This window comes from Labrus bergylta, chromosome 22 (assembly GCF_963930695.1).
Source record: "Labrus bergylta chromosome 22, fLabBer1.1, whole genome shotgun sequence".
NCBI lineage: Eukaryota > Metazoa > Chordata > Actinopteri > Labriformes > Labridae > Labrus > Labrus bergylta.
The window spans coordinates 11,640,133-11,784,311 of NC_089216.1; the positions used below are offsets into that span (position 1 = coordinate 11,640,133).

The 144,179-nt window shown below is 44.2% G+C and overlaps 10 protein-coding genes across 10 annotated transcripts; all 10 read left to right on the plus strand.

Moving 5' to 3' along the window:
- The first annotated feature begins 10,026 nt into the window (after positions 1-10,026).
- On the plus strand, positions 10,027-15,323 carry LOC136177513 (GATA zinc finger domain-containing protein 7-like). The gene is made up of 4 exons (XM_065950936.1): positions 10,027-10,065; positions 11,903-11,961; positions 12,148-15,134; positions 15,259-15,323. The coding sequence occupies exons 1-3, from the start codon at positions 10,027-10,029 to the stop codon at positions 15,026-15,028; spliced, it is 2,979 nt and encodes a 992-aa protein (XP_065807008.1). The 3' UTR covers positions 15,029-15,134; positions 15,259-15,323.
- A 19,483-nt stretch (positions 15,324-34,806) lies between these two features.
- LOC136177514 (mucin-2-like) lies at positions 34,807-39,735 on the plus strand. Its single transcript, XM_065950937.1, has 4 exons — positions 34,807-34,820; positions 35,427-35,665; positions 36,603-39,615; positions 39,648-39,735. Exons 1-4 carry the CDS (start codon positions 34,807-34,809, stop codon positions 39,733-39,735), a joined length of 3,354 nt encoding a protein of 1,117 aa, XP_065807009.1.
- A 1,639-nt stretch (positions 39,736-41,374) lies between these two features.
- LOC136177515 (mucin-2-like) lies at positions 41,375-62,118 on the plus strand. Its single transcript, XM_065950938.1, has 22 exons — positions 41,375-42,374; positions 43,458-44,753; positions 45,453-45,505; positions 45,842-48,022; positions 48,429-48,505; positions 48,981-49,205; positions 50,622-50,812; positions 51,978-52,163; positions 52,380-52,753; positions 53,660-53,786; positions 54,600-54,787; positions 55,161-55,198; positions 55,425-55,708; positions 56,106-56,206; positions 57,156-57,214; positions 57,300-57,861; positions 58,088-59,037; positions 59,157-59,392; positions 59,475-60,244; positions 60,305-60,769; positions 61,578-61,597; positions 61,824-62,118. Exons 1-22 carry the CDS (start codon positions 41,375-41,377, stop codon positions 62,116-62,118), a joined length of 9,678 nt encoding a protein of 3,225 aa, XP_065807010.1.
- Positions 62,119-64,660: 2,542 nt separating this feature from the next.
- LOC136177516 (proteoglycan 4-like) lies at positions 64,661-75,639 on the plus strand. Its single transcript, XM_065950939.1, has 6 exons — positions 64,661-65,350; positions 66,188-67,037; positions 67,358-67,427; positions 67,569-67,970; positions 74,865-75,266; positions 75,516-75,639. Exons 1-6 carry the CDS (start codon positions 64,661-64,663, stop codon positions 75,637-75,639), a joined length of 2,538 nt encoding a protein of 845 aa, XP_065807011.1.
- Positions 75,640-76,468: 829 nt separating this feature from the next.
- On the plus strand, positions 76,469-82,027 carry LOC136177517 (mucin-2-like; the record flags this gene model as incomplete). The annotated part of the gene is made up of 7 exons (XM_065950941.1): positions 76,469-76,615; positions 77,324-77,803; positions 78,349-78,569; positions 78,924-79,207; positions 79,296-80,254; positions 80,435-80,999; positions 81,759-82,027. Coding segments are annotated over 7 exons (2,925 nt in total), but the record flags the coding sequence as incomplete, so codon positions are not given.
- Positions 82,028-82,819: 792 nt separating this feature from the next.
- On the plus strand, positions 82,820-92,312 carry LOC136177518 (uncharacterized; the record flags this gene model as incomplete). Its single annotated transcript, XM_065950942.1, has 14 exons — positions 82,820-83,437; positions 84,221-84,631; positions 85,934-86,499; positions 87,012-87,416; positions 87,519-87,889; positions 88,054-88,096; positions 88,377-88,526; positions 89,484-90,658; positions 90,850-90,914; positions 91,073-91,248; positions 91,391-91,611; positions 91,771-91,835; positions 91,923-92,071; positions 92,165-92,312. Coding segments are annotated over 8 exons (3,630 nt in total), but the record flags the coding sequence as incomplete, so codon positions are not given.
- A 13,379-nt stretch (positions 92,313-105,691) lies between these two features.
- LOC136177519 (mucin-5AC-like) lies at positions 105,692-109,233 on the plus strand (the record flags this gene model as incomplete). The annotated part of the gene is made up of 3 exons (XM_065950943.1): positions 105,692-106,258; positions 107,819-108,870; positions 109,101-109,233. Coding segments are annotated over 3 exons (1,752 nt in total), but the record flags the coding sequence as incomplete, so codon positions are not given.
- A 736-nt stretch (positions 109,234-109,969) lies between these two features.
- Positions 109,970-113,061, plus strand: LOC136177520 (probable serine/threonine-protein kinase clkA). Its single transcript, XM_065950944.1, has 5 exons — positions 109,970-110,034; positions 110,736-111,109; positions 111,420-111,471; positions 112,176-112,703; positions 112,884-113,061. Exons 1-5 carry the CDS (start codon positions 109,970-109,972, stop codon positions 113,059-113,061), a joined length of 1,197 nt encoding a protein of 398 aa, XP_065807016.1.
- A 227-nt stretch (positions 113,062-113,288) lies between these two features.
- LOC136177521 (GATA zinc finger domain-containing protein 14-like) lies at positions 113,289-124,614 on the plus strand. The gene is made up of 16 exons (XM_065950945.1): positions 113,289-114,446; positions 114,906-115,046; positions 116,309-116,516; positions 117,027-117,215; positions 118,149-118,343; positions 118,710-119,128; positions 119,511-119,709; positions 120,867-121,109; positions 121,521-121,778; positions 121,980-122,950; positions 123,143-123,207; positions 123,366-123,541; positions 123,684-123,919; positions 124,079-124,143; positions 124,231-124,379; positions 124,473-124,614. The coding sequence occupies exons 1-10, from the start codon at positions 113,477-113,479 to the stop codon at positions 122,839-122,841; spliced, it is 3,684 nt and encodes a 1,227-aa protein (XP_065807017.1). The 5' UTR covers positions 113,289-113,476; the 3' UTR covers positions 122,842-122,950; positions 123,143-123,207; positions 123,366-123,541; positions 123,684-123,919; positions 124,079-124,143; positions 124,231-124,379; positions 124,473-124,614.
- Positions 124,615-134,607: 9,993 nt separating this feature from the next.
- On the plus strand, positions 134,608-144,022 carry LOC136177522 (probable serine/threonine-protein kinase clkA). Its single transcript, XM_065950946.1, has 4 exons — positions 134,608-134,612; positions 141,583-142,014; positions 142,174-142,902; positions 143,143-144,022. Exons 1-4 carry the CDS (start codon positions 134,608-134,610, stop codon positions 144,020-144,022), a joined length of 2,046 nt encoding a protein of 681 aa, XP_065807018.1.
- The last annotated feature ends 157 nt before the right edge of the window (positions 144,023-144,179 follow it).

The following is a 144,179-nucleotide window of genomic DNA, read 5'->3' on the forward strand; positions in this document are numbered from 1 at the left end:
TAGATGAAAACATGTCAAAATAATGTGCCTTTTGTAGAAGTGTAGTAAACATCATTTCCTTTTAAGTGGAAGTTTAGTAACCACTTTAAAATCCTTCAAATAAAATCTATACCAGATCCAGTAGGGGATGATCTTACACTGTTTGTCAAGTTGAAGTGTTTGCCTTGCAAAGATAGAATCAGAGTTACAGTAGCTGCAGACAGCAAGCAATGCTAGTTGAACAGGAGCTGAGTGACATGTATGATAGCCTCCTCTAAACCTCAGTGAAAGTTTTGTATGTACTGGAATGAATGAACAAATTAAATTAATCTTTTATTTTTATGTCTGGCCTCATATGGCCCATCCCTATGGGATTATAAAGACATATTTAAGGAAAACATTTCCTAATGCCATCACACTGACACAAAATGAAACAAATACAAAAATGATTCAAAGATAAAAGTAACAATTCAACAGCAAAACACTGGTATAACTCGATAAATACCTCATACAAAAGAAAAAGAAACAGCGGGACAGAGATTAGATTAGATCTCTATATAGCTGTACATACACACAGGCCACAGAACTGTATATACACCATTAGTCTTTAATAAAATAATCTCTTTAAATCTTAATATTTGTATTTTATATTTCTGTAAGTTGTCTGTAGTCATCTGTAAATATTGTAAAAGCTAAATTACATTTTTATCTTGCATTTAAAAAAAACTTAAACCTGCACAGCTCTGTTAGTTTAATCTTTGTTATTCTTTAATTGTAGTTAATTTTGTGTTTTATTTTGACTAAAATTAGATATTGTGAAATTATGAGGTTTTGAAAAAGACATTTAATGATATCACTATCCTGAAGCATGCTATGTGTGTTGGTACTTCGTCATAAAATGGACAATACAGTAAAAAGTGAGTTTCGCCTTCTACTTCTCCAGGTTCACAGTAATGACATGATCTTTGGTCTTCTTCGGTTCCAGTATATTGACCAGTTTCAATATGCAATGGCAATATCCCAGAGTGAAACTGGGAACAGAGAGAATGCAGGCTCTTTGATAGGTCATACACAACATATTTTTCGCATTCATGAACAGTTTTAAATAGACAATACGTTCGTAATTTCGGCTTGTGATTAACCTGTTTTTTAAATATTTTATCATAGCATGTTCTTTAAACATCCCCACATCCACCTTCTGTCTGTGGCTGTCGAGATGCCCAAGCCCATGCTCATGAAGAAGATCACACATTTTTGACCACATTTGCATTTTTGTGAGAGATCCCACATGGAAATCTTGCTTGCCACTCTGCTGTTTTTAATTTAAGACAACCTCTACGAGAGAGTGTGAGAGAGAGAGAGAGAGAGAGAGAGAGAGAGAGAGAGAGGGAGGGAGCATGCCATAATACATAGACGTGGATAATGGCAAAAACATAACTTGGTTGTATGTCCAATGTAGGGCTAACTAAGTTTACAAGTGAAGCGTGTGAACAAAGACGCAGACTCCATTTAACAGATTGACGTTGTCTTCTGTAAATAACTTCAACAACTGCCGCTCAATTAACAACCACAACCACATGCATTGAGTGTGCAAGAAGGGTGTCTTAGCCTCCACCCGTCACCCTCACTGCTCTGTTAATTATATGAACTAGTCATATGCCACAACCACATCTGTGTGAACTTTAAATGTGAAGTTTGTTGTTGAAAGAGTCAAATATTAATTATTAAAATGATAAAATGTGATTTTGCTCAGCAGAAAGTATGAAGACATCATGTAGAATGTCTTCCCACAGCTTCCCCGACTGTTATAATAATACTAATAATGATTATAATAATATTATTATTATAAATAACTTTATATACCAGTAATACCACCTTAAAAAAACAAGGGTTGACAAAGGGCTTCATCCGCATATACAAACAAAGAATAAGAACCCAGACACAAAAGAACCCCTACACTAGCACCCCTGGTGAAATCTGTTGCACACTTAACACTTGGGACAAAAAGAAGATAAAGTTAATAGTCATTAGGCAACTTTACATTTATCTTAACTGTCATATTCCTGCAATTGGAAAATCTCTTTCAGAAAACAAGGACAAGTGATAAAGGGAATATTTAGGTACTGTACATATAGTTTCCTTAGCAACACATTCGGCTAGAAGAGTGACTCTATAGTCAAAGACATTCAAAGCTATGCAGCCAGGAGTACCAGTGTTCAGGCTCTTGCTGCAATGAGGTTGCTAATGCTAAATGCTAATATTTGGTCCCTGCAGAATACATTGCCTGGACATCTCCCAGAATTACTTATTATGGACAGCAAATGTTTTGATCTCGGGTGATGTTGATGCTCTTTACATGATCTAAGCACCTTCCTCCACTTGGGCATTGATGAATGAGCATGGTATAGTTGGTTGGAAGGATTTGGTCCTCAGATGTACTGCTTATAGAATAGGACTATGTCCTTAATTATTTGGCTCTGACCATTATTTGACACCCATTTCATAAAAAAACCCACCCTACTCAAATATGCGTTTAACTTCGTTTGACAGTGATAACGTTAATCTGAAATTTACAACATATTGCCCCCCAGCGCATTAGGGGGTTAGATCTGTGAGGAGGTGCCCCCTCTAATTCTTTTTTATAATTTATGTTCGTGCTTACATTTCAATGCCATCTACTATACAGATGCATAATACTGCTTCACTTTTTTGGCACAAATTTCACATTTCATGAAGGCTTCTTTCCCATCTGGAGAAACATTGTATATTAAGACACTTGTTGACACTTTCTTTTTCGCTATTGAGATTGCTAATTAAATAGTTTCTAGTGCAGTGGAGAGTAATCACACACCACCTCGCCTTCTTCTAGAATAAGTTTAAGCTTTTAAGTTATTTAAGTTTACAAGGCTTGAGCTGCACCCTATAAAGAACTTTCCTTGTTTGTCCTCTGAAACTGTTACCGGGAAAGAAATAGGACTCAAAATAGAGAATACAAAAAAAATATTCAGGCTATGGTTTTGATTTTAGTTTTACTTCACAAGTACTGCCGAACAGAAAGTGGAAAAAACAGTTTAAAAACATTTAAATCTTTGCAAATTCCTTGGGGCAAAAATTAGGAATGCATGAGTCACTTTAATGTCAACAACTCTACAGGTGCACCCTATAATGACCTAGGCTAATTAAACACCTGAGGCAAATTGCCTGAAAGCATTGCCATTACAAACACAATAAGAACAAAGGCAGTTGCTTTATAGTTTGCTGATTAAAAACTCCTCACTGTAATACCAATTCAAACATAAGGAGAGGTTCATACACATACTAATATTATTTATAAATGATTCACTGTCTAAAGGACTGAGAAGTTAGAAATGTCCAGCATATACCAAAGAGCTTCATATGAAAGGAATAATGCCACCCAGTTGAAAATGTATCCGTTTTTTACAGATTCTGCAAATGCAAATACGTTATTTATTTTCACAGAAATCTATAATCTGCAGTGTGTGATCAGATTTTGGTATCGGATATGGTCAGTTTCGAGTATCGTCCACTGGTGTTTAGAGGGATTGGTTGTGTTCTGATAAACAATCAATGCATAGAGCAAAAGGCTGACTGTATCGGCCAATATTTAATCCCAAAATCCATCAATTTGACAAACCCAGGCATGCCTAGTGACCATAACTTACATAAAACCAGCTTCATATTCCATTGCCCACACGCTACATGTGTAAAAAGAAACATTCTTATGTAAAAACAGCATAAAATAGTCTCAGGAAAGTAGAATATCTTAAGTTAATGTTTTGAAATACAAACCAAATGATAAGCAGTGTTGTATAGGCTAACTTTCATATTTAGTCTGACCCAAATTTTGTCAAGATAATCCATAGATTTTTGGTCATCACAGCTTTATTGCCCCTTTTTTGAATAAATATACTTTTAAGGAAATGTTTACAAAGTGTCACAGTTGGGTTTTCCTTCTCTCTTAACATTGATAACTTGTGGCCACTATTTTTTTGTGATAATGATCTGGCCAAGAAAGGCAGCAACAAAAACACAAAGTTACAGACGGAAATACAAAGAGAGACAAAGTACAATGTACAATTTTTGACTGATTTGACATGTTGAATCGGCGTCTATGGTCAGTGAGAGGGATCTCTGTGATTGGCTGGTTTAATTTATCTCCAGCTCTCTACACAGTTTCGGGAAAGCACCTTGAGCATGCCGCTGTAGTATCCTTGCTTTCACCCATTAGTGCGCTTTCTCCTCATTTGTTGCCTCTTCTTTTCTTTTTCCACTAAGACCAAGGCCTGACGACGCCAGTGCCATTTTCAACTTTTTATCAGACATTATTCTGGATTAGTAGGCTACCTATAATACGCGTGTTGCTTGACAGCGGTGTGAAAATGGTCCTCTCGTATCATAACAACAAGCTACCACCACCCCTCACGCATGCGCAGAATGTGGTGGTTGGCCATCAGCTGTAGTCTTTGCGGTGTGTTCTAGAGCAACTTTTTGGCCAAGACGTGAGGCGACGCGTGGCGACACCACCGGCACTAGCTCTTTGCCGTCTGCTTGGTGTGTCAGGGCCTATATTTAGGAGTTTCACATAAAGCCATAAATCCTCTTGTCTGAGTTAACAGGCTTAGAGAATCTACTTAACATAACAAAGATAATTATACAAATATGCATGACAGATGTGTTCTTTCAAAGGTCTTTCTAAGCACATTGTATTGTTCCCTCATTTGGTTTCAATCAGAGAAAGGAGTCCTGAAAGCTGTCTCCTTGTATTTTCTATTTTCATTGGCACTAGTGCTCCTGGAGTCTTTTTGTGCAAGTACGTGTGTGAAAGTCTTTGAGATGGCTAATTAGTATTTACACCTGCTATTGCTTGTCAGCCATTGCTCTGCATCAAGACTATTGCCTGCACTGCATGAAGCTCAGTTTTTCATTGCATACAACAGACAATCAATCCCTGTGTATTAGTATTCCACAAGACTGCCTTGATCAGGTATCAATTACGGTCAGCAAAACAGGTTTGGTAAAAAATATCAAAAATACGACAACTGGGAGTGACAGTTTATTTGGCTATTACATTGTTCTTTAACTATTGTGAGAAATGTGTTCAATTAAATATAAAATACTTTTAATAGACACTAGATATTAATAGACGTGTGAATAAAACTTGAGCTCATCATGATAGGCGTTATTTTTTTTAGCCATAAATCTAAAACACTTAGCTTTTTATTTAGTAATCTGAAGTTCTCACTTCTAAAACCACATGTGTGATTGTAGAGAGAAGCCTTATCAGATTCTAGAAAGAAGTTAAATGTATTGGTCCATAAAATATGAATCAAGTTACAGAGTACTCATATTGAGAAAATATATAGATTTGTGTAACTGTGAACTTAGGACACAGCTGCTTTCAAGCTAATATATCCCAAGGAGGATGCATGCTGTGTAATATTATGCAAAATAAAGATACTGTACGCTGATTTGGCTATGTATTGATTTGGAAGACCCCTGTAGTTTTATCTGATGTCCAATCTCTTTGATCATCTTTTTTCTGTACATGTGCAAGTTGTGTTCTCTGACAAAAAAATCAGTCAGTTGCGTAGCTGTGTATCAAAAATACCTCCCCCCAAAGTATTTATTGCTCTTGATATATCCTGCAAGGTGTTTTGCACACATTACAACCTTTTTATACAATATATCAAGTGTTTGTTAATGATAACCAAATGATCTGTAAACTTTTAAGAGATCCTTTATAGAACATCTAGAGACGATACATAGATAAACACAGAAAAAAAGAATAAGTGAAGATTATAAAGGGTTGTAGCTTTTCAAATATGATTTAATTGATTCATTTTATATTCTTTATTACATCCCTGGTTCAGGAGATGTCTTGCAAACAAAAATATCAAAATGTGTTCCAAAATATTACCATGTTTATCCATAGGGGGAGCCATAAGTCTTTAAAAACTCTTATCAGTTTCATTTCACTCAAAAACTCTCTATCGGGGAAGGCAATTTGATCACATTTTGTTTGGATTATGACATGTTTTAGATAGACTGCTCCTTTTCATATAGGCTCTTACCTTTTAATACCCTTAGGGGATAAATTACAGATTGTTTTTGGCATCCCTAAAAAGTGTGGAAAAAGATAAATGTGCAATGTCTTTGATGATTAGACTCCATTCGGGGATGTTTTCATGTACTCTAAGGCATAATGAGACAAACAGCAGGATATGATACCCCCCCCCCCCCACACACACACACACACACACACACACACACACACACTGGTGGGGTTGATGGAAATACGTAGGATGTGAAAAGGTGTGGAGCTGAAACCTTGGCACTGTTCAGAGAGTCACAGAGATCAGACAATAAGTATGACTGCAATACCCCTTGCCTAAGAAGTAATATACATTTAATTGATGGTACACAGGGGAGTTTAATTGAATGGCTAACACATTTATGTTATCTGATATCTAAAAAAAAAAATGATATATTTGTTAAAATGTATTTTAACCATACATAGTAGCTCCCCCTGTTGTTTTGGTGAGCCGACTACCCTCACATGGTACTTTGTTCCAAGACCTCTGTAAAACAGTTATTCCCATGTCTGTAGCCCCTTTTGTTGCTGAGGTATAAGCCTTCAAACATGCCCTTGGGTCAAGGTTCAAAGGGCATTATTTCAAAACAGGGGTCATGTTGAAACCTCATCTTCACATATGTTACTCTCCAGGATGAGACCTTTCCAACGATGTATGACGTTCAGCTCTAAGCCAAAAACTTAAATATTCTCATTTCATAGGTAAGGGAAACACTGAGATTTGTCTAAAAGACTACAATTCCTCAGAGTCAAGTCATACAGCTTCATACTGAATGGCGCCATAATTGTAGTCTTTTCCGTTTCCAAAAAAAGGTTGTAACTAGGATTATAAAAGGCTTACAAAAGATATATTCACTGAATATGTCACGGATCTCGTGTGGCCAAAGTATTAATTGCATAGTACATATATGATCTATGTTAAAATAAAGTACATATATCAGTTAATTTTGGATATTTTGACTGTTATTCTAGAAACGGGCATTTTGGTACTTATTTCTGGCGTTATGCACAGAGGGAACATAATTAGGGTTGTAAAAATGTATATCTACACACTATGTTTTAAAAGATAGTATTAATTTGTCAGGATTATTTTTTTTAAATAAAATCATATGAATCACACATGAACTGTACAGTATTGTCGTTATGTATCAAGGATTGTTACATGTTATAGTTTATAATGTTGCTAATATGCATCGATCTGTTCCAATCGTTTTATTAAATTTGGTTGTAATGAAAGACATCCATAAAAATGTAACAGAAATCATTATTTATTGCATAGGAGTTTAGTTTGATGTCTAGGGTCTGATGTAACCCGTTTTAAGAGCCGCGAACCGAACGTCCACTCGTTTTTTCGTTTTTTGTTTGTTTAGCTTCATTCAAGAAGAGTAATGCGCATATACAGTCAGGTAAAAAAACAAAACAATATCAATCGATGACAATGTGATAATGTATATCAAGTAAAAGATTAAATAACTAAATAACATACAGTAGCTTTCATAAAGAAAAGTAGAAATGAAAGACAGTAATATACGGAATATAAAATAAAATAAACCAATAAAGACGTATTTAAATAGTGAAATCATTATTTAAATAGAGGCAGAAAGGTTTTATAATAATGCAGACATTTGTTATATTTTCTGTTGTTAATTGAAAGTAGTGATTTCAGACGGGACTTTAACTCTAGATTAAAAATTGATTCAATTAATCCACGCTCGTTTGTTTTGATTTGGAGGCGGACAAGACGTGAAGATTTGGTAAAATACAATTAATTTCCTGAAAGCACGCATCCGATCCATACTGCATAAAACCCGGAAGTTAGTATCCATACTGAAATGTTCAGTTTACTGAGGTGGACCCAAAATATGCATACTGAATGACCGCGAGAGTTCAGTCTACTGAAACTCCCTACTGAATAGTACGTACTGCCTACTGAACTGTGGCTATTCGGAAAGGGCCCCTGAATAAACAATATCATTTGCAATGGATTGTGGGATGGGTAGTTCCTTGACTCCGGACGAAAATGATATACACAGTCTTGAACCTTTACCTTTGTTTCCGTTTTTAACGCCGTTTTGGTGCCGAATTGAATGTAATATAGTCACGAGTGTTGGGGTAGCTTGTTGTTTTGGTCCCAGGCGCCAATCTCTTGATATAAGGATTTTGTAAAAAATCAATGGAGGATTTGAATGGGAAAATTTTATTTCAGAACAAGAGCAGCCGAAAAAAGAGTCGTGAACCGAACGTCCACTTCCTTCCGGTTTGTTGTTGATGGCGTCCATAGCAACCACCATAGCAACAGTAGAAAACGTAACAGTCCAACGTTTTTCTAGCAAGACCTGAAATAATCTTCGTAGAAACGAACAAACTAAAGATCATAAACATAAACCGAACTAAGATTATGAAGATACAATGTACATTTGTCGCCAGAAAGGTTATCAAAACGACATTTAAGCCTCAAACTATCTTAAAATATTGCATTTTCCTCCGAAAATAGAAGGGATGTCCGCCATGTTTTTCTTTTCGCCAGGGGAAAACTGGGCAGTCACGTGACCTGAGGTATGCTTATATAAAAGAATAGGCAAAAGGAAACGTAGACATGTCACAATTTTAGAGCCCTTATTGTGAAACTACTACGTTTTGCGCTGTGAAACAACGTAGGTATTATACATTTTGACATGAGACTGGGTTGATTATATACACTAATGAGATATGTTGTTCGTCGATATCCCCAATTAAAACAAATACTTCCCTTCTTTATCTCTGATGCAAAATAGGAGATGATTAACTAATAGATGATTTTGACTAAGAACTGCCACTCCTTTTTTAGCTGATGTGTGGATGGATGAAAAATACTTGCACAGAGGCATTTTTTTCAAATTTTGCGTATTCTACTATGCTTAAATGTGGTTTTTGCAAGAAAAAGTACATGAATCTTCCCTCTTTCTTAAGTTTTTGACGTAGCCGCTCCCCTTTTTATTGGAGACCAGTTTTCCTTGTGTACACACATCCAAAGGCTTAAATAAAATTTGCCCCTTTGTTTGAAATGTTCAGTACAAAGCTGCCTTGCCTTGCCATTCCTGTTGTTAAAAAAAGACTGCTCCTTCAGCATATTCACTTGAACTTATCAGTACAATTCATTGAGTAGTATGTTCTTGAAGCATCTATAAATAAATGAAGCTCAAGTTTTCTTGGAATCTGATCAAGACCTTAACTTCAGACAAGAACAGGTCTGATGACGTCTGTGCCCTGAGGCTGTCTTAAAGATCAACAGTCACCCAGTCAAAGGTATGGTATGTAGGCCAAACCCTTCTTAAACATTCAATCATTGTTGGATAAACATGTCCCATTATTAGAGTAAGCAAAAACAATCAAAAGGCCTTCCGAGAAAAAAGAAAAAGAGAAACAACCAGTGGTTGAAATAACAGGCAATTAAAGTACTACGGAATACAGCTCTTAAATACACATTAAGAACACAAAGAATCACAACACTCTTTTTCTGTTTACTCAATGACATTCAAGCTATAAATCAGTTTGATCTCCTCTTCCTGAAAAAGGCCTGAGTACCAGGTAGGTTAAAGCTGTGCTCCCGGCAGCACAAGCACTGACTCCATGGTCATAGTATTTTAGTTCCTAGGACACTGTTTAGAGGAACCTATTTAACTCTTGCTTTAGAGTAGGAACTCTCCCAGCACAAGAAGGACTTTGAGTAATGTAAGTGCATTGTGATTTGTCCATATGACAGTTTACATTGATTAGTCGAATACAGGAGCAAATTTTTAACTGACATTTTTAAATCTCACTGTAAACAAATAACAGACGGTAAAAGCTTTTAAAATAATTTTATGACCCAAAACAACATCCTTCATATTTGTAGTTGGGTGAGGCATGTCGGTCTAGCCCCTCTAGTCACTTTAAGGTTCACATCAGCAATCACCATGGTGTTGCAGATGCAGACAGCAAAAAACGTCTCCATGGTGTGTAGTTCTTAGGGAACTCTCGAGTGAATACTTCCTCTTCGCAAAGTCCTCAGAACTGCTTGGTGACAATTATATTGTATTTAAATACTAGATGATTAATTTACAGCAACTTTACTAATAATCAACCTGTTGGTCAACTAAGGTTGTCATAAAACCATAATAATTTTAAAGCAAGGGCAATAGTTCTTTATTGGGTACTTTCCCCTTGGAATTTATTACTGAAATGTATCAAAAGGATCTTTTAAATTCTTACATTTAACTTGATAACCCCTATAGAAACACTGTTTAATAATACATGATTTCATTTTCCATATCAGAAAGACTTAAGAGAAACTTTGTTAAATATCCATTAGAATTTATCCATCATAGATGTCATGGTATCATGCTTACACAAAATTCTGACATAATGAAACTGAGATGCTTTTCATTTGATGTGTCCATAAATACATTGTTTTTCTTTTTCCTTTTCTGATATGTGTTATGCATTTCTAGATTTATCCTGACAACTCAAATAACTATATGATAAGTGCTCAATTTGTTTAAACAGCTGGCTTTTACTTTATAACATAAAAATATATATTTATCCTGCATTTCTCCCTGCTTAATAATTGTCTCAATAGGTGCTTAATTTATTTGTTACTTGCTGTCACACTTAAGGAACTTCCTTAAACATTTCACAAGGAACTTTTCTCAGAGAACAAAGGAGGGAGTATGCTGTGGTACTGAGCCAATAAAATGACAGACTGACAGTTTACCCTCAACGTCCTGTAATTTGGGTTTTGTCACTTAGGACCTGCAACATTATTTTATAATGAATCATGTCTGAGTGACGTCATCAGCTTCTACTCCGTTCCAATATATAAAGCCCTTTCTTGGTCTAAAAAGTCAGACAAAGTTATACTATTTACAATAACACAACTGTCAACTTGGCTGACAATCACCAGAGATAAACCTAGAGCTGATAGATACTGGTTATTTGAAACATTTTATTGAAAATCATTTGAGCTTTCAGCTAAGGTGAGTACATTTTAATGGTCTTATGTTAACTTATTTTTTGATTATACATTGTGTCTATCATAATATAAATCACTTAATGCAGATGATTGTTTGAGAGCATTTGCAGAATGAGTGTTAAGGGTGGCTCAAGGGCCATTCAACTCTCAACTCTAAAGTGCATCTGTCTGTTCAAATAGCGTGCATATTGACAAGTAGGCTACCTCAGCTTAATCCTCTAATGAAGAAATTAAAAGGAAAGAGCAAGAGGAATTTTGGACAAATATCAGAAGAAATTGTTGATTGGAAGAGGAAAATGGTGTATCCATTTTTCAAGGGGAAATGAGCCTCTTGTTAAAAATGAAAGGCTTTTCCAAAGAGTTGGAGATGTACAATTTATTTGTTGGAAATCTTCAACCATTTTGAATAATTCTTAACATTGACTTTTTTCCATATTTTATCAACTTTAGTGCAATTTTGCAGAAACATGTACGAACCTCATTATAAATGTTTTGCAATATATCGAACATAAAATGTTTTTGAAAGGAATAAGTTGTAACAATGTTTTAAAGTTAAACTCTGTATGCCTTATAATAGAGCTAATTATAAATAGAGCAAATACTGTACCATAATAATCAAAGGACAAAAAATAATTTAAAAAAAATGTGCTGTTTTCATTCCGTTTTTTCTATTTATTATTCTTAATGGATTATATCATCAATGAGATACAAACATTAATTTATAAGAGAGAAAAACATATATTAGGATGTAACTGTTTTTCTGAAAGATGTAAAAAAAAAAAATCCAATGCCTCTAAGTCTCATAAATGTTTTTTTTACAGACTCAAGAAAACAAAGATGAAGTTGGGACTGACCCTATCAATTTCCTTGATTCTGATAGGTAAGTTAAGTGATACTGTCAGGATTCAAGGGTGTTCTTTTCTCCTGAAAAGACACAATTTAAATTTATGAAACAAATATATCATAACATTTTCTGACATTATCTCAGCCTCATGTTCAAGGCAAGTACAATAATGAAAAGCCTGTCTAATATTAAATCCATTTTGTGGAATCCAAATTTCCACAGCAATAACAACCACAGCAGCTCAGTCAACAGCCACAACTGCAGCAACCACCAATGCAGCTCCTACAACTGCAGCAACCACCACTGCAGCACCCACCACTGCAGCACCCACAACTGCAGCACCCACCACTGCAGCACCTACCACCGCAGCCCCAACAACTGCAGCCCCAACAACTGCAGCACCTACCACAGCAGCACCTACAACTGCAGCGCCTACCACTGCAGTCCCCACAACTGCAGCACCCACCACTGCAGCACCCACCACTGCAGCTCCTACAACTACAACACCTACCACTGCAGCAGCTACCACTGCAGCCCCCACAACTGCAGCACCCACACCTGTAGCTCCCACAACTGCAGCACCTACCACTGCAGCAGCTACCACTGTAGCCCTCACAACTGCAGCACCTACCACAGTAGCAGCTACCACTGCAGCGCCTACCACTGGAGCACCGACAACTGCAGGTCCTACCACCGCAGCCCCAACAACTGCAGCACCTACCACATCAGCCCCAACAACTGCAGCACCTACCACTGCAGCACCTACAACTGCAGCTCCTACAACTGCAGCAACTACCACAGCAGCCCCAACAACTGCAGCACCTACCACAGCAGCACCTACAACTGCAGCACCTACCACAGCAACCCCAACAACTGCAGCACCTACCACAGCAGCACCTACAACTGCAGCACCTACCACTGCAGCTCTTACAACTGCAGCACCTACCACAGCAACCCCAACAACTGCAGCACCTACCACAGCAGCACCTACAACTGCAGCACCTACCACTGCAGCACCCACCACTGCAGCAACCACCACTGCAGCTCCCACAACTGCAGCACCTACCACTGCAGCTCCTACAACTACAACACCTACCACTGCAGCAGCTACCACTGCAGCCCCCACAACTGCAGCACCCACACCTGTAGCTCCCACAACTGCAGCACCTACCACTGCAGCAGCTACCACTGTAGCCCTCACAACTGCAGCACCTACCACAGTAGCAGCTACCACTGCAGCGCCTACCACTGGAGCACCGACAACTGCAGGTCCTACCACCGCAGCCCCAACAACTGCAGCACCTACCACAGCAGCCCCAACAACTGCAGCACCTACCACAGCAGCACCTACAACTGCAGCACCTACCACTGCAGCACCCACCACTGCAGCAACCACCACTGCAGCTCCCACAACTGCAGCACCTACCACTGCAGCAGTTACCACTGTAGCCCTCACAACTGCAGCAGCTACCACTGCAGCACCTACCACTGCAGCACCGACAACTGCAGCTCCTACAACTGCAGCACCTACCACAGCAACCCCAACAACTGCAGCACCTACCACAGCAGCACCTACAACTGCAGCACCTACCACTGCAGCTCCTACAACTGCAGCACCTACCACAGCAACCCCAACAACTGCAGCACCTACCACAGCAGCACCTACAACTGCAGCACCTACCACTGCAGCACCCACCACTGCAGCAACCACCACTGCAGCTCCCACAACTGCAGCAGCTACCACTGCAGCAGCTACCACTGTAGCCCTCACAACTGCAGCACCTACCACTGCAGTGCCTACCACTGCAGCAGCTACCACTGTAGCCCTCACAACTGCAGCACCTACCACTGCAGCAACTACCACTGTAGCCCTCACAACTGCAGCACCCACCACTGCAGCAGCCACACCTGTAGCAACTACCACTGTAGCCCTCACAACTACAGCACCTACCACTGCAGCAACTACCACTGTAGCCCTCACAACTGCAGCACCCACCACTGCAGCAGCTACCACTGTAGCAACTACCACTGTAGCCCTCACAACTGCAGCACCTACCACTGCAGCAACTACCACTGTAGCCCTCACAACTGCAGCACCCACCACTGCAGCAGCTACCACTGTAGCAACTACCACTGTAGCCCTCACAACTGCAGCACCTACCACTGCAGCAACTACCACTGTAGCCCTCACAACTGCAGCACCCACCACTGCAGCACCTACCACTGCAGTGCCTACCACTGCAGCACCCACCACTGCAGCTCCCACAACTGCAGCACCTACCACTGCAGCAACTACCACTGTAGCCCTCACAACTGCAGCACCCACCACTGCAGCAGCTACCACTGTAGCCCTCACAACTGCAGCACCTACTACTGCAGCAGCTACCACTGCAGCCCCCACAACTGCAGCACCCACCACAGCAGGACCCACCACTGTAGCTCTCACAACTGCAGCACCTACCACTGCAGCAGCTACCACTGTAGCCCTCACAACTGCTGCGCCTACAACTGCAGCTCCTTCAACTGCAGCACCTGGAGCACCTATCACTGCAGCACCTACCAATGGAGCACCTACAACTGCAGCACCTGCCTCTGGAGCACCTGCAACTGGAGCACCTACCACTGCAGCACCTACCAATGGAGCACCTGGAGCACCTACAACTGCAGCACCTGCCTCTGGAGCACCTGCAACTGGAGCACCTGCCTCTGGAGCACCTGCAACTGGAGCACCTTCCACTGCAGCACCTATCACTGCAGCACCTACCAATGGAGCACCTACAACTGCAGCTCCTTCAACTGCAGCACCTGGAGCACCTATCACTGCAGCACCTACCAATGGAGCACCTACAACTGCAGCACCTGCCTCTGGAGCACCTGCAACTGGAGCACCTGCCTCTCTAGCACCTGCAACTGGAGCACCTGCAACTGCAGCACCTACCAATGGAGCACCTGCAACTGGAGCACCTACCACTGCAGCACCTACCAATGGAGCACCTACAACTGCAGCACCTGCCTCTGGAGCACCTGCAACTGGAGCACCTGCCTCTGGAGCACCTGCAACTGGAGCACCTACCACTGCAGCACCCATCACTGCATCAATTAATTTTGTACTTGTGACTTTCAGATCTGTTCTTGACACCTTTACAAATGATTTGCTGGATTCATCATCCCAGGCTTTTCAGAGTCGATCTTCACTGATTAGGAGACAGGTACGACTCAGGCATCACAATCAATATCTATTGTACTCAGTAAAACTAAGATGTCCCCTAATACTGAATTTATCCAACACAATTGGTTTTCTAAGGCAATATATGATTGTTTTTTTTTCTCCAGCTTGAACCTCAGTATCGAAATGCATTCCCATCCACATTCAGGTCTTTTAGAGTGCTAGCTTTCAGGTACTGTCTAGAATGACCAAGTTGCAATTTAAGAGTATATGCTTGATCCTGTATGTCAAATTATATTATTTTCCTCTCTCTCTACAGAAATGGGTCAATCATCACTGATCTGAGCCTTGGATTTAATAGCACATCTGTTCCTAATGCCAATCAGATTACGGCAGTTTTAATCTCAGCATCTTCAAATGTCAGTGGCTTTGACATCGAAGCAAACTCTGTCACAGTTGATGGCCAATGTAAGCAATACTCAGATCCTTGATATCAAAAATATATATTAATATGGACATTGTTTATTCAGCTAATTTTTTTTTGTTTCATTTTCTTCTAATTTACAGCTTCAGGTGGAATAAGTCACAAGGTCAGTCTCATCACTGCATTCTGCCTGCTACTGTTGTCGTGGCTACTGTCAAACCAGCAATAGCATCAGCACTTATTTTCATTTGGATTTCAATGAGAAAATGACTGCCATTACTGGTATGAAAACAAATTTTGGTGTTGTTATGTCCAACATCATCATTATTGTACATTTTGCTTCAGATGATTTTAGTTTGAAATTAAACTTGCACAATCACTTTTATTATAGTGAATTGGGTATGTCTTTTGAATCTGAAAATGTATCTGTCAGGGATTGTCTAAGATCCAAGGCCAGAAAGAATGAGCTAGTCTACTTTAAACATCTGGTCTACTAAATCACTAGAATTACAAGCAAAACAATACAACAATGTCTATCAAGCTCTGGGAATATCAGAAAATGGTGCCATATGATACATGCTTCTGCCCAATTTTTTAAAAAGCTGTCTTGTTTCACTGAGAACTGTTCTTGGGCAATATTTATCTTAATAACTTATTCTATTGTTGTCTTCTTTATTTGTGTTTGAAAAACAAGCGTAAGCACCCCATACTGATACAGAAAACTGTTAAAAGTAATCAAACACATTCATAGCATTATTTTGAAACATGATGATTGTGAAATTGTTATTCATTCATACTATTTATTTTAAACGAGATCCTGTGAAGTTATTTAAAATCAAAATCAGGTCTTTTTGAAATGTATGATGTATGTACCAAAATGCCAACAGAAGAGAATATTGTTAAGAAATCAAGCATCTTACGTTAGATGAAGGAACATGTGCATCTTATAAAGAGTTATCTCCCAACCTTATCAATAAATTAAGTTTAATCATGGGTGATTGAAAACTTGATACACTGCACATGTCAACACAATGCACTGTAAAAAATGTATTTTTTTACAAACTATTTATTAAAGCTGTATTCTGTGAGACTTGTACTTGGTATATTTTTGTAAATAAAAACTGACCACCAGAATATAAACATTTTGAAGAATCTGAAATGTTTGAGTGATTATTGTTTAATTTGGGATGGGAAAAAAGAAAAAGAAAGTGAGCTTTCAGCTCCTTTAGAGAAGTGTTTCTCCATTTTCTTTTTATTAAAACATAAGTAAAAGTAAGTGCCTTATGATGAATTCTTTTTACAGCATCATTCATCTCTGTGTAAGATAGTTACTGACTCAAATGTCCAGTATTTAATAGGGGTTTTTGTAGCATCATTCGGAAAAATGTAATATACTTTCCGTGTGTGTACGTGTATGTTTATTGCAACCCAGTCTCATGTTAAAATGTGTAATACCTACGTTGTTCCACAGCGCAAAACGTAGTAGTTTCACAATAAGGGCTCTAAAATTGTGACATGTCTACGTTTCTTTTTGCCTATTCTTTTGTATAGGCATATCTCAGGTCACGTGACTGCTCGGTTTTCCCCTGGCGAAAAAAAAACATGGCGGACATCCCTTCTATTTAAGGTGGAAAATGCAATATTTTAAGATAGTTTGAGGCTTAAGTGTCATTTTGATAACCTCTCTGGCGACAAATGTACATTGTATCTTCATAATCTTCGTTCGGTTTATGTTTATGATCTTTAGTTTGTTCGTTTCGTATCCTTGATACATAAAGACAATACTATACAGTTCATGTGTGATTTATATGATTTTATTTAAAAAAATAATCCTGACAGACTAATACTAACTTTTAAAAAAGGTTTGATTTGACCACTTTTTTACAACATATATAGTCTAGATTATTTTACAAAACCCATTCGGCTTTAGTAAATATTTGATACAGTGGGTAGATATACATTTTTTACAACTCTAATTATGTTCCCTCTGTGCATAACGCCAGACATAACTACCAAAATTCCCGTTTCTAGAATAACAGTCAAAATATCCAAAATTAACTGATATATGTACTTTATTTTAACATAGATCATATATGTACTATGCAATTAATACTTTGGCCACACGAGATCCGTGACATATTCAGTGAATATATCTTTTGTAAGCCTTTTATAATCCTAGTTACAACCTTTTTTTGGAAACGGAAAAGACTACAATTATGGCGCCAGTCAGTATGAAGCTGTATGACTTGACTCTGAGGAATTGTAGTCTTTTAGACAAATCTCAGTGTTTCCCTTACCTAAGAAGTAATATAGATTTAATTGAGGGTACACAGGGGAGTTTAATTGGATGGTTAACACATTGATGTTATCAGATATTTAAAAAATAATTGATACATTTGTTAAAATGTATTTTAACCATATATAGCAGCTCCCCCTGTTGTTTTGGTGAGCTGACTACCCTCACATGGTACTTTGTTCCAAGACCTCTGTAAAACAGTTATTCCCATGTCTGTAGCCCCTTTTGTTGCTGAGGTATAAGCCTTCAAACATGCCCTTGGGTCAAGGTTCAAAGTGCATTATTTCAAAACAGGGGTCATGTTGAAACCTCATCTTCGCATATGTTACTCTCCAGGATGAGACCTTTCCAACGATGTATGTCGTTCAGCTCTAAGCCAAAAACTTAAATATTCAAAAAAAAAATTAATATTGTTTGTTTGTTTGTTTGTTTTGGTGTAAGTATATCATGAAATCTGGGGAACTATATGCTTGGAGGACAGCCTTAAGTGCTTGGTTTAGAATTATGGCTAAAAGTAAAAATCTCTTATGCTCTTGTCCATGTTAATTCATCCTAGTACTTTTTTTTAATCCTTCTTTCCTTATAGAAGAGTTAATCTAATTTGTCATCATTCATTGTTTTAATATTCAGTTCATTGTCTTTCATAGAGCAACATGATTGAACAGGTCAAAAGGCTTCATGTCTCTGCTAGGCCTCAAATGGTAAAATTAGCTCTTTTAAGCACCTTTAAAAGGAGTTTTTAACATCAGTCTTGTTCACAAAGCATACAGCAAATAGTGGATAATGACCCTCTGTCTTTTAGAACATTTTCACACTTTTTAACACCCTTTTTTGATGTTTTGATAAAAGTGTTTAAATTGTGAAAGGTTTGGCAAATTGAGAGTGGGGCCTTAAGTGACTTGTGGGCTCACAAAATCTCTTAGAAGAGACCTAGGAAGTTGATTTTTGTTTTGGTGACAGTTCCCAATCTCACGAACAACAGGTGAAAATTTGGTGGTCAAACATATAGGTCAAACATAGGTGTATGATTTAAAATTTGAGTCTACGAAGAGGAAGGAGAGGGGGGCTGGGGGCTCTCGGCCTTTAAACCGACAGTGGGCGTGACTGCGTGATTGTGCATGTCAGCAGTACACTGGCAGACCATAGCATTATAGGCTTTTTGAATGGGTTTTTGCTTAGATTCCTGGAATGGGATCTTTGGTTAACACAGATTTAAGATGTGTTTTTACAACCAACCTTAAAAAACATCACTAAATACCCCCTGAAAGATCTAATAAAGAGGTCGCTCACAAGTGATGATTATCAATACGCCATTATTTGATGTCAGTGTCATGCAACCATTTGTCGTTCTTATCACCGGCCGTTTACTTTATTGATTGCATTTTCTGGTATTAATCTAATCCGTCAGGATTATTTTGTTAAATAAAATTATGAAATCATATAAATCACACATGAACTGTACAGTATTGTCTTTATGTATTGTTACATGTTATAGTTTATAATGTTGCTAATATGCATCGATCTGTTCCAATCGTTTTATTATATTTGGTTGTAATGAAAGACATCCTTAAAAATGTAACAGAAATCATTATTTATTGCATAGGAGCTTAGTTTGATGTCTAAGGTCTGATGTAACCAAGGGGCAACCTCCGGTCTCGAAAAATGAAGCCTATGCGGAAGTACAAAAAACTGCAGTTCGTTGAGTGTCCGCTTGAGGCTGGCTGCAGAAGCGCCGGAAGTGCCATAAGCCCACAGCCAAAAAAGCCCGTTTTTACCACAGGAATCAACATGTTTACAGCCTGGTTCAAAAAACGAGATATATCTGAGAAGTTGACGGCCCCTTCTCCTCACACTGTGGGGGGGGGGTGATTTTTGTTATAACTCATCGGATTTTATTCTATTAAGGAAAACGGCTATGCCCATATTAGGGATGTGGCAGATCTGATTGACAGCTCTGCGCGCTGCATCTGTCTGTCAGGTCAGAAGGTCAGGAGGTCAGGAGGCTAACAGCTTGATCCGTCTGATTTCTCCTCTTTCTTACTTCGTTTGGAGAGTTTGTTTAACACATATCTGACAACATACATGGCTTGCTGTGCGGTTAACAGACCATCCAACAAGTTGATGCTTCAGTTTTCTTCGGTAAGTGATATAGTAGTGTTATATTTACTGCTTACTAATGTGTCGGTATTTATATTTACGGACCTAGCTTGTTTAGCGTTAGCTTGTAAACCAGTCGGCTAACTGTGTAGCTCATTATTTACATTATTTACGGTCAATGGTTTAGAAATGTTTGTTGTTAAGATGTTGAAAATGAGTTTGTGTGATGTTAGAAGCTAAAGGTTCACCTCGGTGGTTATCTGACGTTATGATGAATGTTATACTCCACCTAAATGTGGACATTAAAAAACAAACTTTGTGTAGTAATTATCCGTCAGTAACATAAACTGAACTGAACCTAATGTGCTGTGTAGGTTATAGAGGAGGACATTAATGTTACATGGTTGATGTAGTGTCTTAAGATTTGAGCAAACTGTTAACAAATTTAAAAAAATGCACTTTGTAAGAGCATCTGTAACCATTAAGAACTATATTAATAACCATATTAATTTTCACTGAACTCATACACAGAATATAGCAGTAGAAATATAAATAACATATTAAATATGTATGAAAATAAGATATAAAGCACATAGATATAAAGTATAAGAAATAGTTTGAAGAATACAGCCATGTACTGAGCTTATGTTAATAATAAATGAGTTACTGTATGTTCTGTACTAAAGCACAGAGAGTTGGGACCTGTTAATGATTTAAATAATTCAGGTTATATTTGTTTCATGTTAAGATGAAGTACTATCCACAATAAACTGCTTAATTTTTCCTCACAAAATCTGAGACAATTTGATGTGGAATATCATTGTGTGAGTGAGAGAGCTGAAAATAGCATGATTACAATAAGGTTTATCTTCTTAACTTTGAATAGATGTTGATTACCTGAATACTGTACCTTTGTTGTCTGGGTAGTACACTGTTGAATTTATAAATGTGCTCTTACACACAGATGAATACAGAAAAATAGATGAGAACAAAAAAAAATGATTTAATGAATAACTGATATTTTCTCTCTTTCTTTGTCATCCTGAAGACCTCTCACTAAAAGTCCATGTTCTCCTGGATCCATGTCACATGCTCAAGCTTCTTCTGAATGACATTTCAACAGTCGAAGTTCTGGTGAGAGAAGATGGCCAGCAGATAAGACAGCAGTACATCAAGGAGCTCCACAGGCTTCAGGAGGAGGAGGAGGGTTTGCACCTTGGAAGACTGTATTCATGCTGTTCAAATAAAACTAGATCTCCTCCAAACAACTTGCAATCAAACTATTTTCTTCCCATTTTAAAACCATTTGTCCAGTTCAGTTTAGATGGGAGAAGTTGATATTATGTGATATTGATCAGGGAAGACTACATTTCTAAATCATTTTTAACTGTTTTTTTATTCACAAGTTATTGATCTTATTTACTTTCAGTGTATCTTGATTTAAGAATGGGGCTTTGTATAAGGTCATCATTTTGCAATGACTCTGTTCCATCCCACTTTCAGAAATGAACTGCATTAGTATTTATCAAAAGAATAAGAAGTTGTGTAAAAGTAGACTTCCTTCCCTAAGCTATTGAGTTGAGCATTAATGCACATTTTAGTCTTGTCATTTCAAATCTGAAATGTATACACATAAGTAGACATAAAGGAGTGCATTTATATAGAAACATTTATTTAATCTGAAAAACAACATTAAAAAAAGTCTGTTTTTACAGCAGAGATGAACATGTTTACAGCTTGGTACAAAACAAACAAATAAGTGTGATTAGCTCATGTCTCGATGGACACACACTGTACGGGGGGTGAATGTTTTGATGACTCATCAGTTTTGATTTGATGAAGGATAAGAGTTATTCACAATAAGGCGTGTAGCTGACCAGCTTGACAGGTGGGCGCGGTGTAACGGTTTGTCAAGAGGCTTAAAACCTGTCTCAGCTCTCAGCCTGTGGGTGACATCACTCAGGCCATCCGAGGGAGACCTCCCTCACAGCGAGCTGTTGAAGAGAAGCGACCAAAGTCCACCCCAGAAGAACCAACAAATACAGATGTTGTTGAGGCTCAGGTTTCTCTCTGGGCACCTCGACGGACAAGTCCCCAATAATCCACACTGTGTCTATAGGAGAAATACAAAGGTGTTCAATTAATGCCTCAGACAAGACAAAATGTACAGTTAACTATATGTGACAGCTCAGGGTGTTTTTTTGTTATTAGCCACATCTGCAGGAATAATATTGAACAAGGTAGCTGCAACTCCTAATAATAGATGCCAGTCTTAAACACTATTTTCTCTAATACTTAAAGTTTTTGGTGTGAAGCTGACACTGTCCACAGACTCCATGACTTCACAGGTTCTATAGAAAACAAATGTCTTATAATAAATACTAAATAATTATTTTTCAATTGTCATGTTCACCGTCATCGCTGTTGACATCATTAAATATAAGACACAGACATTCCTCTTTTTGTCAGAACAGTAACATGAACTGTATGCTTTGTAATACTGATTTCTTCTGGATGTCTCATATTTATTTACAGTCTATGGATAAAACTTTGTTAATGTATTTATCTGCTAACACTGACAAAGTCTAACTGCTCTGACAAATAACTAATAACCATAGTTGTATATTTAAAAAAGTGTAGTTTTAAGACTTTTATTAAATATTTGGGTACGCCTACGTTTCCAAAAAAGAAACGTAGGCATGTCACAATTTTAGAGCCCTTATTGTGAAACTACTACGTTTTGCGCTGTGGACCAACGTAGGTGTTACACATTTTGACATGAGACTGGGTTGCCAGTAGACTCGATAATTCTGGCTCACTTAAGTGGGAGTTTCGTTCCATCACTGTAGTTTATATGAATCCTCGCTGAGTTACCATGGTAACTTATACTGGTGAACAAGTCTGCTCCAGACCAGGCTAACAAACAAACTACAACAGCTGCTCCAACAACAAGCATGAGGGCCCCATCAACCACCACAGTTCTTCAAACAACAACAGCTCCAACAGCAACAACAACAGCTGCACAACAACCACACCAACAACAGTAGCTCCAAGAACAACCACTGCAGCTCCAACAACAACCACGGCCACTTCAAAAACAACAGAATCAGAATCAGAATCAGGGTTTATTGCCAAGTATATTTACACAGGAATTTGACTTGGTGTATTGGTGCTGAACAATTAACAGGGAAATAAAGCAGAACTATAGGAACAACTTAAATAATACAGTATAAGAAGCGATTACAATACATAAAATAGAATTTTAAAATGTAAAAAATAAAAATCACAAAAGGTGCAATAGGAGCTGTGCAGTGGACTATTAGATAACCTACCTGTTATAGTTATGAAGGAATTCGTTTGTGATCATTTGATTTTAACACTTCATCATACTAACAGACTTTTTGTTTGACAGTGAATCAAAATAAATCAAATCGACTGTTATCGACTGACTGTCCAAATCTGGTCGCAAAAGACCACCAAAAGGGGATTGATTGTTCATTCTGACCTTTTGGCTACCGTGATGATTATTTGAAAATGTGAAACTTTTTTGAGAGAGAATAATTCCGGTAACATGTTAAATATTTATTGTGTTTCAAGTCTCCGTGCAAAGTAGAGAGACTGTTGTTCTTTGTGGGAGAGGGAGGTAGTCCAAAAAAGCTAATGGAATAATATCCCAATGCGACTACGTCCTCTCCAATGAGTTCAAGGCAATGACCTCAGGCCACCGCTTCATAGTGCCCCTAAGGAAAACAAACCATTATTCCAAATATTTCATTCCCTTAGCCATCACGCTGTTAGAACTTGATAGTTGTCATTCTGAATGAAAATGTAATTTTCTTTTTTTTGCTTTATCGTTTCCCTTGTTCTTGGGTTCAACACTATAGTGGTTTGTTCCTGTGACTCCTGTATCAGTGGCATGCACTACATTCCTTGTAGACCTACAATGTGATGTGCAGTGCATCTAAGAATGTATAGGTTAAGTATTTATTTACTTATTACCGTTGTCCTTAAACCTATCTTTCATATTACAGTACCTGGCCATTGTGTGTGTCATTACCCAAAGAGAACACATGAGGGTGTCAGCGTGCCATCGCTCATCTTTCTCAAGTACTGATTAGTTTGTTGTCTCTGACATACTCTGTTTGGAAATATACGCATGGTCGAGGGTGGACTGTGAGGACGAATTTCCTTCTGAAAGTTTAATTTCATGCTGAAAGTGTTTATAGGATCAAACTGGCCTGGTTATGATCTTTCTTTTTACATGAGATTTATATAAAGAATTACATTTACTTCTTAAATATTTTTCCAAGTAAAGTTAGACATTAGCTTTACCATTAGTTATTTGTGATATACTTTACTTGTGTGTCTTGCACCCCCTTTACTAAGAATACCACCTATGTATGAACCTAAAGTTATGCTACAATGAATGCTGAACCTTATATTACTAACGTCAAGCAACAGCATGTACAAATATACAAAGCATTTTATTTGCATAGTTTTTTTATTCAATATGGAAAATAGATGTATAAAATATTTCTGTTAAACTAGCAGTGTTTCACTGTTGTAGTGTGGCACCACCAAAATGTGTTTCAAACAGGACAACTTTGTAAAAAAATGAGCGCATAGGAAATTATATTAATGTTTATTTTTATTTTGTAACCCATGACTCCATCCATGGTGTATACAATATAAAGAGGCATACCAAAACGTACTCATGTACATCCATAACACTCATAGGAGAAGCAGGAAATGATTGATCTTCTACATGTCCAAGCTCTATGAGCCCCTTGTTGTATCTTTAGTTCAGTGATACAGAAGTTCATATTCTTAATGTTGAGTTATATTGATAATGTGGTTAATCAGATTAGAAATCAGCTCAGTTTATATGTTAAATGCTTATGAACAGTGACTAAACATACCACAAGGTGACAGTATTTGTCTAGTGGCCTATTGTTTTGGCCGCATTCCAAGTGCTGTAAAGTAGTGTCGTAAAATAAGCAAGAATTGACGGCGAACTTGAGAGAAGAAAGTATCAGTAACAATGACAGAGTCAAGACGATGTGTGCTGTAAATATAATGCTGCACAGTTTCAAGTGAAGTGAATTTAAAAGTTACAGTTCTCACATCCTTCTCAGCATTCACAGCTATTCTGTCTCCACTGGCCTTGGGCCTATGCTCATATCTGAACTAGGCCATTTGTTTATGTGAGCAAAACAAAAGTCAAAATAAAATCACATCAAAGGGTCTCAGTCCAGCATCATTTAACAACCCTTTTAGTCACATGTATACAAATAGTCAGTATCCAAACGTCTATTCTCTTTTTGCTGAAAGGTTTGACTTTTACATCAGAACTTTTCAAACTAATTTAAAATAGGTATGATATAACTAATCAATCTCTACAAATCACTAAAAATGTTCTCAACACACTTCACAGAAGAAACAGAGAGTACTCTTTGTTATATTAATAAAGTTCCCAAAGCAAATACTTTGATTTACACCTGCTTTTATTAAAAGTCAGAGATAGACGGAAATACATTTTAAGTTTTTGTTGTTTCTTTTACATTTACTTTTTTTTCTTAAAGGATGAAAATAATCTGATTACTTTTTTTGGTGTCCTGATATTATATTTTAAACATTTTGTTTCATAAGAAAGTAAGACAAATCAGCACCAGCAGTGATACATTAACACTGTCAACAAGTCTAAATATATATATATATAACAAAGGCGTTTCATTGTGATTAATCCTTCAGAAATCAAAGTGTGGAAAAAGTTATATAAGAGAATCAATTTCATATGCCCTAAATATGCAAGTATAAAAAGGCACTGTGTGGTAATTGCTGCAATTATTTAGATAATTAATGCCTGTCACTTGTAAATCATGAGAAGCAGTGACCTAAATAACATTCAAGCGAGGAAGGTGTAAACCCAAATGCCAATGTATTAAGTAGGCTAGCTTTTATTCCCTCCAGCAGATTTTTTTTATGAATGTTTTATTATTATAAGGCTATTGGAAAAGGTCCAATATGCAAGATATCTCCTGGATTAAATCATAAAATGACCTTACTATATCAGGAAAAAGGCTATGTTGAAGTGCTAGTTTCTATGTCAACAACGAAGAAGCCAGTATGTCCTTCTAAGTTAAGATTCAGGTTAGGATATTTGTTTATTTAACCAGAGTAAGTAGGCGATTTTACAACAATCCCACACAGCCGTTTTACCCCTCTCCCCTCAGTTCGCCAGGCAAACTTCAAAGCAACAGGTGTTGCAGCGATGGAAGAGGACAGACAAATTGATTTAGATAAACCACAGTTTCAAGACCGATGCAGAGCTGATTAAACATGGACTGAACAGCAACCTTGGTGCACATTGAGTCTGAGGAGGAGAGTGAGCAGAATTTGGACTTCAATACCCATTTTTAACGCTAGGTGCGGGAGATACAAATTGCTCATTGAAAATAATATTGACAATAGGCTACACAATGCATCTACAATAACTGACTTTAACTTTTTCCTTCATAAAAGTAGGCCTAGGAGTGTCCCAGGGGGCGTGCAAAAGCATGTTTGAGGGGTTGGGTGTTTTTCAAAAAGAAAAAACTTTTACCAAATTTAAAAAAAAGAGGCTTGGAGCCTGCCAAGTAACCACAAAATGTACCATGGTGTGACAAAGTGGACTCGACCAGGCCATTTGTCACTTCTTAGGTCATATTAATATTCCAGTTAATATTATTTATGCATTTGTTTTATGTTTATTTAATCACCTGTTTTGTTAACCATGAACTCCTCAAATAGCATTCATGCATACTATCCTGAGTTTGTTTTGAGTGGTCATATATTTAGTTGATATATTATTAGTTTCATTTCGTAGTTTTACAGTTATGGTAAGTGAAGTGGCCTAATTTCCTTTGTCTACAAACAAACTTACCTGTCGTGGGAATCATTCAGGAAGGGGAGCCGCCAATTGTTTCACTGTGTTTAAGCTTTCTGTGACGTCAGCAATAACGTCAAAGACGATACCATGTCTGAGGGGAAAGCTGCTAACAGTATGGTTATCTATTTATTTAATGTGTGATCCGTGTGGGAGAATAGCGCATGTAGTGATGCCTTCAAATACCGTGGGAGTATTTACCGAAGTGGTTTTGTGTCTGTATTGTTTTTTCAATTTTATGATGAGTAGGCCTATACTGTATCTGTGTCCCCAACCCTGTAGGGAGGATGGTTAGAGCCATGGTGTTGGTAATTGGGGAGGTTTGGCTCTATAAAGGAGAGTCGTTTGTGAGCTGTGGGGGAACAACAGGTCAAGAACAGACATAAGGACTTATCCTGTGATGAGTTTGTTTATGCGCATTTTATTATGTTAATAGTTTTCAGTTCATATTCATGTTTTTGTTGCATCTTTCCTGGTTACACTTTTAAAAAATTGTCCACTGATGGGACCCTCCATCAGACCCGAGTCTGCCTCCTACTTCATCACCACACCCTCTGACTACAGTACCTTACACATGGTAAAATTATATCTCCACTGAAGAATCATATACATGTAGGCTATTTGATGTATTTTAATGGAATATATTCAGTGAACAGTTGTTAAGACAAACGCCTTAAACAACTACTGTATGTTGCATTTGAAGGTATCATTTGGGCATTCATTTTGCCTCTCCCGAAATGCCTTGAATACGATAAGAGAAATAATGTTGGACCTCACTATTTTGTAAACCTTGATTAAGGCCCTGACCTTATCTATTCAACCTAGAACTTTAATGTAATGTCTAAGGCAATTGGGACACAAGTCTACAAAACAATTCAGATATGAGGGGAGACACTCCGCGACCTTGGTTGGCCTAATCACAGCTCAACCCTATCAGCCATGGCTTTCGTCAGGAGCAAGGAATAAGCTAAATAAGATCTGTACATCTAAAGAGATACAGAAAATTCCATCACAATTTTAAATCGACCTTAATAACTTTATTGAATCCGAATATTCTCAGCCAATACAGTAGAATACGTTACGATGGAGGATTAGGGCCACGTTTAAAAACCTTTGTAATGTCCTCCCGATTGCAATACACCACATGTCCTCAGGGGTCAAATTGACCCTGTTCGGTTTGACCGTAATTTAAAGAATATAAAGTGGATTTTTAAACCCAATTCTGTGTTACACCTTTAGTAACAACTTCATTCAAACACATTAGCACCATTTTTTTTCATTCCATTTGAGATTTAAGGCCAATAAGACCTCATTTACATGCCTGCATGCGAGGCAGGTAGTAATGGCATGATCTGTATATGCGCTGCATTTTTTGCACATTTCCAATGTTTTGAGATCACTCTGGCGAGGGCAGAATTTGCACCTGTTTTTTGGGTGATGGGCCAGGAGGGGCTGCTGGGCGAGGGGGAGCTGCTGCAGAGGCCAAAAAGATACCTACTATTTTAACTGGTGGACATCTAGGCACTTATTCCTTTATTAGTAAACTGTATGGGGCTTTACTTGTAAACTGTATGGGGCTTTACTAGTAAACTAGTAAGGTGAAAACTGCTCCCCCTAGTGTGACTAATTGACATTTTAGCTACTACTAGTTAACTAGTAAACATTTCCGAGCCTGTGGCAAGCCCTTTTAACATTAAATCATTAAGAAATTGCAGATATCAATAATTTCTTTTTGACATGTTAGAATTCCAAGCCGACATATCCACAATGTAATTTTCAACTCAATTCTCACTAAAAATGTTCATTCTTGATATCAAAAATTCAATTATTTGAGTGATAAAGTTCATTTAGGATATCTACAATTATGCTTACATTACAAAATTAACACAAATTAATTCTAGATATCTAAAATGCAATTCTTACTAGTCGAAATTACATTATTGATATATTCACCAAAATGACATTTTGACATGTTGAAATGTAATTTCCAATAGTGAAAACTAAATTGCCACTTGTCAGCCAGACTCATTTAATGTTAAAGGACTGGCCATACTGAGCCTCACTAGTTAACTAGTAGACATTTTGCACCTTACTAGTTCTAGTGAAGAATTTTTGCTGTCTACTAGTTTACTAGTAAATCTTTCAACTCTCTACTCGTAAACTAATGCAGTCAAAGACCTCACTAGTGCAGTTTTTTGTTGTTGTGGTTGTCATAACTATTGCTTGACCCCAAACATCAAACATCCAAGATCAAAGATGTTTTGGAAAGCAGTATGGTGTGATCATTTGCTCCATTGCACCACTTAATGCTGTGGGGTCATTTTGACCCCAGAGGACAACAGACGTTAGTAAATTCAATAAAAAAAACCCTAATTCAATCAAATTACCTAAAATTTACTGTAATCATGAAGAGCATATACTGAACAACCCCCATTATTTTCAGACCATTTGATGAATAAAAAACATATTTGACGGCAAAAGATTGAATTTGGGGTCAGATTGACCCCAGGACAACAGGAAGGTTAAAAAAAAAAAAATCATTAAATTTCGAGATTAAAGTCGTAAATTAACGAGTTCGAGACCAGCCTGCGTGAAAATGATGAAAGTAGAACTCTTAAAGTCTTTAAAGAATAAAAGAATAAAGTTGTTATTTTAGTCTATATAAGAAGAGTAGCAGCATCCTGTTCTCAAATAACAAACATGGAGCATCTTGTCTTAAAGGTTTCACGAATAAGGAAATAGTCTACTTCCTTGTGTAGTCGGTAAAAACAGTTAGTTCAAGAGAAGTTTTCACTTCAACTTGCAAGACCTTGTTTATCTATAAAATGATGAACAGGACACAAACTGGCTCTGCACATGAGACACGTTAACAAGGCAGACCGATAACAAACACAAATTTTACTTATACAGATATGAAACTAAACATGCTTTTGGCACATCATCATCTTCACATTGTCATAAAATATCAGCACCCTGAAAAGATACTGCAAGAAACTGTGGCTTTTCCGAAGAAAGAACCACACTGACTTGGAGGAAGTTGTCTGCAGAGGAAAATACTTTAAGAGTTCTACTTTCATCATTTTCCGCAGGCTGGTCTCGAACTCGTAAATTTACGAGAATAATCTTGAAATTTAAAAAAAAAAAAAAAAAATGTAACGTGGCCCTAATCCTCCGTCGTAATATGCAGCTCTATTATGGCTTTTATTGCATTCTGTCTAGTTTTATTACCACTTAGTTAGTGATTACCCATTCAAAAGAACTCTTTTGTGTTAGTCATAAACTGCTGCCATACCGGTCAAACTTCTTTCAACATTCACATTGGAATGCACCTGCAGCTTGTGTCACAGGACAAAAGAAGGGAGGGTGCCACAATGCTGTGTTAAAATTATGACAGATGAAATTCTGTATTTAGGGATTTGGCTTTGTTCACTGCAAAGGTGTCATAACATTTCAGAACTATTCAATAGGTAAGAGAAACATAATGAGCTTATATTCCTTTACAATATATAAAGCCCTGGATACATAAAGGCTGACACATGAGATTGAGTGTTTATAAATCACAGCAGTGAACTGGACTTGTTCAAAACAATTAAATCACATTTTTATTAGTCATTTAAGACATCATCCAACTCTGACACAAAGTGAGGACTATTATCCCACTCCCTGCTGAAGTAAGAACTCAGTTCCTTCCACATACGGATTATTAGCTGGGAGGGGTTTAGGCAGACATTTTTATAGTTGAAGATAGGATTCATTTTATCTTCCTGCATTACAGCTTCAGACAGGCTCCACACCAAGGCAGAAACAATTAAAATATAGTTTGCCTATAGTATGTGGCCATCATATGGGCCCCTGACAATTTATTTAATAATTATATTAATATGATAAAATATTTAACTTACCATCTACATTTACAGACAATTTCTTTTCACGGGATATGCAACAACAAATGCAGTGCAATCCCTTTGTGAATTTGCCTCTCAGTTTACATTTCTTTAAACATGGTGATTCTGTGATTTCATGTAATCAGTTTGAACAAAAGCATCTTGCAGGAAGTCTGTCAATGCTATTTTTGGGTCAGTCAAACCGGTTCGCTCAGAAAGAGAGAACTGGGCGCTGCATAGTTTACTTTGGCTACAACAATTAGCTTATTCAATACCAACAGAGAGTCTGAGAGATGTGTGAATTCAAACTAGCATCTAGCAGACATGTTTGAGCATATACAGAGACATTTTTACAACAAAAACACAAAAAGAGAAACTCTTTATTACAATTACGAATTAGTGCAGAAGTGACACATCACCTCACGAAGTTAAATCCTATAAAACTCAGGAAAACTACCAAAGCTGCTAAACAGCTCTGTAGTACGAGTGGGGGCGCAGCAAGCTGACCAAAACAGCATGGCAGGGCCTGTAGAAAATCATGCACTGTAAGGGCCGGATTAGCACCGTAGTGGCTGTAGACCTCTCTTTGGTGGAGGGTTAAAACTCTTATATTACTTTGATATCAGCGATTCTGTTATAATGAACACACCATGCAGTCACAGCAGTCTCTGCACCATGTTAATGTCCTAATAATGTTAGTATTTACAAAGCAGTGTAAAGTTATCCAGATAACTGAAAAAAAGAGTTAAACGTGTGATAGTGTTCACATGTATTGAGTGACATTTGAATATAAAACATTTACATAAACATATGTACATTTTTCTGTCTTGTTTCCACTAATGGACATTTTACACAATATGTTTAAAATTGTAAAGTTGGAATTGCATTTTATGCAGAAAACAGAAAATTGTTGTGATATAATACTGGATCAGCATCAGTTGGAGGCTTTATGTGGAGGAATACTGAAAGACAGAGTGTGCTGGCCACATTTCAGCACTCAGACACTTCTTCAAGGGCTTTTCCCTTGCTTGAATTGACTTCAGTGTTGTAGATGTGACACAATAACACTGTCCAGCCCAGATCTTTGGTTCAACAGTACCCTGAGAGAGATCTCTGGACCCCTACAAGTTCTCACATCCGGTCTCAGGACACAGGATCATCTTTTCCCACTAATTATTTAGACTGTGTAGCCTGTTGGATAGATTCCCAGAGGAGACTCACCTTCCCTGTTGGACTTACCACAGGGAGGTAAGGCAGAGAGTCATTTATAACCCTGCACAGACTACCATCTCCATCAGTTTAAAACATGTAGACCTATATTACGCCCCAACTTGGCACATAGGAAACATCCGCATCTCCAAAGTCAAAACATGGCGTCATTCACACTCCTTAAGCAAGATGCATTTGTAGATTAGGTACAAAAGACATTTCAAGATGTGCTGAAATCCACATCCCCTGCAAAGTGACTGTAAAGGGGTTGAGTATCTCTTATAGACCAACAGCAATGGACTGAAAACCCCCTTTATCCTTCAATCTTTCGCGCTGTGTTAGGTGGGGGTTGTTTCTGCTGTAGATGTTCAATGATGAAATCATTAAAACAGACTAGACAGACAGATTATCTTAGACTTTATTCAGCTGAGGTCAGACACAAACACAAATCGCTGACAAAGGTTTCATCTTTACAGTGTTGCTTATATTCTGCTAGAAGGTACAGCCTACAATTTCATTTGTATTATTTGGGTATACCTCTAAAAGGCTAGAAAGATAAAATGACAAGGATCTGTAAATGCCAGACATACTATACGTTCCAATCTCAGCAAACACTGTTTCCTTTTAAGTTCACAACAAATACTTGGCTCCTATCCAAATATAGAGCTGCTGCTGTGAGATGTCCAACGTATACAGTTCTGCGAGATGGCGATGTTGGGGAGGTGGAGGGGCGCACGAAACATCAGCATGAAGGGACTAAGGGAGAGAAAGAATCATATTTAAAAGGGGAGCAGTGCGATGATAGGTTGAAAATAAAGGCGGAACACCATGCCATTGGTGAGGTGAATACCGCTGACGAGACAGCTGATTAACCAATGACAGCCCCCAGAAGATGACAGCTCAAGAATGACAGCGGAAACGAGAGTAAGCATGCAAAAAAAGAAACATAAATGAGAAAGACCCGATCGTGAAGGCAGTTATAGAGTCTTCCTTACTGAACTTACGCTAGAGCTTCATTAGCTGCATTGTAACGTGATTAAAAATAATAAATTAAGTGTCAAAAATACATAGCATTAACTCATAATCGAAGGGGGAAATAAATGGTGAGCTTTTACATTATGGAATTCATAACAAATAAAAACGATGACCTCGACATAGTAAGAATGCCACAGGTAGAGAACTCTTAACATCTTTAAAGGAAACCCATTTGTCATTATTAGTTCCCAATTTTTTTAATTTATTGAAAGGCTGAAAGGCCTTGCATTAAAAATTAGGATTTAGAAAATTCAACAACTATATGCAAAAATCAAGGACTGTACTTACAATGCTGAGGTTTGGTGAAAATTTAGAAATTAAAATAAAGGGGAGTAAATGGCCTAGCATTAAGTTTGTGACCAATGTAAGGGAAATGCAGTCCTACAACCGGGTGGACTGGTTTAAAGTTGGAAAACAGGATGCATGTCACCGAGGTGAAAGGTTTACAAATCGCAGACGTGAACCGGACTAATTGAAGAAAAAAGTTTTCATTCACCAGTTAAGAAAGAATCTAAAAAGATCCAGAGGGGGAATTAATAACTTTTCATCCTACAATTTAAGGTAGTTACATTTTTAGTATTTCAACTTTTGTAAATTTTTACACAATTATTGATCAGAAAATTCCAAAAATCTAAAGTGACCATTTGTATTTGTTTTTAATAAAACACTGTTGTAGCTCAAATTACACCAGACTACTTACATTCAATTCAATATAACAGTTTAATACAACCGTGAGTACTTGACAATTTGAGAAATGTTAAAAAAACTTCACTTCCACTCTTTGTTGCTTCAAGGACTCTGTCTGTCCCCATACAGATCATAGCTGGGAGTCCAGGGGGAATACATTTTACAGAAAAAAAGACCCCCATTCTCTTCCTGTGTCACAGCTTAGAGAGGCTCCAAACAAACTTTGTGAATTAGCCCCTAATTTTATATTTCTTGTCACATAGTGTGTATTTATGTGCACAAATTCTTACACCCTAACAGTTTATTTTGAATGTGTGTTCCCATGGCTTAAATAAACAGAAATAAGGATATGTGAGGGAAAATTTGCTTTTGGCCATAAATAAATGATGGCCACTCTCCCTAAAAGCCTTGATTTAAATATGTAGCTTTACTCTTCTTGAGTTGTAAGGACTCTGGTCAAAAGACAAAGGTAACATTTATTAGTTCTTTCAGAGTTTGAAGGCTGTGGTAAAGGAAAAGAATGATTACAAAGTAAGCATAACTTGCACTGTGATATTAAGTTAAATTGTTTTGATACAATGTGAGAAGTATGTAAGAGTTAAATCAACTAGAGGATAAGGGAGGTATATAAAGTTTCCTCATGCCTAAAAGTCTTGAAATCCTTTCATCAATTCAGTAATTAGCAGGACGAATAACTCACAACAAGCATTGTGTTAACTATCTGTTTGATTTCAAACAACATTTTCAAAAAGTTCCAAAACAAAAAAGTTATTTCAATTTACACTTGATCGTATATTGTATTACGTATTTAACCTTCTGTTGTAATGATTTCATGAAAAAGCTTAACAATGGCAATGAATCTACTAAGGGATAGATGTTGTACAGATTTTCTTTTTCACATTATTCTCTTTTGATTAAAGTTCTGAATTATTTTCACTGTTTCTTTTTGATAGACTGTGAAGGAGGAAAGATGGCTGTTGGAAAGATAACATCATTTATTATGATTTTAACAGGTAAGCTGAGTGTAATAAATATACTACCTGCATTGTAACTTGATTAAAAATAATAATTTAACTGTCAAAAAAACACAACATTAATTCATAATCTTAGGGGGAAATAAATGGTGAGCTTTTACGGGAATCATAAGAAATAAAAACGATGACCTCGACATAGTAAGAATGCCACAGGTAGAGAACTCTTAACATCTTTAAAGGAAACCCATTTGTCATTATTAGTTCCCAATTTTTTTAATTTATTGAAAGGCTGAAAGGCCTTGCATTAAAAATTAGGATTTAGAAAATTCAACAACTATATGCAAAAATCAAGGACTGTACTTACAATGCTGAGGTTTGGTGAAAATTTAGAAATTAAAATAAAGGGGAGTAAATGGCCTAGCATTAAGTTTGTGACCAATGTAAGGGAAATGCAGTCCTACAACCGGGTGGACTGGTTTAAAGTCAGAACAGTATTTCCAATCCAGCAAGTTATTCCCCAAGCTTTCTCCCCCGATATTCTACTTAATGCAATCACGACTTAAGTTATGGTATAGGACCACAAGCATAAAGAATAATAAAAATTTAATTTGTGTTTTTAAATTAAAACATATTCGATATTTGTTGTTTCTATATACAGTATTTATCATAATTATTTCAATACAACTTCAACAGCTCTAAGAATATCTCCAGCAACAACAGCAACAGTTACTCCAAAAAAACCCACAGCAGTTCCAACAACAACCACTGCAGCTCAAACTACAACAACAGCTGTTCCAACAACAGCCACAGCAGCTCCAACAACAACCACAGCAGCTCCAACAACAACCACAGCAGCTCCAACAACGACAGTAACTGCTCCAAAAACAATGACTGCAGCTCCCGCTACAACCACAGCTTCTCCAACAAACCCCACAACTGCTCAAACAATAACCACTGTAATTCCAACAACGACAGCAACTGCTCCAAAAAGAACGACTGCAGCTCCCGCTACAACCACAGCTTCTCCAACAACCACCACAGCTGCTAAAGCAATAACCACTGCAGCTCACACAACAAACACAGCTGTTCCAAGAAAGACCACGAGTCCAACAAAAACCACAGCTGCTCCAACTACAACCACAGCTGCTCCAACAACCACAGCAGCTCCAACAACCACCACTACAGCTCCAACAGCAACAGCAGCTCCTACAGCCACAACTGCAGCTCAGTCAACATCCACAGCTGCTCACACAACAACCACAGCTGCTCTAACAACAACAACCACAGCAGCTCCAACAACCACAGCTGATCCAACAACAACAGCAGTTCCACCAACAACCACAGCTGCTCCTACAACCACAGCAGCTACTCCTACAACCACTGCAGCTCCAACAACAACAACCACAGCAGCTCCAAACACAACCACAGTAGCTCCTACAACGAAAGCAGTTCCAACAATGACCACAGCTGCTCCAACAACAACAACAGCTGCTCCAACTACAACCACAGCTACTCCTAGAATAACGACAGCTGCTCCAACACCAACCACAGCTGCTCCAACAACCACAGCTGCTCCAACAACCACAGCTGCTCCTACAACCAAAAAAACAGTTCCAACAACGACCACAGCAGTTCCTACAACAACAACAACCAAACCGGCTCCAACAACAACCACAGTGGCTCCAACAACAACCACATCAGCTCCAACAACCAAAGCTGCTCCAACAACCACAGCTGCTCCAACAGCCACAACAGCCGCTCCAACAAAGACTACAGCTGCTCTAACAACAACCACATCTGCTCCAACAATAGTGAAAGGAGCTCCAACAACAACCACAGCTGCTCCAACAACAACAGATGCTCGAACAACTATTACAGCAGCTCCAACAACAACCACAGCAGCTCCAACAACAACAACAGCAGCTTCTACAACAACAGCACTTCCAACAACGACAACAGCTGCTTCAATAACAACCACAGCTACTCCAACAACAAAAACCACAGATCAAACAACAACCACAGCTGCTCGAACAACCACAGCTGCTCCAACAGCCACAACAGCCGCTCCAACAACAACTACAGCTGCTCCAACACCAACCACAGCAGCTCCAACAACCACAGCAGTTCCAACAACAACCACAGAAGCTCCAACAACAACAACCACAGCTGCTCCAACAACAACAACCACAGCTGCTCCAACAACCACAGCTGCTCCAACAACAACAACAACAGCAGCTTCTACAACAACAGCATTTTCAACAACGACAACAGCTGCTTCAATAACAACCACAGCTACTCCAACAACAAAAACCAAAGATCAAACAACAACCACAGCTGCTCGAACAACCACAGCTGCTCCAACAGCCACAACAGCTGCTCCAACAACAACTACAGCTGCTCTAACAACAACCACAGCAGCTCCAACAACAACCACAGCTGCTCCAACAACGACAGCAGTTCCAACAACAACCACAGCAACTCCAACAACAACCACAGCTGCTCCAACAACAACAACCACAGCTGCTCCAACAACCACAGCAACTCCTACAACAACATCAGTTCCAACAACAACCACAGCTGCTCCAACACCAACCACACTGACTCCAACAACCACAGCAGTTCCAACAACAACCACTGCAGCTCCAACAACAACAACCACAGCTGCTCCAATAACCACAGCTGCTCATACAACAACATCAGTTCCAACAACAACCACAGCTGCTCCAAAACCAACCACAGCTGCTCCAACAACCACAGCAGTTCCAACAACAACCACAGCAGCTCCAACAACAACAACAACAGCAACTCCGACAACAACATCAGTTCCAACAACAACCACAGCTGCTCCAACACCAACCACAGCTGCTCCAACACCAACCACAGCTGCTCCAACAACCACAGCAGTTCCAACAACAACCACAGCAGCTCCAACAACAACAACCACAGCTGCTCCAACAACAACAGCTGCTTCCACAACCATAACAGCAGCTCCAATAACAACCACAGCCGCTCCAACAACAACCTCAGCAGCTCCAACAACCACAGCTGCTCCAACAACCACAGCTGCTCCAACAACAACTACAGCTGCTCGAACAACAACGACAGCAGCTCTGACAACAACAACAGTTACAACAACGACAACAGCTGCTTCAACAACAACCACAGCTGCTCCAACATTAACAGCCACAGCAGCTTCAACAACAAAAAACACAGATCAAACAACAACCACAGCAGCTCCAACAACAACCACAGCTGCTCCAACAACAACCACAGCAGCTCCAACCCCAACTACAGCTGCTTCAACAACAACCACAGCTGCTCCAACATTAACAGCCACAGCAGCTTCAACAACAAAAAACACAGATCAAACAACAACCACAGCAGCTCCAACAACAACCACAGCTGCTCCAACAACAACCACAGCAGCTCCAACCCCAACTACAGCAGCTCCAACAACAACCACAGCTGCTCCAACGACAACCACTGCAGCTCCAACAACCAAAACAACTGCTCTAACAACAACAACAGCCGCTCTAACAACAACAGCTGCTCCCACAACCATAACAGCAGTTCCAACAACAACCACAGCTGCTCCTACAACAACCACAGCAGCTTCAACAACAACAACAGCAGCGCCAACAACAACCACACTGACTCCAACAACAACCACAGCCGCTCCAACAACAACAACCACAGCTGCTCCAACAACAACAGCTGCTTCCACAACCATAACAGCAGCTCCAATAACAACCACAGCCGCTCCAACAACAACCTCAGCAGCTCCAACAACCACAGCTGCTCCAACAACCACAGCTGCTCCAACAGCCACAACAGCTGCTCTAATAACAACCACAGCAGCTCCAACAACAACCACAGCTGCTTCAACAACAAAAACCACAGATCAAACAACAACCACAGCTGCTCCAACAACAGCAAACACAGCTGTTTCAACAACCACAGCTGCTCCAACAACCACAGCTGCTCCAACAGCCACAACAGCCATTCCAACAACAACTACAGCTGCTCTAACAACAACCACAGCAGCTCCAACAACAACAACCACAGCTGCTCCAACAACAACAGTAACTCCTACAACAACATCAGTTCCAACAACAACCACCGCTGCTCTAACAACAACCACAGCAGCTCCAACAACCACAGCAGCTCAAACAACCACAGCTGCTCAAACAACAACTACAGCTGCTCGAACAACAACGACAGCAGCTCTGACAACAACAACAGTTCCAACAACAACCACAGCTGCTCCAACAGCCACAACAGCCATTCCAACAACAACTACAGCTGCTCTAACAACAACCACAGCAGCTCCAACAACAACAACCACAGCTGCTCCAACAACAACAGTAACTCCTACAACAACATCAGTTCCAACAACAACCACCGCTGCTCTAACAACAACCACAGCAGCTCCAACAACCACAGCAGCTCAAACAACCACAGCTGCTCAAACAACAACTACAGCTGCTCGAACAACAACGACAGCAGCTCTGACAACAACAACAGTTCCAACAACGACAACAGCTGCTTCAACAACAACCACAGCTGCTCCAACATTAACAGCCACAGCAGCTTCAACAACAAAAACCACAGATCAAACAACAACCACAGCAGCTCCAACAACAACCACAGCTGCTCCAACAACAACCACAGCAGCTCCAACCCCAACTACAGCAGCTCCAACAACAACCACAGCTGCTCCAACGACAACCACTGCAGCTCTAACAACAACAACAGCCGCTCTAACAACAACAGCTGCTCCCACAACCATAACAGCAGTTCCAACAACAACCACAGCTGCTCCTACAACAACCACAGCAGCTTCAACAACAACAACAGCAGCGCCAACAACAACCACACTGACTCCAACAACAACCACAGCCGCTCCAACAAAAACCACAGCAGTTCCAACACCCACCACAGCAGCTCCAACAACAACAACAGCAGCTCCAATAACAATCACACCGACTCCAACGTCAACCACACTGACTCCAACAACAACCACAGCCGCTCCAACAACAACCACAGCAGCTCCAACACCCACCAAAGCAGCTCCAACAACAACAACAACAGCTCCAACAACAACCACAGCTGATTCAACACCAACCACAGCTGCTCCAACAACAACCACAGCTGATCCAACTACAACCACAGCTGCTCCAACAACCACAGTTGGTCCTACAACTATTATAGCAGCTACAAAAATCACCACAGCAGCTTCAACTACAACCACAGCTGCTCCAACACCAACGACAGCAGCTCCAAGAAGAACAACAACAGCTGCTCCAACAGAAACCACAGCTACTGCAACAACAACCACAGCTGGTCCAACAACAACCACAGCAGCTCCAACAACAACCGAATCTGCTCCAACAACCACAGCTGCTCCAACAACAACAGCTGCTCCTACAACCACGACAGCAGCTGCTCCAACAACAACCACAGCTTCTCCAACAACAACAACAGCTGCTCTAAAAACCACAGCTGCTCCAACATCCACAACAGCTGCTACAACAACTACAGCTGCTCCAACAACAACCACAGCAGCTCCAACAACAACCACAGCTGCTCCAACAACAACCACAGCAGCTCCCACAACTGTAACAGCAGTTCCAACAACAACCACTGCAGCTCCAACAACCAAAACAACTGCTCTAACAACAACAGCCACTCCAACAACAACAGCTGCTCCCACAACCATAACAGCAGTTCCAACAACAACCACAGCTGCTCCTACAACTATTATAGCAGCTACAAAAATCAGCACAGCAGCTTCAACTACAACCACAGCTGCTCCAACACCGACGACAGCAGCTCCAAGAAGAACAACAACAGCTGCTCCAACAGAAACCACAGCTACTGCAACAACAACCACAGCTGGTCCAACAACAACCACAGCAGCTCCAACAACAACCGAATCTGCTCCAACAACCACAGCTGCTCCAACAACAACAGCTGCTCCTACAACCACGACAGCAGCTGCTCCAACAACAGCAACAGCTGCTCTAACAACAACCACAGCTTCTCCAACAACAACAACAGCTGCTCTAAAAACCACAGCTGCTCCAACATCCACAACAGCTGCTACAACAACAACTACAGCTGCTCCAACAACAACCACAGCAGCTCCAACAAAAACCACAGCTGCTCCAACAACAACCACAGCAGCTCCCACAACTGTAACAGCAGTTCCAACAACAACCACTGCAGCTCCAACGACAACCACTGCAGCTCCAACAACCAAAACAACTGCTCTAACAACAACAGCCACTCCAACAACAACAGCTGCTCCCACAACCATAACAGCAGTTCCAACAACAACCAGAGCAGCTTCAACAACAACAACAGCAGCGCCAACAACAACCACAGCTGCTCCAACAAAAACCACAGCAGTTCCAACAACCACCACAGCAGCCCCAACAACAACAACAGCAGCTCCAATAACAACCACACCGACTCCAACAACAACCACACCGACTCCAAAAACAACCACAGCCGCTCCAACAACAACCACAGCAGCTTTAACAATAACAACAGCAGCTTCAAAAACAACAAAAGCAGCGCCAACAACAACCACACTGACTCCAACAACAACCACAGCCGCTCCAACAACAACCACAGCTGATCCAACACCAACGACAGCTGCTCCAATAACCACAGCTGCTCCAACAACAACCACAGCTGATCCAACTACAACCACAGCTGCTCCAACAACCACAGCTGGTCCTACAACTATGATAGCAGCTACAAAAATAACCACAGCAGCCCCACAAAAAACCACAGCAGCTTCAACAACAACCACTGCTGCTCCAACACCGACGACAGCAGCTCCAAGAACAACAACAACAGCTGCTCCAACAAAAACCACAGCTACTGCAATAACAGCCACAGCTGGTCCAACAACAACCACAACAGCTCCAACAACAACCACATCTGCTCCAACAACCACAGCTGCTCCAACAACAACAGCTGCTCCTACAACCACGACAGCAGCTACTCCAACAACAGCAACAGCTGCTCCAACAAAAACCACAGCTGCTCCAACAACAACAACAGCTGCTCTAACAACCACAGCTGCTCCAACAACCACAACAGCTGCTACAACAACAACTGCAGCTGCTCCAACAACAACTACAGCAGCTCCAACAACAACCACAGTTGCTCCAACAAAAACCACAGCAGCTCCCACAACTGTAACAGCAGTTCCAACCACAACTACAGCAGCTCCAACAACAACCACTGCAGCTCCAACGACCAACACAACTGCACTAACAACAACAGCGCCTCCAACAACAACAGCTGCTCCCACAACCATAACAGCAGTTCCAACAACAACCACAGCTGCTCCTATAACAACCACAGCAGCTTCAACAACAACAACAGCAGCGCCAACAACAACCACACTGACTCCAACAACAACCACAGCCGCTCCAACAACAACCACACTGACTCCAACAACAACCACAGCTGATCCAACACCAACGACAGCTGCTCCAACAACCACAGCTGCTCCAACAACAACCACAGCAGCTTCAACAACAACAACAGCAGCGCCAACAACAACCACACTGACTCCAACAACAACCACAGCCGCTCCAACAACAACCACACTGACTCAAACAACAACCACAGCTGATCCAACACCAACGACAGCTGCTCCAACAACCACAGCTGCTCCAACAACAACCACAGCTGATCCAACTACAACCACAGCTGCTCCAAAAACCACAGCTGGTCCTACAACTATGATAGCAGCTACAAAAATAACCACAGCAGTCCCACAAATAACCACAGCAGCTTCAACTACAACCACAGCAGCTCCAACAAAAACCACAGCTACTGCAACAACAACCACAGCTGGTCCAACAACAACCACAGCAGCTCCAAGAACAACAACAACAGCTGCTCCAACAAAAACCACAGCTACAGCAACAACAACCACAGCTGGTCCAACAACAACCACAGCAGCTCCAACAACAACCATGTCTGCTCCAACAACCACAGCTGCTCCAACAACAACAGCTGCTCCTACAACCACGACAGCAGCTGCTCCAACAACAACCACAGCAGCTCCAACAACAACCACAGCTGCTCCAACAAAAACCACAGCAGCTCCCACAACTGTAACAGCAGTTCCAACCACAACTACAGCAGCTCCAACAACAACCACTGCAGCTCCAACGACAACAACTGCAGCTCCAACAAACAACACAACTTCTCTAACAACAACAACAACAGCCGCTCCAACAACAACAGCTGCTCCTACAACAACCACAACAGCTTCAACAACAACCACAGCAGCTCCTACAACAACCACAGCAGCTTCAACAACAACAAAAGCAGTTCCAACAACAACCACACTGACTCCAACAACAACCACAGCCGCTCCAACAAAAATCACAGCAGTTCCAACACCCACCACAGCAGCTCCAAAAACAACAACAGCAGCTCCTATAACAACCACACCGACTCCAACAACAACCACACCGACTCCAACAACAAAAACGCCGACTCCAACAACAACCACAGCTGCTCCAACAACAACCACAGCAGCTTTAACAATAACAAAAGCAACGCAAACAACAACCACACTGACTCCAACAACAACCACGGCCGGTCCAACAACAACCACAGCAGCTCCAACACCCACCAAAGCAGCTCCAACAACAACAACAACAGCTCCAACAACAACCACACTGACTCCAACAACAACCACAGCTGATCCAACACCAACGACAGCTGCTCCAACAACCAAAGCTGCTCCAACAACAACTACAGCTGCAACAACAACCACAGCTGGTTCAACAACAACCACAGCAGCTCCAACAACAACCACAGCAGATCCCATGACAACCAAAGCAGCTCCTACAACCACAACTGCTCCAACAACCACAGCTCCTCCTAGAACTATTACAGCAGCTCCAACAAAAACAACCACAGTAGCACCACAAACCACCACAGTAGCTCCAACAACAACCACAACTGCTCCAACAACAACCACTGCAGTTCCAACGACAACCACAGCTGTTCCAACAACTACCACTGCAGCTCCAAAAAGAACCACATCTGCTCCAACAACCACAGCTGCTCCAACAACAACAGCTGCTCCTACAACTACGACAGCAGCTGCTTCAACAACAGCAACAGCAGCTGCTCCAACAACCACAGCTGCTCCAACAACAACAACAGCTGCTCCAACAACAGCAGCTGCTCCAACAACAACCACAGCAGCTGCTCCAACAACCACAGCTGCTCCAACAACAACAACAGCTGCTCTAACAACCACAGCTGCTCCAACAAAAACCACAGCTACTGCAACAACAACCACAGCTGGTCCAACAACAACAACAGCAGCTCCAACAACAACCATGTCTGCTCCAACAACCACAGCTGCTCCAAAAACAACAGCTGCTCCTACAACCACGACAGCAGCTGCTCCAACAACAACCACAGCAGCTCCAACAACAACCACAGCTGCTCCAACAAAAACCACAGCAGCTCCCACAACTGTAACAGCAGTTCCAACCACAACTACAGCAGCTCCAACAACAACCACTGCACCTCCAACGACAACAACTGCAGCTCCAACAACCAACACAACTGCTCTAACAACAACAACAACAGCCGCTCCAACAACAACAGCTGCTCCTACAACAACCACAGCAGCTTCAACAACAACCACAGCAGCTCCTACAACTACGACAGCAGCTGCTTCAACAACAGCAACAGCAGCTGCTCCAACAACCACAGCTGCTCCAACAACAACAACAGCTGCTCCAACAACAGCAGCTGCTCCAACAACAACCACAGCAGCTGCTCCAACAACCACAGCTGCTCCAACAACAACAACAGCTGCTCTAACAACCACAGCTGCTCCAACAACAACCACAGCAGCTCCCACAACTGTAACAGCAGTTCCAACCACATCCACAGCTGCTCCAACACCAACGACAGCTTCTCCAACAACCACAGCTGCTCCAACAACCACACCAGCAGTTCCTACAACCACAACAGCTCCTACATCCACAATAGCAGCTCAATCAACAACCACAGCTGCTCCAACCACAACCACAGCTGCTCCAACACCAACAACAGCTGCTCCAACACCAAGGATAGCTGCTCCAACAACCACATTAGGTCCAACACCAACCACAGCTGCTCCAACAACCACAACAGCTGCTCCTACAACCACAACAACAGCTCCAACAACAACAACAGCTGCTCCAAAAACAACAACAGCTGCTTCAAAAACAACCACAGCTGCTCCAACAACAACCACAGCTGCTCTAACAACCACAGCTGCTCCAACAGCCACTACAGCTGCTCCAACAACAACCACAGCAGCTCCCACAACTGTGACAGCAGTTCCAACAACAACTCTATCGGCTCCAACAACAACCACAGGTGCTCCGACAAAAACCACATCAGCTTCAACAACAACCACAGCTGCTCCGACAAAAACCACATCAGCTTCAACAACAACCACAGCTGCTCCAACCACCACAGCTGCTCCATCAACAACACCTTCTCCTACAACCACGACATCAGCTTCAACAACAACCACAGCTGCTCCATCTACAACCACAACTGCTCCATCAACAACAGCTGCTCCTACAACCACGACAGCAGCTCCAACAACGTCGACAGCAGCTCCAACAACAACCACAGCTGCTCCAATTACAACCACAGCTGCTCCAACAACAATCACAGCTACTCCAACTACAACCACAGCAGCTCCAACAACAACAGCTGCTCCTACACCAACGACAGCAGCTCCTATAACTGAAACAGCAGTTCCAACTACAACCACAGCAGCTCCATCCACAACAGCTGCTCCAACAACAACCACAGCAGCTCCCACAACTGTAACAGCAGTTCCAACAACAACCACTGCAGCTCCAACGACAACCACTGCAGCTCCAACAACCAAAACAACTGCTCTAACAACAACAGCCGCTCCAACAACAACCACAGCTGCTCCTACAACAACCACACTGACTCCAACAACAACCACAGCTGATCCAACACCAACGACAGCTGCTCCAACAACCACAGCTGCTCCAACAACAACCACAGCAGCTTCAACAACAACCACAGCAGCACCAACAACAACCACACTGACTCCAACAACAACCACAGCCGCTCCAACAACAACCACACTGACTCAAACAACAACCACAGCTGATCCAACACCAACGACAGCTGCTCCAACAACCACAGCTGCTCCAACAACAACCACAGCTGATCCAACTACAACCACAGCTGCTCCAACAACCACAGCTGGTCCTACAACTATGATAGCAGCTACAAAAATAACCACAGCAGCCCCACAAATAACCACAGCAGCTTCAACTACAACCACAGCTGCTCCAACACCGACGACAGCAGCTCCAAGAACAACAACAACAGCTGCTCCAACAAAAACCACAGCTACTGCAACAACAACCACAGCAGCTCCAACAACAACCACATCTGCTCCAACAACCACAGCTGCTCCAACAACAACAGCTGCTCCTACAACCACGACAGCAGCTGCTCCAACAACAACCACAGCAGCTCCAACAACAACCACAGTTGCTCCAACAAAAACCACAGCAGCTCCCACAACTGTAACAACAGTTCCAACCACAACTACAGCAGCTCCAACAACAACCACTGTAGCTCCAACGACAACCACTGCAGCTCCAACAACCAACACAACTGCTCTAACAACAACAACAACAGCCGCTCCAACAACCACAGCTGCTCCTACAACAACCACAGCAGCTTCAACAATAACAACAGCAGCGCCAACAACAACCACACTGACTCCAACAACAACCACAGCCGCTCCAACAAAAATCACAGCAGTTCCAACACCCACAAAAGCAGCTCCAACAACAACAACAACAGCTCTAACAACAACCACACTGACTCCAACAACAACCACAGCTGAGCCAACACCAACGACAGCTGCTCCAACAACCACAGCTGCTCCAACAACAACTACAGCTGCTCCAAAAACCACAGCTGGTCCTACAACTATGATAGCAGTTACAGAAATAACCACAGCAGCCCCACAAATCACCACAGCTACTGCAACAACATCCACAGCTGGCCCAACAACAACCACAGCAGCTCCAATAACAACCACAGCAGATCCCATGACAAGCACAGCTGCTTCTACAACAACAACAACACCAGCTCCAACAACCAAAGCAGCTCCTACAACCACAACTGCTCCAACAACCACAGCTGCTCCGAGAACTATTACAGCAGCTCCAACAAAAAAAACCACAGCAGCACCACAAACCACCACAGTAGCTCCAACAACAACCACAACTGCTCCAACAACAACCACTGCAGTTCCAACGACAACCACAGCAGTTCCTACAACCACAACAGCAACTCCTCCAACCACAACAGCTGCTCCAACAACCACAGCAGCTCCTACATCCACAATAGCAGCTCAATCAACAACCACAGCTGCTCCAACCACAACCACAGCTGCTCCAACACCAACCACAGCTGCTCCAACAACCACATTAGGTCTAACACCAACCACAGCTGCTCCAACAACCACAACAGCTGCTCCTACAACCACAACAACAGCTCCAACAACAACAACAGCTGCTCCAAAAACAACCACATCTGCTCCAACAACCACAGCTGCTCCAACAACAACAGCTGCTCCTACAACCACGACAGCAGCTGCTCCAACAACAGCAACAGCTGCTCCAACAACAACCACAGCAGCTGCTCCAACAACCACAGCTGCTCCAACAACAACAACAGCTGCTCTAACAACCACAGCTGCTCCAACAACAACAACAGCTGCTCTAACAACAACAGCTGCTCCAACAACAACCACAGCAGCTCCAACAACAACCACAGCAGCTCCCACAACTGTAACAGCAGTTCCAACCACAACCACAGCTGCTCCAACACCAACGACAGCTGCTCCAACAACTACATTAGGTCCAACACCAACCACAGCTGCTCCTACAACCACAACAACAGCTCCAACAACAACAACAGCTGCTCCAAAAACAACCACAGCTGCTTCTCCAACAACCACAGCTGCTCCAACAACAACCACAGCTGCTCTAACAACCACAGCTGCTCCAACAGCCACTACAGCTGCTCCAACAACAACCACAGCAGCTCCCACAACTGTGACAGCAGTTCCAACGACAACTCTATCGGCTCCAACAACAACCACAGCTGCTCCGACAAAAACCACATCAGCTTCAACAACAACCACAGCTGCTCCAACCACCACAGCTGCTCCAACGACAACACCTTCTCCTCCAACAACGACAACAGCTCGATCTACAACCACAGGTGTTCCAACAACCACAGCTGCTCCATCTACAACCACAACTGCTCCATCAACAACAGCTGCTCCTACAACCACGACAGCAGCTCCAACAACGTCGACAGCAGCTCCAACAACAACCACAGCTGCTCCAATTCCAACCACAGCTGCTCCAACAACAATCACAGCTACTCCAACTACAACCACAGCAGCTCCTACAACAACAGCTGCTCCTACACCAACGACAGCTGCTCCATCCACAACAGCTGCTCCAACAACAACCAAAGCTGATCCAACTACAACCACAGCTGCTCCAACAACAACAGCTGCTCCTACAACCACGACAACAGCTCCAACAACGATGACAGCAGCTCCATCTACAACCACAGCAGCTACTCCTACACCCACAGCTGCTCCAACAACAACAAAAGCTGCTCTAACAACTACAGCTGCTCCAACATCCACAACAGCTGCTACAACAACAACTACAGCTGCTCCAACAACAACCACAGCAGCTCCAACAACAACCACAGCTGCTCCAACAACAACCACAGCAGCTCCCACAACTGTAACAGCAGTTCCAACCACAACCACAGCTGCTCCAACACCAACGACAGCTTCTCCAACAACCACAGCAGCTCCTCCAACCACAAAAGCTGCTCCAACACCAACGACAGCTGCTCCAACAACCCCAGCTGCTCCAACACCAACGACAGCTGCTCCAACAACCACAACAGCAGCTCCTACAACCACAACAGCAACTCCTCCAACCACAACAGCTGCTCCAACACCAATGACAGCTGCTCCAACAACCACAGCTGCTCCAACCACAACCACAGCTGCTCCAACACCAACAACAGCTGCTCCAACACCAAGGACAGCTGCTCCAACAACCACATTAGGTCCAACACCAACCACAGCTGCTCCTACAACCACAACAACAGCTCCAACAACAACAACAGCTGCTCCAAAAACAACCACAGCTGCTTCTCCAACAACCACAGCTGCTCCAACAACAACCACAGCTGCTCTAACAACCACAGCTGCTCCAACAGCCACTACAGCTGCTCCAACAAAAACCACAGCAGCTCCCACAACTGTGACAGCAGTTCCAACAACAACTCTATCGGCTCCAACAACAACCACAGCTGCTCCGACAAAAACCACATCAGCTTCAACAACAACCACAGCTGCTCCAACCACCACAGCTGCTCCAACGACAACACCTTCTCCTCCAACAACGACAACAGCTCGATCTACAACCACAGGTGTTCCAACAACCACAGCTGCTCCATCTACAACCACAACTGCTCTATCAACAACAGCTGCTCCTACAACCACGACAGCAGCTCCAACAACGTCGACAGCAGCTCCAACAACAACCACAGCTGCTCCAATTCCAACCACAGCTGCTCCAACAACAATCACAGCTACTCCAATTACAACCACAGCAGCTCCAACAACAACAGCTGCTCCTACACCGACGACAGCTGCTCCATCCACAACAGCTGCTCCAACAACAACCAAAGCTGATCCAACTACAACCACAGCTGCTCCAACAACAACAGCTGCTCCTACAACCACGACAACAGCTCCAACAACGATGACAGCAGCTCCATCTACAACCACAGCAGCTGCTCCTACACCCACAGCTGCTCCAACAACAACAAAAGCTGCTCTAACAACTACAGCTGCTCCAACATCCACAACAGCTGCTACAACAACAACTACAGCTGCTCCAACAACAACCACAGCAGCTCCAACAACAACCACAGCTGCTCCAACAACAACCACAGCAGCTCCCACAACTGTAACAGCAGTTCCAACCACAACCACAGCTGCTCCAACACCAACGACAGCTTCTCCAACAACCACAGCAGCTGCTCCAACAACCACAGCTGCTCCAACAACCACAACAGCAGCTCCTCCAACCACAACAGCTGCTCCAACACCAACGACAGCTGCTCCAACAACCCCAGCTGCTCCAACAACAACAGCTGCTCCTTTAACCACAACAGCAGCTCCTCCAACCACAACAGCTGCTCCAACACCAACGACAGCTGCCCCAACAACCACTGCTGCTCCAACAACCACAGCAGCTCCTACAGCCACAACCGCAGCTCAATCAACAACCACAGCTGCTCCAACACCAAGGACAGCTGCTCCAACACCAAGGACAGCTGCTCCAACAACCACATTAGGTCCAACACCAACCACAGCTGCTCCAACAACCACAACAGCTGCTCCTACAACCACAACAGCAGCTCCTCCAACCACAACAGCAGCTCCAACACAAATGACAGCTGCTCCAACAACCACAGCTGCTCCTACAACCACAACACCAGCTCCAACAACCACAGCTGCTCCTACAGCCACAACAGCAGCTCAATCAACAACCACAGCTGCTCCAACACCAATGACAGCTTCTCTAAAAACCACAGATGCTCTTACAACCACAACAGCTGCTCCAACACCAACGACAACTGCTCCAACAACCACAGCTGCTCCAACACCAACGACAGCTGCTCCAACACCAACAGCTGCTCCAACAACCACAACAGCATCTCCTACAACCACAACAGCAGCTCCTACAACCACAACAGCTGCTCCAACACCAAAGACAGCTGCTCCAACAACAACCACAGCTGCTTCAACACCAATGACAGCTTCTCCAACAACAACAGCTGCTCCAACAAACACAGCTGCTCTTACAACCACAACAGTAGCTCCCCCAACAACAACAACTGCTTCAACACTAACGACAGCTGCTTCAACAATCACAGCTGCTCCAACAACAACAAATGCTCCTACAACCACAACAGCAGCTCCTACAACCACAACAGCAGCTCCCACAACCACAACAGCAGCTCCAACAGTAACCACAGCTGCTACAAAACCAACGACAGCTCTTCCAACAACCACAACAGCAGCTCCTACAACCACAACAGCAGCTCCTCCAACCAAAACTGCAGCTCAATCAACAACAACATCTGCTCCAACAACAACCACAGCTGCTCCAACACCAACGACACCTGCTCCAACAACCACAGCTGCTCCAACACCAACGACAGCTGCTCCAACAACAATAGCTGCTCCAACAACCACAACAGCAGCTCCTACAACCACAACAGCAGCTCCTACAACCACAACAGCAGCTCCTCCAACCACAACAGCTGCTCCAACACCAAGGACAGCTGCTCCAACAACCACATTAGGTCCAACACAAACCACAGCTGCTCCAACAACCACAACAGCTGCTCCTACAACCACAACAACAGCTCCAACAACAACCACAGCTGCTCAAAAGACAACCACAGCTGCTGCTCCAACAACCACAGCTGCTCCAACAACAACCACTGCAGCTCCAACAACAACCACAGTAGATCCCATGACAACCACAGCTGCTCCAACCACAACCACAGCTGCTCCAACGACAGCTGCTCCAACAAAAACAGCTGCTCCTACAACCACGACAACAGCTCCAACAACGACGACAGCAGCTCCATCTACAACCACAGCAGCTGCTCCAACAACCACAGCTGCTCAAACAACAACCACAGCTGCTCCAACAACCACAACAGCAGCTCCTACAACCACAACAGCAGCTCCTCCAACCACAACAGCAGCTCCAACACCAATGACAGCTGCTCCAACAACCACAGCTGCTCCTACAACCACAACACCAGCTCCAACAACCACAGCAGCTCCTACAGCCACAACAGCAGCTCAATCAACAACCACAGCTGCTCCAACACCAACGACAGCTGCTCCAACAACCACAACAGCATCTCCTAAAACCACAACAGCAGCTCAATCTACAACCACAGCTGCTCCAACACCAACGACAGATTCTCCAACAACCACAGCTGCTCCAACAACCACAACAGCAGCTCTACCAACCACAGCTGCTCCAACAACCACAGCTTCTCCAACAACCACAACAGCAGCTCCAACAACCACAGCTGCTCCAACAACCACAGCTGCTCAAACAACCACAGCTGCTCAAACAACAACCACAGTAGCTCCAACCACAACCACAGCTGCTACAACAACCACAACAGCAGCTCCTACAACCACAACAGTAGCTCCACCAACGACAGATTCTCCAACAACCACAGCTGCTCCAACAACCACAGCTTCTCCAACAACCACAACAGCAGCTCCAACAACCAATGCTGCTCCAACAACCACAGCTTCTCCAACAACCACAGCTGCTCCAACAACCACAGCTGCTCAAACAACAGCAGCTCCAACAACAACCACAGTAGCTCCAACCACAGCCACAGTGGCTCCAACACCAATGACAGCTAATCCAATAACCACAACAGAAGGTCCAACAACAACCACAGCAGCTCCTATAACATTGACAGCGGCTCCGACAACAACAACAACAACAACTGCTCCAACAACAACGACAGCTTCTCCAACAACCACAGTTGCTCCAACAACCACAGCTGCTCCAACAACCACAACAGCAGCTCCTACAACCACAACAGCAGCTCCACAAACCACAGCTTCTCCAACAACCACAGGTGCTCAAACAACAGCAGCTCCAACAACAACCACAGCTGCTCCAACAACCACATTAGGTCCAACACCAACCACAGCTGCTCCAACAACCACAACAGCATCTCCTACAACCACAACAGCAGCTAAATCTACAACTAAAAAAGGAGCTCAACCAACAACCACAGCTGCTCCAACACCAACCACAGCTGCTCCAACAACCACAGCTGCTCCAACAACAACCACAGCTGCTCCTACACCAACGACACCTGCTCCAACAACCACAGCTGTTCCAACACCAACGACAGCTGCTCCAACAACAACAGCTGCTCCAACAACCACAACAGCAGCTCCTACAACCACAAAAGCAGATCCTACAACCACAACAGCAGCTCCTCCAACCACAACAGCTGCTCCAACACCAACGACAGCTGCTCCAACAACCACATTAGGTCCAACACCAACCACAGCTGCTCCAACAACCACATTAGGTCCAACACCAACCACAGCTGCTCCATCCACAACCACAACTGCTTCAACACTAACGACAGCTGCTCCAACAATCACAGCTGCTCCAAAAACAACAACTGCTCCTACAACCAAGACAACAGCTCCATCTACAACAACAGCTGCTCCAACCACAACCACAGCTGCTTCAACACCAATGACAGCTTCTCCAACAACCACAGCTGCTCCAACAACCACAGCTGCTCTTACAACCACAACAGCAGCTCCTACAACCACAACAGCAGCTCCTCCAACCACAACAGCTGCTCCAACACCAAAGACAGCTGCTCCAACAACCACATTAGGTCCAACACCAACCACAGCTGCTCCAACAACCACAACAGCATCTCCTACAACCACAACAGCAGCTAAATCTACAACTAAAACAGGAGCTCAACCACCAACCACAGCTGCTCCAACACCAACCACAGCTGCTCCAACAACCACAGCTGCTCCAACAACAACCACAGCTGCTCCTACACCAACGACACCTGCTCCAACAACCACAGCTGTTCCAACACCAACGACAGCTGCTCCAACAACAACAGCTGCTCCAACAACCACAACAGCAGCTCCTACAACCACAACAGCAGCTCCTCCAACAACAACAGCTGCTCCAACCACAACCACAGCTGCTTCAACACCAATGACAGCTTCTCCAACAACCACAGCTGCTCCAACAACCACAGCTGCTCTTACAACCACAACAGTAGCTCCTCCAACACCAACAGCTGCTCCAACAAACACAACAGCAGCTCCTACAACCACAACAGCAGCTCCTCCAACCACAACAGCTCCTCCAACACCAAAGACAGCTGCTCCAACAACCACATTAGGTCCAACACCAACCACAGCTGCTCCAACAACCACAACAGCATCTCCTACAACCACAACAGCAGCTAAATCTACAACTAAAACAGGAGCTCAACCAACAACCACAGCTGCTCCAACACCAACCACAGCTGCTCCAACAACCACAGCTGCTCCAACAACAACCACAGCTGCTCCTACACCAACGACACCTGCTCCAACAACCACAGCTGTTCCAACACCAACGACAGCTGCTCCAACAACAACAGCTGCTCCAACAACCACAACAGCAGCTCCTACAACCACAGCTGCTCCATCCACAACCACAACTGCTTCAACACTAACGACAGCTGCTCCAACAATCACAGCTGCTCCAACAACAACAACTGCTCCTACAACCAAGACAACAGCTCCATCTACAACCACAGCTGCTCCAACAACCACAGCTTCTACAACACCAACCACAGCTCTTCCAACAACCACAACAGCAGCTCCTACAACCACAACAGCAGCTCCTTTAACCAAAACAGCAGCTCAATCAACAACAACAGCTGCTCCAACCACAACCACAGCTGCTTCAACACCAATGACAGCTTCTCCAACAACCACAGCTGCTCCAACAACCACAGCTGCTCTTACAACCACAACAGCAGCTCCTCCAACCACAACAGCTGCTCCAACACCAAAGACAGCTGCTCCAATAACCACATTAGGTCCAACACCAACCACAGCTGCTCCAACAACCACAACAGCATCTCCTACAACCACAACAGCAGCTAAATCTACAACTAAAACAGGAGCTCAACCAACAACCACAGCTGCTCCAACACCAACCACAGCTGCTCCAACAACCACAGCTCCTCCAACAACAACCACAGCTGCTCCTACACCAACGACACCTGCTCCAACAACCACAGCTGTTCCAACACCAACGACAGCTGCTCCAACAACAACAGCTGCTCCAACAACCACAACAGCAGCTCCTACAACCACAAAAGCAGCTCCTACAACCACAACAGCAGCTCCTCCAACCACAACAGCTGCTCCAACACCAACGACAGCTGCTCCAACAACCACATTAGGTCCAACACCAACCACAGCTGTTCCAACAACCACAACAGCAGCTACACCAACCACAGCTTCTCCAACAATCACAGCTGCTCCAACAACAACAACTGCTCCTACAACCAAGACAACAGCTCCATCTACAACCACAGCTGCTCCAACAACCACAGCTGCTACAATACCAACCACAGCTCTTCCAACAACCACAACAGCAGCTCCTACAACCACAACAGCAGCTCCTCTAACCAAAACAGCAGCTCAATCAACAACAACAGCTGCTCCAACCACAACCACAGCTGCTTCAGCACCAATGACAGCTTCTCCAACAACCACAGCTGCTCCAACAACCACAGCTGCTCTTACAACCACAACAGTAGCTCCTCCAACCACAACAGCTGCTCCAACACCAACAACACCTGCTCCAACAACAACAGCTGCTCCAACAAACACAACAGCAGCTCCTACAACCACAACAACAGCTCCTACAACCACAACAGCAGCTCCTCCAACCACAACAGCTGCTCCAACACCAAAGACAGCTGCTCCAACAACAACCACAGCTGCTTCAACACCAATGACAGCTTCTCCAACAACCACAGCTGCTCCAACAAACACAGCTGCTCTTACAACCACAACAGTAGCTCCCGCAACCACAACAGCTGCTCCAACACCAACAACACCTGCTCCAACAACAACAGCTGCTCCAACACCAACGATAGCTGCTCCAACAACCACAACAGCAGCTCCTACAACCACAACAGCAGCTCCTACAACCACAACAGCGGCTCCTCCATCCACAACAGCTGCTCCAACACCAAAGACAGCTGCTCCAAAAACCACAATATTTCCAACAACAACCACAGCTGCTCCAACAACCACAACAGCATCTCCTAAAACCACAACAGTAGCTCCTCCAACCACAACAGCTGCTCCAACACCAACGACCGCTGCTCCAACAACCACAACAGCATCTCCTAAAACCACAACAACAGCTGCTCCAACCACAACCACAGCTGCTTCAACACCAATGACAGCTTCTCCAACAACCACAGCTGCTCCAACAACCACAGCTGCTCTTACAACCACAACAGCAGCTCCTACAACCACAACAGCAGCTCCTCCAACCACAACAGCTGCTCCAACACCAAAGACAGCTGCTCCAACAACCACATTAGGTCCAACATCAACCACAGCTGCTCCAACAACCACAACAGCATCTCCTACAACCACAACAGCAGCTAAATCTACAACTAAAACAGGAGCTCAACCAACAACCACAGCTGATCCAACACCAACCACAGCTGCTCCAACAACCACAGCTCCTCCAACAACAACCACAGCTGCTCCTACACCAACGACACCTGCTCCAACAACCACAGCTGTTCCAACACCAACGACAGCTGCTCCAACAACAACAGCTGCTCCAACAACCACAACAGCAGCTCCTACAACCACAAAAGCAGCTCCTACAACCACAACAGCAGCTCCTCCAACCACAACAGCTGCTCCAACACCAACGCCAGCTGCTCCAACAACCACATTAGGTCCAACACCAACCACAGCTGTTCCAACAACCACAACAGCAGCTACACCAACCACAGCTTCTCCAACAATCACAGCTGCTCCAACAACAACAACTGCTCCTACAACCAAGACAACAGCTCCATCTACTACCACAGCTGCTCCAACAACCACAGCTGCTACAACACCAACCACAGCTCTTCCAACAACCACAACAGCAGCTCCTACAACCACAACAGCAGCTCCTCTAACCAAAACAGCAGCTCAATCAACAACAACAGCTGCTCCAACCACAACCACAGCTGCTTCAGCACCAATGACAGCTTCTCCAACAACCACAGCTCCTCCAACCACAACAGCTGCTCCAACACCAACGACAGCTGCTCCAACAACAACAGCTGCTCCAACAAACACAACAGCAGCTCCTACAACCACAACAGCAGCTCCTATAACCACAACAGCAGCTCCTCCAACCACAACAGCTGCTCCAACACCAAAGACAGCTGCTCCAACAACAACCACAGCTGCTTCAACACCAATGACAGCTTCTCCAACAACCACAGCTGCTCCAACAAACACAGCTGCTCTTACAACCACAACAGTAGCTCCCGCAACCACAACAGCTGCTCCAACACCAACAACACCTGCTCCAACAACAACAGCTGCTCCAACACCAACGATAGCTGCTCCAACAACCACAACAGCAGCTCCTACAACCACAACAGCAGCTCCTACAACCACAACAGCGGCTCCTCCATCCACAACAGCTGCTCCAACACCAAAGACAGCTGCTCCAAAAACCACATTAGTTCCAACAACAACCACAGCTGCTCCAACAACCACAACAGCATCTCCTAAAACCACAACAGTAGCTCCTCCAACCACAACAGCTGCTCCAACACCAACGACAGCTGCTCCAACAACCACAACAGCATCTCCTAAAACCACAACAGCAGCTCAATCAACAACAACAGCTGCTCCAACCACAACCACAGCTGCTTCAACACCAATGACAGCTTCTCCAATAACCACAGCTGCTCCAACAACCACAGCTGCTCTTACAACCACAACAGTAGCTCCCGCAACCACAACAGCTGCTCCAACACCAACAACACCTGCTCCAACACCAACGATAGCTGCTCCAACAACCACAACAGCAGCTCCTACAACCACTGCAACTCCAACAACAACCACAGCTGCTCCAAGAACCACAGCAGCTGCCACAACCATAACAGCAGTTCCAACAACCACTATATCGGCTCCAACAACAACCACAGCTGCTCCGACAAAAACCACATCAGCTTTAACAACAACCACAACTGCTTCAACACTAACGACAGCTGCTCCAACAATCACAGCTGCTCCAACAATAACAACTGCTCCTTCAACCAAGACAACAGCTCCATCTACAACCACAGCTGCTCCAACAACCACAGCTGCTACAACACCAACCACAGCTCTTCCAACAACAACAACAACAGCAGCTCCTACAACCAAGACAACAGCTCCAACAACGTCGACAGCAGCCCCACAAACCACCACAGTAGCTCCAACAGTAACCACAGCTGCTACAAAACCAACCACAGCTCTTCCAACAACCACAATAGCAGCTCCTACAACCACAACAGCAGCTCCTCCAACCAAAACTGCTTCAACACCATTGACAGCTTCTCCAACAACCACAGCTGCTCCAACAAACACAGCCGCTCTTACAACCACAACAGTAGCTCCTCCAACCACAACAGCTGCTCCAACACCAACGACATCTGCTCCAACAACCACAGCTGCTCCAACACCAACGACAGCTGCTCCAACAACAACAGCTGCTCCAACAACCACAACAGCAGCTCCTACAACCACAACAGCAGCTCCTCCAACCACAACAGCAGCTCCTCCAACCACAACAGCTGCTCCAACATCAAAGACAGCTGCTCCAAAAACCACATTAGGTCCAACACCAACCACAGCTGCTCCAACAACCACAACAGCATCTCCTAAAACCACAACAGTAGCTCCTCCAACCACAACAGCTGCTCCAACACCAACGACACCTGCTCCAACAACCACAGCTGCTCCAACACCAACGACAGCTGCTCCAACAACCACAACAGCATCTCCTAAAACCACAACAGCAGCTCAATCTACAACCACAGCTGCTCCAACACCAACGACAGATTCTCCAACAACCACAGCTGCTCCAACAACCACAACAGCAGCTCTACCAACCACAGCTGCTCCAACAACCACAGCTTCTCCAACAACCACAACAGCAGCTCCAACAACCACAGCTGCTCCAACAACCACAGCTGCTCAAACAACCACAGCTGCTCAAACAACAGCAGCTCCAACAACAACCACAGTAGCTCCAACCACAACCACAGCTGCTACAACAACCACAACAGCAGCTCCTACAACCACAACAGTAGCTCCACCAACCACAGCTTCTCCAACAACCACAACTGATCCAACAACCAGAGCTACTCAAACAACAGCAGCTCCAACAACAACCACAGTAGCTCCAACCCCAACCACAGCGGCTCCAACACCAACAACAGCTACTCCAATAACCACAACAGCAGGTCCAACAACAACCACAGCAGCTCCTATAACATTGACAGCGGCTCCGACAACAACAACTGCTCCAACAACAACCACAGCTGCTTCAACAACAAACACAGCAGCTCCCACGACAGCTTCTCCAACAACCACAGCTGCTTCAACAACAACAGCTTTTCCCTCAACCAAAACAGCAGCTCAATCAACAACCACACCTGCTCCAACAACCACAGCTGTTCCAACACCAACGACAGCTGCTCCAACAACGACAGCTGCTCCAACAACCACATTAGGTCCAACACCAACCACAGCTGCTCCATCCACAACCACAACTGCTTCAACACTAACGACAGCTGTTCCAACAATCACAGCTGCTCCAACAACAACAACTGCTCCTACAACCAAGACAACAGCTCCATCTACAACAACAGCTGCTCCAACCACAACCACAGCTGCTTCAACACCAATGACAGCTTCTCCAACAACCACAGCTGCTCCAACAACCACAGCTGCTCTTACAACCACAACAGTAGCTCCTACAACCACAACAGCAGCTCCTCCAACCACAACAGCTGCTCCAACACCAACCACAGCTGCTCCAACAACCACAACAGTATCTCCTACAACCACAACAGCAGCTAAATCTACAACTAAAACAGGAGCTCAACCAACAACCACAGCTGCTCCAACACCAACCACAGCTGCTCCAACAACCACAGCTGCTCCAACAACAACCACAGCTGCTCCTACACCAACGACACCTGCTCCAACAACCACAGCTGTTCCAACACCAACGACAGCTGCTCCAACAACAACAGCTGCTCCAACAACCACAACAGCAACTCCTACAACCACAAAAGCAGCTCCTACAACCACAACAGCAGCTCCTCCAACCACAACAGCTGCTCCAACACCAACGACAGCTGCTCCAACAACCACATTAGGTCCAACACCAACCACAGCTGTTCCAACAACCACAACAGCAGCTACACCAACCACAGCTTCTCCAACAATCACAGCTGCTCCAACAACAACAACTGCTACAACACCAACCACAGCTCTTCCAACAACCACAACAGCAGCTCCTACAACCACAACAGCAGCTCCTCTAACCAAAACAGCAGCTCAATCAACAACAACAGCTGCTCCAACCACAACCACAGCTGCTTCAACACCAATGACAGCTTCTCCAACAACCACAGCTGCTCCAACAACCACAGCTGCTCTTACAACCACAACAGTAGCTCCTCCAACCACAACAGCTGCTCCAACACCAACGACAGCTGCTCCAACAACAACAGCTGCTCCAACAAACACAACAGCAGCGCCTACAACCACAACAGCAGCTCCTACAACCACAATAGAAGCTCCTACAACCACAACAGCTGCTCCAACACCAAAGACAGCTGCTCCAACAACCACATTAGGTCCAACACCAACCACAGCTGCTCCAACAACCACAACAGCATCTCCTACAACCACAACAGCAGCTAAATCTACAACTAAAACAGGAGCTCAACCAACAACCACAGCTGCTCCAACACCAACCACAGCTACTCCAACAACCACAGCTGCTCCAACAACAACCACAGCTGCTCCTACACCAACGACACCTGCTCCAACAACCACAGCTGTTCCAACACCAACGACAGCTGCTCCAACAACAACAGCTGCTCCAACAACCACAACAGCAGCTCCTACAACCACAGCTGCTCCATCCACAACCACAACTGCTTCAACACTAACGACAGCTGCTCCAACAATCACAGCTGCTCCAACAACAACAACTGCTCCTACAACCAAGACAACAGCTCCATCTACAACCACAGCTGCTCCAACAACCACAGCTGCTACAACACCAACCACAGCTCTTCCAACAACCACAACAGCAGCTCCTACAACCACAACAGCAGCTCCTCTAACCAAAACAGCAGCTCAATCAACAACAACAGCTGCTCCAACCACAACCACAGCTGCTTCAACACCAATGACAGCTTCTCCAACAACCACAGCTGCTCCAACAACCACAGCTGCTCTTACAACCACAACAGCAGCTCCTCCAACCACAACAGCTGCTCCAACACCAAAGACAGCTGCTCCAATAACCACATTAGGTCCAACACAAACCACAGCTGCTCCAACACCAACCACAGCTGCTCCAACAACCACAGCTCCTCCAACAACAACCACAGCTGTTCCAACACCAACGACAGCTGCTCCAACAACAACAGCTGCTCCAACAACCACAACAGCAGCTCCTACAACCACAAAAGCAGCTCCTACAACCACAACAGCAGCTCCTCCAACCACAATAGCTGCTCCAACACCAACGACAGCTGCTCCAACAACCACATTAGGTCCAACACCAACCACAGCTGTTCCAACAACCACAACAGCAGCTACACCAACCACAGTTTCTCCAACAATCACAGCTGCTCCAACAACAACAACTGCTCCTACAACCAAGACAACAGCTCCATCTACAACCACAGCTGCTCCAACAACCACAGCTGCTACAACACCAACCACAGCTCTTCCAACAACCACAACAGCAGCTCCTACAACCACAACAGCAGCTCCTCTAACCAAAACAGCAGCTCAATCAACAACAACAGCTGCTCCAACCACAACCACAGCTGCTTCAGCACCAATGACAGCTTCTCCAACAACCACAGCTGCTCTTACAACCACAACAGTAGTTCCTCCAACCACAACTGCTGCTCCAACACCAACGACAGCTGCTCCAACAACAACAGCTGCTCCAACAAACACAACAGCAGCTCCTACAACCACAACAGCAGCTCCTACAACCACAACAGCAGCTCCTCCAACCACAACAGCTGCTCCAACACCAAAGACAGCTGCTCCAACAACAACCACAGCTGCTTCAACACCAATGACAGCTTCTCCAACAACCACAGCTGCTCCAACAAACACAGCTGCTCTTACAACCACAACAGTAGCTCCCGCAACCACAACAGCTGCTCCAACACCAACAACACCTGCTCCAACAACAACAGCTGCTCCAACACCAACGATAGCTGCTCCAACAACCACAACAGCAGCTCCTACAACCACAACAGCAGCTCCTACAACCACAACGTTGGCTCCTCCATCCACAACAGCTGCTCCAACACCAAAGACAGCTGCTCCAAAAACCACATTAGTTCCAACAACAACCACAGCTGCTCCAACAACCACAACAGCATCTCCTAAAACCACAACAGTAGCTCCTCCAACCACAACAGCTGCTCCAACACCAACGACAGCTACTCCAGCAACCACAACAGCATCTCCTACAACAGCAACAGCAGCTCAATCAACAACAACAGCTGCTTCAACACCAATGACAGCTTCTCCAACAACCACAGCTGCTCTTACAACCACAACAGCAGCTCCTACAACCACAACAGCAGCTCCTCCAACCACAACAGCTGCTCCAACACCAAAGACAGCTGCTCCAACAACCACATTAGGTCCAACACCAACCACAGCTGCTCCAACAACCACAACAGCATCTCCTACAACCACAACAGCAGCTAAATCTACAACTAAAACAGGAGCTCAACCAACAACCACAGCTGCTCCAACACCAACCACAGCTGCTCCAACAACCACAGCTGCTCCAACAACAACCACAGCTGCTTCAACAACAACAGCTGCTCCAACAACCACAACAGCAGCTCCTACAACCACAAAAGCAGCTCCTACAACCACAACAGCAGCTCCTCCAACAACAACAGCTGCTCCAACACCAACGACAGCTGCTCCAACAACCACATTAGGTCCAACACCAACCACAGCTGCTCCAACAACCACAACAGCATCTCCTACAACCACAACAGCAGCTAAATCTACAACTAAAACAGGAGCTCAACCAACAACCACAGCTGCTCCAATACCAACGACAGCTTCTCCAACAACCACAGCTGCTCCAACAACCACAGCTGCTCAAACAACCACAGCTGCTCCAACAACCACAGCTGCTCCTACAACCACAACACTAGCTCCAATAACCACAGCAGCTCCTACAACCACAACAGCAGCTCCTTCAACCACAACAGCTGCTCCAACACCAACCACAGCTGCTCCAACAACCACAGCTGTTCCAACACCAACGACAGCTGCTCCAACAACAACAGCTGCTCCAACAACCACAACAGCAGCTCCTACAACCACAAAAGCAGCTCCTACAACCATAACAGCAGCTCCTCCAACCACAACAGCTCCTCCAACACCAACGACAGCTGCTCCAACAACCACATTAGGTCCAACACCAACCACAGCTGCTCCAACAACCACAACAGCATCTCCTTCAACCACAACAGCAGCTCCTACAACCACAACAGCAGCTCAATCAACAACCACAGCTGCTCCATCCACAACCACAGCTGCTCCAATACCAACGACAGCTTCTCCAACAACCACAGCTGCTCCAACAACCACAGCTGCTCAAACAACCACAGCTGCTCCAACAACCACAGCTGCTCCTACAACCACAACACTAGCTCCAATAACCACAGCAGCTCCTACAACCACAACAGCAGCTCCTCCAACCACAACAGCTGCTCCAACACCAACGACAGCTGCTCCAAAAACCACATTAGGTCCAACACCAACCACAGCTGCTCCAACAACCACAACAGCATCTCCTTCAACCACAACAGCAGCTCCTACAACCACAACAGCAGCTCAATCAACAACCACAGCTGCTCCATCCACAACCACAACTGCTTCAACACTAACGACAGCTGCTCCAACAATCACAGCTGCTCCAACAATAACAACTGCTCCTTCAACCAAGACAACAGCTCCATCTACAACCACAGCTGCTCCAACAACCACAGCTGCTACAACACCAACCACAGCTCTTCCAACAACAACAACAACAGCAGCTCCTACAACCACAACAGCAGCTCCTCTAACCAAAACAGCAGCTCAATCAACAACAACAGCTGCTCCAACCACAACCACAGCTGCTTCAACACCAATGACAGCTTCTCCAACAACCACAGCTGCTCCAACAACCACAGCTGCTCTTACAACCACAACAGCAGCTCCTCCAACCACAACAGCTGCTCCAACACCAAAGACAGCTGCTCCAACAACCACATTAGGTCCAACACCAACCACAGCTGCTCCAACAACCACAACAGCATCTCCTACAACCACAACAGCAGCTAAATCTACAACTAAAACAGGAGCTCAACCAACAACCACAGCTGCTCCAACACCAACCACAGCTGCTTCAACAACCACAGCTGCTCCAACAACAACCACAGCTGCTCCTACACCAACGACACCTGCTACAACAACCACAGCTGTTCCAACACCAACGACAGCTGCTCCAACAACAACAGCTGCTCCAACAACCACAAAAGCAGCTCCTACAACCACAAAAGCAGCTCCTACAACCACAACAGCAGCTCCTCCAACCACAACAGCTGCTCCAACAACCGCATTAGGTCCAACACCAACCACAGCTGTTCCAACAACCACAACAGCAGCTACACCAACCACAGCTTCTCCAACAATCACAGTTGCTCCAACAACAACAACTGCTCCTACAACCAAGACAACAGCTCCATCTACAACCACAGCTGCTCCAACAACCACAGCTGCTACAACACCAACCACAGCTCTTCCAACAACCACAACAGCAGCTCCTACAACCACAACAGCAGCTCCTCTAACCAAAACAGCAGCTCAATCAACAACAACAGCTGCTCCAACCACAACCACAGCTGCTTCAACACCAATGACAGCTTCTCAAACAACCACAGCTGCTCCAACAACCACAGCTGCTCTTACAACCACAACAGCAGCTCCAACAACCACAACAGCAGCTCCTCCAACCACAACAGCTGCTCCAACACCAAAGACAGCTGCTCCAACAACCACATTAGGTCCAACACCAACCACAGCTGCTCCAACAACCACAACAGCATCTCCTACAACCACAACAGCAGCTAAATCTACAACTAAAACAGGAGCTCAACCAACAACCACAGCTGCTCCAACACCAACCACAGCTGCTCCAACAACCACAGCTCCTCCAACAACAACCACAGCTGCTCCTACACCAACGACACCTGCTCCAACAACCACAGCTGTTCCAACACCAACCACAGCTGCTCCAACAACAACAGATGCTCCAACAACCACAACAGCAGCTCCTACAACCACAAAAGCAGCTCCTACAACCACAACAGCAGCTCCTCCAACCACAACAGCTGCTCCAACACCAACGACAGCTGCTCCAACAACCACATTAGGTCCAACACCAACCACAGCTGTTCCAACAACCACAACAGCAGCTACACCAACCACAGCTTCTCCAACAATCACAGCTGCTCCAACAACAACAACTGCTCCTACAACCAAGACAACAGCTCCATCTACAACCACAGCTGCTCCAACAACCACAGCTGCTACAACACCAACCACAGCTCTTCCAACAACCACAACAGCAGCTCCTACAACCACAACAGCAGCTCCTCTAACCAAAACAGCAGCTCAATCAACAACAACAGCTGCTCCAACCACAACCACAGCTGCTTCAGCACCAATGACAGCTTCTCCAACAACCACAGCTGCTCCAACAACCACAGCTGCTCCAACAACAACCACAGCTGCTCCAACAACCACAGCTGCTCCAACAACAACCACAGCTGCTCCTACACCAACGACACCTGCTCCAACAACCACAGCTGTTCCAACACCAACGACAGCTGCTCCAACAACAACAGCTGCTCCTCCAACCACAAAAGCAGCTCCTACAACCACAAAAGCAGCTCCTACAACCACAACAGCAGCTCCTCCAACCACAACAGCTGCTCCAACAACCACATTAGGTCCAACACCAACCACAGCTGTTCCAACAACCACAACAGCAGCTACACCAACCACAGCTTCTCCAACAATCACAGCTGCTCCAACAACAACAACTGCTCCTACAACCAAGACAACAGCTCCATCTACAACCACAGCGGCTCCAACAACCACAGCTGCTACAACACCAACCACAGCTCTTCCAACAACCACAACAGCAGCTCCTACAACCACAACAGCAGCTCCTCTAACCAAAACAGCAGCTCAATCAACAACAACAGCTGCTCCAACCACAACCACAGCTGCTTCAACACCAATGACAGCTTCTCCAACAACCACAGTTGCTCCAACAACCACAGCTGCTCTTACAACCACAACAGTAGCTCCTCCAACACCAACAGCTGCTCCAACACCAACGACAGCTGCTCCAACAACAACAGCTGCTCCAACAAACACAACAGCAGCTCCTACAACCACAACAGCAGCTCCTACAACCACAACAGCAGCTCCTCCAACCACAACAGCTGCTCCAACACCAAAGACAGCTGCTCCAACAACCACATTAGGTCCAACACCAACCACAGCTGCTCCAACAACCACAACAGCATCTCCTACAACCACAACAGCAGCTAAATCTACAACTAAAACAGGAGCTCAACCAACAACCACAGCTGCTCCAACACCAACCATAGCTGCTACAACAACCACAGCTGCTCCAACACCAACGACACCTGCTCCAACAACCACAGCTGCTCCAACAACCACAACAGCAGCTCCTACAACCACAACCACAGCTGCTTTAACAATCACAGCTGCTCCAACAACAACCACAGCTGCTCCTACACCAACGACACCTGCTCCAACAACCACAGCTGTTCCAACACCAACGACAGCTGCTCCAACAACAACAGCAGCTCCTACAACCACAACAGCAGCTCCTCCAACCACAACAGCTGCTCCAACACCAAAGACAGCTGCTCCAACAACCACATTAGGTCCAACACCAACCACAGCTGCTCCTACAACCACAACAGCATCTCCTACAACCACAACAGCAGCTAAATCTACAACTAAAACAGGAGCTCAACCAACAACCACAGCTGCTCCAACACCAACCACAGCTGCTCCAACAACCACAGCTGCTCCAACAACAACCACAGCTGCTCCAACAACCACAGCTGCTCCAACAACCACAACAGCAGCTCCTACAACCACAAAAGCAGCTCCTACAACCACAACAGCAGCTCCTCCAACCACAACAGCTGCTCCAACACCAACGACAGCTGCTCCAACAACCACATTAGGTCCAACACCAACCACAGCTGCTCCAACAACCACAAGAGCATCTCCTTCAACCACAACAGCAGCTCCTACAACCAAAACAGCAGCTCAATCAACAACCACAGCTGCTCCATCCACAACCACAGCTGCTCCAATACCAACGACAGCTTCTCCAACAACCACAGCTGCTCCAACAACCACAGCTGCTCAAACAACCACAGCTGCTCCTACAACCACAACACTAGCTCCAACAACCACAGCAGCTCCTACAGCCACAACAGCAGCTCAATCAACAACCACAACAGCTCCAACAACTACAGCTGCTCCAACAACAACCATACAGTCTCCAACATCAACCACAGATGCTACAACAACCACAGCTGCTCCAACAACAACCACTGCTGCTTCAACAAGTACTGCAGTTCAGACAACCACAGCTTCTGCTACAACAACCAAAGCAGCTTCAACAACTACCACAGCAGCTTCAACAACTACAGCAGCTCCAAAAACAACCACAGCAGCTCCAACAACAACAGCAGCTCCAACACCAACAGCTGCTCCAACAACCACAACACTAGCTCCAACAACCACAGCAGCTCCTACAGCCACAACAGCAGCTCAATCAACGACCACAACAGCTCCGACAACCAAAGCTACTCAAACAACAGCAGCTGCTCCAACAACAACAGCTGCTCCTACAACCACAACACCTCCCACAGCCACAACAGCAGCTCAATCAACAACCACAACAGCTCCAACAACTACAGCTGCTCCAACAACAATAGCTGCTCCTACAACCACGACAACAGCTCCAACAACAACCATACAGGCTCGAACATCAACCACAGATGCTACAACAACCACAGGTGCTCCAACAACAACCACTGCTGCTCCAACAAGTACTGCAGTTCCAACAACCACAGCCGCTGCAACAACAACCACTGGTGCTCCAACAAGTACTGCAGTTCCAACAACAACAGCCGCTGCAAAGACAACCACAACAGTTCCAACAACCACAGCTGCTCTTACAACCACAACAGTAGCTCCTCCAACCACAACAGCAGCTCCACCAACCACAGCTGCTCAAACAACCACAGCTTCTCCAACAACCACAACAGCAGCTCCAACAACCACAGCTGCTCCAACAACCACAGCAGCGCCAACAACCACAGCTGCTCCAACAACCACAGCTGCTCAAACAACAGCAGCTGCTCCAACAACCACAGCAGCTCCAACCACAACCACAGCTGCTCCAACAACCACAACAGCAGCTCCTATAACCACAACAGTAGCTCCAACAACCACAGCTTCTCCAACAACCACAACTGATCCAACAACCACAGCTACTCAAACAACAGCAGCTCCAACAACAACCACAGTAGCTCCAACCACAACCACAGTGGCTCCAACACCAACGACAGCTACTCCAATAACAACAACAAGTGCTCCAACAAAAACGACAGCTTTTCCAACAACCACAGCTGCTCCAACAACCACAACAGCAGCTCCTATAACCACAACAGTAGCTCCAACAACCACAGCTGCTCCAACAACCACAGCTGCTCCAACAACCACAACAGCAGCTCCTACAACCAGAACAGCAGCTCCACAAACCACAGCTTCTCCAACAACCACAACTGATCCAACAACCACAGCTACTCAAACAACAGGAGCTCCATCTACAACCACAATTGCTCCAACAACAACAGCTGTTCCTAGAACTATGACAGCATTTACAACAACAACAACCACAGCAGCCCCACAAACCACCACAGTAGCTCCAACAGTAACCACAGCTGCGACAACACCAACCACAGCTCTTCCAACAACCACAACAGCAGCTCCTCTAACCAAAACAGCAGCTCAATCAACAACAACAGCTGCTCCAACCACAACCACAGCTGCTTCAACACCAATGACAGCTTCTCCAACAACCACAGCTGCTCCAACAACCACAGCTGCTCTTACAACCACAACAGCAGCTCCTACAACCACAACAGCAGCTCCTCCAACCACAACAGCTGCTCCAACACCAAAGACAGCTGCTCCAACAACCACATTAGGTCCAACACCAACCACAGCTGCTCCAACAACCACAACAGCATCTCCTACAACCACAACAGCAGCTAAATCTACAACTGAAACAGGAGCTCAACCAACAACCACAGCTGCTCCAACACCGACCACAGCTGCTCCAACAACCACAGCTGCTCCAACAACAACCACAGCTGCTCCTACACCAACGACACCTGCTCCAACAACCACAGCTGTTCCAACCACAACCACAGCTGCTCCAACCACAACAGCTGCTCCAACAACCACAAAAGCAGCTCCTACAACCACAAAAGCAGCTCCTACAACCACAACAGCAGCTCCTCCAACCACAACAGCTGCTCCAACAACCACATTAGGTCCAACACCAACCACAGCTGTTCCAACAACCACAACAGCAGCTACACCAACCACAGCTTCTCCAACAATCACAGCTGCTCCAACAACAACAACTGCTCCTACAACCAAGACAACAGCTCCATCTACAACCACAGCTGCTCCAACAACCACAGCTGCTACAACACCAAACACAGCTCTTCCAACAACCACAACAGCAGCTCCTACAACCACAACAGCAGCTCCTCTAACCAAAACAGCAGCTCAATCAACAACAACAGCTGCTCCAACCACAACCACAGCTGCTTCAGCACCAATGACAGCTTCTCCAACATCCACAGCTGCTCCAACAACCACAGCTGCTCATACAACCACAACAGCAGCTCCTCCAACCACAACAGCTGCTCCAACACCAACGACAGCTGCTCCAACAACCACATTAGGTCCAACACCAACCACAGCTGCTCCAACAACCACAACAGCATCTCCTACAACCACAACAGCAGCTAAATCTACAACTAAAACAGGAGCTCAACCAACAACCACAGCTGCTCCAACACCAACCACAGCTGCTCCAACAACCACAGCTGCTCCAACAACAACCACAGCTGCTTCAACCACAACAGCAGCTCCTACAACCACAAAAGCAGCTCCTACAACCACAACAGCAGCTCCTCCAACAACAACAGCTGCTCCAACACCAACGACAGCTGCTCCAACAACCACATTAGGTCCAACACCAACCACAGCTGCTCCAACAACCACAACAGCATCTCCTACAACCACAACAGCAGCTAAATCTACAACTAAAACAGGAGCTCAACCAACAACCACAGCTGCTCCAATACCAACCACAGCTTCTCCAACAACCACAGCTGCTCCTACAACCACAACACTAGCTCCAATAACCACAGCAGCTCCTACAACCACAACAGCAGCTCCTTCAACCACAACAGCTGCTCCAACACCAACCACAGCTGCTCCAACAACCACAGCTGTTCCAACACCAATGACAGCTGCTCCAACAACAACAGCTGCTCCAACAACCACAACAGCAGCTCCTACAACCACAAAAGCAGCTCCTACAACCAAAACAGCAGCTCCTCCAACCACAACAGCTGCTCCAATACCAACGACAGCTTCTCCAACAACCACAGCTGCTCCAACAACCACAGCTGCTCAAACAACCACAGCTGCTCCAACAACCACAGCTGCTCCTACAACCACAACACTAGCTCCAATAGCCACAGCAGCTCCTACAACCACAACAGCAGCTCCTCCAACCACAACAGCTGCTCCAACACCAACGACAGCTGCTCCAACCACCACATTAGGTCCAACACCAACCACAGCTGCTCCAACAACCACAACAGCATCTCCTTCAACCACAACAGCAGCTCCTACAACCACAACAGCAGCTCAATCAACAACCACAGCTGCTCCATCCACAACCACAACTGCTTCAACACTAACGACAGCTGCTCCAACAATCACAGCTGCTCCAACAATAACAACTGCTCCTTCAACCAAGACAACAGCTCCATCTACAACCACAGCTGCTCCAACAACCACAGCTGCTACAACACCAACCACAGCTCTTCCAACAACAACAACAACAGCAGCTCCTACAACCACAACAGCAGCTCCTCTAACCAAAACAGCAGCTCAATCAACAACAACAGCTGCTCCAACCACAACCACAGCTGCTTCAACACCAATGACAGCTTCTCCAACAACCACAGCTGCTCCAACAACCACAGCTGCTCTTACAACCACAACAGCAGCTCCTCCAACCACAACAGCTGCTCCAACACCAAAGACAGCTGCTCCAACAACCACATTAGGTCCAACACCAACCACAGCTGCTCCAACAACCACAACAGCATCTCCTACAACCACAACAGCAGCTAAATCTACAACTAAAACAGGAGCTCAACCAACAACCAAAGCTGCTCCAACACCAACCACAGCTGCTTCAACAACCACAGCTGCTCCAACAACAACCACAGCTGCTCCTACACCAACGACACCTGCTACAACAACCACAGCTGTTCCAACACCAACGACAGCTGCTCCAACAACAACAGCTGCTCCAACAACCACAAAAGCAGCTCCTACAACCACAAAAGCAGCTCCTACAACCACAACAGCAGCTCCTCCAACCACAACAGCTGCTCCAACAACCACATTAGGTCCAACACCAACCACAGCTGTTCCAACAACCACAACAGCAGCTACACCAACCACAGCTTCTCCAACAATCACAGTTGCTCCAACAACAACAACTGCTCCTACAACCAAGACAACAGCTCCATCTACAACCACAGCTGCTCCAACAACCACAGCTGCTACAACACCAACCACAGCTCTTCCAACAACCACAACAGCAGCTCCTACAACCACAACAGCAGCTCCTCTAACCAAAACAGCAGCTCAATCAACAACAACAGCTGCTCCAACCACAACCACAGCTGCTTCAACACCAATGACAGCTTCTCAAACAACCACAGCTGCTCCAACAACCACAGCTGCTCTTACAACCACAACAGCAGCTCCAACAACCACAACAGCAGCTCCTCCAACCACAACAGCTGCTCCAACACCAAAGACAGCTGCTCCAACAACCACATTAGGTCCAACACCAACCACAGCTGCTCCAACAACCACAACAGCATCTCCTACAACCACAACAGCAGCTAAATCTACAACTAAAACAGGAGCTCAACCAACAACCACAGCTGCTCCAACACCAACCACAGCTGCTCCAACAACCACAGCTCCTCCAACAACAACCACAGCTGCTCCTACACCAACGACACCTGCTCCAACAACCACAGCTGTTCCAACACCAACCACAGCTGCTCCTACAACAACAGATGCTCCAACAACCACAACAGCAGCTCCTACAACCACAAAAGCAGCTCCTACAACCACAACAGCAGCTCCTCCAACCACAACAGCTGCTCCAACACCAACGACAGCTGCTCCAACAACCACATTAGGTCCAACACCAACCACAGCTGTTCCAACAACCACAACAGCAGCTACACCAACCACAGCTTCTCCAACAATCACAGCTGCTCCAACAACAACAACTGCTCCTACAACCAAGACAACAGCTCCATCTACAACCACAGCTGCTCCAACAACCACAGCTGCTACAACACCAACCACAGCTCTTCCAACAACCACAACAGCAGCTCCTACAACCACAACAGCAGCTCCTCTAACCAAAACAGCAGCTCAATCAACAACAACAGCTGCTCCAACCACAACCACAGCTGCTTCAGCACCAATGACAGCTGCTCCAACAACCACAGCTGCTCTTACAACCACAACAGTAGCTCCTCCAACCACAACAGCTGCTCCAACACCAACGACAGCTGCTCCAACAACAACAGCTGCTCCAACAAACACAACAGCAGCTCCTACAACCACAACAGCAGCTCCTCCAACCACAACAGCTGCTCCAACAACCACATTAGGTCCAACACCAACCACAGCTGTTCCAAAAACCACAACAGCAGCTACACCAAAAACAGCTTCTCCAACAATCACAGCTGCTCCAACAACAACAACTGCTCCTACAACCAAGACAAAAGCTCCATCTACAACCACAGCTGCTCCAACAAGCACAGTTGCTCCAACAACCACAGCTGCTCTTACAACCACAACAGTAGCTCCTCCAACACCAACAGCTGCTCCAACACCAACGACAGCTGCTCCAACAACAACAGCTGCTCCAACCACAACCACAGCTGCTTCAACACCAATGACAGCTTCTCCAACAACCACAGTTGCTCCAACAACCACAGCTGCTCTTACAACCACAACAGTAGCTCCTCCAACACCAACAGCTGCTCCAACACCAACGACAGCTGCTCCAACAACAACAGCTGCTCCAACAAACACAACAGCAGCTCCTACAACCACAACAGCAGCTCCTACAACCACAACAGCAGCTCCTCCAACCACAACAGCTGCTCCAACACCAAAGACAGCTGCTCCAACAACCACATTAGGTCCAACACCAACCACAGCTGCTCCAACAACCACAACAGCATCTCCTACAACCACAACAGCAGCTAAATCTACAACTAAAACAGGAGCTCAACCAACAACCACAGCTGCTCCAACACCAACCATAGCTGCTACAACAACCACAGCTGCTCCAACACCAACGACACCTGCTCCAACAACCACAGCTGCTCCAACAACCACAACAGCAGCTCCTACAACCACAAAAGCAGCTCCTACAACCACAACCACAGCTGCTTTAACAATCACAGCTGCTCCAACAACAACCACAGCTGCTCCTACACCAACGACACCTGCTCCAACAACCACAGCTGTTCCAACACCAACGACAGCTGCTCCAACAACAACAGCTGCTCCAACAACCACAAAAGCAGCTCCTACAACCACAAAAGCAGCTCCTACAACCACAACAGCAGCTCCTCCAACCACAACAGCTGCTCCAACAACCACATTAGGTCCAACACCAATCACAGCTGTTCCAACAACCACAACAGCAGCTACACAAACCACAGCTTCTCCAACAATCACAGCTGCTCCAACAACAACAACTGCTCCTACAACCAAGACAACAGCTCCATCTACAACCACAGCTGCTCCAACAACCACAGCTGCTACAACACCAACCACAGCTCTTCCAACAACCACAACAGCAGCTCCTACAACCACAGCTGCTCCAACAACAACCACAGCTGCTCCAACACCAACCACAGCTGCTCCAACAACCACAGCTGCTCCAACAACAACCACAGCTGCTCCAACAACCACAGCTGCTCCAACAACCACAACAGCAGCTCCTACAACCACAAAAGCAGCTCCTACAACCACAACAGCAGCTCCTCCAACCACAACAGCTGCTCCAACACCAACGACAGCTGCTCCAACAACCACATTAGGTCCAACACCAACCACAGCTGCTCCAACAACCACAAGAGCATCTCCTTCAACCACAACAGCAGCTCCTACAACCAAAACAGCAGCTCAATCAACAACCACAGCTGCTCCATCCACAACCACAGCTGCTCCAATACCAACGACAGCTTCTCCAACAACCACAGCTGCTCCAACAACCACAGCTGCTCAAACAACCACAGCTGCTCCTACAACCACAACATTAGCTCCAACAACCACAGCAGCTCCTACAGCCACAACAGCAGCTCAATCAACAACCACAACAGCTCCAACAACTACAGCTGCTCCAACAACAACCATACAGTCTCCAACATCAACCACAGATGCTACAACAACCACAGGTGCTCCAACAACAACCACTGCTGCTTCAACAAGTACTGCAGTTCAGACAACCACAGCTTCTGCTACAACAACCAAAGCAGCTTCAACAACTACCACAGCAGCTTCAACAACTACAGCAGCTCCAAAAACAACCACAGCAGCTCCAACAACAACAGCAGCTCCAACACCAACAGCTGCTCCAACAACCACAACACTAGCTCCAACAACCACAGCAGCTCCTACAGCCACAACAGCAGCTCAATCAACGACCACAACAGCTCCGACAACCAAAGCTACTCAAACAACAGCAGCTGCTCCAACAACAACAGCTGCTCCTACAACCACAACACCTCCCACAGCCACAACAGCAGCTCAATCAACAACCACAACAGCTCCAACAACTACAGCTGCTCCAACAACAATAGCTGCTCCTACAACCACGACAACAGCTCCAACAACAACCATACAGGCTCGAACATCAACCACAGATGCTACAACAACCACAGGTGCTCCAACAACAACCACTGCTGCTCCAACAAGTACTGCAGTTCCAACAACCACAGCCGCTGCAACAACAACCACTGGTGCTCCAACAAGTACTGCAGTTCCAACAACAACAGCCGCTGCAAAGACAACCACAACAGTTCCAACAACCACAGCTGCTCTTACAACCACAACAGTAGCTCCTCCAACCACAACAGCAGCTCCACCAACCACAGCTGCTCAAACAACCACAGCTTCTCCAACAACCACAACAACAGCTCCAACAACCACAGCTGCTCCAACAACCACAGCAGCGCCAACAACCACAGCTGCTCCAACAACCACAGCTGCTCAAACAACAGCAGCTGCTCCAACAACCACAGCAGCTCCAACCACAACCACAGCTGCTCCAACAACCACAACAGCAGCTCCTATAACCACAACAGTAGCTCCAACAACCACAGCTTCTCCAACAACCACAACTGATCCAACAACCACAGCTACTCAAACAACAGCAGCTCCAACAACAACCACAGTAGCTCCAACCACAACCACAGTGGCTCCAACACCGACGACAGCTACTCCAATAACAACAACAAGTGCTCCAACAAAAACGACAGCTTTTCCAACAACCACAGCTGCTCCAACAACCACAACAGCAGCTCCTATAACCACAACAGTAGCTCCAACAACCACAGCTGCTCCAACAACCACAGCTGCTCCAACAACCACAACAGCAGCTCCTACAACCAGAACAGCAGCTCCACAAACCACAGCTTCTCCAACAACCACAACTGATCCAACAACCACAGCTACTCAAACAACAGCAGCTCCATCTACAACCACAATTGCTCCAACAACAACAGCTGTTCCTAGAACTATGACAGCATTTCCAACAACAACAACCACAGCAGCCCCACAAACCACCACAGTAGCTCCAACAGTAACCACAGCTGCGACAACACCAACCACAGCTCTTCCAACAACCACAACAGCAGCTCCTCTAACCAAAACAGCAGCTCAATCAACAACAACAGCTGCTCCAACCACAACCACAGCTGCTTCAACACCAATGACAGCTTCTCCAACAACCACAGCTGCTCCAACAACCACAGCTGCTCTTACAACCACAACAGTAGCTCCTCCAACCACAACAGCTGCTCCAACACCAACGACAGCTGCTCCAACAACCCCATTAGGTCCAACACCAACCACAGCTGCTCCAAGAACCACAACAGCATCTCCTACAACCACAACAGCAGCTCCTACAACCACAACAGCAGCTCCTCTAACCAAAACAGCAGCTCAATCAACAACAACAGCTGCTCCAACCACAACCACAGCTGCTTCAACACCAATGACAGCTTCTCCAACAACCACAGCTGCTCCAACAACCACAGCTGCTCTTACAACCACAACAGTAGCTCCTCCAACCACAACAGCTGCTCCAACACCAACGACAGCTGCTCCAACAACCACAGCTGCTCCAACAACAACCACAGCTGCTCCAACAACCACAGCTGCTCCAACAACAACCACAGCTGCTCCTACACCAACGACACCTGCTCCAACAACCACATTAGGTCCAACACCAACCACAGCCGCTCCAACAACCACAACAGCATCTCCTTCAACCACAACAGCAGCTCCTACAACTAAAACAGCAGCTCAATCAACAACCACAGCTGCTCAATCCACAACCACAGCTGCTCCAATACCAACGACAGCTTCTCCAACAACCACAGCTGCTCCAACAACCACAGCTGCTCCTACAACCACAGCTTCTCCAACAACCACAGCTGCTCCTACAACCACAACACTAGCTCCAACAACCACAGCAGCTCCTACAGCCACAGCAGCAGCTCAATCAACAACCACAACAGCTCCAACAACTACAGCTGCTCCAACAACAACAGCTGCTCCTACAACAGCTCCAACAACAACAACAGCAGCTCCAACAACAACCATACAGTCTCCAACATCAACCACAGATGCTACAACAACCACAGGTGCTCCAACAACAACCACTGCTGCTTCAACAAGTACTGCAGTTCCAACAACCACAGCCGCTGCATTAACAACCACTGCTGCTCCAATAACTACTGCAGTTCAAACAACCACTGCTGCTCCATCAAGTACTGCAGTTCCAACAACCACAGCCGCTGCAAAGACAACCACATCAGCTCCAACAACCACAGCAACTCCTTCAGCCACAACAGCTCCTCCAACAACAACCATAGCAGCTCCTACAACAACCACATTAGGTCCAACAACTACCACAGCAGCTCCAACAACAACAGCAGCTCCAAAAACAACCACAGCAGCTCCAACAACAACTACAGCTGCTCCAACAACAACTATATCGGCTCCAACAACAACCAAAGCTGCTGCTACAACAACCAAAGCAGCTTCAACAACAACCACAGCTGCTCCAACAACCACAGCTGCAGTTCCAACGACAACCACAGCTTCTCATAAAACTACCACTGCAGCTCCTCCAACAACCACAGCTGCTCCAACAACAACCACAGCTGCTCCTACACCAACGACACCTGCTCCAACAACCACAGCTGTTCCAACACCAACGACAGCTGCTCCAACAACAACAGCTGCTCCAACAACCACAACAGCAGCTTCTACAACCACAAAAGCAGCTCCTACAACCACAACAGCAGCTCCTCCAATCACAACAGCTGCTCCAACACCAACGACAGCTGCTCCAACAACCACATTAGGTCCAACACCAACCACAGCCGCTCCAACTACCACAACAGCATCTCCTTCAACCACAACAGCAGCTCCTACAACTAAAACAGCAGCACAATCAACAACCAAAGCTGTTCCATCCACAACCACAGCTGCTCCAATACCAACGACAGCTTCTCCAACAACCACAGCTGCTCCAACAACCACAGCTGCTCCAACAACCGCAGCTTCTCCAACAACCACAGCTGCTCCTACAACCACAACACTAGCTCCAACAACCACAGCAGCTCCTACAGCCACAGCAGCAGCTCAATCAACAACCACAAAAGCTCCAACAACTACAGCTGCTCCAACAACAACAGCTGCTCCTACAACAGCTCCAACAACAACAACAGCAGCTCCAACAACAACCATACAGTCTCCAACATCAACCACAGATGCTACAACAACCACAGGTGCTCCAACAACAACCACTGCTGCTTCAACAAGTACTGCAGTTCCAACAACCACAGCCGCTGCATTAACAACCACTGCTGCTCCAATAACTACTGCAGTTCCAACAACCACTGCTGCTCCATCAAGTACTGCAGTTCCAACAACCACAGCCGCTGCAAAGACAACCACATCAGCTCCAACAACCACAGCATCTCCTTCAGCCACAACAGCTCCTCCAACAACAACCATAGCAGCTCCTACAACAACCACATTAGGTCCAACAACTACCACAGCAGCTCCAACAACAACAGCAGCTCCAAAAACAACCACAGCAGCTCCAACAACAACTACAGCTGCTCCAACAACAACTATATCGGCTCCAACAACAACCACAGCTGCTGCTACAACAACCAAAGCAGCTTCAACAACAACCACAGCAGCAGTTCCAACGACAACCACAGCTTCTCATAAAACTACCACTGCAGCTCCTACAACAACCACATTAGGTCCAACAACTACCACAGCAGCTTCACCAACTACAGCAGCTCCAAAAACAACCACAGCAGCTCAAACAACAGCAGCTGCCCCAACAACAACAGCTGCTCCTACAACCACAACACCTCCCACAGCCACAACAGCAGCTCAATCAACAACCACAACAGCTCCAACAACTACAGCTGCTCCAACAACAATAGCTGCTCCTACAACCACGACAACAGCTCCAACAACAACCATACAGGCTCGAACATCAACCACAGATGCTACAACAACCACAGGTGCTCCAAAAACAACCACTGCTGCTCCAACAAGTACTGTAGTTCCAACAACAACAGCCGCTGCAAAGACAACCACATCAGTTTCAACAACCACAGCAGCTCCTACAGCCACAACAGCTCCTCCAACAACAACCACAGCAGCTCCTACAACAACCACATTAGGTCCAAAAACAACCACAGCAGCTCCAACAACAACTACAGCTGCTCAAAAAACGACCACAACAGCTCCAACAACCACAGCAGCTCCTACAGCCACAACGGCTACTCCAACAACAACCACAGCAGCTTCTACAACAACCACAATAGGTCCAACAACAACCACAGCTACTCCTACAACAACGACATTAGGTCCAAGAACTACCACAGCAGCTCCAACAACAACAGAAGTTCCAACAACAAATACAGCTGCTCCAACAACAACCACAGCAGCTCCAACAACAACCACATCAGTTCCAACAACCACAGCAGCTCCTACAGCCACAACAGCTCCTCCAACAACAACCACAGCAGCTCCAACAACAACTACAGCTGCTCAAAAAATGACCACAACAGCTCCAACAACCACAGCAGCTCCTACAGCCACAACGGCTACTCCAACAACAACCACAGCAGCTTCTACAACAACCACAATAGGTCCAACAACAACCACAGCTACTCCTACAACAACCACATTAGGTCCAAGAACTACCACAGCAGCTCCAACAACAACAGCAGTTCCAACAACAAATACAGCTGCTCCAACAACAACCACAGCAGCTCCAACAACAACCACATCAGTTCCAACAGCCACAGCAGCTCCTACAGCCACAACAGCTCCTCCAACAACAACCACAGCAGCTCCAACAACAACTACAGTTGCTCAAAAAACGACCACAACAGCTCCAACAACCACAGCAGCTCATACAGCCACAACGGCTACTCCAACAACAACCACAGCAGCTTCTACAACAACCACAATAGGTCCAACAACAACCACAGCTACTCCTACAACAACCACATTAGGTCCAAGAACTACCACAGCAGCTCCAACAACAACAGCAGTTCCAACAGCCACAACGGCTACTCCAACAACAACCACAGCAGCTTCTACAACAACCACAATAGGTCCAACAACAACCACAGCTACTCCTACAACAACCACATTAGGTCCAAGAACTACCACAGCAGCTCCAACAACAACAGCAGTTCCAACAACAAATACAGCTGCTCCAACAACAACCACAGCAGCTCCAACAACAACCACATCAGTTCCAACAACCACAGCAGCTCCTACAGCCACAACAGCTCCTCCAACAACAACCACAGCAGCTCCAAAAACAACCACAGCTGCTCCAACAACAACTACAGCTGCTCAAAAAACAACCACAACAGCTCCAACAACCACAGCAGCTCCTACAGCCACAACAGCTCCTCCAACAACAACCACAGCAGCTTCTACAACAACCACATTAGGTCCAACAACAACCACAGCTGCTCCTACAACAACCACAGCAGCTTCAACAACAACCACAGCTGCTCTAACAACGACAGCTGCTCCAACCACAACTGCAGCTCCTACAACCACAACAGCAGCTCCTACAACCACCACTGCAGCTCTAACAACAACCACAGCTGCACCAACAACAACCACATCTGCTCCAACAACAACCACTAAAGCTCCAACAACCACGACAACAGCTCCAACAACGACGACAGCAGCTCCAACAACCACAGTTGCTCCTAGAACTATGACAGCAGCTCCGACAACATCAACCACAGCAGCACCACAAACCACCACAGTAGCTCCAACAACAACCACTAAAGCTCCAACAACCACGACAACAGCTCCAACAACTACCTCTGCAGCTCAAACAACAACCACTGCAGTTCCATCAACAACCACATCTTCTCCAAAAACTACCACTGCAGCTCCTACAACAACCACATTAGGTCCAACAACTACCACAGCAGCTCCAACAACAACAGCAGTTCCAACAACAACTACAGCTGCTCCAACAACAACCACAGCAGCTCCAACAACAACCACAGCTGCTCCAACAACAACCACAGCAGCTCCCACAACTGTAACAGCAGTTCCAACACCAATGACAGCTTCTCCAACAACCACAGCTGCTCCAACAACCACAACTGCAGCTCCTACAACCACAACAGCAGCTCCTACAACCACCACTAAAGCTGCAACAACAACCACATCTGCTCCAACAAGAACCACATTAGGTCCAAAAACTACCACTGCAGCTCCAAAAACAACCACATCTACTCCAACAACAACAGCTGCTCCAACAACAACAGCTGCTCCTACAACCACGACAACAGCTCCAATTACAAAAACAGTTGCTCCAACAACAACCACAGCTGTTGCTCCAACAACCACAGCTGCTCCAACAACAACCACAGCTGCTCCAACAACAACTATATCGGCTCCAACAACAACCACAGCTGCTCTTACAACAACCACAGCAGCTTCAACAACAACCACAGCTGCTCCAACAACCACAACTGCAGCTCCTACAACCACAACAGCAGCTCCTACAACCACCACTGCAGCTCTAACAACAACCACAGCTGCACCAACAACAACCACATCTGCTCCAACAACAACCACTAAAGCTCCAACAACCACGACAACAGCTCCAACAACGACGACAGCAGCTCCAACAACCACAGTTGCTCCTAGAACTATGACAGCAGCTCCGACAACATCAACCACAGCAGCACCACAAACCACCACAGTAGCTCCAACAACAACCACAACTGCTCCAACAACCATAACAGCAGCTCCTACAACCATAACCACAGTAGCCCCACAAACCACCACAGCATCTCCAACAACTACCTCTGCAGCTCAAACAACAACCACTGCAGTTCCATCAACAACCACATCTTCTCCAAAAACTACCACTGCAGCTCCTACAACAACCACATTAGGTCCAACAACTACCACAGCAGCTCCAACAACAACAGCAGTTCCAACAACAACTACAGCTGCTCCAACAACAACCACAGCAGCTCCAACAACAACCACAGCTGCTCCAACAACAACCACAGCAGCTCCCACAACTGTAACAGCAGTTCCAACACCAATGACAGCTTCTCCAACAACCACAGCTGCTCCAACAACCACAACTGCAGCTCCTACAACCACAACAGCAGCTCCTACAACCACCACTAAAGCTGCAACAACAACCACATCTGCTCCAACAAGAACCACATTAGGTCCAAAAACTACCACTGCAGCTCCAAAAACAACCACATCTACTCCAACAACAACAGCTGCTCCAACAACAACAGCTGCTCCTACAACCACGACAACAGCTCCAATTACAAAAACAGTTGCTCCAACAACAACCACAGCTGTTGCTCCAACAACCACAGCTGCTCCAACAACAACCACAGCTGCTCCAACAACAACTATATCGGCTCCAACAACAACCACAGCTGCTCTTACAACAACCACAGCAGCTTCAACAACAACCACAGCTGCTCCAACAACCACAACTGCAGCTCCTACAACCACAACAGCAGCTCCTACAACCACCACTGCAGCTCTAACAACAACCACAGCTGCACCAACAACAACCACATCTGCTTCAACAACTACCACAGCAGCTTCCACGACAGCTGCTCCAACAACCACAGCTGCTCAAACAATAACAGCTTCTCCTTCAACCAAAACAGCAGCTCAATCAACAACCACAGCTGCTCCAACACCAACAACAGCTGCTCCAACACCAACGACAGCTTCTCCAACAATCTCTGCAACTCCAAGAACAACAGCTGCTCCAACAACCACAGAAGCTCCCACAACCGTAACAGCAGTTCCAACAACAACTATATCGGCTCCAACAACAACCACAGCTGCTCCGACAAAAACCACATCAGCTTCAACAACAACCACAGCTGCTTCAACACTAACGACAGCTGCTCCAACAACTACAGCTGCTCCAACAACAACAGCTGCTCTTACAACCACGACAACAGCTCCAACAACGTCGACAGCAGCTCCATCTACAACCACAGCTGCTCCAACAACCACAGCTGCTCCATCTACAACCACAACTGCTCCAACAACCACAGCTGTTCCTGGAGCTAAGACAGCAACTCCAACAACAACAACCACAGCAGCCCCACAAAGCACCACAGTAGCTCAATCAACAACGACAGCGGCTCCAACCATAACAACAGCTGCTTCAACACCAACGACAGCTTCTCCAACAACCACAGCTGCTCCTCCAACCACAACAGCTGCTCCAACACCAACGACACCTGCTCCAACAACCACAGCTGCTCCAACACCAACGACAGCTGCTCCAACAGCAACAGCTGCTCCAACAACCACAAAAGCAGCTCCTACAACCACCACAGCAGCTCCTCCAACCACAAAAGCAGCTCCTACAACCACCACAGCAGCTCCTCCAACCACTACAGCTGCTCCAACGACAGCTGCTCCAACAACCACATTAAGTGCAACACCAACCACAGCTGCTCCAACAACCACAACAGCATCTCCTTCAACCACAACAGCAGCTCCTACAACCAAAACAGCAGCTCAATCAACAACCAAAGCTGCTCCAACAACCACAACTGCTCCAACAACCACAACAGCAGCTCCACCAACCACAGCTTCTCCAACAACCACAGCTGCTCCAACAACCACAGCTGCTCAAACAACAGCAGCTCCAATAACAACCACAGCTGCTCCAACACCAACGACAGCTGCTCCAACAACCACATTAGGTCCAACACCAACCACAGCTGCTCCAACAACCACAACTGATCCAACAACCACAGCTACTCAAACAACAACAACAGAAGCTCAATCAACAACCACAGCTGCTCTAACACCAACGACAGCTGCTCCAATAACCACAACAGCAGCAACAACAACAACCACAGCAGCTCCTGTAACGTTGACAGCGGCTCCGACAACAACAACAACAACAACAACAACTGCTCCAACAACAACCACAGCTGCTTTAACAACAAACACAGCAGCTCCCATGACAGCAGCTCAATCAACAACCACAGCTACTCCAACACGAACGACAGCTTCTCCAACAGCCACTGCAACTCCAAGAATAACAACAGCTCCGACAACAACCACAGCTGCTCTTACAACCACGACAACAGCTCCAACAACAACCATACAGGCTCCAACAACAACCACAGCTGCTCCAACAACAACCACTGCTGCTCCAACAACAACCACTGCTGCTCCAACAACCACAGCAGCTCCTACATCCACAACAGCTCCTCCAACAACAACCACAGCTGCTCCAACAACAAACACATTAGGTCCAACAACTACCACTGCAGCTCCAACAACAACCACTGCAGTTCCAACGACAACCACAGCTTCTCCAAATACTACCACTGCAGCTCCAAAAACAACCACATCTGCTTCAACAACAACAGCTGCTCCAACATCAACAGCTGCTTCTGCAACCACGACAGCTGCTCCAACAACCACAGCTGCTCCAACAACAACAGCTGCTCCTACAAACACGACAACAGCTCCAACAACAACAACAACAACAGCAGCTCCAAGAACAACCATACAGGCTCCAAGAACAACAGCAGCTCAAACAACTACAGCTTTTCCAACAACAACAACTGCTCTAACGACAACAGCTGCTCCCACAACCACGACAGCAGCTCCACGAACAACCATACAGGCTCCAACAACAACCACAGCTGCTAAAACAACCACTGCAGCTCCAACAACAACCACTGCAGTTCCAACGACAACCACAGCTTCTCCAAAAACTACCACAGCTGCTCCAACAACAACCACATTAGGTCCAACAACTACCACTGCAGCTCCAACAACAACCACTGCAGTTCCAACGACAACCACAGCTTCTCCAAAAACTACCACAGCTGCTCCAACAACAATCACATTAGGTCCAACAACTACCACTGCAGCTCCAAAAACAACCACAACTGCTCCAACAACCACAGCTTCTCCTTCAACCACAACAACAGCTCAATCAACAAACATAGCTGCTCCAACACCAACGACAGCTGCTCCAACACCAACAACAGCTTCTCCAACAACCACAGCAGCTCCAACAACAACCACAGTTGCTCTAACAACCACAGCCTCTCCATCTACAACCACAGCTGCTCCAACAACAACCACATCTGCTCCAACAACAACCACAGCCACTGCAACAACAACAGCAGCTACTACAACCACAACAACAGCTCAATCAACAAACATAGCTGCTCCAACACCAACGACAGCTGCTCCAACACCAACAACAGCTTCTCCAACAACCACAGCAGCTCCAACAACAACCACAGTTGCTCTAACAACCACAGCCTCTCCAACAACAACCACTGCTGTCCCAACAAGTACAACAGTTCCACCAACCACAGCCGCTGCAACAACAACAGCAGCTACTACAACCACAACAGCTACTCCAACAACAACCACAGCAGCTCAAACAACAACCACTGCAGCTCCATCAACCACCACAGCTGTTCCAACACCAACGACAGCTGCTCCAACACCAACGACAGCTGCTCCAACACCAACGACAGCTGCTCAAACACCAACGACAGCGGCTCCAACCGTAACCACAGCTGCTTCAACACCAACGACAGCTTCTCCAACAACCACAGCTGCTCCTCCAACCACAACAGCTGCTCCAACACCAACGACACCTGCTCTAACAACCACAGCTGCTCCAACACCAATGACAGCTGCTCCAACAGCAACAGCTGCTCCAACAACCACAACAGCAGCTCTTACAACCACAAAAGCAGCTCCTACAACCACAACAGCAGCTCCTCCAACCACTACAGCTGCTCCAACGACAGCTGCTCCAACAACCACATTAAGTGCAACACCAACCACAGCTGCTCCAACAACCACAACAGCATCTCCTTCAACCACAACAGCAGCTCCTACAACCAAAACAGCAGCTCAATCAACAACCACAGCTGCTCCAACCACAACCACAGCTGCTCCAACACCAACGACAGCTTCTCCAACAACCAAAGCTGCTCCAACAACCACAGCTGCTCCAACAACCACAGCTGCTCCAACAACCACAGCTGCTCAAACAACAGCAGCTCCAACAACAACGACAGCTGCTCCAACACCAACGACAGCTGCTCCAACAACCACATTAGGTCCAACACCAACCACAGCTGCTCCAACAACCACAACAGCATCTCCTTTAACCACAACAGCAGCTCCACCAACCACAACTTCTCCAAGAACCACAACTGATCCAACAACCACAGCTACTCAAACAATAGCATTTCCAACAACAACCACAGCAGCTCCAACAACAACAACAGAAGCTCAATCAACAACCACAGCTGCTCCAACACCAACCACAGCTACTCCAACACCAACAACAGCTGCTCCAATAACCACAACAGCAGGTCCAACAACAACCACAGAAGCTCCTATAACGTTGACAGCGGCTCCAACAACAACAACAACAACAACAACAACTGCTCCAACAACAACCACAGCTGCTTCAACAACAAACACAGCAGCTCCCATGACAGCTACTCCAACAACAACAGCTTCTCCTTCAACCACAACAGCAGCTCAATCAATAACCACAGCTGCTCCAACACGAACGACAGCTTCTCCAACAGCCACTGCAACTCCAAGAACAACAACAGCTCCGACAACAACCACAGTAGCTCCAACAAAAACAGCTGCTCTTACAACCACGACAACAGCTCCAACAACAACCATACAGGCTCCAATAACAACCACAGCTGCTCCAACACGAACGACAGCTTCTCCAACAGCCACTGCAACTCCAAGAACAACAACAGCTCCGACAACAACCACAGTAGCTCCAACAACAACAGCTGCTCTTACAACCACGACAACAGCTCCAACAACAACCATACAGGCTCCAACAACAACCACTGCTGCAACAACAACCACTGCTGCTCCAACAACCACAGCAGCTCCTACATCCACAACAGCTCCTCCAACAACAACCACAGCTGCTCCAACAACAACCACGTTAGGTCCAACAACTACCACTGCAGCTCTAAAAACAACCACATCTGCTTCAACAACAACAGCTGCTTCAACATCAACAGCTGCTTCTGCAACCACGACAGCTGCTCCTACAACCACGACAACAGCTCCAACAACAACAACAACAACAGCAGCTCCAAGAACAACCATACAGGCTCCAAGAACAACAGCAGCTCAAACAACTACAGCTTTTCCAACAACAACAGCTTCTCTAACGACAACAGCTGCTCCCACAACCACGACACCAGCTCCAACAACAACAACAGCAGCGCCACGAACAACCATACAGGCTCCAACAACAACCACAGCTGCTACAACAACCACAGGTGCTCCAACAACAACCACATTAGGTCCAACAACTACCACTGCAGCTCCAACAACAACCACAGTTGCTCCAACAACTAAAGCCTCTCCATCTACAACCACAGCTGCTCCAACAACAACCACATCTGCTCCAACAACAACCACAGCCACTGCAACAACAACAGCAGCTACTACAACCACAACAGCTGCTCCAACACCAACGACAGCTGCTCCAACACCAACGACAGCTGCTCAAACACCAACGACGGCTGCTCCGACACCAACAACAGCCGCTCCAACAACAACCACTGCAGCTCCAACGACAACCACATCTGCTCCAACAACAACCACAGCCGCTGCAACAACAACAGCAGCTACTACAACCACAACAGCTGCTCCAAGAACCACCTCAGTTGCTCCTACAATATTGATAGCAGCTCCAACAACAACAACAGCTGCTCCAACAACAACAACAGCCGCTCCAACAACAACCACTGCAGCTCCAACGACAACCACAGCTTCTCCTACAATTACCACTGCAGCTCCATCAACCACAACAGCAGCTCCAAAAACAACAGCTGGTCGTACAACAACAACCACAGATGCTCCAACAACAAACACAGCCGCTCTAACAACAACGGCAACAGCTCCCACAACTAGCACAGCAGCTCCAACAACAACCACTGCAGCTCCAACGACGACCGTAGCTCAAACTACAACCACAGCTGTTCCAACACCAACTACAGCTGCTCCAATAACCAGAACAGTAGCTCCTACAACCACAACAGCAGTTCCAACAACAACCATACCTGCTCCAACAACCACAGCTGCTCCAACAACAACAGCTGCTCTAACAACCACAGCAGCTCCTACAACGTTGACAGCGACTCCAACAACAACAGCTGCTCCAACAATGACCACAACTGCTGCAACAACAACCACATCTGCTCCAACAACAACATCTGCTTCTACAACCAAAACAGCAGCTCAATCAACAACCACAGCTCCTACAACCACAACCACAGCCGCTCCAACAACAACGACAATAGCTCCATCAACAACCACATCTGCTCCAACAACAACATCTGCTTCTACAACCAAAACAGCAGCTCAAACAACAACCACAACCGCAGGTCCAACACCAACGACAGCTGCTCCAACACCAACGACAATAACTCCATCAACCACCACAGCTGCTCCAACAACAACCACAGCCGCTCCAACAACAACCACAATTGCTCCAACAACAACAGCTGCTCCTACAACCACAACAGCAGCTCAATCAACAACTACAGCTGCTCCAACACCAACCACAGCTGCTCCAACAACCACAACAGCAGGTCCAACAACAACCACAGCTGCTCCACCAACAACCACAGCTGCTCCTACAACCACAACAGCAGGTCCAACAACAACCACAGCTGCTCCAACAACAACCACAGCTGCTCCAACACCAACGACAGCTGCTCCAACAACCACAACAGCTCCTCCAACAACCACAGCTGCTCCTACAACCACAACAGCAGCTCAATCAACAACCACAGCTGCTCCAACCACAACCACAGCTGCTCCAACACCAACTACAGCTGCTCCAACACCAACCACAGCTGCTCCAACAACCACAACAGCAGGTCCAACAACAACCACAGCTGCTCCAACACCAACCACAGCTGCTCCAACACCAACGACAGTTGCTCCAACAACCACAACAGCTCCTCCAACAACCACAGCTGCTCCTACAACAACAACAGCAGCTCAATCTACAACCACTGCTGCTCCAACCACAACCACAGCTGCTCCAACACCAACGACAGCTGCTCCAACACCAACGACAGCTTCTCCAACAACCACAACAGCAGGTCCAACAACAACCACAACAGCTCCAACAACCACCACAGCTGCTCCGACAACGTTGATCGCGGCTCCAACAACAACAACAGCTGATCGTACAAAAACAACAACAGCAGCTCCAACAATAATCACAGCAGCTCTAAAACCCACCACTGCAGCCCCAACAAAAACAGCAGCTCAAACAAAAACCACAGCCGCAACAACCACAACCCCAGCTGCTCCAACACCAACCACTGAAGCTCCAACGACGACAGTAGCTCAAACATCAACCACGGCTGCTCCTACAACCACAACAGCAGCTCCAACAACAACCACATCTACTCCAATGACAACAACAGCAGCTCCAACAACCACCACAGCTGCTCCAACACCAACGACAGCTGCTCCAACACCAACGACAGCTGCTCCTACAACCACAACAGCAGCTCAATCAACAACCACAGCTTCTCCCACAACTACCACTGCAGCTCCATTAACCACCACAGCTGCTGCAACAACAACCACAGCTGCTCCAACACCAACGACAGCTGCTCCTACAACCACAACAGCAGCTCAATCAACAACCACAGCTGCTCCAACACCAATGAGAGCTGCTACAACAACAGCTGCTCCTACAACCATAACACCAGGTCCAACAACAAACACATCTGCTCCAACAATCACAACAGCTGCTCCAACTACGACCATAGTAGTTCCAACAACTACAGCAGCTCCTGCAATGTTGACAGCGGCTCCGACAACAACCACAGCTGCTTCAACAACAGCAGCAGCTCCAACAATAACCACTGCTACTCCAACAGCAAAAACAACTACAGTCGATCCAACAACAGCAGCAGCTCCAACAACCACAGCAGCTCCAACAACAACCACAAGTGCTCCAACAACTACCACTGCTCCTCCAACAACAACCACAGTTGCTCCTACAACAAAAACAGCGTCTCTAACAACCACAGTAGCTCCAACAACCTCCACAGCTGCTGCAACAACAAACACTACAGCTCCCATGACAACCACAGCTTCTCCCAAAACTACCACTGCAGCTCCAACAATCACTACAGCTGCTCCAACAACCACAGCTGCTCCTCCAACCACGACAGCAACTCCAACAACAACCACAACCGCTCCATTGACAACCACAGCAGCTTCAACAACCACAGCTGCTCCTACAACTATGACAGCAGCTCCAACAACAATGACAGGAGCTCCAACAACGACCACGAGTGCTCAAACAAGAACCACTGCTGCTCGAACAGCCACATTCTTTATACCAACAACTGCCGCTCAAACGACAACCACAGCAGCTGAACCTGTTTATATGCTTGAAGTTATGTTGGTAAACGAAACTTTTACAGATGCATTTAATGATTCCACTAGCGCTGAATACCAGGATCTTGAAAGAAGACTTGTACAAACAGTGAGTAGTTTTAAAATCTAATGCATTTTCATGACTGCATCGGTTGCATCCATGAGTTATCAAAGAGAGTAATTCATATAGTAAAGTTCTGTAGACCTGAATCCAATTCTTGTTTTTTTGTGAAGTTTGATTTGAAGAAAATTGTTTCTAACCAACAAAAGGTCCTTACATCTTCCTGTTCTTTTTTTCAGTGTGAAGTCATATACCGAAGAGAATATGGTGACCTCTTTGTGAAATGCTCTGTGACAGGTTTCAGGTAAAATCTTTTTTCTTTCTGATGTAGAGAAATGGCCATTTATTTATATTTAGGATTAACACTTTTAAATGTACATGGTATTTTTCATAGTTTAAGTCTCACTCGCAGTCAGCAACAGAATTACCTAATGTGTTGTCTCATTTGGCATCATTATACAGATCTGTTACAACACGAGCTGACGGAGTTGAAGCAGATCTTGCAATTACTTTCAACCAAACTACTCCAGCTGCACACCTCCCACAGAATAGTGCTGTTGCTCAAACTCTTGTTCAAGCTGCAAATGATAAAAATAGCTATGACGTGAGCTTTAATTCTAATGCAGTTTCAGTAGTGGGTAAGTAAATATCACTCTGACAATTCTTTTAGGTTTGTGAATTTGACACCAGTGTTAGTTTGATGTCAACTCTGATAAAGAAATCTATTTGGTTTGAGCACAAATGATCATTAACATATTCCTTTACAATCATTTTTTATAGATGGTCCGGTTCCAGTTGCAGCTACAACTGCAGCACCAGCCACTGCAGCACCAGCCACTGCAGCCCCTGCCACTGCAGCACCAGCCACTGCAGCTCCTGCTTCTACATCAAATATACTTGTAAACGTGACTTTCAGATCTCTGCTCACCTCTTTTACAAATGATTTGCTGAATACATCATCCCCAGGTTTTAAGAGCAGATCTTCAATTATAACGACACAGGTATGTCTCAAACATCAAAATCAAATCTTCCATACTCAAGAAAAGTAAAATGTAACTTATTTTCTGATCACAATGATCTTATGTAATACACAGTGAAGTGACCTTAAGTGAAATATACCATTACATTTTTTAAAAATATCTTTGTTTTTATTTCTGCAGATTGAACCTCTGTTTAAAAATACATTCCAATCCTCGTTCCATTCTTTAAACGTCACCGCCTTCAGGTACTATTTCACAATGAACAAGTTACAACTTTAGAATATTATCTTGATCTTGAATCTGACAAAATATTATTTCCCCTCCCTCTGCAGAAATGGATCAATCATCACTTTTATGAGGCTTGCATTTCTCAGCACATTTGTTCCTAATGCCACTCAGATTGCAGAAGTTTTGTTTAATGCATCATCAATTGTAGTTGGCTTTGACATTGAAGGAACCTCTATCACCATCAATGGCATATGTAAGCAATGTTCAGTGCTGCCTGATCAAAACTATATCAATTTGCAAAACTATTGATTCAACTAATGTGTTTTCATTTTCTCCTTATTTACAGCTTCAAGTGGAATACGTCACAAGATCAGTCTTCTCACTGCATTGTGTCTGGTACCCTTGTCATGGCTACTGTCAAACCAGAAATAGCATCAGCATTGATTGCCATTTGAATTTCAGTTACAAGATCAATGCCTTTACTAGTATGTCGATTGTGGGGGGAGAGGAGATGGGGGGGTTTGGGGGTTGATCTGTCCTCAATTTTGCCCTGATAGGACACAGTTATGACAGTAGATTAGGTATATCTGTTGAAACTGAAGAGAAATATGGTCCACTGACTCATCACTAGAATTAAAAGCAAATATATAATAACCTTGTCTCTAAAGCTTTGGGATCTCAGAAAATGATTGCATTGTCTCTCAAAATGACGTGCACTTTAGTCAACTGATTGAATTCTTTCTTGGGGGCAGTCCAAGTGAAGTAGCTGGTGTGTGATCTGTGGATGTTTGTAGCTTGTAGCACTGTTCTGAGCGGCATGAGAGTCATTGCTACGGTGGCCCTGAAGTGCAAAACACAACGACAAATCACAAAACACATCAACAAATCAAAAAACACAACCACAAATCAAAAAACACAACAATAAATAAGAAAACACAACAACAAATCAAAAAACACAACAACAAATCAAAAAACACAATGACATTATCTTTAACGGAAAAGGTAGTTACCTGCAGTCGACAAAGGTTGTCGCTGATTGGACGATTGCAAAGTCAGTCTTTTTAACCGGAAGCATTCTGCTTTCGCGAGTTGATTTCAAAACATGAGCGAAACCGGAGAATCAGACTTAGGCTGTTTTCGAAACTGCGTACCACATACTACTATCTGAATCAGTATGCAGGATATACTGTATACTGCATACTGAGTTCAACAGTAGTATGTAGTTTGACTGCCAGTCGTCGGTTATTTTGCAGTATGCTTGTTACGGTTAAACTGGTTTCTGGTCCTGGAATGCAGAAGTAAATAACAGCCCATCTGGAGGTAATTGACATAATTAAAATAAAACAAGTCTACAATCTCTCATATATTCTCTCATTCATACACAATGTCGTGGGTTGAAATATGATTTGCATGCTATTAGAATTGTAGGATACTTTTCAGGTTTAACTTTTACTCAACTGTAAATAATATGTAGTAGTAGAGCAAGCCAAGGACCCTGTAATTGCAGCTGCTTGTCCAGCTGTGACACATGCACTGTACAGTCTAAAAAGCAGGAAAATCCAAGGTGGTAAGACTTATAAATATATGAACATGTCATATTTGTTATTGGTTCATAATGTGGCAAGATATTCAGTCACCGCCATCGACGAGTTCAATCAGCTGCACTCCGGCATTTTGATCTCTGACCTGGCACTTTGCATTGTGGAAAACAGTATGCGAGGTAGACTGGTGCGATGCATACTGTACATTTTTTCCAAATCAGTATGACATCCTGGTATTTTTGGCATACTGCAGATCTCACATTTGTTCGCATACTGCATAGCCTACTGTATTTTGGCCAAATCAGTATGTACTAGTAGTATAGTATGCGGTTTCGAAAACAGCCTTAGTCTCTACTCTCAGAGAATATTTTGTGACAGGCCATACATATGTGGTGATATTGGATATGCTGTCAACCTTTCACAACATTCAAATTAGTATCCGTACACTAAAGACACGTTTAAAAGAAGCAGGTTTGTACAGACGATGGAACTATTCTCCACTAGCCAAGGTGAGACGTGCCATTCAGACTGAGCTGCAGGGGCCTGGGCAACTCTTTGGCTATCGGACTATGTGGCAAGTTCCTCAACAAAAACACAAACTACGTGTGAAACGAGAAGTAGTAATGAGCTTGTTGAAACAACTAAATCCATATGGGACGGCTTTCAGAACACGCCGGAGGTTTACAAGACGCACATATCATTCCATGGGTCCGAACTACAGACGGCATGCAGATGGCTATGACAAACGGAAACCCTTTGGATTGGCCCTTTCAGGATGTATAGATGGCTTTTCAAGAAGAATAATGTGGTTTGTTTGTGGAACTGCTAACAACAACCCATCTGTCATCGCGCACAATTATATTAATTGTATATCAAAAGTGTTGGTGTGATCCCAATGAGATTAAGAACTGACCTCGGAACAGAAAATGAGACAATGGCAGCAATACAATGTGCCATCCACCATGCACATACAGACTACTATTGAGGCTCATCAAGCCACAGTTACGGCTCATCAACAGGGAATCAGCGTATCGAGTCATGGTGGTCCTTTTTCAGAAGAGAAAGGTATGTAACTATGTATTGCCTAGTGATCAGAGCAAACTGAGAAGTGGTGACTATTATGAATTATTTTTTTCAGACCACTCTTTAAAATGCTGATAACATTCCGCATCTCAGCCCTCTAGATTATTCAATCAATTAAAAATTTCTCTTTGTGTGTAAAAAAAAACAACAACTTTGCATTTAATGTATTCCTAGGTCTCAGTTTTGGATGGACCTGTTTGGAGACCTAAGAGACTCTGGACACTTCAATGGTTGCCATGAACACCAGTGCTTACTGAGATTCTGCTTCAGTAATGTTCTGCAGAAAGACCTGGATGAATGTATGGACCTCTGGAACAAGCACAGGATTCGACCATCCAGACTTGCCTCATGTCCTGGAGGGATTCCAAACAAACTCTATTTGTTGCCTCACAGGTAATCCACATCAACTCAGAGTTAAATGATCATAAACTGAATATTGTATTATAACAAATTGCACTGCACTCGTTATGGCAACTATATTTGGAATATTGTATATTTTTGTAAATTATAGTATTTAATATAATTTATTGGATAGTTGTCCTGCCTTTGTTTACTTTCACATTTCTGTAGATCAACAAGCAAACACATCTTATTAACAATGGCCATTTCAAACTACATTTCTAATATCTTGGTAAAAACCCTTTCATATTTCTATAATTGTCTGAATTTGCAGGTTTGGTTCAAGGGACTGTGGATTTTCTGTTGAAGACAGGGAACTAAATGTGTTTTCGGAGGCCAGGCAAACAATTGATTCATGCGGTGACATGTAAGTGGCATAAAGGGGGTTTAATTGTTAATAAAAGGACGATCTACCAAAATTCTCAAATGTGGTACTTTCAATTTTCAGGTTTGGTAACTGGAATTCTTGCAAGCAAAATATTTTAGTCTGTGTGAACTGATATCACTATTTACACTAGGCCTACATGTAGAACATCTAGTAGACAGTTTCCTTGTATAGTATGCCATGTTAACAGCAGATACTGTGCATTAATGCTACAGAAGTCACAAGCTAAATAATTCACAACAAATTACACAATTAACATCTGTACACACCAGTATTTTACCCTCATAAAGGTATTTGTTTTATTTATTGAAAACCAACATATGTTGCTGGAAAAAAAGGAAGAATACATCATATTTGTTAGTAAATAAAATGTCTTTTTTTTTTAATGAGAGTAAGCCATGAAAACAAAGAAACAGCCAAATTAAAAACAAGGAGCTAAAATCAGGACAGGACTGAGCTCTGAATTGATTTACTCTTAGATGGGAAACTCTGAGTTTTCAGTTTCAGATCAGCTGATTTGAATTAGTTAAATCAACTCTGAGCAGGTCCACTCTGTGTCCAGCCCGTGCACCACGACGATAAAAAGCCAACATGAATGGAGCCCAGATTCTATGATAATTGTTTGCATAGTACATGCACATAGTTACTGTAAACACAGAAAAGCATAGAACTTAATTTGATAGATTGGCCCATTGTCAAAAATAACCAATCTGCATCCGGCAGATATCCAATAACAGGATTGGATCAGTGCAAACAAACTTATAGCCTTTCTATAGGCTCCGTATTCATGTAAAATCCTTGTTAAGCTTCTATAGGGATCATTGTAAAAAAACACCTGCCATAAAAAATTGAAAGAAAGACACATTTTACAGTAAGCTATACACCCTTTCACTAATTTATTGGATTATTAAGGGGATTTTGAGGAATATCTATAAAGTAATAATAAAGTATATTTATGTAATCCAGTATTGCTGTATTTTGTGAGACTTTTTGTTGTTCATACATTACCAGTCAAATACTTTACAATGAACAGAATAAAAACTCTTTGAAGAATTATAATTATTATTATTTTTTTTAAAACCTATTACAATACATAAAATCTTAGTGTGTGTAACAGCAGTCCCCCCCAAAAAACAGCTGCTCCAACAACCAACATGGCTGTTCCAAAAACAAGAACATCAACAGCAGCTCAAAACAACAATAACATCATCTCCAACAACCACCACAGCTGCTAAAACTACAACCACGGCCTCTACAACTAAAGACGCATGTCATCAACCACAGCAGCTCCAACAACAACAACAGCTGCTCCTACAACAACATCAGCAGCTCCAACAACAACCACAGCCGCTACAACAACAGCAGCTTAAACAACCACAACAGCTGCTCCAACATCCACAGCAGCTCCAATAACAACATCAGCCGCTCAAACAACAACCACAGCAGCTCCAATAACAACATCAGCCGCTCAAACAACAACCACAGCAGCTCCAATAACAACATCAGCAGCTCCAACAACCACCACAGCAGCTCAAAAAACAAGCACAAGTGCTTCAACAACAACCACAGCAGCCACAACAACAGCCACATTGTTTGATGAGCCATTTCCATCCTTGTTCAAGTTTGAGTGTTACGGTCTTCAGGTATAGGTATTTTAAGAATAACCCAGTTACAATCTAAGGAAAGTTACTTATTTTGCATTTCAAACAATATTATTTTCTTCTCCGTCTGCACACATGGATAAATCATCAACTTTATCAAGCTTTTATTTGCAAGCACATTTATTCCTAATAACACCGAGATAGCATTTTTTTTATTGTTCAAAGCATCTCCAACTGTCACTGGCTTTGACATTGAAGGAACCTCCATCACTGTGAATGGCATACATATATGTAAGTCATATTAAGTGCTTCTTGTCAAACAAAAATATCAGAATTTGTAGGGCTGTATATTTATCTAATGTTTATTTGTCATTTCTACTCATTTACAGCTTCAAGTGGAGTAACCCACAAGACCAGTCTCATTACCGCGCTGTGCCTGGTACCCTTGTCATGGCTTCTGTCTTACCCGCAATAGCATCAGTGCTGATTTCTCCTTATTTCCACCAAAAAATAACTGCCATTACTGGTTCCAAAAAAGACGTTGATGTTGGTAAAAATTTAAGAATAATTATTGTCTTTAACCTTTCTTTGGATTAACTATGGTAAATCAACCTTGCATTTCCCGAACAAAAATGTTAATGGATGTAGAAACTATTAATTTTCTGTCCCGGCAGGACTATGATTATGGACTGGACACCTGATCCACTGAATCTTCACAACAATTATTAAACCAGTGAAACCACTTAAACTGAAAAATGAAACTGTTAACCTTGTCTACTGCTGTCAAAACGTTATTTTCAATTATGCAGGAATATTTTTTTGGCTATCCTTTCTTTGAAATTAATGTTTGTGAAATTACTTTATTAAAATAAAAAATACATATTTTTCAGTGGCTTGTTGGGGACGTCTCCCCGCCACCCCCTGCAGCTGCCTCTATCGGGGTGTTAGCCCCCAACTGATGTCCTTCCTCCAGAGCCAAAGCCAGTAACTGGCTTTTTCTGCTTCTTCTCCTAACTCCCTCAATACTTTGCGCAGGTTAGATCCTGTGGTGCCAGCACTGCGGAGAAGTTGGACAACCACACTGCTGACAAAGCCCCGGCATCCGACCTCCACAGGATAGACCCTAGACTTCCATCCTGCCTCGCGGCACTCCGCTGCCAGCTTGGAGTACTTCAGATGTTTCCTTTCATGGGCTGCTGTCATGCCTTCTTCCCAGGGGATGGTAAGCTCAATGATGAGGACCCTTTTCTTCTCAGTGGACCACACTACGATGTCGGGCCGGAGAGTCGTTATTGTGATCTTTCTTGGGAAGACCAGCTGCTTTCTGAGGTCTACCATCATCTGCCATTTTTTGCCAGGTCTAAGTATGGTGTTCCTGACATTCCGAGGTGCTTGGAGAGCGTTGCCTGGCTTGACAAATGCAGTTAAGGTAGACTTTGATATTTCTGGACTACGGTTTGCTGCTACCCTACATCTCTCCAAAATCTCAGCCAGCTTGGCAAGGACTTGATCATGGCGCCACCTGAAGCGACCCTGGGTCAGTGCGACCTTGCACCCCGATAACATGTGCTGGAGGCTCGCCTTACTGTTGTTGCACAGGGGGCAACTGACTTCACTCCCAAACCACACAGTGAGGTTCCGAAGGCATGGGAGGGTGTTGTAACAAGAAGCTGAGTCTTGCTTGTGGCGGACAAGCAATCAAGCACCTTTAACTATGATGAGTTGCACACCACAATCCTGAAGTAATGCATTTAGTTTAATCAAGGAACATTAAGTATGTGATACACTGTAAATATCAAAACAATGCGATGTCAATCTTATTCATACAAACCATATTTAGGCAATCAAACATAGCTGTATTCTGTGAGAAGTTCGTGTGTACATTTCTGTCAGCAACTCAACAATGATCAGAATTTAAAAATGTAAGAATTTGTAGAGTCTGTCGTGTGATTAATTGCAATTTCACTTAAAGATTTTCATCCTTACCCAGGTACAGGCTTTTAAGGAATACCAAATCAGGATTTGCAGTACTTTAAAGGGGACCTCACACTACTTTGTCCACAGGAGGCCCCAAAATCCACACAAGCTGAAAGACTGTCAAAGCCGCTTTAAATAAGAAATATAACGTTTGATACTTAAGTATTTGGTGAAATATTTTATGAAGACTAAACCTTCATTTAATTACAACCCTAACATGTAAATGATCTACTTTGTCACATAAGCTAAACAGTTCTCTATTATAAATTAAATACCAAGATTGATTGTCATCTGTCACAAACAAGGAAAAAAATCAGGAATAGGAACCAAAGTGCAGAACCAAACCAAATAATATTTATTAAACAAAAAGGCAAATGGAAAACAAAAACATACTTTCTATCGCTTGGTTTGTAAAAACTTGTATGACTCTGTGATGGAAAGCATGAAATTAATAAAATGTCATTCTTAAAGAAAAAGAAAAAAAGAAATGTCTTTCTTAAAAGCCAAAACATCCAACAAAAATCCACAAAAGAAACTAGGAGCCAAACACTGGCACACAGGAAGGAAGACAACCGACATGGGGAACATCTGACAATGAACTGACAACAAGACGGACGGAACACTGAGACTAAATAGACATGGGGTAATCAGACACAGGTGAGCCAAATGACACAGGTGTAGACAACGAGGGCAATCAGGACTGGAGGGAAAACACACAGAGGCAGAGAGAAATACAAGACAAGAAACACTGAACTACACAATGAGGGACACAGGGGGTACATCAAAGTTCCCTTGATTGCATCCAAGTGTCCTCCACTTGCCTCCTGCACTTGCGTCTTAGTCCCTCTCACCAGAGATGCATGGAGAGATGCAAGGAAACGAAGCAGAGGAGAGAGGAAATGAGGAGATATGTTTTAATAGACATGAGACCTCCTTTCCTCTGTAGCGTCACGTGAAGTGACGTCCGTTTGTGATGATGACATCAGCTGATAACGTTCAGCTGTCAGTCGACTTAAACAGCTGTTCATGTCCGCACAAATATGAACTGTATTGTTTCTAATAAAATACACACAGTAGCAGTGTTTAGTCTCTTTATGTTACCTGATAACAAACAACTGTAGGCTACATGAAGAACAACCTGCAGTCTGCTTAAAACCTTTTGTCTACTGACAAAAAGATTAATTATTGAATTGTTCATTTATTTATTTATTTTTGACTAATAATTTGATAATGAACTCTATATTTCATAAACAACGATATTTTATGATGTCCTAGGAATACGGGAATTTTTTAAAGTTCTAATCAAAACGAAAACGAGTTGAAATTTATTTACGAGATTATTCTCGTAAATTTATGACTTTAATCTCGAAATTAAAAAGAAAAAAAAGTAACGTGGCCCTAATCCTCCGTCGTAATATGCAGCTCTATTATGGCTTTTATTGCATTCTGTCTAGTTTTATTACCACTTAGTTAGTGATTACCCATTCAAAAGAACTCTTTTGTGTTAGTCATAAACTGCTGCCATACCGGTCAAACTTCTTTCAACATTCACATTGGAATGCACCTGCAGCTTGTGTCACAGGACAAAAGAAGGGAGGGTGCCACAATGCTGTGTTAAAATTATGACAGATGAAATTCTGTATTTAGGGATTTGGCTTTGTTCACTGCAAAGGTGTCATAACATTTCAGAACTATTCAATAGGTAAGAGAAACATAATGAGCTTATGTTCCTTTACAATATATAAAGCCCTGGATACATAAAGGCTGACACATGAGATTGAGTGTTTATAAATCACAGCAGTGAACTGGACTTGTTCAAAACAATTAAATCACATTTTTATTAGTCATTTAAGACATCATCCAACTCTGACACAAAGTGAGGACTATTATCCCACTCCCTGCTGAAGTAAGAACTCAGTTACTTCCACATACGGATTATTAGCTGGGAGGAGTTTAGGCAGACATTTTTATAGTTGAAGATAGGATTCATTTTATCTTCCTGCATTACAGCTTCAGACAGGCTCCACACTAAGGCGGAAACAATTAAAATATAGTTTGCCTATAGTATGTGGCCATCATATGGGCCCCTGACAATTTATTTAATAATTATATTAATATGATAAAATATTTAACTTACCATCTACATTTACAGACAATTTCTTTTCACGGGATATGCAACAACAAATGCAGTGCAATCCCTTTGTGAATTTGCCTCTCAGTTTACATTTCTTTAAACATGGTGATTCTGTGATTTCATGTAATCAGTTTGAACAAAAGCATCTTGCAGGAAGTCTGTCAATGCTATTTTTGGGTCAGTCAAACCGGTTCGCTCAGAAAGAGAGAACTGGGCGCTGCATAGTTTACTTTGGCTACAACAATTAGCTTATTCAATACCAACAGAGAGTCTGAGAGATGTGTGAATTCAAACTAGCATCTAGCAGACATGTTTGAGCATATACAGAGACATTTTTACAACAAAAACACAAAAAGAGAAACTCTTTATTACAATCACGAATTAGTGCAGAAGTGACATATCACCTCACGAAGTTAAATCCTATAAAACTCAGGAAAACTACCAAAGCTGCTAAACAGCTCTGTAGTACGAGTGGGGGCACAGCTAGCTGACCAAAACAGCATGGCAGGGCCTGCAGAAAATCATGCACTGTAAGGGCCGGATTAGCACCGTAGTGGCTGTAGACCTCTCTTTGGTGGAGGGTTAAAACTCTTATATTACTTTGATATCAGCGATTCTGTTATAATGAACATACCATGCAGTCACAGCAGTCTCTGCACCATGTTAATGTCCTAATAATGTTAGTATTTACAAAGCAGTGTAAAGTTATCCAGATAACTGAAAAAAAGAGTTAAACGTGTGATAGTGTTCACATGTATTGAGTGACATTTGAATATAAAACATTTACATAAACATATGTACATTTTTCTGTCTTGTTTCCACTAATGGACATTTAACAAAATATGTTTAAAATTGTAAAGTTGGAATTGCATTTTATGCAGAAAACAGAAAATTGTTGTGATATAATACTGGATCAGCATCAGTTGGAGGCTTTATGTGGAGGAATACTGAAAGACAGAGTGTGCTGGCCACATTTCAGCACTCAGACACTTCTTCAAGGGCTTTTCCCTTGCTTGAATTGACTTCAGTGTTGTAGATGTGACACAATAACACTGTCCAGCCCAGATCTTTGGTTCAACAGTACCCTGAGAGCGATCTCTGGACCCTTACAAGTTCTCACATCCGGTCTCAGGACACAGGATTCATCTTTTCCCACTAATTATTTAGACTGTGTAGCCTGTTGGATAGATTCCCAGAGGAGACTCACCTTCCCTGTTGGACTTACCACAGGGAGGTAAGGCAGAGAGTCATTTATAACTCTGCACAGACTACCATCTCCATCAGTTTAAAACATGTAGACCTACATTACACCCCAACTTGGCACATAGGAGATATCCGCATCTCCAAAGTCAAAACATGGCATCATTCACACTCCTTAAGCAAGATGCATTTGTAGATTAGGTACAAAAGACATTTCAAGATGTGTTGAAATCCACATCCCCTGCAAAGTGACTGTAAAGGGGTTGAGTATCTCTTATAGACCAACAGCAATGGACTGAAAACCCCCTTTATCCGTCAATCTTTCGCTCTGTGTTAGGTGGGGGTTGTTTCTGCTGTAGATGTTCAATGATGAAATCACTAAAACAGACTGTGTATTATCTTAGACTTTATTCAGCTGAGGTCAGACACAAACACAAATCGCTGACAAAGGTTTCATCTTTACAGTGTTGCTTATATTCTGCTAGAAGGTACAGCCTACAATTTCATTTGTATTATTTGGGTATACCTCTAAAAGGCTAGAAAGATAAAATGACAATGATCTGTAAATGCCAGACATACTATACGTTCCAATCTCAGCAAACACTGTTTCCTTTTAAGTTCACAACAAATACTTGGCTCCGATCCAAATATAGAGCTGCTGCTGTGAGATGTCCAACATATACAGTTCTGTGAGATGGCGATGTTGGGGAGGTGGAGGGGCGCACGAAACATCAGCATGAAGGGACTAAGGGAGAGAAAGAATCATATTTAAAAGGGGAGCAGTGCGATGATAGGTTGAAAATAAAGGCGGAACACCATGCCATTGGTGAGGTGAATACCGCTGACGAGACAGCTGATTAACCAATGACAGCCCCCAGAAGATGACAGCTCAAGAATGACAGCGGAAACGAGAGTAAGCGTGCAAAAAAAGAAACATAAATGAGAAAGACCTGATCGTGAAGGCAGTTATAGAGTCTTCCTTACTGAACTTACGCTAGAGCTTCATTAGCTGCATTGTAACTTGATTAAAAATAATAAATGAAGTGTCAAAAATACATAGCATTAACTCATAATCGAAGGGGGAAATAAATGGTGAGCTTTTACGTTATGGAATTCATAACAAATAAAAACGATGACCTCGACATAGTAAGAATGCCACAGGTAGAGAACTCTTAACATCTTTAAAGGAAACCCATTTGTTATTATTAGTTCCCAATTTTTTTAATTTATTGAAAGGCTGAAAGGCCTTGCATTAAAAATTAGGATTTAGAAAATTCAACAACTATATGCAAAAATCAAGGACTGTACTTACAATGCTGAGGTTTGGTGAAAATTTAGAAATTAAAATAAAGGGGAGTAAATGGCCTAGCATTAAGTTTGTGACCAATGTAAGGGAAATGCAGTCCTACAACCGGGTGGACTGGTTTAAAGTTGGAAAACAGGATGCATGTCACCGAGGTGAAAGGTTTACAAATCGCAGACGTGAACCGGACTAATTGAAGAAAAAAGTTTTCATTCACCAGTTAAGAAAGAATCTAAAAAGATCCAGAGGGGGAATTAATAACTCTTCATCCTACAATTTAAGGTAGTTACATTTTTAGTATTTCAACTTTTGTACATTTTTACACAATTATTGTTTAGAAAATTCCAAAAATCTAAAGTGACCATTTGTATTTGTTTTTAATAAAACACTGTTGTAGCTCAAATTACACCAGACTACTTACATTCATTTCAATATAACAGTTTAATACAACCGTGAGTACTTGACAATTTGAGAAATGTTAAAAAACTTCACTTCCACTCTTTGTTGCTTCAAGGACTCTGTCTGTCCCCATACAGATCATAGCTGGGAGTCCAGGGGGAATACATTTTACAGAAAATCAGACCCCCATTCTCTTCCTGTGTCACAGCTTAGAGAGGCTCCAAACAAACTTTGTGAATTAGCCCCTAATTTTATATTTCTTGTCACATATTGTGTATTTATGTGCACAAATTCTTACAACCTAACAGTTTATTTTGAATGTGTGTTCCCATGGCTTAAATAAACAGAAATAAGGATATGTGAGGGAAAATTTGCTTTTGGCCATAAATAAATGATGGCCACTCTCCCTAAAAGCCTTGATTTAAATATGTAGCTTTAATCTTCTTGAGTTGTAAGGACTCTGGTCAAAAGACAAAGGTAACATTTATCAGTTCTTTCAGAGTTTGAAGGCTGTGGTAAAGGAAAAGAATGATTACAAAGTAAGCATAACTTCCACTGTGATATTAAGTTAAATTGTTTTGATACAATGTGAGAAGTATGTAAGAGTTAAATCAACTAGAGGATAAGGGAGGTATATAAAGTTTCCTCATGCCTAAAAGTCTTAAAATCCTTTCATCAATTCAGTCATTAGCAGGACGAATAACTCACAACAAGCATTGTGTTAACTATCTGTTTGATTTCAAACAACATTTTCAAAAAGTTCCACAACAAAAAAGTTATTTCAATTGACACTTGATTGTATATTGTATTACGTATTTAACCTTCCGTTGTAATGATTTCATGAAAAAGCTTAACAATGGCAATGAATCTACTAAGGGATAGATGTTGTACAGATTTTCTTTTTCACATTATTCTCTTTTGATTAAAGTTCTGAATTATTTTCACTGTTTCTTTTTGATAGACTGTGAAGGAGAAAAGATGGCTGTTGGAAAGATAACATCATTTATTATGATTTTAACAGGTAAGCTGAGTGTAATAAATATACTACCTGCATTGTAATTTGATTAAAAATAATAATTTAACTGTCAAAAAAACACAACATTAATTCATAATCTTAGGGGGAAATAAATGGGGAGCTTTTACGTTATGGGATTCATAAGAAATAAAAATGATGACCTCGACATTGTAAGAATGCCACAGGTAGAGAACTCTTAACATCTTTAAAGGAAACCCATTTGTTATTATTAGTTCCCAATTTTTTTAATTTACTGAAAGGCTGAAAGCCCATGCATTAAAAATTAGGATTTAGAAAATTCAACAACTATGTGCAAAAATCAAGGACTGTACTTACAATGCTCCACGTTTGGTTAAAGTTTAGAAATTAAAATAAAGGGGAGTAAATGGCCGAGCATTAAGGTTGTGACCAATGTAAGGGAAATGTAGTCCTACAACCGGGTGGACTGGTTTAAAGTCAGAACAGTAATTCCAATCAAGCAAGTTATTCCCCAACCTTTCTCCCCCAATATTCTACTTAATGCAATCACGACTTAAGTTATGGTATAGGACCACAAGCATAAAGAATAATACAAATTTAATTTGTGTTTTTAAATTAAAACATATTCGATATTTGTTGTTTCTATATACAGTATTTATCATAATTATTTCAATACAACTTCAACAGCTCTAAGAATATCTCCAGCAACAACAGCAACAGTTACTCCAAAAAAAACCACAGCTGCTCTAACAACAACGACAGCTGCTCCAACACCAACCACAGCAGCTCCAACAACCACAGCTGCTCCAACAACCACAGCTGCTCCTACAACAACAACAACAACAGAAGCTTCAACAACAACCAAACCGGCTCCGACAACAACCATAGCTGCTCCAACAACCACAACAGCCACTCCAACAACAACTACAGCTGCTCTAACAACAACCACTGCAGCTCCAACAATGACGAAAGCAGGTCCAACAACAACCACAGCTGCTCCAACAACTACAGCCTCTCCTACAACTATGACAGCAGCTCCAACAACAACCACAGCTGCTCCAACAACCAATGCAGTTCCAACAACAACCACTTCAGCTCCAACAACAACCACAGCAGCTCCAATAACAACTGCAGCTCCATTAACAACTACAGCTGCTCCAACAGCAACAACTGTTCCTAGAACCACGTCAGCAGCTCCAGCTTACACCACAGCTGCTCCTACAACAGCTGCTTCAACAACAACCACAGCTGCTCCAACAACAACAGCCACAGCAGCTCCAATAACAAAAAACACAGATCAAACGACAACCAAAGCTGCTCCAACAACAACCACAGCTGCTCCAACAACAACAACCAAAGCTGCTCCAACAACAACCAAAGCTGCTCCAACTACAACCACAGCTGCTCCTACAACCATAAAAACAGTTCCAACAACAACCATGGCAGTTCTTAGAATAAGAACAACCAAACCGGCTCCAACAACAACCACAGTGGCTCCAACAACAACCAAATCAGCTCCAACAACCACAGCTGCTCCAACAACCACAGCTGCTCCAACAACCACAGCTGCTCCGACAACTATGACAGCAGCTCAAACAACAACCAAATCAGCTCCAACAGCCACAACAGCCGCTCCAACAACAACTACAGCTGCTCTAACAACAACCACATCTGCTCTAACAACCACAGCTGCTCCGACAACTATGACAGCAGCTCAAACAACAACCACAGCAGCTCCAACAACCACAGCAGCTCCAACAACAACCACAGCTGCTCCTACAACTATGACAGCAGCTAAAACAACAACCACAGCAGCTCCAACAACCACAGCAGCTCCAACAACAACAACAGCAGCTACTACCACAACAGCAGTTCCAACAACGACAACAGCTGCTTCAAGAACAACCACAGCTACTCCACCAACAACAACCACAGCTGCTCCAACAACCACAGCAAATCCTACAACAACATCAGTTCCAACAACATCCACTGCAGCTCAAACTACAACCACAGCTGCTCTAACAACAACAACAGCTGCTCCAACAACAACAGCTGCTCCCACAACCATAACATCAGTTCCAACAAAAACCACAGCTGCTCTTATAACAACCACAGCAGCTTCAACAACAACAACAGCAGCGTCAACAACAACCACACAGACTCCAACAACAACCACAGCCGCTCCAACATCAACCACAGCAGCTCCAACAACCACAGCTGCTCAAACAACCACAGCTGCTCCAACAACAACCACAGCTGCTCCTACAATCACAACAGCTGCTCCAACACCAACCACAGCTGCTCCTACAACCATAAAAACAGTTCCAACAACGACCACAGCAGTTCCTACAACAACAAAAACAACAGAAGCTTCAACAACAGCCACAACAGCCGCTCCAACAACAACTACAGCTGCTCTAACAACAACCACATCAGCTCCAACAACCACAACTGCTCCAACAACCACAGCTGCTCCAACAGCCGCTCTAACAACAACCACAGCATCTCCAACAACAACCACAGCTGCTCCAACAATGACGAAAGAAGCTCCAACAACAACTGCAGCTGCTCCAACAGCAAAAACTGTTCCTACAACCACGTCAGCAGCTCCAGCTTACACCACAGCTGCTCCTACAACAGACGTTTCAACAATGACCACATCAGCTCCAAAAACCACAGCTGCTCTAACAACAACCACAGCAGCTCAAACAACAACCACTGCAGCTCCAACAATGGCGAAAGCAGCTCCAACAACAACCACAGCAGCTCCAACAACAACAACAGCAGCTTCTACAAAAACAGCAGTGCCAACAACAACCACAGCTACTCCAACAACAAAAACCACAGATCAAACAACAACCACAGCTGCTCTTACAGCCACAACAGCCGCTCCAACAACAACTACAACTGCTCTAACAACAACCACAGCAGCTCCAACAACAACCACAGCTGCTCCAACACCAACCACAGCTGCTCCAACAACCACAGCAGTTCCAACAACAACCACAGCAGCTCCAACAACAACAACCACAGCTGCTCCAACAACCACAGCAGTTCCAACAACAACCACAGCAACTCCAACAACAACAACCACAGCTGCTCCAACAACCACAGCAGCTCCAACAACACCAACCACAGCTGCTCCAACAACCACAGCAGTTCCAACAACAACCACAGCAGTTCCAACAACAACCACTGCAGCTCAAACTACAACCACAGCTGCTCTAACAACAACAACAGCTGCTCCAACAACAACAGCTGCTCCCACAACCATAACAGCAGTTCCAAAAACAACCACAGCTGCTCTTACAACAACAGCAGCACCAACAACAACCACAGTCGCTCCAACAACAAAGACAGTCACTCCAACAACAACCACAACTGCTCCAAAAACAACAGCTGCTACCACAACCACTACAGCAGCTCCAGCAACAACCAGTGCAGCTCCAACGACAACCACAACTTCTCCAACAAAGACGACAGCTGCTCTAACTACAACCATGACAGCAGCTCCAACAACAACAACCACAGCAGCCCCACAAACCACCACAGCAGCTCCAACAACAACCATTGCAGCTCCAACGACAACCACAGCAGCTCCAACAACCAACACAACTGCTCTGACAACAACAGCCACTCCAACAACAACAGCTGCTCCCACAACCATAACACCAGTTCCAACAACAACCACAGCTGCTCCTACAACAACCACAGCATCTTCAACAACAACAACAGCAGCGCCAACAACAACCACACTGACTCCAACAACAACCACAGCCGCTCCAACAAAAACCACAGCTGCTCCAACACCCACCACTGCAGCTCCAACAACCACTACAGCTGCTCCAACAACAACCACAGCTGTTCCAACCACAACCACAGCTGCTCCTACAACCATAACAACAGTTCAAACAACGAGCACAGCACTTCCGACAACAACAACAGAAGCTTCAACAACAACCAAACCGGCTCCAACAACCACAGCTGCTCCAACAACTACAGGTGCTCCGACAACAACAGAGGCTCCTACAACAATGTCAGCAGCTCCAACAACAACCACTGCAGATCCAACAACAACGACAGCTACTCCAACAACAACAACAATAGCGCCTACAACAACCACGTCGACTCCAACAACAACCACAGCTGCTCCAACACCAACGACAGCTGCTCCAACAACCACACCGACTCCAACAACAACCACAGTCGCTCCAACAACAAAGACAGCAGCTCCAACAATAACCACAACTGCTCCAAAAACAACAGCTGCTCCCACAACCACTACAGCAGCTCCAACAGCAACCAGTGCAGCGCCAACGACAACCACAACTTCTCCAACAAAGACGACAGCTACTCCATCTACAACCACAGCTGCTCCACAAACCATGACAGCAGCTAAAACAACAACCACAGCAGCTCCAACAACCACAGCAGCTCCAACAACAACAACAGCAGCTACTACCACAACAGCAGTTCCAACAACGACAACAGCTGCTTCAAGAACAACCACAGCTACTCCACCAACAACAACCACAGCTGCTCCAACAACCACAGCAAATCCTACAACAACATCAGTTCCAACAACATCCACTGCAGCTCAAACTACAACCACAGCTGCTCTAACAACAACAACAGCTGCTCCAACAACAACAGCTGCTCCCACAACCATAACATCAGTTCCAACAAAAACCACAGCTGCTCTTATAACAACCACAGCAGCTTCAACAACAACAACAGCAGCGTCAACAACAACCACACAGACTCCAACAACAACCACAGCCGCTCCAACATCAACCACAGCAGCTCCAACAACCACAGCTGCTCAAACAACCACAGCTGCTCCAACAACAACCACAGCTGCTCCTACAATCACAACAGCTGCTCCAACACCAACCACAGCTGCTCCTACAACCATAAAAACAGTTCCAACAACGACCACAGCAGTTCCTACAACAACAAAAACAACAGAAGCTTCAACAACAGCCACAACAGCCGCTCCAACAACAACTACAGCTGCTCTAACAACAACCACATCAGCTCCAACAACCACAACTGCTCCAACAACCACAGCTGCTCCAACAGCCGCTCTAACAACAACCACAGCATCTCCAACAACAACCACAGCTGCTCCAACAATGACGAAAGAAGCTCCAACAACAACTGCAGCTGCTCCAACAGCAAAAACTGTTCCTACAACCACGTCAGCAGCTCCAGCTTACACCACAGCTGCTCCTACAACAGACGTTTCAACAATGACCACATCAGCTCCAAAAACCACAGCTGCTCTAACAACAACCACAGCAGCTCAAACAACAACCACTGCAGCTCCAACAATGGCGAAAGCAGCTCCAACAACAACCACAGCAGCTCCAACAACAACAACAGCAGCTTCTACAAAAACAGCAGTGCCAACAACAACCACAGCTACTCCAACAACAAAAACCACAGATCAAACAACAACCACAGCTGCTCTTACAGCCACAACAGCCGCTCCAACAACAACTACAACTGCTCTAACAACAACCACAGCAGCTCCAACAACAACCACAGCTGCTCCAACACCAACCACAGCTGCTCCAACAACCACAGCAGTTCCAACAACAACCACAGCAGCTCCAACAACAACAACCACAGCTGCTCCAACAACCACAGCAGTTCCAACAACAACCACAGCAACTCCAACAACAACAACCACAGCTGCTCCAACAACCACAGCAGCTCCAACAACACCAACCACAGCTGCTCCAACAACCACAGCAGTTCCAACAACAACCACAGCAGTTCCAACAACAACCACTGCAGCTCAAACTACAACCACAGCTGCTCTAACAACAACAACAGCTGCTCCAACAACAACAGCTGCTCCCACAACCATAACAGCAGTTCCAAAAACAACCACAGCTGCTCTTACAACAACAGCAGCACCAACAACAACCACAGTCGCTCCAACAACAAAGACAGTCACTCCAACAACAACCACAACTGCTCCAAAAACAACAGCTGCTACCACAACCACTACAGCAGCTCCAGCAACAACCAGTGCAGCTCCAACGACAACCACAACTTCTCCAACAAAGACGACAGCTGCTCTAACTACAACCATGACAGCAGCTCCAACAACAACAACCACAGCAGCCCCACAAACCACCACAGCAGCTCCAACAACAACCATTGCAGCTCCAACGACAACCACAGCAGCTCCAACAACCAACACAACTGCTCTGACAACAACAGCCACTCCAACAACAACAGCTGCTCCCACAACCATAACACCAGTTCCAACAACAACCACAGCTGCTCCTACAACAACCACAGCATCTTCAACAACAACAACAGCAGCGCCAACAACAACCACACTGACTCCAACAACAACCACAGCCGCTCCAACAAAAACCACAGCTGCTCCAACACCCACCACTGCAGCTCCAACAACCACTACAGCTGCTCCAACAACAACCACAGCTGTTCCAACCACAACCACAGCTGCTCCTACAACCATAACAACAGTTCAAACAACGAGCACAGCACTTCCGACAACAACAACAGAAGCTTCAACAACAACCAAACCGGCTCCAACAACCACAGCTGCTCCAACAACTACAGGTGCTCCGACAACAACAGAGGCTCCTACAACAATGTCAGCAGCTCCAACAACAACCACTGCAGATCCAACAACAACGACAGCTACTCCAACAACAACAACAATAGCGCCTACAACAACCACGTCGACTCCAACAACAACCACAGCTGCTCCAACACCAACGACAGCTGCTCCAACAACCACACCGACTCCAACAACAACCACAGTCGCTCCAACAACAAAGACAGCAGCTCCAACAATAACCACAACTGCTCCAAAAACAACAGCTGCTCCCACAACCACTACAGCAGCTCCAACAGCAACCAGTGCAGCGCCAACGACAACCACAACTTCTCCAACAAAGACGACAGCTACTCCATCTACAACCACAGCTGCTCCACAAACCATGACAGCAGCTTCAACTACAACCACAGCTGCTCCAACACCAACCACAGCAGCTCCAAAAACAACCACAGCAGCTCCTACAACATCAGCTTTTCCAACAACAACCACAGCAGCTCCAACAACAACAGCTGCTCCTAAAACCACTACAGCAGCTCCAACAACAACCTTTGCAGCTCCAACAACAACAGCTGCTCCCACAACCATAACAGCAGTTCCAACAACAACCACAGCTGCTCCTACAACAATCACAGCAGCTTCAACACCTACAAAAGCAGCTCCAACAACAACAACAACAGCTCCAACAACAACCACACCGACTGCAACAACAACCACAGATGATCCAACACCAACGACAGCTGCTCCAACAACCACAGCTGGTCCTACAACTATGATAGCAGCTATAAAAACAACCACAGCAGCCCCACAAATCACCACAGCAGCTTCAACTACAACCAAAGCTGCTCCAACACCGACGACAGCAGCTCCAAGAACAATAACAACAGCTGCTCCAACAAAAACCACAGCTACTACAACAATAACTACAGCTGCTCCAACAACAACCACAGCAGTACCAACAACAACCACAGCTGCTCCAACAACAACAGCAGTTCCAACAACAACCACTGCAGCTCCAACACCCACCACTGCAGCTCCTACAACCATAACAACAGTTCCAACAACGAGCACAGCCCTTCCGACAACAACAACAGAAGCTTCAACAACAACCAAACCGGCTCCAACAACCACAGTTGCTCCAACAACTACAGGTGCTCCGACAACAACAGAGGCTCCTACAACCATGTCAGCAGCTCCAACAACAACCACTGCAGATCCAACAACAACCACAGCTACTCAAACAACAGCAGCTCCAACAACAACCACAGGTGTTCCAACAACAACAGCAGCTTCAACAACAACTACAGCTGCTCATAAAACGACCTCAACAGCTCCAACAACCACAGCTGCTCTCACAACCACAACAGCAGCTCCAAAAACAACCATACAGGCTCCAACAACAACCACAGCTGCTCCAACAACAACTACAGCTGCTCCAACAACCACAGCTGCTCCAACATCAACCACAGCTGCTCCAACAACCATAACAGCAGCTCCTACAACCACAACCACAGCAGTCCCACAAAACACCCCAGCAGCTCCAACAACAACCACAACTGCTCCAACAACCACAGCTGCTCCAACACCAACCACAGCTGTTCCAACAACTATAACAGCAGCTCCTAGAACCACAGTAGCCCCACAAACCATCACAGCAGCTCCAGCAACAACCATACTGGCTCCAACAACAACCACAGCTGCTGCAAAGACAACCACATCAGCTCCAACAACCATAGCAGCTCCTACAGCGATAACAGCTCCTCCAACAACAAACACATTAGGTGCAACAACTACCACTGCAGCTCCAACAACAACCACTGCAGTTCCAACGACAACCACAGCTTCTCCAAAAACTACCACTGCAGCTCCAGAAACAACCACATCCGTTTCATCAAGAACAGCTGCTCCAACAACAACAGCTGCTCCTACAACCACAACAGCAGCTTCAACAACCACAGCAGCTTCTATAACGTTGACAGCGGCTCCGACAACAACAACAGCAACAACCACAACTGCTTCAACAACAATCAAAGTAGGTCCCATGACAGCTGCTCCAACAACCACAGCTGCTCCAAAAACAACAGCTTCTCCTTCAACCACAACAGCAGCTCAATTAACAACCACAGCTGCTCAGACACCAACCACAGCTGCTCCAACACCAACCACAGCTTCTCCAACAACCACAGCTGCTCCAACAACCACAGCTGCTCCAACAACCACAACAGCAGCTCCACCAACCACAGCTTCTCCAACAACCACTGCAGCTCCAACAACAACCACAGCTTCTCCAACAGCCACAACAGCCGCTCCAACAAAAACTACAGCTGCTCCAACAACAACCACAGCAGCTCCAACAACAACCACAGCTGCTCCAACAACAACCACTGCAGCGCCAACAATGACGAAAGCAGCTCCAACAACAACCACAGCCGCTGCAACAACAACCACAGCTGCTCCAACAACCACTGCAACTCCAAGAACAACAGCAGCTCCGACAACAACCACATCAGCTTCAACAACAACCACAGCTGCTTTAACACTAACGACAGCTGCTCCAACAACAAAGGCTGCTCCTACAACCACGACAAAAGCTCCAACAACGTCGACAGCAGCTCCATCTACAACCACAGCTGCTCCAACAATCAAAGCCTCTCCATCTACAACCATAACTGCTCCAACAACAACCACTGCTGCTCCAAAAACAACAGCTGCTCCTACAACCACAACAGCAGCTCCTATAACATTGACAGCCGCTCCGACAACAACAACAACAACAACCACAGCTGCTTCAACAACAACCACAGCAGCTCCCATGACAGCTGCTCCAACAACCACAGCTGCTCCAACAACAACAGCTTCTTCTTCAACCACAACAGCAGCTCAATCAACAACTACAGCTGCTCCAACACCAACGACAGCTGCTCCACCACCAACAACAGCTTCTCCAACAACCACAGCCTCTCCATCTACAACCACAGCTGCTCCAACAACAACCACTGCTGTTCCAACAAGTACTGCAGTTCCAACAACCACAGCCGCTGCATCAACAACCACAGCTGCTCCAACAACAACAGCTGCTACTACAACCACAACAGCTGCTCCAACAACGACCACAGCTTTTGCAACAATAACCACAGCCGCTCCAACAACAACCACAGCAGTTCAAACAACAATCACTGCAGCTCCATCAACCACCACAGCTGTTCCAACAACAACCACAGCCGCTCCGACAACAACCACAACAGCTCCAACAACAACCACAGCAGCTCCAACACCAACCACAGCAGCTCCAACAACCACAGCTGCTCCAACAACCACAGCTCCAACACCAACCACAGCTGCTCTAACAACCACAACAGCAGCTCCGACAACCACAACAGCAGCTCCTACAACCAAAACAGCAGCTCCAATAACAACCACAGCAGCTCCAACAACAACAGCAGCTCAAACAAGTACTGTAGTTCCAACAGCCACAGCCGCTGCCACAACAACCACAGCAGCTCCAACAACCACAGCAGCTCCAACAGCCACAACAGCTTCTCCAACAACAACCACAGCTGCTCCAACAACAACCACAGCAGCTCCTACAACTACCACTGCAGCTCCAACAAGTACTGCAGTTCCAACAGCCACAGCCTCTGCCACAACAACCACAGCAGCTCCAACAACCACAGAAGCTCCTACAGCCACAACAGCTCCTCCAACAACAACCACAGCTGCTTCAACAACAACCACATTCGGTCCAACAACAACCACTGCAGTTCCAACAACAACCACAGCTTCTCCAAAAACTACCACTGCAGCTCCACAAACAACCACAACTGCTCCAACAACAACAGCTGCTCAAACAACAACAGCTGCTCCTACAACCACGACAAAAACTCCAACAACAACAACAACTGCTCCAACAAAAACCACAGCTGCTGCTCCAACAACCACAGCTGCTCCAAAAACAACCACAGCTGCTGCTCCAACAACCACAGCAGCTCAATCAACAACCATAGCTGCTCCAACACCAACGACAGCTGCTCCAACACCAACAACAGCTTCTCCAACAACCACAGCAGCTCCAACAACAACCACAGTTGCTCCAACAACCACAGCCTCTCCAAATACAACCACAGCTGTTCCAACAACAACCACTGCTGTGCCAACAAGTACTGCAGTTCCAACAACCACAGCAGCTCCAACAACCACAGCAGCTCCTATAACGTTTACAGTGGCTCCGACAACAACAACAACAACAACCACAGCTGCTTTAACAACAACCACAGCAGCTCCCATGACAGCTGCTCCAACAACCACAGCTTCTCCAACAACAACAGCTTCTCCTTCAACCACAACAGCAGCTCAATCAACAACCACAGCTGCTCCAACACCAACGACAGCTGCTCCACCACAAACAACAGCTTCTCCAACAACCACAGCCTCTCCATCTACAACCACTGCTGTTCCAACAAGTACTGCAGTTCGGACAACCACAGCCGCTGCATCAACAACCACAGCTGCTACTACAACCACAACAGCTGCTCCAACAATGACCACAGCTTTTGCAACAATAACCACAGCCGCTCCAACAACATCCACAGCAGCTCAAACAACAATCACTACAGCTCCATCAACCACCACAGCTGTTCCAACAACAACCACAGCCGCTCCGACAACAACCACAGCAGCTCCAACACCAACGACAGCTTCTCCAACAACCACAGCTCCAACACCAACCACAGCTGCTCTAACAACCACAACAGCAGCTCCAACAACAACCACAGCAGCTCCAACAACAACAGCAGCTCAAACAACAACAGCTGCTCCCACAACCACGACAACAGCTCCAACAACAACAACAGCAGCTCCACAAACAACCATACAGGCTCCAACAACAACCACAGCTGCTACAACAACCACAGGTGCTCCAACAAGTACTGCAGTTCCAACAGCCACAGCCGCTGCCACAACAACCACAGCAGCTCCAACAACCACAGCAGCTCCTACAGCCACAACAGCTCCTCCAACAACAACCACAGCTGCTCCAACAACAACCACATTAGGTCCAACAACTACCACTGCAGCTCCAACAAGTACTGCAGTTCCAACAGCCACAGCCGCTGCCACAACAACCACAGCAGCTCCAACAACCACAGAAGCTCCTACAGCCACAACAGCTCCTCCAACAACAACCACAGCTGCTTCAACAACAACCACATTAGGTCCAACAACTACCACTGCAGCTCCAACAACAACCACTGCAGTTCCAACAACAACCACAGCTTCTCCAAAAACTACCACTGCAGCTCCACAAACAACCACAACTGCTCCAACAACAACAGCTGCTCCTACAACCACGACAAAAACTCCAACAACAACAACAACTGCTCCAACAACAACCACAGCTGCTGCTCCGACAACCACAGCTGCTCCAAAAACAACCACAGCTGCTCCAACAACAACCAATGCAGCTCCAACAATGACGGAAGCAGCTCCAACAACAACCACAGCCGCTGCTACAACCACAGCAGCAGCTCCAACAACCACAGCAGCTCCTAGAATGTTGACAGCGTCTCCGACAACAACAACAACAACAACCACAGCTTCTTCAACAACAACCACAGCAGCTCCCATGACAGCTGCTCCAACAACAACAGCTTCTCCTTCAACCACAACAGTAGCTCAATCAACAACCATAGCTGCTCTAACACCAACGACAGCTGCTCCAACACCAACAACAGTTTCTCCAACAACCACAGCTACTCCAACAACAACCACTGCTGTGGCAACAAGTACTGCAGTTCCAACAACCACAGCCGCTGCAACAACAACAGCTGCTACTACAACCACAACAGCTGCTCCAACAACAACCACAGCTTTTGCAACAACAACCACAGCCGCTCCAACAACAACCACAGCAGCTCCATCAACCACCACAGCTGCTCCAACACCAATGACAGCTGCTCCAACACCAACGACAGCTGCTCCAACACCAACAACAGTTTCTCCAACAACCACAGCAGCTCCAACAACAACCACAGTTGCTCCAACAACCACAGCCTCTCCATATACAACCACAGCTACTCCAACAACAACCACTGCTGTGCCAACAAGTACTGCAGTTCCAACAACCACAGCCGCTGCAACAACAACAGCTGCTACTACAACCACAACAGCTGCTCCAACAACAACCACAGCTTTTGCAACAACAACCACAGCCGCTCCAACAACAACCACAGCAGCTCCATCAACCACCACAGCTGTTCCAACACCAACGACAGCTGCTCCAACACCAATGACAGCTGCTCCAACACCAACGACAGCTGCTCCAACACCAACGACAGCTGCTCCAACAACCACAACAGCAGGTCCAACAACAACTACAACAGCTCCAACAACAACCACAGCAGCTCCCACAACTGGCACTGCAGCTCCAAGAACCACCACAGTTGCTCCTACAATATTGATAGCAGCTCAAACAACAACAGCAGCTGCTCTAACAACGACCACAGCTTTTGAAACAACAACCACAGCCGCTCCAACAACAACCACTGCAGCTCCCATGACAACCACAGCTTCTCCCACAATTACCACTGCAGCTCCATCAACCACAACAGCAGCTCCAACAACAACAGCTGATCGTACAACAACAACCACAGATGCTCCAACAACAAACACAGCAGCTCTAACAACAACGACAACAGCTCCCACAACTAGCACTGCAGCTCCCACAACCACCACAACTGCTCCAACAACAACTACAGCCGCTCCAACAACAACCACAGCAGCTCCTATAACGTTGACAGCGGCTCCGACAACAACAACAACAACAACCACAGCCACAGAAGCTCCTACAGCCACAACAGCTCCTCCAACAACAACCACATTAGGTCCAACAACTACCACTGCAGCTCCAACAAGTACTGCAGTTCCAACAGCCACAGCCGCTGCCACAACAACCACAGCAGCTCCAACAACCACAGCAGCTCCTACAGCCACAACAGCTCCTCCAACAACAACCACAGCTGCTTCAACAACAACCACATTAGGTCCAACAACTACCACTGCAGCTCCAACAACAACCACTGCAGTTCCAACAACAACCACAGCTTCTCCAAAAACTGCCACTGCAGCTCCACAAACAACCACAACTGCTCCAACAACAACAGCTGCTCAAACAACAACAGCTGCTCCTACAACCACGACAAAAGCTCCAACAACAACTGCTCCAACAACAACCAATGCAGCTCCAACAATGACGGAAGCAGCTCCAACAACAACCACAGCCGCTGCTACAACCACAGCAGCAGCTCCAACAACCACAGCAGCTCCTATAATGTTGACAGCGTCTCCAACAACAACAACAACAACAACAACCACAGCTTCTTCAACAACAACCACAGCAGCTCCCATGACAGCTGCTCCAACAACAACAGCTTCTCCTTCAACCACAACAGTAGCTCAATCAACAACCATAGCTGCTCCAACACCAACAACAACTTCTCCAACAACCACAGCAGCTCCAACAACAACCACAGTTGCTCCAACAACCACCACAGCTGCTCCTACAATGTTGATAGCGACTCCAACAACAACAACAGCTGCTCCAACAACAACCACAGCAGCTCAAACAACAACCACTGCAGCTCCCACGACAACCACAGCTTCTCCCACAATTACCACTGCAGCTCCATCAACCACAACAGCAGCTCCAACAATAACAGCTGATCGTACAACAACAACGACAACAGCAGCTCTTACAACAACAACAACAGCAGTTCCAACAATAACCACAGCAGCTCTAAAACCCACCACTGCTCCCACAACCACAACAGCAGCTAAATCAACAACCACAACTGCTCCTACAACCACAACTGCAGCTCTAACAAAAACCATAGCAGCTGCTACAAAACCAGGAACTCCAACAACAACCACATCTACTCCAACGACAACAACAGCAGCTTCAACAACCACCACAGCTGCTCCAACACCAATGACAGCTGCTCCTACAACCACAACAGCAGCTCAATCAGCAACCACTGCAGCTCCCACGATAACCACAGCTTCTCCCACAATTACCACTGCAGCTCCATCAACAATCACAGCTGCTGCAACACCAATGGCAGCTGCTCCTACAACCACAACAGCAGCTCAATCAGCAACCACTGCAGCTCCCACGATAACCACAGCTTCTCCCACAACTACCACTGCAGCTCCAACAACAACCACAGCCGCTCCAACAACAACCACAACAGCTCCAACAACAATCACAGCAGCTCCTACATCGTTTACAGCGGCTCCAACAACAACAGCTGCTGCAACAACAACCACAGCTGCTCCAACACCAACGACAGCTGCTCCTACAACAGCAGCTCAATCAACAACCACAGCTCCTCCAACCACAACCAAAGCTGCTCTAACACCAACGACATCTGCTACAACAACCACAACAGCCGGTCCAACAACAAACAGAGCTGCTCCAACAACAACAGCTGCTCCTACAACCACAACAGCAGGTCCAACAACAACCACAACTGCTCCAACACCAACCACAGCTCCTCCAACAACCACAGCTGCTCTAACACAAACGACAGCTGCTCGAACAACAACAGCCGATCCTACAACCATGACAGCCGCACCAACAACAACCACGGCCTCTGCAACAAAAACAGCAGCAGCTCCAACAACAAACACAGCAGCTCCAACAACCACCACAGCTGCTTCAACAACAACAACAACAACAGCTCCAACAACAACCATTGCAGCTCCAACTCCAACAACGACCACAGCCGCTTCTACAATGTTGATAGCGACTCCAACAACAACAACAGCTGCTCCAACAACAACCACAGCAGCTCAAACAACAACCACTGCAGCTCCCACGACAACCACAGCTTCTCCCACAATTACCACTGCAGCTCCATCAACCACAACAGCAGCTCCAACAATAACAGCTGATCGTACAACAACAACGACAACAGCAGCTCTTACAACAACAACAACAGCAGTTCCAACAATAACCACAGCAGCTCTAAAACCCACCACTGCTCCCACAACCACAACAGCAGCTAAATCAACAACCACAACTGCTCCTACAACCACAACTGCAGCTCTAACAAAAACCATAGCAGCTGCTACAAAACCAGGAACTCCAACAACAACCACATCTACTCCAACGACAACAACAGCAGCTTCAACAACCACCACAGCTGCTCCAACACCAATGACAGCTGCTCCTACAACCACAACAGCAGCTCAATCAGCAACCACTGCAGCTCCCACGATAACCACAGCTTCTCCCACAATTACCACTGCAGCTCCATCAACAATCACAGCTGCTGCAACACCAATGGCAGCTGCTCCTACAACCACAACAGCAGCTCAATCAGCAACCACTGCAGCTCCCACGATAACCACAGCTTCTCCCACAACTACCACTGCAGCTCCAACAACAACCACAGCCGCTCCAACAACAACCACAACAGCTCCAACAACAATCACAGCAGCTCCTACATCGTTTACAGCGGCTCCAACAACAACAGCTGCTGCAACAACAACCACAGCTGCTCCAACACCAACGACAGCTGCTCCTACAACAGCAGCTCAATCAACAACCACAGCTCCTCCAACCACAACCAAAGCTGCTCTAACACCAACGACATCTGCTACAACAACCACAACAGCCGGTCCAACAACAAACAGAGCTGCTCCAACAACAACAGCTGCTCCTACAACCACAACAGCAGGTCCAACAACAACCACAACTGCTCCAACACCAACCACAGCTCCTCCAACAACCACAGCTGCTCTAACACAAACGACAGCTGCTCGAACAACAACAGCCGATCCTACAACCATGACAGCCGCACCAACAACAACCACGGCCTCTGCAACAAAAACAGCAGCAGCTCCAACAACAAACACAGCAGCTCCAACAACCACCACAGCTGCTTCAACAACAACAACAACAACAGCTCCAACAACAACCATTGCAGCTCCAACTCCAACAACGACCACAGCCGCTTCAACAACAGCAGCAGCTCCAACAATAACCACTGCTACTCCAACAACCACAGCTGCTCCAACACTAACCACAGCTGCTCCAACAACATCAACAGCAGCTCAATCAACAACCACAGCTGCTCCAACAATGACCATAGCAGTTCCAACAACCACCACAGCAGCTCCCACGACAACCACAGCTTCTCCCACAATTACCACTGCAGCTCCATCAACAACAACCACAGCTGCTCCAACACTAACCACAGCTGCTCCAACAACAACAGCTGTTCCAACAACCACAGCAACTCCTACAAAATTGACAACGTTGACAACGGCTCCAACAACAACAACAGGTACTCCAACAATGACCACAGCTGCTGCAAAAATAACCACATCTGCTCTAACACCAACGACAGCTACTCCTACAACCACAACTGCTCCAACACCAACCACAGCTGCTCAAACAACCACAGCTGCTCCAAGAACAACAAATGCTCCAACAACAACCACAGCAGCTCCAACAACGACGACAACAGCTCCAACAACAACTAAAGCTGCCCCAACTATGACAGAAGTTCCAACAACAACAACCACAGCAGCCCCACAAATCACCGCTGCATCTCCAACAACAACCACAGCTGCTCTAACACAAACGACAGCTGCTCGAACAACAACAGCCGATCCTACAACCATGACAGCCGCACCAACAACAACCACGGCCTCTGCAACAAAAACAGCAGCAGCTCCAACAACAAACACAGCAGCTCCAACAACCACCACAGCTGCTTCAACAACAACAACAACAACAGCTCCAACAACAACCATTGCAGCTCCAACTCCAACAACGACCACAGCCGCTTCAACAACAGCAGCAGCTCCAACAATAACCACTGCTACTCCAACAACAACCACAAGTGCTCCAACAACTGCCACTGCTCATCCAACAACAACCACAGCTGCTCTAAAAACAGTAGCTCCAACAACAACCACAGTTGCTCCTACAACCACAACTGCAGCTCTAACAAAAACCATAGCAGCTGCTACAAAACCAGGAACTCCAACAACAACCACATCTACTCCAACGACAACAACAGCAGCTCAAACAATCACCACAGATGCTCTAACAACGACAACAACAACAGCAGCAGCTCCAACAACAACCACAGCCGCTCCAACAACAACCACAGCGTCTCTAACAACCACAGTAGCTCCAACAACCTCCACAGCTGCTGCAACAACAAACACTACAGCTCCCACGACAACCACAGCTTCTCCCACAACTACCACTGCAGCTCCAACAACCACAGCTGCTCCTCCAACCACGACAGCAACTCCAACAACAACCACAACCGCTCCAACATCAACCACAGTCATTCTACCAACAACTGCCGCTCAAACGACAATCACAGCAGCTGAACCTGTTTATATTCTTGAAGTTATGTTGGTAAACGAAACTTTTACAGATGCACTTAATGATTCCACTAGCGTTGAATACCAGGATCTTGAAAGAAGACTTGTACAAACAGTGAGTAGTTTTAAAATTTAATGCATTTTCATGACTTCATCGGTTGCATCCATGAGTTATCAAAGAGAGTAATTCATATAGTAAAGTTCTGTTGACCTGAATCCAATTTTTTTTTTTTTTGTGAAGTTTGGTTTGAAGAAAATTGTTTCCAACCAACAAAAGGTCCTTACATCTTCCTGTTCTTTTTTTCAGTGTGAAGTCATATACCGAAGAGAATATGGTGACCTCTTTGTGAAATGCTCTGTGACAGGTTTCAGGTAAAATCTTTTTTCTTTCTGATGTAGATAAATGGCCATTTATTTATATTTAGGATTAACACTTTTAAATGTACATGGTATTTTTCATAGTTTAAGTCTCACTAGCAGTCAGCAACAGAATTACCTAATGTGTTGTCTCATTTGGCATCATTATACAGATCTGTTACAACACGAGCTGACGGAGTTGAAGCAGATCTTGCAATTACTTTCAATCAAACTACTCCAGCTGCAGACCTCCCACAGAATAGTGCTGTTGCTCAAACTCTTATTCAAGCTGCAAATGATGAAAATAACTATGACGTGAGCTTTAATTCTAATGCAGTTTCAGTAGTGGGTAAGTAAATATCACTCTGACAATTCTTTTAGGTTTGTGAATTTGACACCAGTGTTAGTTTGATGTCAACTCTGATAAAGAAACCTATTTGGTTTGAGCACAAATGATCATTAACATATTCCTTTACAATCATTTTTTATAGATGGTCCGGTTCCAGTTGCAGCTACAACTGCAGCACCAGCCACTGCAGCACCAGCCACTGCAGCACCAGCCACTGCAGCCCCTGCCACTGCGGCCCCTGCCACTGCAGCTCCTGCTTCTGCATCAAATATACTTGTAAACGTGACTTTCAGATCTCTGCTCACCTCTTTTACAAATGATTTGCTGAATAAATCATCCCCAGGTTTTAAGAGCAGATCTTCAATTATAACGACACAGGTATGTCTCAGACATCAAAATCAAATCTTCCATACTCAAGAAAAGTAAAATGTAGCTTATTTTCTGATCACAATGATCTTATGTAATACACAGTGAAGTGACCTTAAGTGAAATATACCATTAAAATTTTTAAAAATATCTTTGTTTTTATTTCTGCAGCTTGAACCTCTGTTTAAAAATACATTCCAATCCTCGTTCCATTCTTTAAACGTCACCGCCTTCAGGTACTATTTCACAATGAACAAGTTACAACTTTAGAATATTATCTTGATCTTGAATCTGACAAAATATTATTTCCCCTCCCTCTGCAGAAATGGATCAATCATCACTTTTATGAGGCTTGCATTTCTCAGCACATTTGTTCCTAATGCCACTCAGATTGCAGAAGTTTTGTTTAATGCATCAGCAATTGTAGTTGGCTTTGACATTGAAGGAACCTCTATCACCATCAATGGCATATGTAAGCAATGTTCAGTGCTGCCTGATCAAAACTATATCAATTTGCAAAACTGTTGATTCAACTAATGTGTTTTCATTTTCTCCTCATTTACAGCTTCAAGTGGAATACGTCACAAGATCAGTCTTCTCACTGCATTGTGTCTGGTACCCTTGTCATGGCTACTGTCAAACCAGAAATAGCATCAGCATTGATTGCCATTTGAATTTCAGTTACAAGATCAATGCCTTTACTAGTATGTCGATTGTGGGGGGAGAGGAGATGGGGGGGGTTTGGGGGTTGATCTGTCCTCAATTTTGCCCTGATAGGACACAGTTATGACAGTAGATTAGGTATATCTGTTGAAACTAAAGAGAAATATGGTCCACTGACTTATCACTAGAATTAAAAGCAAATATATAATAACCTTGTCTCTAAAGCTTTGGGATCTCAGAAAATGATTGCATTGTCTCTCAAAATGACATGCACTTTAGTCAACTGATTGAATTCTTTCTTGGGGGCAGTCCAAGTGAAGTAGCTGGTGTGTGATCTGTGGATGTTTGTAGCTTGTAGCACTGTTCTGAGCGGCATGAGAGTCATTGCTACGGTGGCCCTGAAGTGCAAAACACAACGACAAATCACAAAACACATCAACAAATCAAAAAACACAACCACAAATCAAAAAACACAACAACAAATAAGAAAACACAACCACAAATCACAAAACCCAACCACATATAACAAAACACAACAACAAATAAGAAAACACAACAATAAATCAAAAAACACAACAACAAATCCCAAAACACAACAACAAATCAAAAAACACAACAACAAATCACAAAACACAACAACAAATCACAAAACACAACAACAAATCAAAAAACACAACAACAAATCAAAAAACACAATGACATTATCTTTAGCGGAAAAGGTACCTGCAGTCGACAAAGGTTGTCGCTGATTGGATGATTGCAAAGTCAGTCTTTTTAACCGGAAGCATTCTGCTTTCGCGAGTTGATTTCAAAACATGAGCGAAACCGGAGAATCAGACTTAGGCTGTTTTTGAAACTGCGTACCACATACTACTATCTGAATCAGTATGCAGTATATACTGTATACTGCATAATGAGTTCAACAGTAGTATGTAGTATGACTGCCAGTCGTCGGTTATTTTGCAGTATGCTTGGCACGGTTAAACTTGTTAAATGAATGTGGAAGTAAACAACAGCCCATCTGGAGGTAATTGACATAATTAAAATAAAACAAGTCTACAATCTCTCATATATTCTCTCATTCATACACAATGTCGTGGGTTGAAATATGATTGGCATGCTTTTAGAATTGTAGTATACTTTTCATGTTTAACTTTTACTCAACTGTAAATAATATGTAGTCGTAGAGCAAGCCAAGGACCCTGTAATTGCAGCTGCTTGTCCAGCTGTGGCACATGCACTGTAAAAAAGCAGGAAAATCCAAGGTGGTAAGACATATAAATATATGAACATGTCATATTTGTTATTGGTTCATAATGTGGCAAGATATTCAGTCACCGCCATCAACAAGTTCAATCAGCTGCACTCCGGCATTTTGATCTCTGACCTGGAACTTTGCATTGTGGGAAACAGTACGCGTGGTAGACTGGTGCGATGCATACTGTACATTTTTCCTTGTATAGTATGCCATGTTAACAGCAGATACTGTGCATTAATGCTACAGAAGTCACAAGCTAAATAATTCACAACAAATTACACAATTGACATCTGTACACACCAGTATTTTACCCTCATAAAGGTATTTGTTTTATTTATTGAAAACCAACATATGTTGCTGGAAAAAAAGGAAGAATACATCATATTTGTTAGTAAATAAAATGTCATAGCATTTTTTTTGAATGAGAGTAAGCCATGAAAATAAAGAAACAGGAGCTAAAATCAGGACAGGACTGTGCTCTGAATTGATTTACTCTTAGATGGGAAACTCTGAGTTTTCAGTTTCAGATCAGCTGATTTGAATTAGTTAAATACACTCTGAGTAGGTCCACTCTGTGTCCAGCGCGTGCACCACGACCATAAAAAGCCAACATGAATGGAGCCCAGATTCTACGATAATTGTTTGCATAGTACATGCACATAGTTACTGTAAACACAGAAAAGTATAGAACTTAATTTGATAGATTGGCCCATTGTCAAAAATAACCAGTCTATCTCTTTGAGTCTGCATCCGGCAGATATCCAATAACAAGATTGGATCAGTGCAAACAAACTTATAGCCTTTCTATAGGCTCCGTATTCATGTAAAATCCTTGTTGAGCTTCCATAGGGATCATTGTAAACAAACACCTGCCATAAATAATTTAAAGAAAGACACATTTTACAGTAAGCTATACACCCTTTCACTCATTTATTGGATTATTAAGGGGCTTTTGAGGAATATCTATGAAGTAATAATAAAGTATATTTATGTAATCCTGTATTGCTGTATTTTGTGAGCCTTTTGGTTGTTCATACATTACCAGTCAAATACTTTACAATGAACAGAGTAAAAACTCTTTGAAGAATTATAATTACTATTATTATTTTTTTAAAGCTATTACAATACATAAAATCTTAGTGTGTGTAACAGCAGTCCCCCCCAAAAAACAGCTGCTCCAACAACCAACAAGGCTGTTCCAAAAACAAGAACAACAACAGCAGCTCAAAACAACCACCACAGCTGCTAAAACTACAACCACGGCCTCTACAACTAAAGACGCATCTCATCAACCACAGCAGCTCCAACAACAACATCTGCTCTAACAACAACAACAGCTGCTCCTACAACAACATCAGCAGCTCCAACAACAACCACAGCCGCTACAACATCAGCAGCTCCAACAACCACAGCCGCTCAAACAACAACCACAGCAGCTCCAATAACAACATCAGCAGCTCCAACAACCACCACAGCAGCTCAAAAAACAAGCACAAGTGCTTCAACAACAACCACAGCAGCCACAACAACAGCCACATTGTTTGATGAGCCATTTCCATCCTTGTTCAAGTTTGAGTGTTACGGCCTTCAGGTATAGGTATTTTAAGAATAACCAAGTTACAATCTAAGGAAAGTTACTTATTTTGCATTTCAAACATTATTATTTTCTTCTCCGTCTGCAGACATGGATCAATCATCAACTTTATCAAGCTTTTATTTGCAAGCACATTTGTTCCTAATAACACCGAGATCGCATTTTTTTTTATTGTTCAAAGCATCTCCAATTGTCACTGGCTTTGACATTGAAGGAACCTCCATCACTGTGAATGGCATACATATATGTAAGTCATATTAAGTGCTTCTTGTCAAACAAAAATATCAGAATTTGTAGGGCTGTATATTTATCTAATGTTTATTTGTCATTTCTACTCATTTACAGCTTCAAGTGGAGTAACCCACAAGACCAGTCTCATTACCGTGCTGTGCCTGGTACCCTTGTCATGGCTTCTGTCTTACCCGCAATAGCATCAGTGCTGATTTCTCCTTATTTCCACCAAAAAAAAACTGCCATTTCTGGTTCCAAAAAAGACGATGTTGGTAAAAATTTAAGAATAATTATTGTCTTTAACCTTTCTTTGGATTAACTATGGTAAATCAACCTTGCATTTCCCGAACAAAAATGTTAATGGATGTAGAAACTATTAATTTTCTGTCCCGGCAGGACTATGATTATGGACTGGACACCTGGTCCACTGAATCTTCACAACAATTATTAAACCAGTGAAACCACTTAAACTGAAAAATGAAACTGTTAACCTTGTCTCCTGCTGTCAAAACGTTATTTTTTAATTATGCAGGAATATTTTTTTGGCTATCCTTTCTTTGAAATTAATGTTTGTGAAATTACTTTATTAGCAGTGGCTTGTTGGGGACGTCTCCCCGCCACCCCCTGCAGCTGCCTCTATCGGGGTGTTAGCCCCCAACTGATGTCCTTCCTCCAGAGCCAAAGCCAGTAACTGGCTTTTTCTGCTTCTTCTCCTAACTCCCTCAATACTTTGCGCAGGTTAGATCCTGTGGTGCCAGCACCGCAGAGAAGTTGGACAACCGCACTGCTGACAAAGCCCCGGCATCCGACCTCCACAGGATAGACCCTAGCCTTCCATCCTGCCTCGCGGCACTCCGCTGCCAGCTCGGAGTACTTCAGATGTTTCCTTTCATGGGCTGCTGTCATGCCTTCTTCCCAGGGGATGGTAAGCTCAATGATGAGGACCCTTTTCTTCTCAGTGGACCACACTACGATGTCGGGCCGGAGAGTCGTTGTTGTGATCTTTCTTGGGAAGACCAGCTGCTTTCTGAGGTCTACCATCATCTGCCATTCTTTGCCAGGTCTAAGTATGGTGTTCCTGACATTCCGAGGTGCTTGGAGAGCGTTGCCTGGCTTGTTAATGCAGTTAAGGTAGACTTTGATATTTCTGGACTACGGTTTGCTGCTACCCTACATCTCTCCAAAATCTCAGCCAGCTTGGCAAGGACTTGATCATGGCGCCACCTGAAGCGACCCTGGGTCAGTGCGACCTTGCACCCCGATAACATGTGCTGGAGGCTCGCCTTACTGTTGTTGCACAGGGGGCAACCGACTTCACTCCCAAACCACACAGTGAGGTTTCCGAAGGCATGGGAGGGTGTTGTAACAAGAAGCTGAGTCTTGCTTGTGGCGGACAAGCAATCAAGCACCTTTAATTATGATGAGTTGCACACCACAGTCCTGAAGTAATGCATTTAGTTTAATCAAGGAACATTAAGTATGTGATACACTGTAAATATCAAAACAATGCGATGTCAATCTTATTCATACAAACCATATTTAGGCAATCAAACATAGCTGTATTCTGTGAGAAGTTTGTGTGTACATTTCTGTCAGCAACTCAACAATGATCAGAATTTAAAAATGTAAGAATTTGTAGAGTCTGTCGTGTGATTAATTGCAATTTCACTTAAAGATTTTCATCCTTACCCAGGTACAGGCTTTTAAGGAATACCAAATCAGGATTTGCAGTACTTTAAAGGGGACCTCACACTACTTTGTCCACAGGAGGCCCCAAAATCCACACAAGCTGAAAGACTGTCAAAGCCGCTTTAAACAAGAAATATAACGTTTGATACTTAAGTATTTGGTGAAATATTTTATGAAGACTAAACCTTAATTTAATTACAACCCTAACATGTAAATGATCTACTTTGTCACATAAGCTAAACAGTTCTCTATTATAAATTAAATACTAAGATTGATTGTCATCTGTCACAAACATGGAAAAAAATCAGGAATAGGAACCAAAGTGCAGAACCAAACCAAATAATATTTATTAAACAAAAAGGCAAATGGAAAACAAAAACATACTTTCTATCTCTTGGTTTGTAAAAACGTGTATGACTCTGTGATGGAAAGCATGAAATTAATAAAATGTCATTCTGAAAAAAAAGAAAAAAAGAAATGTCTTTCTTAAAAGCCAAAACATCCAACAAAAACCCACAAAAGAAACTAGGAGCCAACCACTGGCACACAGGAAGGAAGACAACCAACATGGGGAACATCTGACAATGAACTGACAACAACAGGGACGGAACACTGAGACTAAATAGACATGGGGTAATCAGACACAGGTGAGCCAAATGACACAGGTGTAGACAACGAGGGCAATCAGGACTGGAGGGAAAACACACAGAGGCAGAGAGAAATACAAGCCAAGAAACACTGAACTACACAATGAGGGACACAGGGGGTACATACCAGTTCCCTTAATTGCATCCAAGTGTCCTCCACTTGCCTCCTGCACTTGCGTCTTAGTCCCTGTCACCAGAGATGCATGGAGTGATGCAAGGAAACGAAGCAGAGGAGAGAGGAAATGAGGAGATATGTTTTAAGAGACATGAGACCTCCTTTCCTCTGTAGCGTCACGTGAAGTGACGTCCGTTTGTGATGATGACATCAGCTGATAACGTTCAGCTGTCAGTCGACTTAAACAGCTGTTCATGTCCGCACAAATATGAACTGTATTGTTTGTAATAAAATACACACAGTAGCAGTGTTTAGTCTCTTTATGTTACCTGATAACAAACAACTGTAGGCTACATGAAGAACAACCTGCAGTCTACTTAAAACCTTTTGTCTACTGACAAAAAGATTTAATATTGAATTGTTCATTTATTTATTTATTTTTGACTAATAATTTGATAATGACCTCTATATTTCATAAACAACGATATTTTATGATGTCCTAGGAATACGGGAATCAGTTCTAATCAAAACGAAAACGAGAAAAAAAATGTGACATTTGTCAAACACGAAGATCATTAATGATCAGTCTGACATGAAACTTCATTAACATAATGGTAAATGTAAAACGTGTTTCTGACTGACAGACGACTCCCACGCTGTCAGCCGTTCATTCTCAATATAATAAATTAAAACGGACAGTCTGACTGATCATGAAAAGAAAATATAACCTACCTGTTATAGTTATGAAGGAATCGTTTATGATCATTTGATTTTAACACTTCATACTAACAGACTTTTTGTTTGACAGTGAATCAAAAACAAATCAAATATAAAGTTGGGAGAGATCGGTCTATACACTCCATTATATTGATTTTATCGAACTTATGCTTCATATTTCGTTGTTTATCTTCATGTCAGACACTTTTTTTAATCCCAGCTCATCACAGACTGACTCTATACAAACTGACAGATGTTTACAGTCTGTTTAAATGTCCGTCTTTTCTCCGTTATTAAACTCCGCTCATGTTGATAAGTTTCATTGAAGTTTCAATCAGTCAATGAGTGATATTCGATAAGGGGGCGTGCCTGTCAGTGAGAAGACTTCCGCAAAGTCAGCTCTCGTGTATCCTCTGTCATCGCTCCTCAGATCTCTCGCCTCTCTGCTCGATCCTCTCTCCTCCGTTCATTTACAAGAGCTTTGGGACGATCCTTAACATGGCGGGTCTCAAACTACTTCCGGATCGGCATTTAAGAGAACTGCTACTTTGATTTACACCTGCTTTTATTAATAGTCAGAGATAGACGGAAATATATGTTATGTTTTTGTTGTTTCTTTCACATTTACTTTTTTTTCTTAAAGAATGAAAATAATCTGATTACTTTTTTTTGTTTCCTGATATTATATTTTAAACATTTTGTAAGACAAATCAGCACCAGCAGTGATACATTAACACTGTCAACAAGTCTGCAGCTGGACAGCTGAAGTAACAACTGTAATTCCTTTTACCAATATGCAAGATGTCTCCTGGATTAAATCATAAAATGACCTTACTATATCAGGAAAAAGGCTATGCTGAAGTGCTAGTTTCTATGTCAACAACGAAGAAGCCAGTATGTCCTTCTAAGTTAAGATTCAGGTTAGGATATTTGTTTATTTGACCAGAGAAGTAGGCGATTTTATGACAATCCCACACAGCCGTTTTACCCCTCTCCCCTCATTTCGCCAGGCAAACTTCAAAGCAACAGGTGTTGCGGCGATGGAAGAGGACAAACAAATTGATTTAGATAAAACTGATTTCACCCGACCTAAAATGCCTCAATTTTTTCTGATATGTTTAAGCTCCACGACCAGAAACGTGGTAAAACTAGAATAAATATTAGAGGTGCTTTTGAAAAATGGAGAGAGACAAGAACACAGAAAGGTTTCAAGACCGATGCAGAGCTGATTAAACATGGACTGAACAGCAACCTTGGTGCACATCAAGTCTGAGGAGGAGAGTGTGCAGAATTTAGACTTCAATACCCATTTTTAATGCAGGAGATACAAATTGCTCTTTGAAAATAATATTGACAATAGGCTACACAATGCATCTATAATAACTGACTTTAACTTTTTCCTTCATAAAAGTAGGCCTACATAGAGGAGTGTCCCAGGGGGCGTGCAAAAGCATGTTTGAGGGGTTGGGTGTTTTTCAAAAAGAAAAAACTTTTACCAAATCTAAAAAAAAGGCAAGTATCCACAAAATGTGAACATAAATCATTCAAAATGTACCATGGTGTGACAAAGTGGACTCGACCAGGCCATTTGTCACTTCTTAGGTCATATTAATATTCCAGTTAATATTATTTATGCATTTGTTTTATGTTTATTTAATCACCTGTTTTGTTAACCATGAACTCCTCAAATAGCATTCATGCATACTATCCTGAGTTTGTTTTGAGTGGTCATATATTTAGTTGATATTTCCATCTTTTCTAAATAATAATAAAACATAAACATTGTCTTTTTTTGTCTCTTATTCGTTTTAATTGTACTCTCGACGTCTTTGTAAATGAGGGCTTGCCCTCAATGATTTCTCGAGAATAAATAAAGGTAAAATGAAATGAAAATGAAAATGAAATAATGACCGACAAACATTTTTTTTTAATTCTAGATCCTTTATTATTAGTTTCATTTCGTAGTTTTACAGTTATGGTAAGTGAAGTAGCCTAATTTCCTTTTGTCTACAAACAAACTTACCTGTCGTGGGAATCATTCAGGAAGGGGAGCCGCCAATTGTTTCACTGTGTTTAAGCTTTCTGTGACGTCAGCAATAACGTCAAAGACGATACCATGTCTGAGGGGAAAGCTGCTAACAGTATGGTTATCTATTTATTTAATGTGTGATCCGTATGGGAGATTAGCGCATGTTGTGATGCCTTCAAGTACCGTGGGAAATTTGATCATTAGCTGAAGTGGTTTTGTGTCTGTATTGTTTTTTCTTTTTTATGATGAGTAGGCCTATACTGTATCTGTGTCCCCAACTCTGTAGGGAGGATGGTTAGAGCCATGGTGTTGGTAATTGGGGAGGTTTGGCTCAAATCTAAAAACAGAGAACAGTGCACTGTTCTCTGCTGTGGTCTGCTGGGGGAACAGCATTGGAGCGGGTGACACGAAGAGACTGGACAAACTCATCAAGAAGGCCTGCTCTGTGATAGGCTGCAAGCTGGACTCTTTTGTAGTGGTGACAGAGAGGAGGACTCTTAAGAAACTGTTATCCATTATGGATAATCCTGATCACCCTCTGCACACCCTACTGGACAAACAGCGTAGCAGCTTTTCCAACAGACTGATCCAACTCTGCTGTCACAAGGACAGATACAAGAAATCTTTCTTACCGAAGGCCATAAGTCTGTACAACAGCTAACCTCATGTGAGCAGAGAACTGTCATCATGATAATATCTGTCTCTCCATACTGTAATCTGATTTGCACATGTTAAATTTCCAAATTATCCCTGCACTCATGTTCACCTCATTTGGCTGTCTACTCGCCGTTATAATGTATAGTTTCTGCTTATAATATGTCCATTTACTACTCTGTTTTTACACATTTACATTTAAATCTTTCATATTTAATTTACAACCATTTACAACTCTGTTTTTGCACATTTACATTCAATCTTCCATATTTAATCTTCCTATTTAAGACTAGTAGTGTTTAGTTAAATCCTGGTTGTATATATTCACATTCTTATTTTTGATATCTTTTAGTACTTATTCACTTTGTAGCTAATATTATATTGTGTTTAGATTTGCTAATATTGTGTTTTTTACTCATATTGTGTGTTGGATAACCTGCTGCTGTAACGCCACAATTTCCCAGTTTGGGATCAATAAAGTAATTTTATTCTATTCTATTCTATTAATCTATTCTATAAAGGAGAGTCGTTTGTGAGCTGTGGGGGAACAACAGGTCAAAAACAGACAAAAGGACTTATCCTGTGATGAGTTTGTTTATGCGCATTTTATTATGTTAATAGTTTTCAGTTCATATTCATGTTTTTGTTGCATCTTTCCTGCTTACACTTTTAAATAAATGTCCACTGATGGGACCCTCAACGCAGAATCACGAGTCTGACCCTATCTATTCAACCTAGAATTTGAATGTAATGTCTGAAGCAATTGGGAGCCGACACAAGTCTACAAAACAATTCAGATATGAGGGGAGACACTCCGCGACCTTGGTTGGCCTAATCACAGCTCAACCCTATCAGCCATGGCTTTCGTCAGGAGCAGGGAATAAGCTAAATAAGATCTGTACATCTAAAGAGACACAGAAATTCCATCACAATTTTAAATTGACAGCCAATACAGTAGAATATGCTACGACGGAGGATTAGGGACACGTTAAAAAAAAAAAATTAAAATTGAATTTCGAGATTAAAGTCGTAATTTACGAGATTAAAGTCGTTTACGAGTTTAATCTCGTAAATTAACGAGTTCGAGACCAGCCTGCGCAAAAATGATGTAAGTAGAACTCTTAAAGTCTTTAAAGAATAAAAGAATAAAGTTGTTATTTTAGTCTATATAAGAAGAGTAGCAGCATCCTGTTCTCAAATGACAAACATGGAGCATCTTGTCTGAAAGGTTTCACGAATAAGGAAATAGTCTACTTCCTTGTGTAGTCAGTAAAAACAGTTAGTTCAAGAGACGTTTTCACTTCAACTTGCAAGACCTTGTTTATCTATAAAATGATGAACATGACACAAACTGGCTCTGCACATGAGACACTTTAACAAGGCAGACCGATAACAAACACAAATAGTTGTGATGGGGCTTTACTTATACAGATATGAAACTATACATGCTTTTGGCACATCATCATCTTCACATTGTCATAAAATATCAGCACCCTGAAAAGATACTGCAAGAAACTGTGGCTTTTCCGAAGAAAGAACCACACTGACTTGGAGGAAGTTGTCTGCAGAGGAAAATACTTTAAGAGTTCTACTTTCATCATTTTCCGCAGGCTGGTCTCGAACTCGTTAATTTACGAGATTATTCTCATGAATTTACGACTTTAATCTCGAAATTTAAAAAAGAAAATGTAACATGGCCCTAATCCTCCGTCGTAATATGCAGCTCTATTATGGCTTTTATTGCATTCTGTCTAGTTTTATTACCACTTAGTTAGTGATTACCCATTCAAAAGAACTCTTTTGTGTTAGTCATAAACTGCTGCCATACCGGTCAAACTTCTTTCAACATTCACATTGGAATGCACCTGCAGCTTGTGTCACAGGACAAAAGAAGGGAGGGTGCCACAATGCTGTGTTAAAATTATGACAGATGAAATTCTGTATTTAGGGATTTGGCTTTGTTCACTGCAGGTGTCATAACATTTCAGAAATATTCAATAGGTAAGAGAAACATAATGAGCTTATATTCCTTTACAATATATAAAGCCCTGGATACATAAAGGCTGACACATGAGATTGAGTGTTTATAAATCACAGCAGTGAACTGGACTTGTTCAAAACAATTAAAACAAATTTTTATTAGCCATTTAAGACATCATCCAACTCTGACACAAAGTGAGGACTATTATCCCACTCCCTGCTGAAGTAAGAACTCAGTTACTTCCACAAACGGATTATTAGCTGGGAGGGGTTTAGGCAGACATTTTTATAGTTGAAGATAGGATTCATTTTATCTTCCTGCATTACAGCTTCAGACAGGCTCCACACTAAGGCAGAAACAATTAAAATATAGTTTGCCTATAGTATGTGGCCATCATATGGGCCCCTGGCAATTTATTTAATAATTATATTAATATGATAAAATATTTAATTTACCATCTACATTTACAGACAATTTCTTTTCACGGGATATGCAGCAACAAATGCAGTGCAATCCCTTTGTGAATTTGCCTCTCAGTTTACATTTCTTTAAACATGGTGATTCTGTGATTTCATGTAATCAGTTTGAACAAAAGCATCTTGCAGGAAGTCTGTCAATGCTATTTTTGGGTCAGTCAAACCGGTTCGCTCAGAAAGAGAGAACTGGGCGCTGCATAGTTTACTTTGGCTACAACAATTAGCTTATTCAATACCAACAGAGAGTCTGAGAGATGTGTGAATTCAAACTAGCATCTAGCAGACATGTTTGAGCATATACAGAGACATTTTTACAACAAAAACACAAAAAGAGAAACTCTTTATTACAATTACGAATTAGTGCAGAAGTGACATATCACCTCACGAAGTTAAATCCTATAAAACTCAGGAAAACTACCAAAGCTGCTAAACAGCTCTGTAGTACGAGTGGGGGCGCAGCGAGCTGACCAAAACAGCATGGCAGGGCCTGCAGAAAATCATGGACTGTAAGGGCCGGATTAGCACCGTAGTGGCTGTAGACCCCTCTTTGGTGGAGGGTTAAAACTCTTATATTACTTTGATATCAGCGATTCTGTTATAATGAACATACCATGCAGTCACAGCAGTCTCTGCACCATGTTAATGTCCTAATAATGTTAGTATTTACAAAGCAGTGTAAAGTTATCCAGATAACTGAAAAAAAGAGTTAAACGTGTGATAGTGTTCACATGTATTGAGTGACATTTGAATATAAAACATTTACATAAACATATGTACATTTTTCTGTCTTGTTTCCACTAATGGACATTTTACACAATATGTTTAAAATTGTAAAGTTGGAATTGCATTTTATGCAGAAAACAGAAAATTGTTGTGATATAATACTGGATCAGCATCAGTTGGAGGCTTTATGTGGAGGAATACTGAAAGACAGAGTGTGCTGGCCACATTTCAGCACTCAGACACTTCTTCAAGGGCTTTTCCCTTGCTTGAATTGACTTCAGTGTTGTAGATGTGACACAATAACACTGTCCAGCCCAGATCTGTGGTTCAACAGTACCCTGAGAGAGATCTCTGGACCCCTACAAGTTCTCACATCCGGTCTCAGGACACAGGATTCATCTTTTCCCACTAATTATTTAGACTGTGTAGCCTGTTGGATAGATTCCCAGAGGAGACTCACCTTCCCTGTTGGACTTACCACAGGGAGGTAAGGCAGAGAGTCATTTATAACCCTGCACAGACTACCATCTCCATCAGTTTAAAACATGTAGACCTATATTACACCCCAACTTGGCACATAGGAAACATCCGCATCTCCAAAGTCAAAACATGGCGTCATTCACACTCCTTAAGCAAGATGCATTTGTAGATTAGGTACAAAAGACATTTCAAGATGTGCTGAAATCCACATCCCCTGCAAAGTGACTGTAAAGGGGTTGAGTATCTCTTATAGACCAACAGCAATGGACTGAAAACCCCCTTTATCCTTCAATCTTTCGCGCTGTGTTAGGTGGGGGTTGTTTCTGCTGTAGATGTTCAATGATGAAATCACTAAAACAGACTGTGTATTATCTTAGACTTTATTCAGCTGAGGTCAGACACAAACACAAATCGCTGACAAAGGTTTCATCTTTACAGTGTTGCTTATATTCTGCTAGAAGGTACAGCCTACAATTTCATTTGTATTATTTGGGTATACCTCTAAAAGGCTAGAAAGATAAAATGACAATGATCTGTAAATGCCAGACATACTGTACGTTCCAATCTCAGCAAACACTGTTTCCTTTTAAGTTCACAACAAATACTTGGCTCCGATCCAAATATAGAGCTGCTGCTGTGAGATGTCCAACATATACAGTTCTGTGAGATGGCGATGTTGGGGAGGTGGAGGGGCGCACGAAACATCAGCATGAAGGGACTAAGGGAGAGAAAGAATCATATTTAAAAGGGGAGCAGTGCGATGATAGGTTGAAAATAAAGGCGGAACACCATGCCATTGGTGAGGTGAATACCGCTGACGAGACAGCTGATTAACCAATGACAGCCCCCAGAAGATGACAGCTCAAGAATGACAGCGGAAACGAGAGTAAGCGTGCAAAAAAAGAAACATAAATGAGAAAGACCTGATCGTGAAGGCAGTTATAGAGTCTTCCTTACTGAACTTACGCTAGAGCTTCATTAGCTGCATTGTAACGTGATTAAAAATAATAAATGAAGTGTCAAAAATACATAGCATTAACTCATAATCGAAGGGGGAAATAAATGGTGAGCTTTTACGTTATGGAATTCATAACAAATAAAAACGATGACCTCGACATAGTAAGAATGCCACAGGTAGAGAACTCTTAACATCTTTAAAGGAAACCCATTTGTTATTATTAGTTCCCAATTTTTTTAATTTATTGAAAGGCTGAAAGGCCTTGCATTAAAAATTAGGATTTAGAAAATTCAACAACTATATGCAAAAATCAAGGACTGTACTTACAATGCTGAGGTTTGGTTAAAATTTAGAAATTAAAATAAAGGGGAGTAAATGGCCTAGCATTAAGTTTGTGACCAATGTAAGGGAAATGCAGTCCTACAACCGGGTGGACTGGTTTAAAGTTGGAAAACAGGATGCATGTCACCGAGGTGAAAGGTTTACAAATCGCAGACGTGAACCGGACTAATTGAAGAAAAAAGTTTTCATTCACCAGTTAAGAAAGAATCTAAAAAGATCCAGAGGGGGAATTAATAACTATTCATCCTACAATTTAAGGTAGTTACATTTTTAGTATTTCAACTTTTGTACATTTTTACACAATTATTGTTTAGAAAATTCCAAAAATCTGAAGTGACCATTTGTATTTGTTTTTAATAAAACACTGTTGTAGCTCAAATTACACCAGACTACTTACATTCAATTCAATATAACAGTTTAATACAACTGTGAGTACTTGACAATTTGAGAAATGTTAAAAAACTTCACTTCCACTCTTTGTTGCTTCAAGGACTCTGTCTGTCCCCATACAGATCATAGCTGGGAGTCCAGGGGGAATACATTTTACAGAAAATAAGACCCCCATTCTCTTCCTGTGTCACAGCTTAGAGAGGCTCTAAACACACTTTGTGAATTAGCCCCTAATTTTATATTTCTTGTCACATAGTGTGTATTTATGTGCACAAATTCTTACAACCTAACAGTTTATTTTGAATGTGTGTTCCCATGGCTTAAATAAACAGAAATAAGGATATGTGAGGGAAAATTTGCTTTTGGCCATAAATAAATGATGGCCACTCTCCCTAAAAGCCTTGATTTAAATATGTAGCTTTACTCTTCTTGAGTTGTAAGGACTCTGGTCAAAAGACAAAGGTAACATTTATCAGTTTTTTCAGAGTTTGAAGGCTGTGGTAAAGGAAAAGAATGATTACAAAGTAAGCATAACTTGCACTGTGATATTAAGTGAAATTGTTTTGATACAATGTGAGAAGTATGTAAGAGTTAAATCAACTAGAGGATGAGGGAGGTACATAAAGTTTCCTCATGCCTAAAAGTCTTGAAATCCTTTCATCAATTCAGTCATTAGCAGGACGAATAACCCACAACAAGCATTGTGTTAACTATCTGTTTGATTTCAAACAACATTTTCAAAAAGTTCCACAACAAAAAAGTTATTTCAATTTACACTTGATCGTATATTGTATTACGTATGTAACCTTCCGTTGTAATGATTTCATGAAAAAGCTTAACAATGGCAATGAATCTACTAAGGGATAGATGTTGTACAGATTTTCTTTTTCACATTATTCTCTTTTGATTAAAGTTCTGAATTATTTTCACTGTTTCTTTTTGATAGACTGTGAAGGAGGAAAGATGGCTGTTGGAAAGATAACATCATTTATTATGATTTTAACAGGTAAGCTGAGTGTAATAAATATACTACTTGCATTGTAACTTGATTAAAAATAATAATTTAAGTGTCAAAAAAACACAACATTAATTCATAATCTTAGGGGGAAATAAATGGTGAGCTTTTACGGGATTCAGAACAAATAAAAATCTTTGTTATTTTTAGTTCCCAAATTTTTTAATTTACTGAAAGGCTGAAAGCCCTTGCATTAAAAAGTAGAATTTAGAAAATTCAACAACTATGTGCAAAAATCAAGGACTGTACTTACAATGCTCCACGTTTGGTTAAAATTTAGAAATTAAAATAAAGGGGAGTAAATGGCCTAGCATTAAGGTTGTGACCAATGTAAGGGAAATGTAGTCCTACAACCGGGTGGACTGGTTTAAAGTCAGAACAGTATTTCCAATCCAGCAAGTTATTCCCCAAGCTTTCTCCCCTGATATTCTACTTTATGCAATAACGACTTAAGTTATGGTATAGGACCACAATAATAATTACAAAAATAAAAATGTACTTTGTGTTTTTAAATTAAAACATATTCGATATTTGTTGTTTCTATATACAGTATTTATCATAATTATTTCAATACAACTTCAACAGCTCTAAGAATATCTCCAGCAACAACAGCAACAGCTACTCCAAAAAAAAACACAGCTGCTCTAACAACAACCACAGCTACTCCAACAACAACAACCAAAGCAGCTCAAACAACCACAGCAGCACCAACAACAACAACCACAGCAGCTCCAACAACCACAGCTGATCAAACAACCACAGGAGTACCAACAACAACAACAGTTCCACCAACAACCACAGTAGCTCCAACAACAAACACTGCAGCTTCAACAACAACGACAGCAGCTCCAACTACAACCACAACTGCTCCAACTACAACCACAGCTGGTCCTACAACCACTGCAGCTCCAACAACAACCACAGCAGCTCCAAACACAACCACAGAAGCTCATACAACAAAAGCAGTTCCAACAATGAACACAGCTGCTCTAACAACAACCACAGTAGCTCCAACAACGACAGCTGCTCCAACACCAACCACCGCTGCTCCAACAACGACAGCTGCTCCTACAACTATGACAGCAGCTTCAACAACAACAACCACAGCTGATCCAACACCAACGATAGCTGCTCCACTTAAAACAGCTGCTCCATCAACAACAGCTGTTCCTACAACCACGACAGCAGCTCCAACAACAACAACAGCTGCTCCAACTATCACAGCTGCTCCTACAACAACCACAGCTGCTCCAAATACAACAACAGCTGCTCCTATAACAACAACAGAAGGTTCAACAACAACCAAACCGGCTGCTCCGGCCACAACCACAGCTGGTCCAACAACAACCACAGCTGCTCCTACAACCACGTCAGCAGCTCCAACAACCACCACAGCTGCTCCAACAACAACTACAGCTGCACCAACAGCCACAGCAGCTTCAACAACAACCACATCAGCTCCAACAACCAAAGCTGCTCGAACAACCACAGCTGCTCCAACAGCCACAACAGCCGCTCAAAAAACAACCACAGCTGCTCCTACACCATTGACAGCTGCTCCAACACAAACGACAGCTGCTCCAACAACCATAGCTGCTCCAACAACAACCACAGCTGCTCCAACAATGACGAAACCAGCTCCAACAACAACCACAGCTGCGCCAACAACCACAACTTCTCCAACAACAACAACAACTGCTCCAACTATCACAGCTGCTCCTACACCCACTACAGCAGCTCCAACGACAATCACAAGATCTACAACAACTACCACTGCAGCTCCAACAACTACAGCTGCTCCTACAACCACGTCAGCAGCTCCAACAACTACCACTGCAGCTCCAATAACAACCACACAGATTCCAACAACAACCACAGCTGCTCCAACAACAACAGCCGCTCCAACAACGACGAAAACTGCTCCAACTACAACCACAACTGCTACAACAACAACAGCTGCTCTTTCAACCACTACAACAGCTCCAACAAAAACCAATGCAGCTCCAACAACTTTGACAGCAGCTCCAACAACAACAACCACAGCAGCCCCAGAAACCACCACAGCAGCTCCAACAACAACCACAACTGCTCCAACAATCACAGCTGCTCCTACACCCACTACAGCAGCTCCAATGACAACCACAAGTTCTCCAACAACCACTGCAGCTCCAACAACTACAGCTGCTCCTACAACCACGTCAGCAGCTCCAACAACTGCCACTGCAGCTCCAATAACCACAGCTGCTCCAACAACCATAACAGTACCTTCAACAACAACAAAAGCAGCGCCTGAAACAACCACAGCAGCTCCAACAACAACCACAGCTTCTCCAACTACAACAACAGCTGCTCCAACAATCACAGCTGCTCCTACAACAACCACAACTGCTCCAACAACAACAGCTGCTCCTACACCCACTACAGCAGCTCCAATGACAACCACAAGTTCTCCAACAACCACTGCAGCTCCAACAACTACAGCTGCTCCTACAACCACGTCAGAAGCTCCAACAACTACCACTGCAGCTCCAATAACCACAGCTGCTCCCACAACCATAACAGTAGCTTCAACAACAACAAAAGCAACGCCTGCAACAACAAGAGCAGCTCCAACAACAACCACAGCAACTCCAACACCCTCCACAGCAGCTCCAACAACAACAACAGCAGCTCCAACAACAACCACACCGATTCTAACAACAACCACAGCTGCTCCAACACCAACGATAGCTGCTCCAACAAGCAAACCGACTCCAACAACAACCACAGCCGCTCCAACAATGACGACAGCAGCTCCAACAACAACCACAACTGCTCCAACAACGACGAAAACTGCTCCAACTACAGCCACAGCTGCTACAACAACAACAGCTGCTCTTTCAACCACTGCAACAGCTCCAACAAAAACCAATGCAGCTCCAACAACAACCACAACTGCTCCAACAATCACAGCTGCTCCTACAACAACCACAACTGCTCCAACAACAACAGCTGCTCCTACACCCACTACAGCAGCTCCAACGACAACCACAAGTTCTCCAACAACTACCACTGCAGCTCCAACAACTACAGCTGCTCCTACAACCACGTCAGCAGCTCCAACAACTACCACTGCAGCTCCAATAACCACAGCTGCTCCCACAACCATAACAGTAGCTTCAACAACAACAAAAGCAGCGCCTGCAACAACCACAGCAGCTCCAACAACAACCACAGCTGCGCCAACAACCACAACTTCTCCAACTACAACAACAGCTGCTCCAACAATCACAGCTGCTCCTACAACAACCACAACTGCTCCAACAACAACAGCTGCTCCTACACCCACTACAGCAGCTCCAACGACAACCACAAGTTCTCCAACAACTACCACTGCAGCTCCAACAACTACAGCTGCTCCTACAACCACGTCAGCAGCTCCAACAACTACCACTGCAGCTCCAATAACCACAGCTGCTCCCACAACCATAACAGTAGCTTCAACAACAACAAAAGCAACGCCTGCAACAACAAGAGCAGCTCCAACAACAACCACAGCAACTCCAACACCCTCCACAGCAGCTCCAACAACAACAGCAGCTCCAACAACAACCACGCCGATTCCAACAACAACCACAGCTGCTCCAACACCAACGATAGCTGCTCCAACAAGCAAACCGACTCCAACAACAACCACAGCCGCTCCAACAATGACGACAGCAGCTCCAACAACAACCACAACTGCTCCAACAACGACGGAAACTGCTCCAACTACAGCCACAGCTGCTACAACAACAACAGCTGCTCTTTCAACCACTGCAACAGCTCCAATAAAAACCAATGCAGCTCCAACAACTATGACAGCAGCCCCAGAAACCACCACAGCAGCTCCAACAACAACCACAACTGCTCCAACAATCACAGCTGCTCCTACAACAACCACAACTGCTCCAACAACAACAGCTGCTCCTACACCCACTACAGCAGCTCCAATGACAACCACAAGTTCTCCAACAACTACCACTGCAGCTCCAACAACTACAGCTGCTCCTACAACCACGTCAGCAGCTCCAACAACTACCACTGCAGCTCCAATAACCACAGCTGCTCCCACAACCATAACAGTAGCTTCAACAACAACAACCACAACTGCTCCAACAACAACAGCCGCTGATACAACAACAACAGCTGCTCTTTCAACCACTGCAACAGCTCCAACAAAAACCAATGCAGCTCCAACAACAACAACCACAGCAGCCCCAGAAACAACAACCACAGCAGCCCCAGAAACCACCACAGCAGCTCCAACAACAACCACAACTGCTCCAACA

Excerpts from the sequence above, each read along its gene's own strand:
- LOC136177513 (XM_065950936.1), top strand. The coding sequence starts at position 10,027 with ATGGTGTTGCAGATGCAGACAGCAAAAAACGTCTCCATG. Across the intron at positions 10,066-11,902 it reads CAGCAAAAAACGTCTCCATG|ACTCAAGAAAACAAAGATGA; the intron begins GTGTGTAGTTCT and ends TTTTTTTTACAG. Across the intron at positions 11,962-12,147 it reads AATTTCCTTGATTCTGATAG|CAATAACAACCACAGCAGCT; the intron begins GTAAGTTAAGTG and ends AAATTTCCACAG.
- LOC136177514 (XM_065950937.1), top strand. Across the intron at positions 35,666-36,602 it reads CTCCAACAACCACCACAGCT|CTACTCCAACAACAAAAACC; the intron begins GCTAAAGCAATA and ends TAACAACCACAG. Across the intron at positions 39,616-39,647 it reads ACAATCACACCGACTCCAAC|CCGCTCCAACAACAACCACA; the intron begins GTCAACCACACT and ends CAACAACCACAG.
- LOC136177515 (XM_065950938.1), top strand. The coding sequence starts at position 41,375 with ATGATAGCAGCTACAAAAATAACCACAGCAGCCCCACAAAAAACCACA. Across the intron at positions 42,375-43,457 it reads TGCTCCAAAAACCACAGCTG|CAGCTCCAACAACAACCACA; the intron begins GTCCTACAACTA and ends CAACAACCACAG. Across the intron at positions 55,709-56,105 it reads CTGCTCCAACAACCACAACA|CTGATCCAACACCAACCACA; the intron begins GCATCTCCTAAA and ends CAACAACCACAG.
- LOC136177516 (XM_065950939.1), top strand. The coding sequence starts at position 64,661 with ATGACAGCTTCTCAAACAACCACAGCTGCTCCAACAACCACAGCTGCT. Across the intron at positions 65,351-66,187 it reads CTGCTACAACACCAACCACA|ACAACAGCAGCTCCTACAAC; the intron begins GCTCTTCCAACA and ends GCTCCAACAAAC. Across the intron at positions 67,971-74,864 it reads AACCACTGGTGCTCCAACAA|CTGCTCCAACAACCACAACA; the intron begins GTACTGCAGTTC and ends CAACACCAACAG.
- LOC136177520 (XM_065950944.1), top strand. The coding sequence starts at position 109,970 with ATGACGAAAGAAGCTCCAACAACAACTGCAGCTGCTCCAACAGCAAAA. Across the intron at positions 110,035-110,735 it reads AAAACTGTTCCTACAACCAC|CTGCTCTTACAACAACAGCA; the intron begins GTCAGCAGCTCC and ends AAACAACCACAG. Across the intron at positions 111,110-111,419 it reads CTCCCACAACCATAACACCA|CTGCTCCAACAACTACAGGT; the intron begins GTTCCAACAACA and ends CAACAACCACAG.
- LOC136177521 (XM_065950945.1), top strand. The coding sequence starts at position 113,477 with ATGACAGCTGCTCCAACAACCACAGCTGCTCCAAAAACAACAGCTTCT. Across the intron at positions 116,517-117,026 it reads TACCACTGCAGCTCCAACAA|CTTCTTCAACAACAACCACA; the intron begins GTACTGCAGTTC and ends CAACAACCACAG. Across the intron at positions 118,344-118,709 it reads TACCACTGCAGCTCCAACAA|CCGCTGCTACAACCACAGCA; the intron begins GTACTGCAGTTC and ends CAACAACCACAG.
- LOC136177522 (XM_065950946.1), top strand. Across the intron at positions 142,015-142,173 it reads AGCTCCAATGACAACCACAA|CAGCTCCAACAACAACCACA; the intron begins GTTCTCCAACAA and ends AAACAACCACAG. Across the intron at positions 142,903-143,142 it reads AGCTCCAACGACAACCACAA|CTGCTCCTACAACAACCACA; the intron begins GTTCTCCAACAA and ends CAACAATCACAG.